Consider the following 144,179-nt stretch of genomic DNA (forward strand, 5'->3'; position numbering starts at 1 on the left):
CATCCTTTGGGCTACACAGCATGGAGGGACTCGTGAATACAGTGTTCAGGAATAAGCTCTCTTGGATCAGACTTTTTGCATCCATGCTATAAACTATTTGGACTGCAGATGGTCTGACTCCTATATAGTATCCCTGAATCATCATTATTATTTTGTGAAGGTTTTTTTCATTTCAAGGAATGTAACATAATGTGGAGGTTGTGTTACAGTTCATTGTTTAAAATGGATGAAAAAAGGATCTGGAGTCAAGATATAAGGAGGATTCTGGAGATGCACAAATTGCTGGAATAAGTGTTGGTGGACTTGGAAAAGGGAAAAAACCATTTGCTTTTATCCCATTGAACAGATCTGAAGTGAACCAGCCATTGCCCAGATATTTTCTTGGACAGCATGCTGTTAGCAATCCAAATCAGTCATGGAGCAAAGGAACAGCCAACTGGTGTGAGGAAAGGATTTCAGGCTCATGGTTATTCTCTGGCTTTGTTATTTATCATAGTATATTCAGACTCTTTCACTGTGTTAACATAATTCACAAGAGAAAAGGTTTAAAAAAGAATTCTGTATTTCAAGAAATCCAGATACTGAAGGTATTCCTACTTATTTTTATTAAGTAATACAACACCAAAATGTTCATCATGTTTGTATGGAAAAATAAACTGAAGTCTTATACAGATAGTGAAAAATACTGATAAAAGCTCACAGGGTGGTATTTTACATATATGTTTGTTAGCTTTTAAATATTTTTTGTAATATTTATCTACAGATAGTAAAGTACATTCATTTCCAATTTTAACAACCATCCATAACTATTATCTTCATGTAATTACTCACCTCTGTTCTTTCTTGCAAATGTCACTATACACACTGAGTTCAACCATGCTTCCTTTATTCTTAGGAAAGACACTTCGCAGAAAGTGTTCCCATATATTAGTTTCTGAAAACCACACAATTGCAAGGTTTCTATGTGTCTGCATCTTATGCAGTGAGTTCCTAACTTTGTCTATGCCTTGAAACTCTGTCTTGGTTTAGATAGACAGGTATCTGCCAGGGAGGGTTGGAGTCTCCCTTAAAATGTAAGCCCCTCCCCCCCTTTTCCAAATTATCATAAATTTGCAAATAAAAGGCTGTCAGGCAAAGATTTTGGGAATAGGTGTAGCAGTTCTTTACTAGGGATCTGAAAATACAGATGTTGTAGTACAGAAGAATAAGCAAACAAATAAACAAACAAAAAATCCTAGAAAACCCTGACAGAGTCAGAAATACAACCTGACACCCTGTTGATCAGGGTGTTGGAAGCAGTCCAAAGTAAGCCCTCCTGGAGTGGCTGGTGTGGTTCTGTTGGAGTAGAGATGGTCCTGTTGAAGAAAAAGGGTCCAGTAATGGTGAGATGGGTCCGGTCTTCCTCCAGGGATTCGGTGGAAAAACTGGATACCTAGTGGGACTTTGGCTCCTTTTTATCTAGGTTAAGATGGTTTGGCTCCTCCTTCCTTGTGTGGAGCAGCTTACAATAGTGCACTGTAATGTGTAATGTCATTGATGAGCTCTTAATGGTCCATTAGCAGAAGATATTCCCATGGAAGTAGTGAAACAATGAAGAGAGATAAGTAGCACACCACCATCTGATAAGTGACACTGACCCATTTGGACAAAGATAAGCAATTCTGCTCCACCCAGATGGAATAGAATAATATGCTCTTTACAAAACCCATGACAAACTCAGTGTTAAATTTTAGTATTTCCTTACTCTCCCTTAAAACCTATGCCCAAATATTATGAATTTCACACTGGAAAGTGTTAATCATACCTGAAGAAGCGTATAATGAAATCTTCATTGTCTTATCATTCTTAACCATAGATGCAGATGGAAAATTGGAGGAGAAGCCCATATTTTTGTGTTAGTTGTTTTTCCAACTTGGTTTATCAATGATATTGAAGGGATTATCTGCTGAATATTAAACAACAGCAAACACTTTTGATTTTGATGTAGTCAGAGATTTATTTGAAAATATATAAATCTTTTGTGCATTAAGCAATTCAAGGCTGAAATAACACAAAAAAATAGAGCCAGCTCACAGTTATAACCTGAAGGATTATTTTTGACTGTGGACATTTATTTTGTTATTATAGAATAGGCTTGACATGAATGGATATGTCATGTGCATTGTTTTAGGGACTACAGGAAGAAATTGAAAAAGTAAAGCTTCTAGTCATTCCTTATTTTAAAAAGCAAATTTCCTGAGGAATAGGTAGTAATGATATTTCTCAAAGACACATTGCACTGGGAAAAACTTATTGCATCCTTAGGAGAATGGAAATTATATAAATAGAAGGTATTTATATTTTTCATATGAGGTATTGAAAGAGAACATACCCTGCCCTAAACTATGGGGTCTTGTGGAATAATTGTAAAGGTACAAATATGTTCTTTCACCTGTCATGTTCATTTGGTGCAATGGGCTGGACTAGGACTATGAAACTGATGCCTTGGAAGGCTGACCTGAAACAGAGACTGGACAGAGCTAGAGAATAAAGTAGGTATTTATTGAAAGGCCTCCAGGATCCACCTCAGGCAGGACAGGAGCCTGACCAAGGCTGCACCCAGAGTCTACTACGAATAGCTACACACAAATGTTTGACTGGTCACGAGATCTTACATTTTTATCAGTTTTGGTCCATTTGCATATTGGGGTTTAATTGTCCAATTACTGCTTCAGGTTGTGAGGTTTCATCCTTCTTGTTCCCCCCTTCAGTCTATCATTGTTAATGCTTTTGGGCCTTAAAGTTGTCCTTCATTCTCCGTAGGAAAAGGATTTGTTTTGTCTACCCACCCTGTGAAGAGAGCTTACCAGTACTTAATATAAGGCTCAGAACTGCATCCCTAGGCAGCACAGAATCTGCAAATATGAAATCTGAAGCTTAAGGCATCAAAATAATGATGATGTGGAGAGTCCTTTCTTTAACAAAAAACGTAGGCCCTCTGTTTTTTCAAACATTATGATTTCTTTTTGCTTTTCTTTTTTTTTCCCCTGTAGAAAGTGTGTTACTACAGGTGTTCATCAGAATACTTACAGCAAAGATTTTGACTAGTAAACAAAATTTCCCATTCTTTTACTAGTGCCAGCTGCAGTTCTGCTACAGAATCTGTCAGTAGTTGTGCCTGCCTTTGCTGAAAGACTGAGAAAAAAGACCAGCAATGAATATATCTTTCCTTTTCATATTGTTGTCCCTTTGGTAATACACATAGAAAAGGGGTAAATGTTTGGGCATTATTGCTAACACACAGGCACACATTCTGTTGATTGAAATTACCTTCATTTTGGAATTTGACGTAGGAAATGGTTCCAAAATATGTAAAAGAAGATTCAAAAAATTTAGATTGGTGAACTAATTTAACAATTTTTTTTAGTAAATTGTGTTAAATATATGTTCCCGCAGAACTTTCGATCAAAAGTAGTTCATAGTTTGAAGAGTACTTTCTGATCAATCTCAGACAGCTATGCCTGTCATGTCACTTTGCTCCATTTTACAGATCATTAATGAACTAAAAGTTAATTTTAATCAGTATTACAGATGCCCCAGGCCATCCAAAGTGTGAAATAATTTATGATTCTAATGTAATCAATAGGGTAAATTGATGTGCAAATATTGCTTATGATTACACACTAGAATAACTGTATTCAAAATCACATTTAACCTATCTGTTTAGCACAAACAGGAATTCCACAGACTTGTTTTTCTATTTAATTTCCAGTGCCCGAGGGAAAAGCAAAACTAATGGCAACTTACCATAGCTTTAGATGGAGGGAATTTACTCTTCCTTTCCCAAAAGTTTTCCATTTATTCACTTCTTTTTAAATGTGCCTAGCAAAAAATGTTTCCATGTGTTTATTAATACTGACAACGGTTATCACTGCTAACAGTTGTCCTGGGTTTCAGAGCTAGGGATTCTGGAGCTTAGTGTGTACTATTAGATTCTAGGACATGTTTTATTCCTGCAGGGCCTAGAATCACTTTCTGCTTGGTCATTCTTCTTTTCATGACCTGCAAAGCTAGTTTGAGCAAGTCTGTGAAGAAAATTAATTGCATGGATCCCTAAAAAAACCTTTAATAGCTCTATGTTTGTTACTGGGTTGAGTGGGTTCTTGTTGTCTTTCTTGCCAGAAGCTGTGAAAGAAAATAGTCTTGCTCAGTAAAAAGATTAAAGACAGCTCAGCACTGTAAATTGAACGATATGCCAAAGCATGTTAAAGATAGCACATATACAACAGCTTACAATTAAAATATAGAAAAAATCCTAAATATAACTTGGGTAGTAAAGTTTTGAATACTCACGATTTTGTTCTTAAAAAGATTAAATATTGCTGTGGTAAACCCTAGTGCATTTTTTTCCTACGTGCTTCCCTACAGCAAGAGTATTGTTGCCATGTAAATTCCCGCTGATGGAATAAAGCTCCACATTTGATTAAAATGAACAGTCTATTTTATTGCATATTTCAACTTGTTCAGTACTAACATAGGAGAAAATGCAAAAATTCCGTAATAGATGGGTACACATCCCAATATCCTTCCCTTCTTCACCTGTCCAAATGAAGTTGTTACTAAATAAAATAACAAATGTCCATGAAATGTGATGTCAGGCTTCCCTCTTGGAAACTTTCAACAGTATAAAACTTACACCCTTATCCTTCTTACAAAAATTCAGTTATGTTTGAGTCTACTTAACTACTTGACTTTAAGACCATGATGTCACAAGATGTTCTATTGATACACTGAGTTACTACCCTTTTATGTTCACAGTTCTTTAACTTCTCATTTCCAAAGTGCTCACAGACAGGAAAATAGGATATATTGTTCCACCTTCTCTGTAGTATGCTGATATTATGAGCAAATTGTCAGAAAATAATGGCAAGTGTTTCTCTCTCTTCTCTGAACACCTAAACAGGGGTGACAAGTGTTAAATAACTGGCGTTGTGAAAGGAGACACATCACTGGACTGCATAATCAAATAACTTTAAGAGAATCTGAACAACTATTTACAGTTTTATCACTTCTTGGTGCTGTATTGCGGGCACTCCAAAAAATACCTGAAGGTGCATGCAATGAATTGGCACTGTCGCTGGATGCTACACTATTTCCTGTTCAAGTCACTCAGGTTTTTAGGTTGATGTGGCTGAATGTAGGTTGGCATCAGAGCTCTACAAACTGTGGTGCAAAACTGTTCCAGCTCTTTGCTGGAACTGATTCAGCCCTTTGCACTCCTGTAATCCTAGCAGAAATCACCGTGTGAGGTGGCCTAAAGGAAACCTGTAAAGGAAAAACATGCATGAATGCCTGTCAAAAGCCACTCAAAATTATGGCTCTTTTCAGCAGACTGGAAAGAGAAAGAATATTTTATTTCTTTGTGACTTTTTCATCAGCAGCAGTTTTGCATGATTTACTGATATTTTCTAAAAGCACCATAGGACAAGTACTGCTTGTGTCTCTCAGACACAGCTGGGACTATAACTATGTTTCAGATCCTAATAGTCTCCTAATATTTATAGCCCACTGCTCTTACACATTAAAAAAAAAATTGTTTTTAATTACTTGTAAGTTAGTAAGTCTTTCTTTAATTTTTTTTTCTCTATCTCTTCAAGCTAATAGTCTTTCTAAATCAAGAAAAAATTTAGTCAGATTTGGGTTTTTTTAGTTTTCCTACTTTCATTTTTAATGTGTTTATTCTGCTTTTGTTTCAATAAGAATGTATGAGACAGTTCAACCCTTTGAAGTTCATGCAAGAAAAGCTTTGCTTACAAAGCAGGTTGATGAAGGTTGAATGCACAAAGTTTGCTTCCACTATCACCTTACTGTTTTTCACAATATTGTGTCTTCTCACTGAAATACCTGCATCCACCGGCATACCTGATACCACAATATATACAAATACAATTGCCTCAACTGTTCATCTTGCATAAAATCTCAGATTAACCCAACTTCATTCTGAAGCATGGTCCCTTTCTGCAGAATGGATAGTTACCTTTCATCCATCACATTTGCCTCTGAGCTAGTTAAATGTTTTTCCCTGTTTTCATTCAGAGTTCCTCTTGTGTAATCCTGGAATGCTGTGGGCTGAGCAAACAGATCCTGTTTCCATCATATGATCCCAATGAGCTTGTGGCCACGGGAGCTGAGAAATATTACTCCTACAGGATGTCAGTGGTGTGTAATCACCTTCCTAACAGCAACTTCAAAAAGCTTCTTTGAATGTAATGTTTGACTCAAAAAGAACCAACACACAGAATTCTAGCAAATCACTATACAGTCTTCCAGTATAATTTTTAAACACTGCATGGAACTTGAATCTGTGTTCTCAGGCAATGGAGCCTACTGCATTTTGGTATTGTTTAAGGTATTTTGATGTTGTGAAATCCAATGTATGACCAGATTATAACATTGTTTATATACAATAATTATTTATGGTGGTTGACCATGGCTAGATGCCAGGTGCCCTTCAAAGCTGCTCTGTCACTCCCCTATTCAGCTAGCTGTGGAGAGAAAATGTAACAAAATGCTCATGGCTTGAAATAAGTACAGGAAGAGATCACTCACCAGTTACCCTCACAAGCAAAACAGATTCGACACAGGGAAATCAGTTTAATTTATTACCAGCTAAATCAGAACAAAATGAGAAATAAAACCTTAATGTTGAAACACCTTCCCCTGACTTCTTCTTTCTCTACCTCCCCCTCAGCAGTGCAGGGTGATGGGGAGTGTTGGTCAGTTCCTCACCTGTTGTCTCTTTCACTTCTCCCTCCTCAGGGACATGAGACTCCTGGCATTCTTCCTCTGATCCAGCATAGGAGACAGTCCTCTACAAACTTCTCCAACATCCTTCTCATAGGATGCACTTCTTGTCAAACTGGTCCAGTATGGATTCCTTTCAAAGGGTGCAATCCTTCAGGAAGGGCTGCTCTTGTGTGGGTCTCCTGAAAGGTCACAAGTCCTGCCAGCAAAACCTACTCTAACATGGACTTCTTTCTCCATAGTCTATAGGTCCTGCCAGGAGCTGTACCAGTGTGAGTTTCGCAAGGCTCACAACCTCTTTTGGGCTGCAGCATGGGGTCCTCCATGGGCTGCAGGTGGATCCTTGCCCCACCATGTACCTTTATGGGCTGCAAGGGAACAGCCTGATTCATCACAGCCCTCACCACAGACTGCAGGGGAATCTGCTCTGGGACTGGAAGCACCTCCTCATCTACTGACCTTATTCTGCAGAACTGTTTCACATATCCTGACTCCCCTATCTGGCTGCCTTTGCACATGTCTTTTACCCCCTTGTTTTGGGCAGCAGCAGGTCTTGGAGCCAGCTGCTGTGGGCTCCATCAGACACGGAGGAAGCCTCTAGCAGCTTGTCATGGAAGCCAACCCATAGCCCCCCTGAAACCTAGGGCTTGCCATGCAAACCCAACATATTGTTATGTATATGTACATATTATTTATTATATTGATCCTTTAAATGATTGTATAAAAAATAAGTGACAGAAAAAGGGTATAAAGTTAATTGAAAAACTCATTAAAAAATATTCCAAAATCTAGACATTTATATTTTTAAGTGAAGTAGAAAGAGATGGAGGAAAATATGAAGACAAACAAACAAAAATACATCTGTTCAAAAACTACTAAAAGGAAAGAGATTTTTTTCTGTTTTAGAAAATTATTTCTGATTTTCTACAATTGGACAATATTAATTTTTAGCTAAGAAAAGTGGCAAAAAGTCCCCCAAAGTAGACAGTTTTATATCTTTCTTAGGTCACCTACAGACACCTCTAACAATAGTCTGTATGTTGTCTTAAACTTTGTGGGAACGGTCAAAATATAACAAGTTTAATTATGCAAGTAGCAGAGAAGCTGGCTCTTAGCAAGGTTGATAACTGCAGCAAATTCAGAGAATCAGTTATCATCTTGGGAAAGAAAAAAAAACCTGATTTTTTTTCCTTGTTTTTATTAGCATATATTATTGACATATTTTTGTCTTCATATATTTATCTTCTTGAAATTAAATGAATGAAAATCTGCTCAGATTGCTAGCTTGAAGACTTTTGCTTTGTACTCTGGAAATCGGTGCATAAAAGCTCAAAAATGTCAGGTTTTGAATCAATAGTTGTAGAGTCCCTTACAAAAAACTTCAGTGAATAGTAGTTGACATACTGATCAGAAAAGACTAAAATTGTCCTAAGTAGAAACTGTGACTGAAATTATTTTGGATCAGTTTAAATGCATAAAGTCCTGAAAAAAAAGGTATTTCCTTTCTCAGACAAAACCTGGAGACATAGCTTTGCTCAGGTTAAGAAACATCCTTTGTGTTGTGACACAGAAGTGGTAGGACATGTCAGTAATACAGGTTCCATGAACATGGTGCATGTACGCTGTTGAATATTTTCTTAGAAACATCTAAGGTAATCACTTTTACTTAGAGTTTTCTGATTTTAATGTTCCCAGAGAAGCAAAGTTGAAGCCTAATCCCATCAACTATCCTCTTTCTTAAAACTTTCTAGTGCTGCTGAGTAAGTGCTAATAACTGGCAGTAGATTCCCTGTGCCCATCCAAATGATGTGAGAGAGAGAGAGGTTTGCCTTTAAACTGACTCCCTTGTTTTCTAGCACACCCTAGGAAGTCTGCAAAGAAAATATATTCAGAAGCTTTATGTCAAGCTTTTGAGCAGATATTCTTTCTGCCTATACACCTCTCAACAGATATCTCTGACTTTTTCTCCCCAGCCATCAGCTAAACGAAAGATATGCAGTATCTATACTCCTTTGACTGCTAGCTACTGAGTTTAAGCCCCATCCTACTCTTTTTCTCCATGGGGAGATGAGCAAGACTTAGAAGAGCAGCCAAAGGCTATAAATTCCTGGAAGGGGACTGAAGTGTCAATACCAAAACAGAATGAGAAAAGGGAAAAAACGAGCCTAAGGATAAAGGCACAGAGTTTGAGATACTGAAGATGGACAGGACTGAAGAGGCTATGGAGAAAGATAATATTTTAAGTGCTGGAGAGTAGAAGAGGCAGAGTTTAACTAAAAAGCATTTAGAAACTAGTGAAACAAATACATAGAACACAATTATGATCTCGAAAGAAACCTGGCTTTTGGCCAGTTTCATAAAGCTGGAAGTATGGTAGTTGAATGCAGTTACATTTATTCTGGGAAATGTTTGTATGTTTGCAGGAAGTATAATTTCTGATCCTGAATCTTTTCAGGCATAAATCGTGGATTTGCAAAAGGAATTTTACCCTCTCAAATACAGCTGTACCACCTAATTGTTAGGGGTCAGACTCTGGCAGTGAAGTTTACTTTGCTGAGACAGTTTCTGATTCACTGGAAAGGGCAAGAATCATGCTTCTGAGTCTGTAATCAAAACAGCTGCTAAAAAGAGAGACTGAGTGGGAAAAAGACTGTGTGCAGGGGGTTGGGTACTCATCTCATGGGCAAAAGCATGAATCCCTTTGAAAGTGGGATGCAGAGCCACTTAGATTAATTCCATCCAGAATTATGGTATACTTAGAGAAGGAGGTGCTGGGAAACGACGATTCAAAGGAGGAGGGCTGCCTAGAAAACAGAAGTAAAAGTGTATTTTAAATCATCATTTTTCCAAAGATTGAGGATTTCTTTAGATGCCATTTCAGTTTTGAGATGGAGATTTCCTGTAAAGCTAGACATTTATGAGAAACAAAGTAGACTGGGGAGGCGGTGAAAGATTATGTAGGGAGGGATGTAAATGGTGTGAAAAGTGTGCTCACCAAAAAAGTGGGAGGCCTGTGTTCAGTATTCTATTGAGCCTGAGGAGTTTCAAACTCACATCTGCAGGAGCTTAAGGTAATTCCTTAATCACTAGGCTAGAGAATAATTGGATGACATGTACATTTACATTATACAGTGAAAGACTGAGACTGCTTACCATTATCAGTCTAAGTGCTTGGTGCCAAAAAGTAACAAGTTCAGGATTTTTCCTTCTTGTGTTCTCTCTGACCATCTCCTCTGTATGAAGAAAAATAATATCTGATTGGAATGGATTTAAAGTTATCATTCTCTTACTGATGTGTAAGTTACTCAAACAAGTAAAGAAAAGAGTCGTGACACTTTTGTGAATTTAATTGAATCCCACTGATGTCAAGGGGATTTATCATGCACTGGACTGAGGTTTAGGAAATAATACTTATCTCTACAGTTTCCAACCAATGGTGAGGAGATTCTGCCTTCAGTTGCAAATGGATTAAGGCGAAATGCTTTCAGACATTCGATACTGATTCCTTTTGTGGCAAGCTAATGAGCTCAGCCCTCGCAAAGTGGTCTCAGGACATTATTTTCAAGTTAGCAACCCAGCAGTGTTTGAGCATTGTATGGACAGCTGTTATAAAGGGGTCACTAAACCCTGTCAAAACAGCAGTCTTCGTCTTCTTTTTTTGAAACCATAAATTAAACAGAACTCCCTTCCAAAAAATCCACAGGCAAGGCTTTCACAGACTGTGTCAATTAAATAACAGTATATTTGGTGATAGTCACGCAACTGTTCTCTTGTTTGTCCTCACTGTTTATGTGCTCCTGCTCCACTCTATTTACTGGCAAAGTGACTTGATCTGTGATGATCTATACTTTTGCTTATATTTCTTGCCTCCTGACCCCGCCCCTCCCCTTTAATTATTATTCAAATATCAGGATTTAAATCAGTAAGAAGGTATTGAAATAGTTCTACCATCAACAGCTTTACTTTTCTTGTACAGTGCTGATGTGGTAAACAAAACTTGTTAGAGGGTTGACAAAATATGACCTATTTGAGAGGAAACTAAAATGCCATAGCATTAGAAACCGTTTACCAAGTAAATATGAGAAAGTTTTAATTAGCCTAAAATATGAACAAAATAACACAAAGGTGATTTTCTAAAACGTTCAAGAAGAAATGAGGAGAAAAGATTAAAAACCTCTCTGAAAATTTGGATTAATTACCAGAAGACTTCTGAATTTGTTTTTAGTCTGTGTCCTCTTCTGGTATTCCAAGTTTTTACCTTTAACCTGTTTCTCTCCTGTTGCTTACCACTTAGTCTCATACCAATTTTCTTTCACACTCCTCCCTTTTTGATTTTTTTTGTGTTGCCCTTGTTCTCACTTCATTTTAACCATCAGCTTACTGTGTTTTTCTGTTCCTGTATAATCTAAGCAGTCTTTTGCTTTTTGTGCATGTCTACATGGTTCTTCTTTTCTCCTTTCCATAAGTTTTTTCTTATTTTACATTTTTTCTATTCCCATTGTTGCCTCCATTTACACTCAACTTTTCCTTTCTTCTATTTTTATCTTTGTTGTCTCCCAAGCTGCAAATTTTCTTAACACCTTGGAGGCTATAACCTCTCTGGAAACCACCTTAAAGAGCACTTACATCTATAAGTTTATGAACATATAGCTGAAATGCCAGATAATTAGAAACATACTGGCAGCAGACTGATGGTTATGGCAGTGCAAGAGCAAAATATATTGAAATGTTATGCAAAATGTAGGTTCTCCTGTGAGATTTTTACTAGTAGCTTGCATTTCTATGGACAGCAAAATTAACCTCCAATGCAACTTATCTTCCAATGATAAAACACTGTGTGAAAGACCTAATAATCTGTCTTCTATATGAACCTTTCAGAAGTTTCTTCTAGTATATTTTTATTCACTTTTAAACACACATAGAAAGATTTCTGAGCTCAACCATCATCCAGTTGTGTACATTATATTTTATATCAGGACCCTGAGCTATTACTCAATAAACTCGCATAATACAGAACTAGGCTGGATACTGGATAGTAATACAGTGTGTTCTATCTCAAAGCAACTCACAGACACTGAGGTAATTAAGAATTTTCATTGCCAGCCAGAGGCTACTTCACCACTTTTGGTGGTGTTATTGGGAGGTAAAAACCAATTCATCCTTATGAACTTTTGGTAAGTTAGCAACTTAGATTATTTTCTCACAATCTGAAAAACTTTATTTGGAATTTCCTGACACCTTTTCAGCTGAACGATGTAATAAAGAAATGATTTTCTTTTCAACAACACTGCAGAATAATATTTTAAGAAGTGATAACTCTAACCCTGACACAGTACAGGGACTCCCCTCAAGTGTGATCAATGTCCAGATTCAAAAAATCAAGTGTTTTTTGACTGTCTCATGTTTGCACCCAAAAATACTCATAGCATTAAAAAAAGCTTTGTCTTTTAAGACATAAAAAGCTATGACTTTTTTATGCACTTAAACTCAAAATTATCCACATTTTCAGTTTTAAATATACACAGAGACACATAACATGAAAGCATTCCAGTGAATAGTCTGAAAAGTGCAAGATTGAACAAATAAATAAGTCTCTAGAATATCTATTTTTAGTAGCAATATAAATAAATTAAATAAATAAGTAGGTGTTAAAATTCTCAGACACACTTGCAATCTGTCAGCTAAGGTGAAAGTCACAAAAATCATACAATGCCCACTATTAAAATAGAAAAGTTATAGTCTTAGTGTTATAAACCATTTTCCTAGTCATTTAAGGGCTGTAAACAAGACAGGATGCATTCATTTGTGGACTTCAGCACATATTTTGTCTTGGGAAGTTAAAAAATCTATCACAATACTAGAAGTGGAAAGGCATGTAATTGAATAAATCCCTTGTTCTGTTACTGTAGGTCAGAAAGAAATCAGTCCTTGCATTTATGAACAAGCTTTCTCTAAAGATTATATTTCCATCAAACATATTTCAAGACCACAATGAAATACAATAGAGTCTGTTTGTGCCAGAAAACATGATATAGAATCATTAAGGTTGGAAAACACCTCCAAGATCATTGAGTCCAGCCTCTGACTGATCACCACATTCAATCATTTCTTGAACAATTCCATGGATGGTAACTTCACCACCTCCCAGGGCAGCATGTTCCAATGCCTAACCACCCTTCCCATGTAAAAAAAATTCCTGATGTCCATCCTGAATCTCAGCTTGAGGCTGTTTCCTCTTGTCCTGTTACTGGCTGCCTGGGAAAAGAGGCCGACCCCTACCTGGCTACAGCCTCCTTTCAGGTGGTTCCAGAGAGTGATAAGGTCTCCCCTGAGCCTAATTTTCTCCAAGCTAAACAACCCCAGCTCCCTCAGCTGCACCTCATATGGCTGACAAAGGAAATTTTCAAAAAAGCAACAGATATAGATCACAGAGTTTCAGACACATGATCTCTTTTCTCCATTGTTTGTGTTAGCATTTATAAACAGCCTCTAAATACTATTTTTCCATTTTTGCTCACTTACAGGGCCTTTGGGGGGCAGGAGGGGAATGTTTGTGCTTTGTGAATCTGTGAACAAAGTGGTAATCATGTGTAAATCTGTCTTTTTTGTTACTCATCCTAATTTCCTTCAGAGAAGACAGCACATTTCTAAAGTAGTTTGTTGGTGTATTTTGTTTATTTGTCAGTGAATTTTGTGGAAATACTGGAGAACTGATGCAGTCAAGGAGGATTTTCATTTTTTGTGTAAATTTAAACAAACAAAAAACATGAAAAGAATCAGCAAAATAAATCAGAACCACTGGGAGTCATAGATTGCCTATGGCAGGAGCTTTTTCCTGGTCACAGAAAGTCACTTGTTTTTTTTGCAGAAAGAATCTTGAGTCCATTATGAGGGCTTGAAGAACTCAGTCAAAAAAAACCCAAATTGAAACAGTTCTCACAAAAACCAGCTGCTACTATCAATGTAAATTCTAAAACCATTGGATGTTGAAAAATGACAGATGAGGTTCTAGGCATTATCTTTATGCAGGCAGATTTGGCAGACAGTCTGTGTTTACTTGAAGAGTGATGTATAATTTCATTGTGACGTTGGATCTTGTTAGAACAAAACTAAAGTAAAATCTGAATGATTGCCTGTTAATTGTGCTGTCATATATCCAATTGTAGACATTTGTTTGCTTATTTTAAGTATATGCATCTCTGCAAGTACAAATTTGGGTACTTGTCTGCTGTGGAAACTATGGGAAAATACAAGTGTGCTTGCCATTGAAATGCAATTCACTTCCTTTGAGATCTGTAGTATGGGGAAGGCAACCATAGCTGAAAAACCTATCAACCTGGCAAAAATTATAATGAAGCTAGCAAAGTTTTAGAGTGAGGAAATATAGACTAAACATGGTTAAAATACAGGCAAAAATATGAAAATAAATTTAAAAAAAGATCTGAAAGATATGTTCAACTAGAAAGTGGCATACAGTGACACAAAAGAAAGAGGATATATTTATTCTATTCATAAAAGTATGAAGAATACAGAAAAATATGAACAGCCTGACAAGGGTGGAAGACAAAGAAAAATTATTAAAACAATAGGAAAAAATAATAGTAAAAAAAGCATGCTTGTCTGCCAAAACATATTTTATACAGCTACTTAAATCGTAGAATCATAGAATATGCTGAGTTGGAAGGGACCCACAAGAATCATTGACTTCAACTCCTGGCCCTGCACAGGACCATCCCCAAGAGTGCCACCCTGTGCCTGAGGATGTTGTTCAAATACTTTTTGAACTCTGCCAGGCTTGTTGATGTGATCACGTTCCTGGGGAACCTGTTCCAGTGCTCAACCACCATCTGGGTTAAAAACCTTTCCCAGATTTCCAACCTTAACCCTCCCCAACTCAGCTTCATGCTGTGGTCAAAAATGGCTCAGCTGAATGGCAACTTGGTATTGCAATCTGCAGGCAAATTTTCTTTTAGCTTGAACAGTACCTTGTTTTCATCCTCCTTGAAACACACATTAAATTGGTACATGGTGTTATTCATGAAAGGCTGTGTTTTCTTCTGTTTTCTGATTATATATGCATGTATACACCTATGCATGGATTTTTATTGTGACCTGCCTTACTGATCCAAAAATTTAATCTATTACAAAAGCTTCTTAATACTCCAAGACCTATCAAAGAGTTCCACAAATTATTTCCTAAAGATTTCTTTTCATTATACTGTTCTGCCTAAAGTGCACATTATTTGGCTGGTTTTCATTATGGTTGCTCTCCAGATCATGCTCCTAACATGACTTTCTGTAAAAGAAGTCTTGTCTTAATATGCATGATCAGCTTTGCACATTCTCCCACATGAGGCATTATTAATAAATAACAGCAGCATTATTTTCCTGTTGAATGGAAAACACATGAAAAAACAAAATTAATTTTGTTTTCTATAGCTACATTCTATCACAGCTTAATTAATAGCGTTAAATGCATTAATATCCTTATTTTCTTCAAGGAAAGTTCTGATGGATATGTCCTGGTTTTGGCTGGGATAGAGTTAATTTTTTTCCTAGGAGCTGGTTCAGTGCTATGTTTTGGATTTAGTGTGAGAATAATATTGAAAACACAAGGATGTTGCTCAATAGTGCTTATCTTCGGTCAAGGACTGTTCAGTTTCCCATGCTCACACACTGAACAGGTGTACAAAATGCCAGGAAGGAACATACAGAGGACGGATGACTGAACTGGACAAGGGGATATTCCATATCACACGCAGTATATAAACCTGGAGGGGCTGATTGCTGCTCAGGGATGAGCTGGAAAGTCTTGCCGATTTTAATGGTAATTTAATTTTTAAATTCCATTTTAAGAAACTACATTTCTTCCAGTTTTAGAACATTCTTCTGATAATTTTATATAAAAAAGTTTCTCTGTCTCAAGTTAGAAGAAAATGTTATTTGTCCCCTCCCTTGTTGTATGCAAACAGCTTTCTCTTCGTTTCACTCACTAGCCTCTCCCTATGTCCATCTATTACCCACCCAAAAACTTGACTATTAATCTTTCAGATTGGGATTTTCTGGGGTTTTTTTGTGAGACATTATGTTTTATGCATTATGCAGGTCACCAAAAAGGGAATTTTTTTGTTTCTGATCATAAATCCCCCACCTGGGAGAAGCTTTTTTTCAAGAGGAAGGGGAGACCGGAACAACTTATTACAGTTAGTTTAAAAGAAAAAGACAAAACACCTTCATTGTTATCTTTAGGATACTATTTCTGAGGGGAATCAAAGGTTCAGCATATCCTGATGTGTTTGGATACAAATGTGACTACAACAGTGCTTGTGAAATGAAAACTTAGAGTAGTGTTGACATCAATTGAAATACAATCAGAGGAAGTGTCACAAATAAACTTTTGTCTCCCTTAGGTCATGAAACTTCTGTTTCCAAGATCATGTATTCAGAATAAGCATGCATATGAATACAAATGCACAAATTGTTAAGGAAATAATCAAAATTTCTGAGGTTTGCTATTTTTAGATGCTTTCTCACTAGACAAAGCATGAATAAGTTAATATATATATATACAAGAACTATTCAGGAAGGAGAAGAAAGTGGTTCAGCAAAAGCAGTAATCAAGGCTTGTTATATCTTTTATTTGACTGAAAATTGCAGATTTTAAAATTTGTTTCCATCCACACAGGTTTGCACCTGTGAAAGAATCGCATTTGTAGCTGTTCTTACCAACCTTAATGGAAATGTGAAAAAGACATGAAATGAAAAGAATGAATATTCACATAAAAATATCTCAAGCATTTTTTTTTTGAAAATGTCTTTGAAACCTAGTCCTTCCTATGCTACTCTGATAAACTGGGAGCCTGTTACAGACATTATAGCAGTCATAGATAGAATGCATAGATAGAATTCCCATTACTTATTATGTTGTCCTTAATTTAGAATTTTCAGCCAGGAATCCAAACTGTAGTGTAAAACAGAGAGGAGATAAATACACATATGTTAACTAAATATATGAAATTTCACGTGCTTCTGTGAATACTAAATCATTTATTTATAATTTAAGTATTTGCACATCTGGCACCAAACATGTCTTTTTAGGGTTTCTGTTCACCTGTTTGTTCACCTGTTCATTCACCAGTGCAAGCATATGCCACCCTCACCCCAGGGGTACTATTGAGGGTAAATAACATCCCTTACTTATATCTTTATATTTTTTAATTGTTCAACATTTTTTAAGACAGGTAATAGTTTTCTACTTCTAATGTATCTTCCTGTTGTCATGAACAAGATCAAACAATGTGTGGTTTATGTGGAAAGCCATGTTGTTCCATGAGAGAAAGCAGTGTGCAGCAAAATTCCATATCACAGTGTATCAGTCAGAAATCTTTTAAGCTATACTTATGAAGATCTTTGCAGTGCCATATTTTCCTGCATTAAAATTTACTCTCTTAGGCATGAACTCACTCACAGGCTGTGGAAAATGGAAGGAATTTGTTCCAATGGACATTTTAATATGAACACAAACTATCAGCTGAAATAGCAGGGCTTAATTCTGTGCTTATCTGATGTTATATTTATTTGAGAAAAATGAATATACCTTTATGTATAAATATATGGTAAATTATATAAGGATACATATCTATTTAATTTTACAGTAGTGCACTCTAAACTTGTTTATTTAACTTCTATTCTAAGAAGAGAAAATCAACAATCAGTCCATGAGTTTTAACAGAGGGTGATGGGGAAAAAATAAAATCAAAACGCTGTTTGATGTTACAAATTGCAAGGCACATAAAAGCCAGCTCTGTCTGTCATATTGCCTAAGTTTACTTTTTAACCTGCTTACCTCCTCATTTTCTTCACATAGTGAGCCTTTATGACTTAGCCTTTGCCAAGTTTCAACAGAAGACAAAGAAAATGAAGAAAAAAAAAAATTTAGGGGATTTACTCGCACTCCTCTCCAGGAGGCAACACTACTAGGTTGAGAAATAGTTCTCTAAAGAACTGGGAATTGAGTATTCTTAATCCACTAGATCTTACAATGACCAACTCTCCAAGGAGCTGCCTTGTTTCCATTATAACTTTTCTTTTATTGTGTGAAATATTTGAGAGCGTGTGTGTGTGTGTATGTGCTTGTGTTCCTAAAGACCAAAGCAAAAACAATATAAGTTCAAAGTCTGTCACAGAAGGAGTTTTAGCTATGTGTGTGGTTCATGTAGATAAATCAATCCCTTTCAGAATATTCATTAAATTAACTAGAATTATTCTCTTTGGACTGATGTATTAAAGTGAGCTGAAGAACACAGAAAAAAAAAAAGGGGGGGGGGGAATATTTCTTTTTTTTTTCTTTACAATGATAATTAACACACAATTAATTTAAAGAGAAAATGAAAACAAAAATTACTTAAATTAAAGCTGCAAAAACTGGTTTCATTTAACACCCTCATATAATTCTCCAAATGTGTTATTGTTGGTAAAGACCTGCCATTCAGAACCTGTGGATCAAACAATTTTTCAAAATTAGTTTTAGATCCTTGAGGGTAGACGGCAAATGTAATTATACCCAGGGCAGGGTACATACAAGATATTAGACTGAATTTCAGAGTACAGTGTCTTTGCAAAAGAGCAGGTAAGATCTATTTTTTTTTTCTTACAATCTAATAATTTAGTTCCTCAAATGTTATGGTACGAGAACATTCTCACCTCCCACTGACATCAATGGACATGGGAGGTGGAGATTATCATTAACCACCACTCTCATCATTTGGCATCTGTTGGGATAGACACATCTTTGGGATATGTGTCACACTATACTAGAAGGAATCCAGGATTCATGGGGGTTACAAAAAGTAACAGGCACTAAGGAACCTGAATACATATTGTTGTGATGGAAGATCTGCTTTCCAGTTTTTCTTCATAACAAAATCTCTGTGTTTAACACCGTTGTAGTTTCACACAGGTTTTAGGACTCTGGGAATCCATGACACTCACTTGTGGAAACAGGCACCTGACTGCTCCCTCTCTTTTATCCATGAATTTCACTAATATTTTTCACACTGGTAGAACTAGTTCTTCTCCTAGGTCACTGCAACTTTGCCTGATTTATTCTCCTCTGATATCCACGCAGCATCAGTTTCATCCCACTCAGCCCAAAGTGGTGTTTTGTTAGATATAGCTGGAAACATTTGCTTTGAAAAGAATTAATAAGCTGACGTCTATACTCAAAGTAATTGCTTGGTTTAGAGCTGTGATCCTAGATAGATAGGTAGTCTCACAGAATCATTTCACACAAAATTGCAATCTGCAGTTAATTACAGAAAAAGGAACGGGATTTTAAACATGCCATTTTATTTTGTGATTTTGCTAAATTAATGTATCTTGCTCACACATTGTTGTTGCTCTTCTGACCAATATTTGAATGAGTATTTGAATTTCAGAACCTGAAATTTGAATTCCCAGTTGAGCACGTTAAGCACAAAAATGCCTTTATCTCCTTGGCTTAAGTGAATTAGTTAAGTTGTCAAAATTTGGAACCTTTGGATTGCTCCTCCTCTAGCTGTTTGCAGCATGGAATAAGTGTACATACTATAAATATTGAAGTACCCATAATTTGTGTTACACAAAAAAAGAAAAATCCTCTTTTTAACATTAGGTGTGAAAAATTCACCCTTATTATTTTTACTTCATTATAGACATATCAGTCTTCCCCAATAAAAATAAGATAACCTTATTATGAACAAGTAACAAAACCCAAGGAAACACAAACAGCTTTATTTCGAATCTGCACATGAAATTCAGTTTATTATAAGGACCTAAAATCCACAAGTACAGAATGCACAAAAATAAGATTTCATGCCTTCCTTTTTCTTCTATGATTGTTGCAAAATGTTAAAATTAAAACACTCATCATTTTTTATTGTCAGGAGAGTCATGTCACTTTACTAACAGGAGCATAATGTCAGAGTCATGGTGACATTACTGTATACTAATAACTATGTATCATCTGAGTCTCACTGATCTCTGGTGTGCTTGCAACAGTATTTTAATTTTGATTAATTCACCTTCACTGTAGTCTGGGTCATGCTGAATCCTTCCACAATTGCTGTACATTTGTGATTACCCAACCACAGACCAGAGTTTAAATATAACTGCAGTCTGTATTCTACACCTTCAGCCTCTGTTACTCTTTCCACCTCACCTTACTGTGCTAATAAATTTGGCTGCGCAAAAGGAAGAATAGGCTAATGTAGCATAGCAGCAGAAGTAGGATAATGTGAACTTTCATAACTCTTTAGATAATATTCTTTACTCTACTGAACAACTTTCTGTCCCTGATTGTTTCAAAGGAAGCAGCCACTGTAATTTGAATCACTCTCAAGCATGACTTGTCAAGAGACATGAGAGAGGAATTCTGGGAGAGAACAAAGCAGGGCTTGCCCAAGACATGCTTCGGTTTGTCTTATAGATATCAAGTGTACAGAAAGCTTTTTAAACACTTTCATCTAATTTTTGACATTTTAGTTAATGGTAAGCTGAACTTTTCTCTTAGGACATCCATCCCTTTGAGGCAAGATCTTCTGGAGATGAAGTCAGGACAAATATGAAGCACAAAAAAGGAAAATGTGGCATAATAGAAACTAGCTTATATTGGCACCCAATTGAGAGGTAAAAAACCATTGCTTCTGAGCAACTTATCTATTCCATGAGAAGCAAAATGTATAAAAAAACCTAGACTCACATTTCTCCAAAAATTCCTACTTAATTTTTTGTTAAAGATCAGTGTCTTCATAATACAAAAGATATTAAATAGTTGACACTTTAAATGAGTAATCTCTAATTGTGTTATTGACATCATTATGCAAGTCAGTGGAATATTAATGGTCTAATAGACATTTGGGTTGTCAGGTGGGAGAAACCTGGCATGATGGTCTTTATCATGGGGAAATACAAATATGAAAGATGACAAAGTTGAGGAAAAAAGCTAGAACATTACTACAGAACTCCTTTCCTAAACTTTATGGTTTAGTACCTTTACTGTGAGCAAGTTAGTTAATAGTTTATTAGCAAGGCAAAATTTTAATGTTTAGTATGAAGAAATCTACAGCTTCATCAAAACTCTTAAAAGTACATTTATAGGTATCTGCAAACTAGAATGGTACAAATTAGATATATATGGCTTACTTCTCAAATAATGTATGCATCTTGAGTTATTTTAACAAATTATTTTTGATTATGTCTGTTCCCACTCCCCTTTTTAAAACATATTGTTTCAAAACCATGAAGGTAAAAATAGATTAAATCCTAAAAATGTCTTGTCTTAGATAAAACAAGAAAAAAATGCAAAGTGTAGATATCTCAGTATTGCACCTAACATCCTATTGAGAGATCTTTGTATGTAAGACATAGGTTGAAGAAGCTAACAGAGTTTCACCAAGGCATATTTAATTTTCTTAAAGAATGTGACAGAAAAATATATTGCAACATTGTCTTTTAAGAAAATGAATGGATAGCACACCACATCTTTTGCATTTTATTTTTAAGAGCAGTGTACATACAACCTTTAGTACTTCAGGAACTTGCTACCAAGAGTGGTAGCAGTTCATATTAATGTCAGCTAAGATGAATTCTTGAAGTTTATAAAACTTCTAACTGTGAATTTCAGAAATTAGTCTGTAAGATGCCTCATGTATAAAATGTCACCTTTAAAATATCACATTGAAATAAAATATTTGCTCACAAAATAAACTCCACAGTAAAAAGCAGGAACTTATTTTCATTAAACACCTTAGTTAAAGATTTTCTCAGATGATATTTATCTATAGGAACTTTTTGATCAAGTCAAGCATGTAACAGACTCTAGCAACTAATATTTAAAAAATGTGGGAAAATATATTACTACTTCAAATATTAATAAATTACAGATATAATTAAAGTTTTCACATTAATACTAACATTTCTGATTATGAAAGAAAATGAAAAGAAATATTGGACGTCACAGCATAAAATGATGTATTTTTGGTAATTTTTTCCTTAATTGTTCATGTTTGTTTACATGCCTTATGAACATTTTAAAGGATTCTAGCTTGCTTCAGCAAGAATAAAAATTATTAGATCAATGGAAACAGAGGTAGTATTATCCAAAGAAAGTGTCACCAGGGTTCCAATTCTTTGATCTTAATTTCTTGGCTTAAAGACGTGGGAATTCTCACAGTTCTTGCAAAATTTGAACCCAAGAAGCAATAGCAAAACATAGATTTTTAAACTGTAATATTTCAGTTATTTACTTCTAGAGCACCATCAAAAATAAGAGGAATTCCTTATTTGCTGGTTTTCTTGCATTCATCTAGCTGCTACAAAAGAGAAATTCATTCAGCAAAATGTAAATTTCTCTAGAGAAGCTGAATTTTTTTGAAGTCTGTGAAAGAAACGGGCATTTTTAAGTAGCAGTTCATTTCAGATTTTGGACTTCGACTTCAACATTATGTGAACTGTGCCTTGAAAATGTGTATTTCTTTCAAGTGTCTGAAAAAGACCCCTAAGTTGGCCAGATATTTATGAGGTAAAATGAATCGGATCCAGACTTCTTTTACTTGTAATTGATCTATCAGATCATGAAAAATATCAGATTTTTATTTTAACTCTTTAAAAAGAATGGTATAATTTTACCTGTCAATTCAGTTCTGGCTTATTTTCTTCTACTCTCACTAGTGTGTTACTCTATTCCCACCGCTCCTCTGTATTTCACTTAATTTTATTTCTCTTCTTACTGATACTTGATTGGTGACTTCCAGTCAGCCCCAGGAAGAAGGGGGAAGCAGAAGAAAATTAAGAAGAAAATGGTTTATACTGACAAAGATTCAAAATGCATGAATTTATTTGCCATATTTGATGTTCTATTATCTTGTGTTGGAACCTATAATATATATTTATAGACGTGTTCTAGAAAACTTCGGTTCTTTCTCACAAAAAATATTTTAGTAGATATGAGGTGTAATACATATCCAGGTATTTTTTGAGCTTAAGAAATATCTGAGCAGCAGGAAAAAGACTAAAGTAAAAATGAGTTTAAATGTGCTTAGTTTTTTCCTAAGTTTAAGCACTGAAAAACTTTATCAAATATTACCTAAACAAAAGGAACCATTTCATTTGTTTTGGCTGAGATAAAGTTAGTTTCCTTCCAAGTACCTTACCAGAATAGGGTTGTGTTTTGGATTTTTGCTGGAAATAATGTTGACAATATGGAGGGATTTTTATTCTTGAGCAGAGCTTACACAGAGCCTAGGCCTTTTCTGCTTATTGTATTGACACCCTGAAAAGGAGGCTGAGGGGACAGGGGAGGTTGGAGGAGACTCAGGAGAGGTGACCTCAACTGACCAAAGGGATTTTCCAGACCTTATGGCATCATGCTCAGTACATAAACTGGGGAGAAGGAGAACGGGGGCCACATTTGGAGTGATAGCGTTTGTGTCCCAAAATATTAGTTTCATGTGATGGGGTCCTGGTCTCCTAGAGATGGCTGAACCCTGCCCATGGGAAGCAATGATTTAATTCCTTGTTTTGTTTTGCTTATGTGTGCAGCTTTTGCCTTACCTGTTAAACTGTTTTAATCTCAACCCACAAGTTCTCTTGCTTTTACCTTTCCAATTCTCTCCCTGATCCTGCTGCTGGGGGACTGGGTGAGTGGCTGTGTGGTGCTTGGCTGCTGTCTTATGTTGCTGCATTACAGCTTCCTATCACCCACTGTTGAAATAGATTAATACTTAATTATGAACAAATGTACTCAAGGAAATCACAGATAGGGAAAGAACCCTTCCAACTAGTAATTCACTCTGTTTCTGTGACATTGAAATATTGCTTCCTACAATGTCTCTTGTCTGGATGAGCTTTATGTGCCTCATATGGTTTGGCTGCCACACTTTCCTTAGCCATCATTTTTACAAAGTAATCACACTTCATTGCCAAAAAGTCTATACAGACATTCAAACAAAACATACCTTCTTAACTTTAATACTTACAATCTTATATCACTGATAATTTGAAATAATACTTGCTCTGTTGTTGGTGTGTGTAGCTGCACATGGCAATATCCCCTATTTTAGAAGATGAAAATCTAATTATGTGTATAAAACTCAAGTGAATGAATCACTGTTTAATTCCTAAACTTATCTTTTTCTTGGAACTGTGGCCCAGAGTCAATATTTCCATAGGAATGTCTGTATTAGCTGTTGGAGTGAAGAAAGAGGCATTAACACATACAGCAAAAACATAGATGTTGAGGACCTGATGCTCACACTGAATTTGTTCTAAAGCATAACTCCAGAATTACTGTTCTGCAGACTCAAATCTCTTGAGACTGCATCTATCTTCCCATCCAAAGTTATGTGAAAGTAACCCCTTTTTTGTGTTCTAATATTACTCTGCTATGCAAATCAGAGAATGGGGATCAGACAAATATTGCCTCCAAAGTACAGTCCTGTCTAATCTAAAACCGCTACGTAGATGTAGCTCATTCCAAAGTACCAACATCTCCATTCAGGTACTGCCACAAAACTACACATCACAAATGAGGTCGTATGTTTGGTCTATGACTCATCTTTGCAGCTCAAAAAGCTTGTCATGATGCATTGTGACCAGTGGAAAGGCCAAATTCCAATTACAGTTACAATTCAGTATCCCAAATGCTGTTTTCATATTGTGTTTTGCAAGGCTTTTTTCTATTTTATGTCCTCGCTATAGGTTATATATTCTTAACTGTATCCAGTTGCAGCATCTCTGTTCTGAACCTCACATAAGGTGCAGTTATTTTTAGTACTGGTAAAGATAATTAACCATTGAAACAATGTAGCTAGGGTCACGATGAATTCTCTAAAATTCTCTAAAGTTTTAAAATTGAGAATAGATTTATTTTTCAGATACAGAGCCTTACTCATACTGAAGTTATATAGACATCACTTGTTAAAATTCTGTGATCTGTGTTATGCAGGAGGTCAGACTAGATGATCATTATAGTTCCTGCTGATCTTAAAATTTATGGAACTGTGAAACATTTTGATATTTTATGTGCATATTACTAATCTCTTCCCTTGGAGGTTTTCATAACACCTCCCAAATGAATTTAGTATTATCTCGGAATTTAATTTACATGCTGTAAATTCAGTTGAATATATTGCCATTTATCAGTGCACTGTTTGCAGTCCTTCAGCAAGTTTTCATTCTGTGTGACAGTGTTCATGTCCATGCCAATTTGAATTAATTTTGTGAGTAGGATTTCATTTGACACTATATCAAATGCTTTAATAAAAGCTAGCTATATCACATCTACTTCATTCCCCTCATCAACTGGTTTCATCACTTTATCAAAACAAAGTATTCCTGTTTGTCTGGAATTATTTATACCTTGCTAATCTATTTCTAATTTTGATCGTGGATTACCAAGTGTGAAGTGCTAAAGGGTGCAATAGATACTTTCTTTACAAATTAAAGCCTTTAAAATTGTAAGAGGAGATGAACCTGGCATGAATTTTTGAATTTGGAATACATTCATGTTTTCTGTCTACTCACCTCCCACAGCTGAAAAACATGCAACTTTCTCTGAGTTCTGAAGATTCTCAAAAATGGTCAGTGTCAATAAAAGTGGTCAGAGGTCTATCTCAATTTGGTTTGTTTGATAAAACAGTATGAGTATTATATACATTTATTTTTTACATTGTGCAAGAAAAGTTAAGGGGTTAGGCTAGAATATGGCTGCCTTACAAAAATATTTTTAGTCATAAATTCCATCTTTTACATTCCTGAATTTACAACAAACCAGAGTACTGGGCTCTCCAAGATTCACTGCCTATCTCCCAGGCTCTGAAACTGACTGTGTAAAAACTTCTACTAAGAATGTATAAATGGAAAAAGATAAACATCTCTCACACATCTGCATTTAGAAGACAAAAAAAAATCTAAAAATTAGACATCTAAATCTGGTCTCTTCAACCCTTCACAGTCTTGCAGGGTAAAATCTGAGAATTAAGTTAGTTCAGGGTAAGTCTTTGTTGAAGACTGTTTTGCTGCAGTCCAGGTGAAAAAACAAAACAAAACAAAACAAAACCCAAAAAACACAAAACAAAACAAAACAAAACAAACCACAAACACTCCCTCCTCCAAAAAAAACTCAAAAAACCCCCAAAAAACCACACACACACCACTAAATGTGGGGCTTTTTGATAATCTGTAACCAGTGTACAGGTAGACAAATGTTCTGTCTTTAAAAAGTTAGGTTCGTGAAAGGAGCATAATGACAAACATCTATTCTCAAGAATTCATCAAAATAACTTTTAGTTTTGTTTTCCTCTGGAATTTTGCAATATTTAAAAGTAATAAGGGATCCAAAAACTGACTCATCAGCTGGATAGAATAATAAAATTGAGAGATCAGTAAGTAATAATTTTGTACTAATTGTTCATGCAAATATTTATAAAAGCAATGGCTGCTGGCTGTTCTGATGGGATGCCAATTTTCTGAAATGAGTGGTTGTACAAAGGCACTTCCAAAAATTCCTTGAGTCTATAAATGAAAATTAATTAATGGGAGGAAAAGAAATATTGGGATAAAAATAGGTATTAATTCAGAAGCCTCTGTATTTATTTGAAATTACTATATTCTTCTTAGAGCCAAACCAAGATACTTGTTTTTATCTCTACTCCCTTGGAAGGATATACATTATAGTTATGATATCAAGTTCTTGCTTCTTTACAGGAAGTTTTGAGAGGAAGCTCAACATAATATGACAGAATTTACTTCCTTATTTAGTTCATGATCATCTAGTAAAGGGTACTGTCTTGTACTGAAATATGGGATTCTATTAATTATCTCATAAATCATGAGTTGTCATAGACCATAAGTGCCACAAATAAGATTTTGAGCAATACAAAAATAAGTGGCCCTGCATTTTCTGCTTTGGTTTAGGCTGTAGGGGACTATTTTATTTAGCAAAATACTTGAGCTTGTTATATAGTTACTTAAGTGAAATAATTAAATGCATTCCAAAATTTTCATTTTTTTTAACCTAAGTATAGGAACATTTTCACATTCTAAAAATAACTGAAAGCTATTTTTCTTTTATTAAGGATTCTCTCATTAAGTCACTCTGATATCCCAACCTAATCTTTTAACTTCTTTGGTCTTTCTCATCTCTGTCTCATTTGCTTAGTTCCCTTGGCTGCTTCTGCAAGTTCTGTTGGTCATGTATCTAATCTCCTCCATGGCCCATCAGGCTGCTCAGCAACATACAGAAAGGAATACCCACGTAAACCAGTGAATTGAATTTTCATTTTCTGTTTCTATTTATCGAACAGCAGCCAAAAAAATAATCTGCTTGGTGCTGGATTCTTAAGTCTTCAGTATTCCAGGAAAAATATAGGAAATTAATTTTCTGAAGAAATTTTTTTCTGTCCAGTTTGCACCTGTTTCAGGGAGGCTATTACTGTATGTAATCACACATCCAGAAATAGGATAATGTGATATTTTGCACATTATATGTTTCTACAGTGTTCAGATCAGTAATTATCCAGATGAATATTCACTTTGGCTTGACATTTATTTTTGTAATAGTAATGGGAAAATTCTATTGTTTTCCGGGATTCAAAAACAGTCCTTTTGTATAATTAAATTAAACAGGAAAGCATACTTCATTTAAAGTTATTGGGTACACTATCCACAAAAGCAACTGTAGGATGTAACTGGTCCTTGCTGATGTGCCCCAGTACATTTTTGTCCGGCGTATCTCTGTCCTGTGTTTTCATCCCATGCTTTTCCAAAATAAAAGGGAACTGAGGGGGTTTGGTTACTGCAATAAGTCAAAGCTTCCTTGGAATTCACAGTTTTAATATTTAAAATTATAAATACTTTGTTAGTAATCTTGTATGCTTGAGGGGTGTGTGTGTGTCTATACAAAAATATGTACACCCCTGTGACAAATTAGCCATCTGTTTTAGCATTTATTTGTGACATGAGACAAAACTTCACATCTCAAAATAGACAAAACTGATTCTTCTCCCACTATCTTCTACATTTTACCAGAAAAGTTGAGGGGAAATATTTTCAAAGCGAAATAAATACTTTAGCATAACTACTCTTGCAAATTCTGGTCTAGTTATTTGCAGTCATATGCAAACTATAGAGAGAAAGGAAAAATAGTTTCAGAATTAACTGCATGATCTGAATGTCTGCCATGCTCTGTAGATCTCTGCTCACACTGTCGTTTTTGTTCACATTTTTGGCACTAGAACTTGCAAGAAGTTTCTGAGTAACAGCAGAGCGGGTCATTTTTGTAATGTCATACTGCCTCAGAGAAAAAAAAAAAAAAAGAAGTCCAGAGGAATAGTAACTCTGTAAGGAGTGATAAAGATGATAATATATGCAGTGCTCCGAAGTATTATGGATTCGGTGTAGGAAGAAGGGGAAAGCAGATGATATTATGTACTGAAGAGGTTTATATTCAACCGTACTATTTCTTGAAATATATTATTAACAGCTGGTTAAAACCCTGTATTATTTTAAAGATATTGGTTGGCATGCCATTCAATGAAACTATACTATTAAATATAAATTTCACTGAAGAAAATTCATCGACATCTGTAAGTTTCACTAGGAGGAAATTAACTATCAGATACCTATGAAATAGTGGTTGCCAACATTTTTAGACATCTGCAGCATGTGAGAATGACCATCTCTACCTTGCACACTGTTGTTCAACTTGAAGATCAGTGTAGATCCTGTAGAAGGACTGTGCTCTATGGGTTGCTTTACGTAAATTGAGGCCATCTTAACTAGCACAACTTTGAGAGAGAAATACAAAAATAGGGACATACCATATGTATCCACAAATGAGCATTCACTTAAAAGTTTATGAGTAAGAATGCAGCTTGCAGTTTTCTTGATTGCATTCAGCTGTAGAATCTTCTTTTCCAGTATTATTGGGGGGGTGGATATTAAGTTGTTTGATTTTCAGTTTGAGATAAAAACAGAACAGAAAGAATATCTGGTAATTTTTATACTCTTATAAATCTTTTTTTTCTCAATTGGCTCAGTTTCTATGTCTTGGTTTTTTTGTGACTTTCTTTCCAAACACCATATCTTTTTAAAATAGAAACTTGTGTTTGTTAGCTAGTTCTCCAGGGTCTTTTCCCATTTCCTCCTTAAAGAAGTGCTTAGATGTTACGAAACCAGTTCTGGGGAAGTTTCTCAGCAGAGTTTTCCTTGAGGTGAGATTTGTTGACTTCTGCTTTAGAATCCTTCCTTCAAAAAGTCTTTCTTTTATCCTACACCTGTTTTCTTAGTAGATGGTACCTGTGAGCTGCTGCATTCTTAGAACACAAGCTCTTCCTCTCACTCTGCACTGAGATGACAATGTAATATGACCAACATCTTAAAACTGTTTAGTCCCATTTTGGTAGCTGGGTTACAAGTTCCTTTTTGCAGGCACTTTCAGCATCCCTGTTAAAATTACATTATTAGCCCTCCTCTGTATAACAGCAATCCCAAACTGGTATAGTGTAGAATGTCTGGAATCCTCTGTACTATGTGTGTTCATGTTTGTTCCTTTGTGTAATGATATGTTAATTACCAAAATGTACATGAAGGAAGGGATAAGCTCTCAGCCAGTCTAGAAAGGTATCTCATGTACTTGAGCTGAATTGATTCCTTGGTGTAAGGAATAGGTTTGTCAGCAGATGAGAAGGTAGCATGAACAGAGCAAATTATGCAGAGAAACCTGAGGTACCGTCCTGCTTGTCCTGCCTGCTAGACATTAATTTCCATTGGATTTCTTCCCCTGCTGTTTCAGCATGGGCTTAGTTCTGTTAACAGGTGCTTCCCTTCAAAGCCCTGGAATTTCCCTGGTGTGATTTCAGTCAGAAGTGGGAAGGCCACTAATCCCCTGACAAAGAAGCCAGCAGAGGTAAGATCAAGTCTAGGTTATTCACATATTAGCTGGGGGAGCAAAACAAACAGCAGAATGAGGAGAGTAAGGAGAAGTAAAATTATCCACTCTCTTCTGCCCTCTTGCCAAGGCAATGAGAAAACGGGCAAGAAAAGGAAAGCTGTAAAAGACTGGTCATCCTCTTCAGTCTACCCCTGGGACAGAACTGCTGTGTGCTGCCTCTCCTCTCCTCTTCCAACTCCTCAGTTTTGTCTGGCCCCAGGATTAAGAGCAAGCCCCTCGCAACTGGAGCTTCTATTTGGAAACAGAAGTTCCATCTGCTGAGGGTTTATGGGACTGGACCCATAATTTGCTCAATTACTAGTGTAAAGAAAACCATAGGGAACCTGAGTAACAGCAACTCCTAACCAAGCACATTTGCACTTCATCTGAAACTCGGTATGATTTATCAGGATCACACCCCCTCCTTCTCCAGGATCTAAAGTAATTTGTGAAGCTTAAATCAACTATTAAATATATAACTAGGAGATAAAATCACAAACCCAGATCTAATTGGTATAGCTTAAATTAAGTTTTACATTTATTGCTGGGAAATAAAATTTGGAAAGAATAACTACTACAACAGAATGAAGTAAAAGAAAATAGGTATGGTGTGAGACCTATGGCAACTTTTATTTAAAACACATGTCTGATGGAGGCAGCAGTCTGCAGAAAACATCTGATACTACTACACTGTAATGGCCATTTGCTAGACCAACAACCTTCTGAGCAGTGAGGCAAAAAATATTAAGTCTTAAACACAATGTTGGTTTTGGAAAATATATAAGAACTTGGAAATTTCAGTCAATAATGCAGGCAGGTTATGTGTACATCCTACTGCAATAATCAGTCTCTCAAGGAAGATTTCTTATGGGCAAATTTCTTATGAAGGTTTAAAAGTACATTCTAACACAAACTAAACAACTGGGACAGATAAACTGGTGAAGATAATTACAGAATACTATTATCCAAGGAGACTGAGAGTAAAAAGAAAATAAATGATGAAATTAAACTTAAAACTGTGTAGTTTGTTTTTATTTCCAGTATAACAGACCTTGCCTTAGGTTTTTCATGTTCTCACTATCGGTATATCCTTTTCATCGCCTTTTGCAATTTTATAAATATTGAATATTAGATCATGTCTGTGTACCATTTATTCTTATTGAAAAGTTCAACAGTTCTCTTCAGTAGATGCAATTTGTTAGTTTCAGATTTAGAAAATAATCTAGGTTGCTAGGGCCCTCTGGACATCTTTGGTGTAGTGTTGGCTGAAAGGAAGACATATTTTAGAGTTTAGTGATATTATTCAGGGTCTTGTCTGGGAAAACATTCAGTTTCCTCAAAGAGACAGCCTTTCTCATCAAGCTGTATTCAACTTATTTCATTGCTTGACCAGAGTCACTGTGGAGTTTTTTCCATACACCTAAAAGGAAATTCCTTTGCTGCAGCTTGTGTCCTGTGTCTTTCCTCCTTCCAATGTGCACTTAAAAGACTCTGGCCTTGATCCATCTATGACAACTAATTAGGTAGTTGAAGACCTTGATTAGATGCTTCCTCCTAATCTTCTTTTAAATTTAAGCACAAATAATTTTAAATCTTAAAAAAACATTTTTTTGGTCACTCAAAATTTGCAGAAGGAGAGCATACCTATAAGAAGGAAGGAGACAAAATTTGAAGGAACAAGTTCCACTGAATCCTTTTTCCTTTGTTTGTAATAAGAATTTTTAATTCTTTAATAAAAATTAAATTTCTACTTATGTTGTGCCTGACCTTTCCAAGCAAACCTACCAGGAAATTTCCTTTCTTAGTCCTCCTCTAAAGCAAGATGAAATATCAGTGTGAACAGAAGTGTTCTAAGGGGAAAGGCACAGGAGACAGGCTCAGGCATAAAAAGACTCAAAATTTCTCAGTTCTTCACACAAATGAGAGCAGCTCTTAAGTGAGCACTTGCTGGAAAACAGCACTCTTACCTGTACAGGAGAGTTTATGCTCAAAAGATCATACAAAGAGCTCTGGCTGAAAATCTCCAGCTTGAGTTGCTGTGTTTAATAAAGATGATGACTGTTCAGTGACCTCTGTCACTGTGTATTTCTGATCCCCATATTGTCCAACAGACTTGTAAGTGTTTGCACTTGTGCAAATACTTTCTGATTCCTGACAGATCCCACTGAAAGTTTGGCATAGTTAATATTTTTAACCTCTTTTTTTGTTGTTTTTAATCAACTTTTGTTTTTTCTACTGGTTTAGGTGTTCTTCATTCTTACATTTCAGCATAATTTACTCCAGGAGCTCAAAGGGATTTCCAGAAGACAATTTTAATTATACCTTTCTCTGTTTTCATGGAGAGATGTTCAGATAACCAGAATATCCCCCATATGGAAGAGATGGAGATATACTACAGACAGGTAAAGTGAGCTGAGCTTAAACCTAGTTTTAGGATTAGCCTTTGCCACCCTTTTTTCCATTAAGAGGCTTCCAAAAGAGGTTTGTAGTAGAGGAAGATGTTAATCTCCTGAGCCGAAGCAAATAACTGCAGCAATTCTTGTGAATGACAGCCTCTTCCAGACACTTGCTGCATAGCATCTGGAGCAGGTTATCACCAGGGACAAAAATAAAATGTGTGTGTTCTGCATTTCAAAGCCACATTCCTAGGCAAAAGCCTAATTTTTAACGTCCTTTTCATCTCCCTTTAATGGCTCTACTTGACAAATCTTCAGTTCTCTGTAATGGATATTCTGTGCCCATATCATCATTACTTATCTGCTCCATGTACCTGCAGACAGGTACTTTAAATTAGTCAGTTCATTCGGTTTAGCCTCTACAGCTCTTTTTTTCTTAGAAGGCAGAATTTGTTGTTTAGCCCCAGCCAACAACCAAGCCCCACAAAGCTGCTTGCCCTCCCACCTGCAGGATGTGGGAGACAATCAGAAGAATAAAAGATGGAGAGCCCTTGAGTTGAGACAAAGCTTAATGGGGAAAGCGAAAATTGCACATTCAAACAAAACAAAACAAAACAAAACAAAACAAAACAAAACAAAACAAAACAAAACAAAACAAAACAAAACAAAACAAAACAAAACAAAACAAAACAAAACAAAACAAAACAAAACAAAACAAGAAATTAATTATCTGTTTCCCTTGGGCAAGCAGGAGTTCAGCCATCTCCAGGAGAGCTGGGCCCCATCACATGTAATGGTGATTTGGGAAGACAAATATCATCGCTCCAAATGTCCTCCCAGTTCCTCCTTCTTCTACCCACTTTATATACTGAGCACAATGCTGTATGGTCTGGAATATCCCTTTGGTCAGTTGGGGTTACCTGTCCTAGCTGTGTCTCCTCTCAACCTCCCCTGCACCCCCACCTTCCTTACCAGTCTGGCAGTAGGAAAAGCAGAAAAAGCCTTGGCTCTGTTTAAGCCCTGCTCAACAATAATAAAAACATCTCTGTATTATCAACACTCTGCTTAGCACAAAACCAAAACACAGCCCCACACCAGCCACTGTGAAGAAAATTATCTTTACTCCAAACCAGCACAGTCTTTACTGGACAATAGAGAGTGAAAGGGATACACTGAAAAGACTCTTTAAAATAAAACATTATGTATGCACTCAAAATTACACCCTGTACAAAAGAATATTATAAAGCTATATACTGATTTTATATACACAACAGTGTATATAAATTCTATTGAAATCAGATTGTTTTCTCTGAGGATTAGAAACAGTAGTCTACATATTAAATTTAAATAAATAGATAAATAAATAAGGACATGCCCTTCCCTCAAAAAAATCCCTCCTCAAAAAAACAAAACAAAAAAAGGCAACCTCTTAACCTCTTCATTGTGTCTTTGACCACCTTTGCTGACCATTCATTTCTTTCTAGGTCTAGAATCCACATGATTGCAAATAGAGGGGCTGAAAGGACCAAGTAAGGCCGCAGTCCCTCTCTACAAATTCACTTTTGAAGCTAAATACTTATGCTTCAAATTCACAGATCAGCCAGGTCTGCCCTAAAGTACAGAGCTTGTGGCAATGGAAGAAATTAGGTTCTGATTAGATGATGCAAATGAGTACAGTTCCGTTGAATCCCAAAGAGGTGTATGCATTACCATTAGCAACAGTAATATTGCTAAAATTAATTTTTTTTCTCTTTGTTATCCACAGGGGAAAAATACATACTACTTGAGTCAAGGTGCTTCATGAGCTCAGGTTTAATTTTTCCTCTTTTATGAATTCTTATTAACTTCTAAAGCCTTTGACACAGACTCTGTAACTCTTCTAAAGTACTGGATTAAATTGGGATATCACAATATACAGCAAGTAATATTCAGGCTTTCCCCTCATTTGACCAAGGAATGAGTTGAGTTTACCTTAGATACACTTCTAGAAAAAAATACTATTTCAGATGTGCAGGTTCATAAACTTAGAACCGTTCCCCCCCATAAAAACTAAATTAATCCTCCTCAGAAATGTATTTCAGAGGAAGTAACATTTGGATATAGAGCCAAGTACTGTTTCATCTTCTTTGTCATCTCCATGTTCTGTGCTTTGGGTCAGCAATTATTTAATAGGCTGTTTTGAATATTGGGGGGTGAGAGGGTTATTTGTGTTATTGCTTCTTTGTAAGAAGTAATCTCTTATATCTCTTTCAATTTATTTTTATAAGCAAGATGCAATTTTAGAATTTTACTAGGAAACCACCTTTATATTTTTTACTTAATTTTATTTCTTATTTGGCTTGAACAATTTTCCCTCTTTATTTTTTTCTTAAGTAGCAAAACAGTTTAAAGCAAAATTTTCCCTTACCTTTCTTAACACTAAAACTAACCAACTAACAAGAATTCTGTGTACTATCATATTTGATTTTCAAGATAAGAATATTTCTTTTAAATTTTGATTTCCTTTAGTATTACAGTGGGAAGTGATTGCAGCAGGACATTTAAGAAAACCCTGATAACATGACAAACTAAAATGAATAATTGAAGGAGGTTTTAGAAGTCTCTATGGGGGGATAGAAAAGAGGAAAAGCTATCAGAAATAGTTATACCTAGACAATCATAATAAAAGTTCTATGTATTATAGTGGTAATTCTGTGGATGGGGTTAGATACATGTAGCAGCCTTAATCTAAATATCTTCTTCACTACATTCCATTTTTTTAAAAATAGACTCAAAGCTAAGAAAATAAATAAAAGAAAATCAGACTCATAAGCATATATCTACACATTTTGACTTATCTAAGTGCAAAAAACTGAGTAGACTGAGTAGTACTTAATGAATAGTAGATAAGTTACCTGTAGCTGTTGAAAGACAGCATATGAAGGGTTATCTACAACAACTGATGTAGAAAGTCTATTTTAGGATAACAATTTCTGTGGAATTAAAACGTAAGGAGTTGAATCAACTTGAGAAAAAAATGAGTATGGGATTTTTCAGGATTTTTGTTTGTTTTTTGCTTGTTTTTTTGATTTGGGGAAATTTTTTTGGCTTTACCGGGGGATAACTTATCAAGGTAAAATTTCTTCACTGGGGGAAGAAAAATGAAGTTAAATAAATACCAGGAATGCAACACCAAACTCTAAAGAGTAATCTTTGCCTTTATTTTTGTCCAATATCAGAGGAAAGGAAGAAGGAAGGTATTTATTATTATAAAATAATGGAATAAAATTAAGAGGAATAATCAATCATTATGGAAAAATAATAAATTGATATGAAATAAGCAAGGAAGACTTTTGCAGAACTAATGGAAATAGTTTGACATATTAAGAGGAGAAGAAGCAGATGAGCCTCACAGAATGAGATGTATATGGATTCTATTACAGAGTTAAACACATTTTATAACAGCATATTTACAAAACGTATTTCCCCTGAATTTTCACTAAATTGTTTCTCAATCCTGATGTCTCTCAAAGGAATTAAATTAATTTTATTCTATCCACACTGTTCGCATAATATGGAAACAACTTGTCCATGTAGAATGATTCACTGATTTGAATCAAGCATTCTTAATTTATCATTCATAATTCAGCCAACAATAATTCCAACTTGCTTGGAACAGAAATTGATTGAACGATGGTAAACAGGAGCAGAATTTATTGCAAAACAGAAGTTTGAGAGAAAGCCTTCAGTACCATATTCCTAAGATTTGTGTGTGGTCATATTCCTAAGATTTGTGTGTGGTCTTATTCCAAACGGTTCCAATGAGTGACAGACTTTTTCCACTGAGACCCTCTGAAAGGGGGAGATCAAGGTTTATCTGGGGTTTTACAACCCAGTTTGGTCTGGGCTCTAAACTGTTGCAGTGACACAAGTAGTGTGGTGAGCAAATATGCTTTCATACTTGTTATTCCTACCAAGTAAACCTAAAAATTTCTTCAGCAGTCAATTCTGCCTTTTATGAAGAGGAGAAATATGAATTCTTCAAAATCTGGGTGTTAGGCCAGCTCTTCAGCTGCCATGAGACAATTAGTCCTTTTTATTTTGCCTCTTCTCTGCCTGTTTATGCTAATGGTCTGTCCAGATTATGCATAAACTTCAGGGATGCTGTATGGTAGCAGTACTGCACTCATTCTGGAGCCACAACATCACAAAACTTTGCTTTGTGGATGGCTCAGTAGGTGGCTCAGAAGGGCAGTGTGAAGAACATAGAAACTGTATATACCATGCACTAACTGATCAGAAATGTAAAGTACACCAGTGTGCTAAATTGAATCCTTCCACTAGCAAAAGGGACCAAATGGCAAAACCTAGGACAAGTGCTCTTGGGAATTTTGGAAGAAGGTTGAACTTTAACTCTGCTGTTGTCAGAAATTCTTCCAGATTCTTCCAGGCTTGCAGACAAGTATATCTGGCCATGATCTTGATTTTTCTGTGGAGGGCAAGAACTGAAAGGAACTTTTTGTTCATTCTGATCTTATTATATTGCTGAAGCAAGAGAGATGATGGGACAATTTCACAACTAGTGTATCACCCAGAACACAGTGGTTTCTTCTTTCTTTATTTCCTTGGAGTGAAAGTGTTTGATTCATAATTTCTCCCTCAAATATCCACACAGATATGATTAAGTCTTCTGTTCCTCTGCTGCATCTAACTTGGGAGGTGTTTTTGTTTTGAAGTTCTATTTGAAGTTTTATATGAAGTTATCTATAAAACATCATCATTCCCTAAATATATTGAATTTTTCTGTTTCAGAATGCTTTTTCCATATACGTAAGTGTGTGCTATGATTTTCAACCTGCATCCAAGTCTACATATATTACTCATTTTAAACATTCATTGTCCTGCAATGAATTTGGAAGATGAACTCTAGTCACTACCTTTATACAAAATTGTAGCTACTATGTGGAAGAAGATTACTCACAGGTAGTCACCAGTCTGAAGTAAATAGCAGTGGGTTGACATTTATGTCCTGACAGAAACTTATGACCAATCAGAACAAGTATATTTAAGTTTGTTTTTGAAGGTCTGGCATTGTGACTTTTCTTAGATCCTGAGTAGGAAGCTTGTAACTCATGTTCTCCTATGACAGTGACTAAAAGTCAGACATTGCACTGTGCTATCTTTTGGTGTCTAAACACCTTACTTAATCTAGTATTTATATTCCTCCTCTGTCTCTTTCAGATGTGCCTTTGAATTATTCTCTCATTTGACAAGAGAAACTCATGCTTCTGAGGAGGCTTTCTTTTGCAAGTAATAATTTTTTCAGTGATACAACTCAACAGGGTTGTTGGGTACAGAAGGGGAAATTTTATTTCATTTATCCATCCATCTACAATTTCTTGCTTTAGATAGAATTTTAGGAAAACTCTTCTTTCTCTCTCTGCTCAGTATAAAATCAGTGGCAAAAATAAGAAGATTCCCTGGCAATTACATACCAATTCTTTTCCAGCTTTCATTATTTTAATCCTGTCTTTTCAGCATTTCATGTTTAAAGTATAATTTATCACCAGCTCAGCTGGTGAGTGAATGTGTTGTCTAATACTCAAGAGATAAACAATACTTTTAGGCATTTCTGCAGGATATCTGGGTATGTTTTCAGGTTAGTAACAGCAAACTTTTGAATGTCCAAGTATCCTGGACTTAGAGCAATTGTGAATGTACATACTGACAGGGTATGCTGAGCAGCTAGTCTGGTGTATCCTGGAACTGCATTTGCTATGCTCATGTTCCACGGAAATACAGCTCTGATCAAGAAGTCTTGGGAATAAATCTAAGAACCACCTTAATTTCAAACTTTGGAATGTATTTTTCAGGCTACATGTTGTTCCTTCTCTGGGCAGAAGCCCAGGTCGGCCTAAGTAGTGGGCCCTGAAAGTGATAACCAAAGGCTCTAGGACACAATGGGTATCATTGCAGAATCACCTTGCTTCACAAATAAAGGCAGCACATTAATCCCAGAATTAATAATGTTTCTGATATTTAAACTTACTTGACTAGCTCTGTGCTAGTCTCTGTGGTGGGGCACAGATGTGTTCTGCATAAGGTGAGCTGCAGAAACACAATTTAAGTTTAAAGACTTTTGCTACATTATGAATCCACTGAGAGACAGAAAATGCAGAAGCAGATTACTGTTGTACTTGTATGTTTTTCCCCGAAGTTCTGTCTAGGCATACATGAATAGGCACATTGAAAAATTTAGAATTACATAGGAAAATATTTAAAAAACTAAGTCCAAAAATGAAATTTGAATCATTAAAAATAAAAGTAGTCACAAGCTTCCTTATTTCAACACCAATTTTGGATTAAATTCCCTACCTTCTCGTCCTTTCCTGCAAATATTTTCCAGAACAAACTATAATTTCCTTATGGCACTGTCACAATCTGAATATGTTTTCCAATAACTTGTCAAATTAAGTCATATATTTGATTCAATTTAGTGAAATTTAGATGAGAGCTAAAAAAAATCCCCCAACTAAACCTGCATTTTGGTGAGATTTTTAGCTTACGATGAAGATATTTATGTACATTAATTTTTTGGGATAGTACTTTTGGAACCTAATTGCCCATTATAAAAGAAATTCAGATGAAGTAATCTCTATTAATTTCCCATATAACATGCTGATTTTAGACTACTGTATTATGTTGTCTCTTTTAATTCTTTATACCACTTCATACTGTGAGTTTTAATGGATTTTCCTTTTTCTTTCCCTGCTAAGCAGAATTTGTATTTACTGAAAGTTTGTTTATGGGTTCTTCCGTCAGTGTTTCCAGCTGTGTTGTAGTTTAGCAAATAATAGCAAAGGTCATTAATATTTTTTGCTTGTTTGTTATCTGCTGTAAGTCTACAGATATTTAGTTTTAACATTTGGTTTTGAAAGCCTGTTTTCCCTTCTTCATTTCCTGCTGTGTGTGTGAGCAACTAAATAATATTTCAAACGAAAGCTGTTGATATGATGGAGGGGGTTTTTTTCTACATTTAAGCTATCAGTCTGGAAGTATTGTCTGTAACTCTGGAAAGGTTCTGAGAACTTGAATATTCCCCAATAAAAACTATTAAATTTTTTAGTGTCACTAGCATTTCCTCACCTTTCTGCCCTAATTTATTTTATCTACAAAATACTGTGTTTTCTGTACAGGGAATTTGCTGCTGTAAGGAAGGATTAGAAGAGAAAAGAAGGGAATAGCAATTTGTTTCTGGTATGGATAATTTTGGGATAAATTTGAATTTACTATAGTAAACACTTCAACATTTCTATGATATAAAATTAGAGAAAAAATATTTTCTGCTTTTAAAAAGAAACTAATGTGGAGAAGCTCTATGATATTTTTGGTCTTGCCTGCTTTTTAATTAAGGGGAACACCCAGATTTTCTCTGGTATGTAAAACTTAGAAAATTATGGTTTTTCAAAGTCTCCATTAAAAGATTGCTTTTGTTGATGAATTATTTCCTTTTTTCCAAAACAAAATTGAATGTGAAACAATTAGTTACCTTTCTGTGTCATTCAGCAGGCTGTCTAAAAAAATAAATCTGATCATCAGATAAAATGAAACTTGTATCCCATAAAGATTCCTCTTTTCTTGACATCTGGTAAAAGAGAGGTTTTTCATCTTAAAGAGATCCACTACAACCTTTCTTGAAACATATTCAGTTTTATGAAGTGATTTTCTGCCCTCAAAGCATGGTAAAAATGAGAATGTGATCCTTGTCCCAAAACTCTGATGTCGGTGGAAGTTTTCCTACTAAATTCCAAAAGTCAGGAAAAACCCAGCAGTTCTTACATGGCAATAATATCTGTTTCCTATTGACCTGCAGAGATATAAATCTTGTAATGAGAGGCCTTGTGATGGAATCCATTATTAATATGCTGAATCATTCAATCCATTTTAAATATTTGATTGCTTGCTTCTCATATAATATGCATGATACATTCCTATATAAAATTATCAATATTCTAGGTGCCCGTAAACATTACAGGGTTTTTATTAATAATCTGCCAGTAATGATTTCATTATTTAGCAAGTATAAATCTATTTTTAGCAAAGTCTTAGATAACTTCAGCCTATGATCAACATAAAACCAGAATGAAAAGTATCAACACTGAGAGCATGTCACTGGAAGCCTCCTTAAAAAATTATTAAAGCGATCTTTAAGTGTGGAGGACTTAAAAAAAATGTTTAAAAAAACCCCGATTTTTTGTATTAAAAAATTTAATGGAAGACAAATTTAAGAAAGAAAGTATGTCGTCTTTCAGCTCTGTTTGCAGCTGTATTTCTAAGAAAGCAAATTTTCAAGTAGTGTTTACAACAGCTCATCTAACAGATTAACAGATTGAGATTTAAGAATGTAAGCCATTAAACTTCTTATTATCTCAACCTGTAGACTGAAAAATAAATCAATCCTTAAATTAAGTCAGAATAACACAACATATTTACTTCACAGCTTGAAATATCCAGTCCAAGTGTTCTGTTACCAGTGTATTTAGGAGGGTATTACATTTTTCTATGAATGTAAGTTAAAAGAAACTAAATTTAGCTGTCTTCTCCAAAGACCTCAACTTCTTAGACGTGCTATCAGAATATCCACCAAACTGGAGTGCTTTTAGCAGGCAAACATTAATATTTGGTGTGTCTGTGAGATCACATATTAACTATTAGAGAGCTCTGCTATTGTAAAATGGTGAATACTCTCAACTGTCTCAGACAAACATGGGCATTTAGAGCTGGATATAAAACATGGCACAAGTTTTGACATTTCCAGGTTTAAGTAGGTGACGAAAAAAGATTTACATGGTGGGGTATTAAAAATAAATTTCAATGATATCCTACATTGCAATGACAATCCAAAAACTTTCTGCTGTGCTAAATCTATTATTTATTGGTATCTCTAGGAGACTGAGATGCGTATCAGTCATTCCTTAGCCTGCTTTTCAGATTGTGTGAAGTCAAGTAAATCTGCTTAAAATTTACAAAAAAATTTAACTTAAATCACACATGAATTCTTGCTCTTCTTCCTTTCTAAAGATATTACATAAAGAAATATTCATACTAGGTTTCAGGATAGGTTTATAATTTTTTATTTCTTTATGTTATGCTTGAGTAGAACTGATATATAGATCTTGTTTGCAAAATGAAAATTCTGGATTTTGTTTATGTTAAACGCTGATCATTGGAAAATTATTCCCAATAGAGATATGAATATATCTCAAATATTTACATTTCTAGTGCAAAAGATCTTTTATTCTAATTTTTCTTTTTATTTTCCCTGAAATTGTGCCTTTTTCCCATGCAGCAACATAGCTCTGCAGAGAGATCTTGAAGTGCATTGGTTCAAACCATTCGAACAGGATTCAATCAGGTTGATTATATGATGCACTCTTCGATTTTTTTAAAATCATATATCTTAATTCATCAGTGATATGTAGAACTATGCATCTTAAATAAAGCTTCTAATTTTTGCAATCTTAAAGTACAACATTAAACAATTTGTGTGGGAAATAAGTGTGCATGGCTTATTTGGAAAAAAACAAACCAGTTTCACTTCCGTGTAAGGAAAAAAACGAATGGATGACTTTTGAGTTGTGACTCTCTCGGTTCTAATATGTCTTTTTGTGCATTTAGGGTTTTTTATTTTTTTCTGGAAAGGGAAATAAGAAAAATAATGTTTTCTGTGGAAAAGCATGGAGCTAAATCTAATGTAAAAATGAGATTAGGATACTACACTGAAATTCTTGTTCACCTGTTTCTGTAATTCATCAAAGAGAAAACAAAAAACAAAACATTTACAACTGAGAAAAATTATTACATAAACTTCTAGTTCCCATCACTGCTAGTAGCCCATGTTGCTGAATCCTGTTGGTTTGTCCTTAGCTGTACTCACTTATGCAGAAAGTTCCAATCCAGAGACTTTTCCTATTAAATCATATTTGGTTCTACACAGATGTAATGGGATTTTGCTCCAAGTAAAGCAGGCAATACACATAGTTTAATGCATCCTGGTAGTATCACACTATGCCTTAATTAAAAAAAAAAAAAAAAAAAAAAAAAAAAAAAAAAAAAAAAAAAAAGACAAATGAAATTCAGTTTACTAGGAAAATTTATTTCTTTATTTGATGAGCAACTGTCATAATCATACAATTAAACCAAAACAGACTACTAAGAAATGAAATATTACACTATGTCTTAAGCTTCCATGTAAAGCCTCACACTCCAGTGTTGTGCTTGTCTCCGTTTAAAAACAGAATGTATTGCACATTGATGAATTATGTAAAAAGATGCTCATAATTCTTAGCAACATGATTCTGAAATTCCTCTCATTTGCTGTGCAAATACATCGTACAAATGCATAATACATTCCTATTTTTATACTTCTTTTATTATTGTGATAATTTTTGCGCATCAGACTATAATTATGCCCTTATTTAGATGCATGTTTTAAATCTACCGTTGTGACAAATGTTTAAATCCTTGTCTCAATTTGAATTGCATAGCCTCTAGTTCATTTATATTTTTGGAAGAATTTAGTTTATAAAGTCTATAGTAAGCTACTATGGTATGCATGGAAAATGAATTTGTTCATTCAACTAGAATTTTCTGCTGAGTTGAATCTTTTATTTTTCACTGAGTTAAACTTGCATTAAAATAAAACATCTGAAAACCAGCCAGTAATTTTGTAAGGCCAACTTCAAATATATTTAGAGAGCTCAATGCCAAAAAACCCCAATCAAAACCAAACCAAACCATGGTTTTGTATTATTTCTCATTAACCATCTAGTTTTTATACAGTGCAACTAATACTGATACTAAGAAATGAAATGCAACTTCTCCTTTGGGAGTAGTCTGAACATTTCATCACATGCTTTAAAGGTGACTGTTAAAAAATAGCAAGTGCTGTATGAAAGGAAAACACAATAGAGATACAGTTAAAACTGTTTTTTTAACGTGTTTAGAAGTATTTGCATTCTTTTAATTAAAGGAAAAACAAACAAAAAGACAAAAAAAAAGAGATTAATTTATGACTTAGTAAAACAAGACTAGAAAAGGCAGATTTTGCTTTTAAAGACTGATTTTGCTTTTAAAGACTGCTTCCAGAGGTTCTGATTACTCTTACCTAATTTATGCACATAACACAGGGGTGTTACTTCTGAGTCTAGTCACCCCAGAAATTTTCTTTGTCCTGTTTTGTGTTCACCAAACAGACATACATCACCCTATGGAAATACTTGTCCCCCTATATTCATGGGTTTTTTTATTGAAAATACAATAAAAACTTTAAGCATGCTTTGTAACAAAGATTAGGAGCATAAATGCAGCTGTAAGGGAAGTTTCTGAGATAATCATTACCTGTCTACCAGCATGCATCAAATGCAAATTGTACCCATAAAAGAGTAATTACTTGCCAATACCAGTTTGTTGCTCTTAATATTCACATCCACGGAGGAACTGTAAAGAGAAAGCAGTGCCCAATGGAATAGCTTTTCATAAAATTATCTTCTTTTCTTCTCTCTCCTCCTGGGTATTAAAGTAAAAAATTCTTTTCACAACAATAAGTGCCTAGACCAAAAAATAAGCTTTCAGAATTCTGCTCAACAGCTACTGAACTGTTCAATGACTGTGAATAATGAAGAGGGAACAGGTTTCAGTCCCAGTTGTACAGCAGCTAGAAGACACTTTTAGAACTGTTTATGAGAACCAAGGACATTGATTCTATGAGAAAACACAATACAGACACTACTTCACTTTTTTTAGATTTAAATACTGTGGCTTCATGTCTAGTACTCATGGAATTCCATTAAAATGCAAACAAATTCCAATAAAATTACACAAAATTTAAATAACCAAAACAAACTCTTTTTTTGCTTTGTTGTTTCTTCTTCAGTTGGGGGAAGAGGTGTTGGAGTTGTGGGAGTGCATGTATATGTGCATTTCATGTTCTACTAGGATACGAAATGGCTTTACGTGCCTCTGAAATCTCCTGATGAACTATCCTTATTTTGAAATCTGATCTTTACAAAGGCATAGACTAATGTTCTGAAGAGGGGCATTTCATTCATGGAAACTCCCAAAAAACATGTACATGAAATTTGTTTTTGAAGACCCGGTTTTAGAATCCAGGGCTAAATTTGCATGCTCAAAAGGTTCAGAAGGTGTTTGGTAATAATATATATACGAACAATAACACCTTTATGACTCATCCACTACTTCTGTTTTAAAAATACTAAGTTCTCTTTTTTTATCTTAATTCAGTTGCAGCCAGTATGATTAGATAAGGTGTGAGCTATCACAGAATCATGGAATATTCTAGGTTGGAAGGGACCTACAAGAATCATTGAGTCCCACACCTGGCTCTTCATGGCACCGTCCCTAAAAGTCACCCCATGTAGCTGAGAGTATTGTCCAAATGCTTCTTGAACTCTATCAGTCTGGTGATTTTGCCACTTCTCTGGGGACCCTGTTCCAGTGTTCAACCACCATCTCTCTGGATGAGGAACCTCTTTCTAATATCCAAACTAAACCTCTCCTGACTCAGCTTCAGGACATTTCTCTGGGTTCTGTCACTCGTCACCACAGAGATCAGTGTCTGCCTCTCCTCTTACCCTCATGAGGAGATTGTGGACTGGAATGAGGTCTCCCCTCTGTCTCCTCCAGGCTGAACAGACCAATTGACCTCAGCTGCTCCTCGTATGGCTTCCCCTCAAAGCCCTTCACCATCTTCATAGCCTTTCTCTGGGCACTCTATCATAGCTTTATATCTTTACTATGTTGTGAAATCCAAAACTGCCTCCAGCACTCGAGGTGAGGCTGTCCCAGTGCAGAGCAGAGCAGAGCAGGACAATCCCCTTCTTTGCCCAGCTGGTGCTGCTGTGCCTGGTGCTCCCAGGATACACTTGGCCCTCCTGGCTGTCAGGGCACTGCTGACTCATGTTCAGCTTGCCACTGACCAGGATTCTTTCCATGGCAATGATTTCCAGCCTCTCATTCCCCAGTCTGTCTATACATCCATGGTTGCCCCATCCCAGGGGCAGAATTTCCCTTCTTGAACTTCATAGGATTGGCAATTGCCAAGGCCTGTAGTTTATCAAGGTCTCTTTGCAGGCTCCTCCAGCCTTCAAGCGCGTCAACAGCTCCTCCCTGCTTTGGTATCATCTGTAAACTTGCCCAGTATCCCTTCCACTCCTGTGCCCAAGTCATTAATGAAGATGTTGAAGAGCACAGAGCTGAGGGTGGAGCCCTGTGGAACCCCACTTGTCACAGGTCACTTGTGTGATGTCACCCCATGCACTGTAACCCCTTGTGCCTGACCCCTGAATCAGTTTCTCACCATCACATGATGTGTTTATCCAGCTGTGAGCTGAATATTTTGTCCAGAAGGATACTAGCTATAAAATCTGCAAGCTGTCTTAGCCTGTTTCTAGGCCCTGTATTAATGCAAATAATAAAAAGGAAGATCAGCAAAGCTTATTTAGGCTGAAGATTTTTTAAATTAATCTGTCTGGCTTTGTACCATTGTGAAGATAAGAAGGTGTACACTGCTGATCACTGGTAAATGGCTCAGAATCACTGTAGCATCTCTTAAGGCAAAAATAGGAGAGAGAAATACAGTGACATCACCTAAAACAGATTAGAGATTATAAGTACAACAAAGTAAAAAAACTGCATTCAGCCACTTATTTATTAGTGAAGAGCAATTGCAAGTTAGAATGTTACAACTAGCATGAGGTTAATAAAATGAAACAAAATTAAACATTCTTTATTGATTCCAAATTGAATTACTAACGCAGTTAATTCAAATAGCAACTCCATATGTCAGATGAAGGGACTTCCAGTTACTTCTGGAACACAGTGCTGGAGCAAGATGTAGATATCTTGTCAGATTATCTACAGGGTAAAACTAAATTTCGCTTATTTTCCTTCTGATTTTGAGTCCTTTGAGGAAAAATGTTCAACATTGCAAGTTCCATTGACTTCACTGGAACCTACAAATATTCAAAATAATTCAAGTTCAATTCAAAGATATCAATGAAGAAAGGGGAATGTCATCTAAAATTTACACTAATTCCAATTGAAAAATATATTGCAAATGTCAAAAAGACATTAGAATATCAGAATATTTCTAATAAGCTGTCCTGATTCTGCAAAACTAGGTATTTTCTGGAAGTGTATGTTCTCCTTTGCGAGTTTTATTTTGGACTTAGGAACTATTATATGGATACTTAAGAAAACTTAAATTGAAAGACCTACAAGAATTTGAGTAATTTCAGAAATAATTTAATAATTTAAACATTGTTTATGATACTAAAACTTTTGTCCTAAATTATAACTTAGATTGGGAGGGTTTTTTTGTTGTATTCCATGCATTTCTATATGTTTTTCTATTTTAAATGAGCCTGCTTAAGAAAAAGAAAGAAAAACTGTCTAGGAAAAGGAATTTTAGAAAATGCACTATACCGAAGTTAAATAGCATAGAAAGTCTCATATCCTGGAAGTTTACTTTAAAACTTTTGTTAAACGCTAAGTTAAACTCTTGCTTATAGCTCTTGAACCATGTAATTATGTATATAAATCCTACCATCCTTCTTAACCACTTTAGTTATCATGATGTATATGAAGTATGATTGCTTCTTAGAACTTGACAATGAAAAATTATTTTTTATATTAACTCAGTACCTTGCTTTTTTACAGCAGTAAGTGTGCTATTTCCAGATATTACCGTGCTGAAGCAGGGAAGTGTGTTTTTACTATAATGGAAAATATTTTTTAAATAGTCCTTGATGTACTATGTGAGAAGTGGCATTCAGGTTTCAATATGTCCAAAAAAAGGATTTGAAATGACTGCTAGTATTACCAAAAACCTACCTGAAGATATGTGACAACACTGGCAGGCCTTGAAGCTTTTGAATAATCTCTACAGGGAACAAAAGTCCCAGAAGAAACAGGCAAGCAAACAAACCAAACCAACAAACAAACAGAACAAAAAAAAGTACCAACCAATAGAAACAGAAATAACAAAACCAAAACAAAACCAACAAAGAAAAAGTAAACAAAGAAACAAAGAAAAAAACCCAAGCAAACAAGATAAAGTATGAAAATACATTTATCTAGGAAAAACTAAAAATGTGAAATAAATGTGGACCTTTTATTTTTATCAATATTATTGTTTGGAGTATTTTCATGTCTTTTTTTTCTCACAGGTGTTAAATTCATATTGTTTTATCTGAAGGTATCACCCCTGAAACCAGGCCTTTATTTTGAATATTTTCAAAACAGGGACTAAATAATTAGATCCTGATTTAGAGGTTGGAGTTTTTGAAAACAAGGCTAGGATGGCTTCTATTGCATATTTGGTACAACAGAGATTTTGAACGGCTGTCTCTTTTAAGTAGTGAAAAGCAATTAATCTGAATTTTTCCCTTCTTCCTCTTTAAAACTACATTTTCAGCTTTTACCTTCTTCTGAAATCCCATAATAACAAATTAAAGACATTAATGGAATATTGTAATGCAGATTTCTACCTGAGAAATAAAATAAATGATTGTTTAGGTATTTTAGGGATAAAAATATTGTAAAATCAATTTTAACCAATTTCACCCTCCTCTCTTGAAGCCTAAGTATGTAAATCAGCTAATCTAACAGCTTTTTGGTACAATACAGCCTTCAAAATATGCCTATACATTGATCACAAAGGATACTTAATGACTTATTTTATTTTTTAATAGGAGAATGTGCATTGCTTATACAGATTCCAAGGTGAATCAAATAGAAATTGCATGCATAAAGAATAAGCTGCCCAGATGGTCCATCAACAGTTAATTAAGTGGTAAACACAGAAGTATATCTGATGCTGCCAAAAAACTGCCTGCAGACTCTGCCATGGGCTCAAATATAGATTGCTGGAGGAAAATCTTCTGCAGATTGGCATCAATCTCTTGTGATGCTTATCTGAAAAACAGAGTAAATTTCACAAGCTACATTTGAAAATGGAAACAAGAGTAGGGGAAGCCCTGTCTGAACATTTTACTCATAATGGGACATGAGTTTGTCGTGCTCATGCTGCCAAGGTAAATTCAGTCCAGAACAGTAGAGACCAAAGAGGACCAGCAGCTTTCACCTGCTCTCCATGTGAAGTGATGTGGCAGCCTCTGAGTCTCCATCCACTTCTGGTACTCAGATAAAGGAGGGTGATATCCTTTCCATCACACAGCAGAGCTGAATGGACACGTGAACTCTGCTACACAACTATTCCCCAGGACAGTCTCACCGAACAGTCTCATCAGTAAAAAAAGAGCTGTATGGTTGCACGTTGAAGCTTCCACCTTTACATTTCTTGAGAGTCCTTCACTGCTAATCCCTCTAGAATAGTGTTCTAGTATCCGCTATTATAAGGCATCAAAGCAAGTTTCTGGAGAGTACAAGTAAGCCTAGAAAATATGTTTCTGGTAACATTAACTCTTTGCAATAGTTTTTTTCCCCTTGAGATGCACCTGATTTTCCAAGTCATATAATTCCAGAGTCAATAAGAAAGCTGGAAAAAATAGTTTGCCATGCTCCCAAATGTAAATCTACCCAATATTTGTTACTTCAGTGCAATTATCAGATTTGCACTTCCACTCAGATTAATGGATAAAACCACTACAAGTTGCTTAGGCAAGTGAGAAGACATGTGAATTGGTTAATAAGTGAATTAGGGATCCTTCCTTTGAAATTTGTTTCACATAAAAGAGCAGCAGTCATGAATATTTTAAAAGCAAAAACTCTTAAGGCTTCTTTAAATATTAATGCAGTAAAGAGAAAACATTAAATATCAGTTAGGAACATCTAGTATTTCAAGTACTAGGTTGTGAAACTAGAAAACTAAACCAAAATGATTGATACAAAATAGCTTGTATTTTGTCGTATTTTGCCCCTTAATTTTTTACATATTCAATCAGATGTTAATTATTTTTGTCTATATTTTTTTTCCTAGAAACTACATATTTCTCAAGGGTTGCTTCTGTTATGTAATCTTACAGAATTTAGTTGGAAAGAACAAAATAAAAGGCAGAAGGCTGAAGGTCTGAGACCAAATCACCCTCACAATCAAGTTTTATGGAGGTACTCAGGAAAAAAGTATGAAACAGGCCACAACTCTTTCAAAAACAGAAGTAAAGCTGTTTAAAGCACTTAATTTTGGTCATGAATTTGAATGAGAGAATCAATTCAAAATTCTAATCTTGCAAAATGTAAAACTATCAATGATCACAGTTCCCAAAAGCTTTCAAGATGTGCAAAATCAGCTGATGTCCCTATGCAGTGGAGTTATGGTCCCCAAGATTTCAAATAGATACTGTTGTTCTTGAGTTGGATAAATATGCTTCTGCTTCTCTCTACTGCTGCTGTGTCTGAGAGAATTCATGGAGGCAATGCACATCTTCTCAAGAAAACCACAGTAATAGCTACAATACTAAGGGAAACAGATTTGCCCCAAAGCAGTGTCAAAAAATAATCTCCCATTAAGAGTAGCTTTACATGTAGTTTCAACTGTTCCCAAAAGGAAATCTTTTATATATGGCACTTTTTCAACTTCAGCTTGGATAATCCAAGGAAAGCTATTTGCTCTACTTGCAATAAAAATTTGTATACTCACAAACCTGGAGTCTATGTTGGCACATCTGTACTTAGTTTCCATCTGCAAGTATTGTAGCCAATATATTCCAGTGATTGCAGCCAAAATAAAACAAATAAAAAGAAACTCTAACAGTGAAGCAACTGAAACTATTAGACATTGCACAGGATTCTACATTACCTTTTTTTCTTATTATTCTTTTATTTTGTTGTGGAACAAAAGGCAATTTAAAGCCAATAACAAGTACAGAACTTGCATTCAGATCTACAGGTTTTGTTTTCTCCAAAGCCAAACTGCACAGTTATCACATTTGCAAAAATAAAGATGGACTCTTTTGCAGATAAAATAAACTTTTTTGCAGATGAAACCTAATTCAAGTAGAATATGGATTGACAGATGAAAAACTGCCGACACAGGGATTGACACAGGTAACATTGATGCTCAAATAACTAATGCAGATCAAAAAAAAAGAATTATGCAGGCTATCATCTTTTTCCAAGAATCCCATATAACCAAGCCCAAAGTATAAGTTATTATAAAATTCCTAACATTAGGTTTAATTGAATAATAATATACTATATTATTTTCACAGAGTTTTTATTGGGTTTTATTTATTGATTTATGAAAATAAACCCAAACCAACACCAGAATTAATTTGGTTTTATTATCTATTATGCCAAAGTCCCTTTTCTGGGCACGTTGAATTCTAAGGACTACAGCAAATCCTCCAGCAAATAAACAGAAAGAATCACTAATGCAGCAGTGAAAATATTTATTTGGAGACAAAGTTTAAAAAAAAAAAAAACAACAAAATGAAATGTGTACATTGACCAGACACAACTTGAGAAAGAAGTAAATATTTCTAATTTTTGCTTTTTGCTTTTCTTTCTTCCACTTGGATTGTCATTCTAGATAGATGAAATATCCTTGTATTTTTGTTTGTTCACTTGCTTACTTTTGTGTTTATGCATCTTTAAGTTAAACTTTTTTTAAAAACAGATTTTTTTTTTCTAAACATACTTTTTTCATGATGCAAGAGGTTTGATCTTTCTGTATAGTTGCTAGTGCTCTTACACGACCATTCAATTCTTAGGGGAGTACTCATATCTGCAATTAATCTTAGAAATTCCATTAATCCCCCAGTGGCAATTAAATATCTCCAAGGTATATGGATGCATAACAGATTGATTGCTTTCACATGCTTTGTCTTTTCAATTTTCTGTCATGTGCTTCATTTGCACCTCAGAATCATCAGTGGTCAGCACAGAGAAGAATCGGAAACAAGAAATTGCTCTTCATTCAGAAACCAGAATTTTAAACAGGAAGAAAACTGAAATATTTGCAATATTGGTTCTGTTTATATAGTAATTCAGTATTTCAGTATTGTCTTGTTTGCTAAACTCACATAAGATATTGACCCATCAGTAACCCCTGAATTCAGTGTTCCCTGAAATGTCAGAAAACACTGTCACCGAACTAAAAAGGAATAACTCTTTTAGTTCCTTTAAAAAAAAATAAAAAACACCAAAACAAAAACCTAATGAAAACCCTCAAATATAAAAAACAATACAAAGCTGATAAGATATGAGTAATATATGTTGATTGGTGCCATGATATGCAAAGACTAATAAACCCTTTGCTTCTGGTCTGCACAACATCAGATGGCAAATTAAGCCATTTCTTTGGTTTGCTGCACTTCAGGGCATTCAAAGAGCAATTTGCTTGGCTTGGGCTTGTGCTGGTTGAGAGGGGCAGTAGCTGCTGTTTACAGCTGCTGAGTCTCCCCTTCCAGAAGATTGGCAGAATGCCTCCAAGGGACTTGTCTGACAAAACTTTACAGAATAGAAATATAATATGGAGGAGACATCAGAGGGAAATGGAAGAAGAGGGGAGTTATTGAAGTAAAAAAGGAGAAAGGTAGAAGTCTTAGGAGCCTGATATTAAAAAAAATCAAAGTTTTAGAAGTTCAGCCACTGCTTTGAATTGGTCCCCCATGTGTCAACTGATGGGAGACTGCCAATATACTGTGATGCTCCACAGTTCCCACTCCTTGTTCTGCATTCTAATGCTATTAGTAGGCTAAGACCATGCTTAGAAAGAAGGTGTGTGAGAGTGTTGGGTTCCCTTAGCTCCTTTACTCACCCCACACGCATTGTTCCTTACCTCACTGTATGATCCAGGCACTCTTGCTGAAACAAATGCTCTCTGGCTGTCAAAATCATTTTTTATATCAGTAACTGTGCAGTTAAACAAGGGAGTTCTAATAAGATTCATTTTTCTCCTCATCAAGTTAAATTCATGGTTGAAGAGAAAATTGTGATTGTGTCAGACTGAGGATATAGGGATGTGAGGGTTAGGAATCACTGGCATTCTTACTTTAATCAAGCTTTCATTCCCAAATTGGATTCTTAGATGTGTTCTCCCTCATTTTTGTAGATCTAATGTGTTTTGTTTTTTGTTGTTTTTTTTTTTTTTCTTCTTCTTCTTTTTTTTTTTTTTTTCCTTTCTCTTCTCAGCAGTTATTTTCTTTTACTGGTGTGCTGCTTAATGGAAATACATCAAATTCTTAGCAGATGCAGTCACTGAATAAAACAAAGGTCTAAATGCTAATATGAATAATGAAATTTCCATCATAGCACACACGGGAAAGAGTAGAAATTGCTAAGGCATAATAAAATAAATTATATTTTATTAAAATCTCCCCACTGAACAGATACTGTGTGCAAATATATTTTCTAAAATGAATCATTGTATATTTTCATTTATGAACAAAAAGCTTAAAATGCCAGTGTTTTATTCATGTGTATATACAAAGTGTATCTTGAAGCACTCTTTATTATACAAAGTCATTTAGTTGCAAAGGAGAATAAAAATATTGTCCAGGAAATGAACAAGCACATAAAGAATTTGTTTACTTTCAAAGTCAACTGCAAAACTATCCTAGCCTTATGTTAATGTTAGATATACCTACACTGTTCCCTGTTCATTTCTGAAGTACAAATGCAAGCATGTAATTCTCCTTCTAAATAAAATTAAAATTTGAAAAAAAAAAAAAAAAAGCACTTTGCAATATGAACATATGAATTTGTAGATCATTCACTTATCTTGGGAGCACATTTGGGGTATTTCAAATACTACTCTGTGGATTTAGCTGAAAGACACCAAAGTTGAAAAAAACAGAATTCAAACTGCATTTCTTGTCATTTTAATTAATATTCAAAATTTTATTTATAGATTATGCTCTTAGACATTTCCTATCTTGTAATTACAGTTCCTCTTGTTGTGAGTGGGAAGGAGATTGAGAACTGGAATTGAGAGAAGAAAATAAAACCCTTTCTTGCATTTTGTTAACTCAACCTTCAATTCTTTGCTCTTTCCCAGGGTATTAGGAAGGGAAAGATGTCTGACTTGAGTACAGTGGGAAGGGAGCCAGACTGGAATGGGAGAAGAAACAGAGATAAGGATAAGGAATAAGGGTGGAAGCAGAGATGGTGCCTGGGAATGAGGGAGGGGGAGTCTGGGAATTCAAATCTAAGAGGGAAATGGTGAAGAAAATGGTGAGGTAGCTAGAGAGGGAAGAGAGCCTGCCTTTGGATAAGAGCTTGGCGAGACTGCCAAGATTAGAATGGTACAACTGGGAGTTATGTGCAGAAAGTCCTGAAATAAGTGAATCTGACAATGTGATAGTTTACACGATGATAAATGAGACTCTCTCAGCAAAGAGAAGGATGCAGGCACACTATTGGAGTTTAAGCTGAGTGAGTTACAAGCCAACAGCCAAGATGAAGTAATTATCTGTAGGTTTGTTTATCATTAGTATTTTTTCAGGTAGAAACTGTAAGCTCATTGAGAAAGACAGTATTTTTCAATCCAAATTTGATAACTTTGTAGAAGGGCATTTAATTTTTTAAAGATCACTTTTACAAAAGTATTCTACAAAAGTTGATTAAGATTATATCAGAAAAAAAATTCTAATCTTTAACAGTTTTACATGTATTTCTAAATTTCAAGGGGTGAAAACTACACAGCAAAATGGGGAATATCCAATATTTGCTTGCTTCCAATCCACTTGCTCAAACATGTCCTAAATTTTGTCCACTTCTTCATAAAATGTAAAAAAAATTGAATAAAAATTAGTCTGTTTTGCAGTGAGTACCTGTACATCTTTCCAATAAAACTGGAAACTCTTTTATCTTTTTTGTGGCCTTTTTTATATAGGTTTTGTAACAAGTTTTCATATAAGCTTTACCAAATGTCAAAAAGAGTTTAATAAAACTAGTCCTCTACCTTTCAAGACTTTGCCCTCAGAAGTGTCTCTTTTAAAAAAACCTTAAAAATCTGACTGATCATGAGCTCAACAAACAACATCTAGTGAGGAGTTTCTGTTGAATTCTATATAATGGTGATCTTGAAGTTAAAGCTCATACTTAAGAAGTTGGCAAAGTAGTTTCATAATCTTCAGAACTTTGCTAAATAAAATCAAAATTACTAAATAATTAATTTTATTGAGGTCAATCAGATGCAAATTGAAGAAAAAAATACTCTGTGAGAGTGTTTCGCTACTGATTCTTTTTTGCTAGCTTCTGGATTTTGTTTCAGGATCAAAAGATATAATTGGATTTTCACCCGGTTATGTTTGTTTAGCAGATAGAATCCATATTTTTCTAGACTCTGCCTGAGTTGCTAAGAGCAGAACCTAAAATTTGGGGCCTTGTCAGTTAGATGTGGACCAGAAGATGTGTCAGATCTTTAAACCTGAGAATTTGTTCTGAAGTAATTCTTTAATTCTAGGGTGATTGAGACTAATCTTCAGATGTTACAGAAAATGAACCATCAGCAAAAAATGAAACCAATATAATAAAAAACTTATAAAGACTACTTTCCATTTACAGTCTGATGTAGCACACCTCAAATATAATTTTCAAAAAAAAATTCCAGTTAGAGAACTGAGGTTTTCAAGTTCCTGACTACAATGCGATTATAATAATAATAATAAAAAAATCCCTTATATCATGATTCTTGTGCTAATAAAATATCTTTGATTTCAAGTTGAAATAAGAGAAAAAGTGACCACAACATGTACCTTTTACACCTTATTTTATTTAAAATGAAATACATCAAGTCAGGGTTTTTTTTCACTTTTGTATTCAGAATACATATAGAAAATGGCACGTTTGAACAATAAACCCTGCTCCAGGAATGAACCATTTTTTGCATTGCACTTCTCCCAGGTAAACTACCTTTAACAGCACTAAATATGAGAAGAACTGGTTTGACAAGTTGTGAGCATGTAAGCTTGCAAGTATATTGGGAATATGATCTACCTACCCCTCCTAAAGCAAATAGGTACTGCTTCCAATTACTGTTTCAAATGGCATACTCCTCAGAAACCATACTTAAGGAAAATACACTGTAATCATATAAAATGCCTTTTGGTCAACCCTGAACCAAGGGCTTAAAAAGAATATCCATTCACAGGCAGTACTTCACGGTACAATATCAAACTAGGTCTCAGGCTTTAACTCAGTGTACAAACTGGGGGTATGGGAGGAGCTGAGAGGGGACACAGCCAGGACAGCTGACCCCAACTGGCCACAGGGATATCTTATACCATATGACATCACACTCAGTTATAAAGCTGAGAATATCCCATTCTTCCTCTTTTTTTCTTTTCCCATGAGGAAGAGTGGGATATTTAGAGTGATGCTGTCTGTCTCTTCAAGTTACCATTAGACTGGATGGAGCCCAGCTTTCCTGGGAATGGCTGAACATCTGTCTGACCATGGAAAGTGACAAACTAACTCCTTGTTTTGCTTTGCTCTCATGCATGGCTTTAGCTTTCCCTCTTAAGTTGTCTTTAACTCAACCCACGAGTTTTCTCGCTTTTATTCTTCTGATTCTCTCCCCATCACACTTGGGAGGAGTGAGTGAGAGGCTTTCTGAGGCTGTTGCCAGCTGGGGTCAAACCATGGCAGAGTTAGAGCCTGAGAGATTCATTTCTCATGAGTCTCCTAACTCATTCCCAGTGCAAGACATAAGCTGCAAAAAAAATTCTTCCCTGAGTATTTTTTAATCTGGGCAATGGCTGGAAGTGCAGCAATTGAGAACAAACCTTAGCTTTTGTTAAGTTTAAGGCTGTGGTTGGGAGAGAACAAAACATTATTCCCCGCTTGGTGTCTGGCTTTCAAGAGCCTCCTGCAGGATTGTTTCCCTCGTTAGAGTAGGCATTGTGAGATACATTTCAAATGGCTGTCATGAAATGCTAAATAGTTAAGAAAGACTGACATCCAAAAAGGTGTTGACATCAAACTTTCATCATCACTAAGCAATTCTGACCAACACAAATGATACACAACATTCTGTTCTATGAAGAGCAATGTTATAAAGAAACCTAGATATCAATGACATCTGTAGCACATTAATATCTGTATCTGTACCAATTTTCTTTTAGCTTCCTACAAGAATCAACCTGCTCTTGGCTGTTTCGTGTTGATAGTAGTTCTTTTTTGCTAGTGAGCAAATGTCAAGATAAACAGAAGTCATTTGCAAGTGTTGAAAGCATGGAGGAATTTTGATCAACAAAATCTGAATATATTTTAATGCAATTAGCAATTAATAAATGTCTTTGAGTTAGTGACAGGATAAGCAGATTATGAAAAAAAAAAATTAGTCAGTTATTTGTGGTTAAAAGAGCTAATTAAAGTCCTGGAGTAGGCATGAGTTTTAAAACCCTATACAAAAGATAAACTTCTTTCCTTGAGAAACCATAAATTGGCTGAGAAAATGGCTTTAAGCATTAAAATGTATTGAATGCTGTGTAGGGTAGGGGGGCTGTCTAAGCAGTGGCAGCACCATTAATCAAGGAGATCTTGTAGGGAGTTAATCTTATCTGCTCAAAGATATTGAAATATCTGTAATATCTTTGGGGAGCCAGGCCTGTATTCATGACATCAGTATCAGTCCTAGGAAAGAGATCTACATCTCTTGACATTAACAACAAAAGACATGTCCAGAGTCATCTTAGGTCCCATAGTATCTGAAGAAAAATCTTTTGTAGAGGTGTTTAAGATGTAAATAAGTATCTTGAGCCTGACTCTGTTATAGAGTGACCGTTGACATAGAATGGATATTATTTTTAAGGGATGGGCTTTTTAATTAAAAATGTATGCCAAGAGTGAATTTTATTAACTTTGGGAATCAGAGTTAGTCCAGACTCTGGCAAAAGTGAGTGGATTAATTCAAAGTGGATTAATTTAATTCAAAGCGAGACAAACAGCTATATCCTGAGGTTTGAAAATACCTTCACAGACAGATTATGAAGTCAGAATCACAGTTCATCGCATAGCAATAACAAATGATAACCCTTTCCTGATCCTAAATGTGTAAACCAGATATTGTTTGAAGTTCATATTCTCTTTTTCAGTGACTAACTTTAAATCATCCTTCAGTGTCAGGCAAATTATTAAACTCAACATTTCTGAAACTCTTGTAGCTACTCACTGGTGGAGGAACATTTGTTGGGGAACAGGAAGGAGTAATGCATGCATACAGAAGGTACTATAAAATTCCAGTTTTTTCTTGACAAAAAAGCTAAGAGTATCATGCTAATATAAATTATATAATTAGGAAAAAAATTCTTTCCTCATGGCAGAAGCTTCTGTATGGTAAGAACGACAAATTCTCCAGCATTTATGGTTTCCGCTGTAAAGAACTTGAAGTATTTTTAACTTAGACTTTTTACAGAAACAGTTTTTCTATTAAAAATCCCATTTTAACTTTAAAAATGTTGACAAGTATTATTTGTATAACAAGCTGCATTATTAAAGCATTTGCACATTCATAAGAAAATGCCATGGTAAGCTCCACATCTGCCAATCACATAAACAAGCTAGGAAAGGAAGGTCTTTTTTCCTACAATTCCATGTTTGATAGGTGTCCATACAAAGTAAGTGAGAAGAACTTAATTGTTTTCATTGATGCCCAGTGTGTTTTCCACCCATAAATAGTATTTATGCAAAAAATTGTTTCCAACTAATTTTTTAAATACTAGCTATTTTTTCTGTCTCTGGTCATTTTTCCTCACCAATGACCTAAATATTTTCAAAAGTTAGGTTATATAATTTCATTTAATATAAAGATCACATATATATGTATATTTGTGTGTGTATACATATATACATATATACACACATATATATGTATATATGTGTGTGTATATATATTTACATATATATACACATATATACACATACATATATACATATATATATATATATATATATAGTTATATAGTTATCATAATTATATGGTTCAAGTAGCTCTCAAATGTGATTCATATATAATATATACCCTGATACTGCAAATTATCCATCTTAAGCCACAAAAATTTGATTTCACAAAATTATGAGAGCATATGATTGGAAAAGATCTTAGAGGCTTCACTCAAGTCTCTAATATGACATGTGCCATGTGATGTAAATCCTCTCATATGTCATACTTTAACAAGATTAGAGAAGCTGTGAAAATATAAAGTATGAATGAAAACGTCCAATTACCAGTCTATAAACTGATAAATGTATCTCCACAGTGCAATTAATTTGTACAAGACAGTCTCTTGGATAAAATAATTGAATACTCCACAGATATTTTGTTTAGTATCATTCTGTATCTTCAGTTCTTGATATTTTGATTCAAGATTTAGCTAACACCTCAACAATCTGTATGTCTGATCACAGTACACTCTAAATCAGTATTTTCCCAGCTAACAAACAACCCACCCCCAGCCCAATCAATATTTAAAACCAACCCAAACCATAACAAAAAAACCTAACCACCCAAACCACCAAAATCGTAAAATCCTATGTCTGTCCTCACAGGAGAGATACTCTAGTTGCTTCATGCTGCTGATCAAAAGAATTCTGTAAGGAAAAAGTCACTGTGGCTGAAAGTCAAACAACTGAACAAGACATCTTGACACACATTAAAATTTTCAAGTGGAAGAGGTGAACAAATTAAGAAAACTAAAAGAGTACATAAAACATGTCAAGTTACATGTAACTGTAAATTAATATAATACAAAAAATTTGTAGGGACTTTTTGAACACATCAAACCTATATTAAAAACATTGTAACTTATCAGGAAGAGAAACTTACTACAAAAGTAAAAAAGTTATTTTTAACGCATGCATGGTTTTTCAAAAAACTTTTTCAGACAGAGAATCACAAGTGCTTGAAATGCCCACAAGACTTAGAAATAAAAGGATAGAAAACAGTGGAAGAGTATGAGCCGTTTCCAGCATAGATAGCTTAACAGAAAACTTGCCACAACCTTCCCCTAGGTTCTAGTTGGCTCAAGATATTCACATATATGGTCTGAAAAATATAGTGATGGAAAGTGATGCTGAAGACTTCTAGATTATGGAAGTCATTCAAGATAACCAAATCTAAGGCTGTCTGCAATCTCCCATAGGAAGTTGGTATGTAAGGTCTGTCTCTCCCATGATGCTTGGGCTTGCAGATTAATGATGATGGGCAGACTGTCATCTAAATTACTTTTTTTTTTTTTTTTTTTTTTTTTTTTTTTTTTTTTTTTTTTTTTTTTTTGCTGCATCTGCAGCTTATCTCTTGTAGACCTAACCTGGTTTGAGGTGTTTTTTCGATAAGATGTGCTAGAGCAACAATCATCTTATTTTTCTGCACAGTAACTCTCCATCAAAACTGAAACACAACAGACTTTTTCTGCTGGCCAATACACAAAAATGCCTTTTAAATAATTTTTCAAAATATGACATTGACTTCAATCTTGACCTGCATAATAAACCTTATAAGTACTATTGAAGTTTTAAAAGATTGTAATATTTTACTGTAGCATAAAAAGTAAGTGATGCTAGTGAAATTGATCTTTTAGTCTATAGTGAGTTCTGAGTGCTCTTATAGTGCTCTACTGGAATTAGGTTTTAAAATATAAATGCATCTTTTGGTAAGTGGGAAATGTTTCTGTATATGTAAGTTAGAATCTTCTCTGGCCTCTTCAAAAAACTGAAAGGATTTGCCACTATGGATTCTCATATTTCCTTCTGGTAACAAAGGTGTCTTGTTAAAACCAGATTTCATCAAGTTCATCTTTGAAGAACTATGTTTCAATCACAGATAACATAATAGACAAGTTGTATGCACTATATGGAAAACTATTTACCATTATCTGATTATCCAGATCATCTGATGCTAACGCATGTCTACCTCCACCTCTGTTTCTCTGGAACTCCTCTTTTCCTGAAGGTAACTCACAACTGCACTATTCACATTCAATAAGATTTGAAGAAGGAGTTTTTCAAGGGTACCACCAGCCTGGCAATTTTACCATAATAAGTAGTTAAAAAAAGATAAATTGATGAAGGAGAGCACTCATCAGCATTCCAGTGAGGAATTCACTTAGTCAAATATCAACTGAGCAATAGCACCTAGAAAGCCAATAAGCATAAGCATGGATAAAAATATGGCTCCGGAACAACTGCAACATTTAATACATCTATTTTGACTTCTGAGCAAAATAGCACTTGTGAAAGACATGGAAAAAGCTGAGAATCTGATGATGTAAGGATGTAAGGACCATCATGGAAAACCTGGAAGGGCAGAAAGCATGAAAATGAACTAATACTGCAGGTAGTAGTCTTTGGGAGTCAGCACAACCTGGATATGGCATGCCTGTAGGTTCTTGGGAGAACTAAGCACTGGAACTGGATTGGTGGGAGAAGTGTGTACATTGTAAATGGGAGTGGTAGGGCAGGACCAACTGGAGGTCACAAAACAAATTCATGAAACAGTGGTTACTGTTGATAGAAAATTTATCTTAAACATTTTAATTTGGTTTTATCACCTTTTTTCAGTTTGTTGAGATAGCACAGAAATATTTCTTCTTTAATCAGGATATCTTTGTCTTCAAGGCACTGCCACATTTCTGAAATGCCTCACAAAGTTTGTGATTCAAAAAACCATGTGGTATAAGTGGTCACCTAGTTTTGAAGGAGTAGAATCTGTAGGCATTATGTGAGATTTCTTCCAGTATTTATATTACATATATTACATTAGATTAGTATTAGAAGTAATCTAATTCTAGATTAGAATCAGTGTGAGAAGGCTGTGTTCATGGAAAATAAAATATTAGATATTCTATGGAACTATTTTTCAAATATGGAGATTACACAGTTCTTATAAATCTTTACTAGGAGAGTTTATACTCAATATCTGGCATTTAAATTGATATTTAAAAAGAGCCCACCTAATTTATTTAGTTGATCTCTTTTCTCAATTTAGAACAGCGTTGTTGTGTTAATTAACAACACCATTGGTTCTTATAAGTACTGGCCCTACAACTTAATGTGATAGATCATGTCTACACTTCAGAGAAAAACATAGACTTTTGTTGCTGGTACTCAGGTGAATATAAATTAATAACATGAAAAGAAGAATCTGAAAATACCAGATGCAGAAAGAAACACAGAAAATTATTGGCAGTTTAACAAAATATTTTTTTCTAAAATCCTTTTGAAAAAGTAAGAAGAAATTAGGCATTTCAAAAAAGACAATGAGCTTGCTTTTGATGCAGTATCATTTCTTAACCTGCATAACTTCCATTGGCTCATATCTCAATTTGAAGTAAAAGGTACACAACAATTTAACACTTGGGGTCAAATGTACCCTTACTGTAAATAAATTAGGAGGAACTCGGCCCATTATAAATACATTTTTAAGATGAATATAAATACAAGAGTTATTATATATATTAAGGTGATTATTTATAGTAATGCTTAAGTAACTTTTTAAGGAGAAATATCTCTTTTTTAAACCAAAATTATTTGGTTTGAAATATTTCTTCTTGGTTCTTTTTGTTCCTTGGAAAAGTGATCCATTCAACATGACAGACCTGTTAAACCCCAAGTTAAATATTTGGTCCAGAATTATCCCAAAAGCTTTAGAGATGTATTATGAAGAGTGAAGGGCTTTTACATCTGGTTATTCCAGTCAACTAAGGTCTTAATTGCTCTCAGGAGGGAACTTTCTTTCCATTAACTTTAACACAAGCCTAGAATGATTAGGATCTTAACATAGGATCCTCAGTTAAGTGCCTACATTTATCTGGGATGAATTCATAATTTTAGCTTTTTAATCTTCTCCACTTGAGATAGAAAAGGAAAGGGAGAATGAATTATGCATTTATTAGAAAAGAAAAATTGTCAGATCCACCTTCAGTCTCCACTGTAGCTGGGATATTCACCTTGGACATAATTTCCCTAGCCAAATACAAAAGATGAGAACTGAAATCTGCCATCCCATACCCATGTACTATCCAGAGCTGCAGTGAATCTTGCTGGCATCTGTCATTCACCTTTCTCACTGCCACCTAAAGTGTCTGGATGACTCCTCTAGGCAATACAGTGGGCAAATGTCATCCGTTCCAGGCTGTAGTGGTAAATATGGCAGTGGGACTTGGATGCTTTTGTTGACCAGAAATACCACTCTTGTTCCAGGTATTCAGTGCACTGGCTCTCAGCTAAGATGTATGATATATGGGATATAATTCTATCAATCCTTCCTTATAATGTTCAAATTTTCCCCTATATAATTAAACATCTGCTAGAGCACTAACAAGACCTGAGTTATCGTGTTTCAGAATTACTTTAACTTACAGTGGGAAGGACGTTCTGCCAAGTGTATTCCTGATGTGTCTAAATCAACATATGTCATCTCTCAGCATGTGCTTAAAGATATATATTTTTTTTTAATTTCACAGGACTAATCAAGACATATGACAAGCAAGACAACCTTAGGATTAGGCAAGGTAATTTCAAATGTTTAAAAAACTAATAAACACACCTCACTACAGTGAAACTATGAATGCTCAATGTTTTAAAAAAATACTTTAGAGAAGTAAAGGATGTGTTCTCATTAAAACTGTCAAAAAAGAAATAGGAAACTCAGCTCTCAAGTTCAACTTAAGTTGTAGCTACACAAACCAGACTATTCTATGGCACGTATGACTACACTTCAATGGCAGGGCATTCAGAAATCCACAAAAAAATCAATAAATTAGAAAACTACACTACCATATGGATCAAAGTTTTCCATGCTTTGGAATTGCCTACCTTTCACAAAAACTTGCGTGTTTTCATTAATCAGCATTTAGACCATTGGACCTGTAATCAAAAGAAAATTTGGTGTTCAGTATGAATAATATGGTTGGGTTCCCTGTTAGTTTTATGAAATCAACTCACAGTAAGTCCATTTGATTAGCAGAAAAGAACTGGGAAGGAAGACTGAATCATAGGATTATTTAATCATACATTGCATTCCCCTGAAAATGAATACATCATTTAAACTCTTGTAACCTCCTATTGCTTAGGAAAATATATTTTGATAAGCATATTACAATATAATAACAAAGAAACAAAGAATAATAACAATATAATAACAAAGAAAATAAATTCTTAAAAAATCAGCTTTTTTCCTTGACTGTCATCAAATTTAGTAGCTCAAAGGAAAATAAATAAATAAATAAAAACTAAGATTTTGAATAAAACCAATCTGAGATTTGTGAGACAAAATTATGTGTTTCATCTCTGAGCTAATTATGGTCAATTCCATAAGGCCAAGTGACATATTCACTTTAAACATCTCCGTGACTTTATGACAGGGAGCAGAAAAACACAAGGAAATTAAATTACAGAGGATTATTAATTCTTACTGAGTCAAAATGAAAATTTAAAAAAAAAATTATCAAGGACTAGAGAGAAGAAATCTAACAACAGCTCTTATAGAAGTTACGATCAAATCCTTTTTTCTGTCTTTCCTCTATTAAAGAGAACACTAAAAGAAGAAGAAGAAGAAGAAGAAGCAAAGATAAACAGCCAACCCAGTATATCTAATAATTACATATTATCCACTTTACATGAAATTGCTTGCTTATGCAGAGATGCTGCTTTTGAAGTGGATACCACACTGTTATTAAGGGAACTTCACAGCAAACTATTAGAAAATAAGTAATGGCAAATGTTGCCATAGAGCTTCCTTCATAAAAATTTAAGCAGGATTAGGACAGAGCAAATACAACTGATGTACAAAAGTTTGAAAGCTATAATATTTCTTTAATGCTTTTTTTTTTAAATTGACTCTATATCTGTATTTAAAGTAAAATAATCACAGTGGTGACAGTGCTGGGTCAAAAGAGGATAAAAGTTCAAGAAAAATCATATATGAAAGGAATTTTTCAGTCATTTTTAGGATGAACTTTGCTGTCTGTATCTCCAATGTGGTGACCAAAATAACTTGTTACTTTTCCATTTTTAGTGTAAACAATTTTTAGGAATTAAAATGAGGGGACAAAATAGAACTCATGCAAGTTATATTCATTGTTATGAGAACATTCATATAGGATCTTTTTAAATTCACTCAAATTAATTGAAAATTTTCATTCTGTTGTTTTTTAATGGTATTATTTTAAAAACAGAGTTTTAATTTTAATTTTAATTAAACTACAGTAATTTCTCAAATATCTACCATTAATTACGCACGAAAAGCGTTTCACAGAAAAATTTTAAAGGTCAATTAGTAATTTTCACAAAAGTTTATTTTCTCTGCAGCTAAAATTAATTAGAAACATCTACTTATGTCCTCCTGTTAGTTACAAAGGAATAAGTTCAAAATATTTTCTCAATACTGCTAATTTTTAGACTATTGTTCAGTTTTCTTTTTTTTCTTTTTTTCCATATACTCATTCAATTTCTTTTTCCTTTACATTATCTGTCTTTAAAAAATACTAAGGATGTGCAGATTAGTTAGACTGATCTAGTCACATCGACATAGGGCTCTGTTTTCAACAAGGAAAAGTTGACAAAATACTGATTATGCTGATTGCTGAGAACCTAATCAAGAAACGGCAAGGTTGTACCTGACATGAGCAATAGGCACAGGACACATCTCGTCTTGGTTTAATGAAAACTTTTAATGGGCTGCAGGCACCAAAATGTTCTGCTTGATTGAAACTAAAGAGCTTCTGCCTATGCCTAGGAACAGAACTTCAGGCACCAGAAGACCTCTGAGGTCAATAAAACTCCAAAATAACTCTGTATGAGCACATAATTTTTTCAGTTTGCAGGATGCAGGCCTTAATGATATTCAATGAAAAAGTGAAAATATAACAACACAGGAATATTAAAAGCCAAATTTTAATTGACACTTTGCTATGTAGTTTCCCTTTACATGCCACTATACACTAAATTCAAAACTTTCTTTGTATAATTAAATTAGATCTGAAATTAATGACTCTTTGCACTTTAGTGTTACTGGGTTTTGCCGACAAACAGGACAACCCTTCTAATATTTCTCTTAATCATTTCAACCTTTGACATGAAGTCATATCTGACATATCTTGATGATAAAAATCTAAAAATCTCAACCACTACACTATTTTTTTACCAGTTAAATATCATAAGAATTACTACACTAACGGAATTATGCAGGAAAAATTATCATATCTTACTGGAATATTAATAGTCGTAACATATAGAATGGAAACAGGTGATGCAGAGATTTTCTCAAAAATGCATGCTATAATTTTCTTCATAAATCTGTCTTGCCTCAAGAGGTATTAAAATGGATTTAATTTACCCTAATTTTACAGAATAAAGCCCATGACTGAAAAAAGAGTCATTTATGTCAGGTTTTATTTCTGAAACACAGAGGACAAAATTTTTTTTAATGTTGTTTTTAGATATGTACAAATTCAGTCTGAGTTAGAAAATATTCATGCTGATCACATTTTTAAATTCAGACCAATGAGTTTCATATCACCTGTCTGCAAGGATGATTCAGGAATTCTTTCAGTTTATTGCCTAGCTTTTGCCTTTATCACAAGTAGAGGATGTAGTGATATTGATACTACATTCCCTATGGTATTGATAAATGGGACACTGGTGCATGTGAAGTTATTCCAATTATCATTTCAGCTGTTTGTCAGGGTTATTTGTGTTCGGACAGCTGATACACTAATTTCCAAGCTCTAATCTGACTAATGTTTGGTGTTTTCCTTCTAGTGGCCAATTGGCTCCCTCATCACAAAATACTCTGAATTTGTTTGTTCTTTCAGTACTAAAAAATTACCTCCCTAGGTGCATGTGTGTATAAATAAGGCATTCTAATGCTTAAGTCTGTAAATTTGATTTGGATAACATTTGCATGACATATAGTAGATAGCCAGGTTGATATGGCATGTAATACTTCCAGTGAAACCCACAGTAAATGATGAGAGACATGGCAGTGTTCCTAGAGCTACTGCCTTTCTCTGCGATCTGTTACTATAGTACCAGAAAAAGCATTACAGCTGTCTGCTTTCAATCTCTGTGTCACACCTGCCAATGCACTTCTGGCTCAAAACTTTATAAGAATGTTTACATATCTTACTAAAGTGCATTTAATTAATTTTAGTGAATTTTATAGACAGGCTGCCAAATTCAATATTTGTCTTAAAGGATTATGATATTTAATATTTAAAAAAAAGAAGTACTGGAAAAAAGTGATTTAAAGCTTAGAATTCCATCTAAACTGCTGTACCTCCTCCATTCCTCCTTTAGTAGTGTTCTGGAAAGAGTAGGAAATTAAAAATTTGGGAGGTAAAACAAGTAGCAGAACCAAGGAAGTTTGGGTCTCTGTAGATGTGTTCTGTGGATGATTGACATGGGTGTCTGTTAAAAAGTGAGATCTGAGTAGAGGTTTACTAGTCTGTGAATATCTGTAGGTTTTCATTCTGTGAAATGTGAGTGGATGTGTCTGGAGAGGTAAGAAGGTTCATATTTTGGTTGCTTGTGGATAACATGGACAGCTGACTTCAGTTCTGATTCTTAGCATCTCCAGCCCAACTCAGCAGAGCTGCCCAACTCAGCATAAGCAGCAGGTCTTATTCCTAAAGCCATTGGTAAACACAGATTCACCACCTCTTTTCTCAAAGCATTTGAGAAAATCAAGATCTCATGTGCATTGGTCTCATGCACACTGCATTGTGGAATTCTCCAGATTATATGCCATTCTTTAGTGGCCCACATCATCATCATCATTATAGCTAGTACTTCTTTTCAATTGTGCTAAAATTAAATCCCCATTCAGACAGTCTGAAAAAATATGGGTCTCTGTTACAGTCCACTGAATTATTTTTCTATGAGTATTGTGCTGCAGGTATGAGTGACGTTTTGAAATCTTGGGAGGCTGTCAATAAGATCAGAGGTTTTCCTCAAAAAGAGGACAATTCACTAAATTCTCCTGAAGAAAGCTGTTTGCACTACTAAGAATACTCTAGACCTCTTTTCAACAGGACATAGCAGAAGTGTGACTAACATGATAGAATAAATAATGAGATCTGTGACAAAGAAAACTATTATTGACACACACAATATAGTAGAATCAGCTAGGTTATATGTCTCTTATTTTGTACACAGAAGAGGTATAAAGAGAATAAGATTCATCTCCAAAGAATATAAGGCTAGAATAGTTGGGTAAAACAGACATGTAAATGGAAGAAACTGGACAGAATAGATAGGATTGTGAACAAACCCAGCAAAAACAATAGAATGGTTAATTAGAGTCTACCTAATCAGTCAGCTCTGGGAAAAACCAATACCAGTAAAATGTTTATCCGATTGAATGATCAAGTTCCTGTTCTTCAATTGGCAACTTTTGGAATAAAAACACTCAACCCTTGGATTAACCTTGGTTAATATATTTAAATGAAATAAAATGAAAAATATTTCTTTTCAGTTTTAATTTTAAATTTTAATTTATAATAATTTAAAAATAAAATAACCACTATAAGAAAAAAATATTGCAAGGAGAGATTGAAAATTATTCTTGCCCTTTTGAAAATACTTCACTATAACCTGAATATGTGAATATTTACAGTCAGTGTAACACTAGGCTTTTTTAAGTAAATAATATATATTTGGGAAGAAGTGAGGAGAAGCATCAATAAATGCACTTGCCTAAGTGGGATCAAATTACTAGCACTTTTTAAGGCAGGACAGGAAAGCAGAAAGGTGATAACTTTATTGAATATTTTGTTGTTGCAGATTTCCTCAGATTAAATGTTGAACCTTGTGTGAAAATGTTTTTTGAAGTTGAAAAGAAAGTAGGAAAATTAAACTGACATAAGTTTCAAATAAAAGAGTAAAGTACTGGTACAGTAAAATAAAAAAAATAGAAGGTTTTGAAGATGATTACAATGATCACTGATGCTTTGTGTTTGTTACAGCAAAACTGTCGGAATAGGTACAGATATTTATTTAAGATAATGATACAGGAACCTTTGAGTTTGAGTGGCCTAGTGAAATCAATTAATCTATTTATAGCTATCAAGAGACAAATACTTCCTCAGTGATACAATCAGAGGACACAAGGAAACGTTCTGAGTGAATAAATCCAGAGATCAAAATAACAGAGAAATTGTGTTGTTCAACTTCTCCGGTGATTTACAGACGCTGCTAATTTTACTTCAGTAAATGTACTATTTTTCCCTCTTTTGCTAGCACTCTTCATTAAAAAAAAAAAAAATTGTTCCAAGAAACCTAGGAAGAGTAAATTCTTCATATTCTGATGTTTCTGACAGATAGCAATGAAAACTGCAAGTCATTAAATGATGTCATTAGAAAGGTTACACAAATTGACATACATATACTGAGAATTTATAGTTTCAAACATTGCTTAATTAAAACATGACTAATAATTGGATACAATTTCATGTTTTTTAAGCCATTGTAGTTCATGCTTGTATCTACATACATTTTTCTTTTTCCCAGTAAAGAGTAAGTAGAAACAAAGAATCATTCTTAAAGAAATTCAGCTGTAAATTGCAGGCTATCATGTCTTCTAATGCCACTTGCTCCTTGATACACTGCTATTGCTAAGATTGACCTTATGACGGGTCACACAGGAGTACAAAATATTTCTTCTGCAGAGCCAGTATTTTTATTAAAAAAAAAAGAAAAGGTGTGAGATCTGTTACTCTAGTTCAACTTTCTTTGTGTGCCGTGCAGGAAAGTGCCTATCAGCCTAGGAGGCACTAGGGTGAAACTTGGGTTTAGGTAGAGCCACAAGGGGTCAAAGGAAATGCTTGAAGCAGCACATGCTCTAGCAAACAGATGGAAAATGTAACACCTGTGAAATAAGAGCAAAGAATAACCCCACATTTTCAGAAACTACTTCTAATGCTTCGATTTGTTTAGAGGTAACAGGAAGGGAATTTTCAGGATGCATTAAGAATACCCAAGATACAAATATGTATGGGCTAAAGTTATCCAAGACTGCAAGATAACAAATTAAAGGTGTAGTTTATATTGGCCAAAAAGTGAAACCTTCAGATGGTAAAATACTGAAAAGTTAAATATTGACAGTGAATTGCAGTTACATGGGCCAGGCTTGGATGGAGGCAGCTGGATGACATATTTAATCTCATCAGACTCTACCCACAGGGTATCCTAAAGAATCAGCACATAGGTTCAGAACTTCTCAAAAAATAAAAGATAACAGGGAAATACACTAATCTTTTCTTAAATGTCAGTTCAAATCTGTAGTGATTTTTTGCACACATTCCTTTTTCATCTGGCTTGCTTTGTTCTTCTGAGGTGTGTCCTAATTTTCATACAACTGTGAGGTGAAGGAGGAGCACAGGTTTTTGTTCAGTAGTAGAGAAATATAAGCAGTTTATAGGCAGATTGTTTAAAAATAAAATAATTCATTTTCGCCCTCTGTGCAAAAGAGGGCAAGAACCAAAACAGAAATGTAATACATGTTACAATATTTACTCTGCGGAAAATCCCAGGTCCCTTAATCAATTATCAAACATTTGCCTTGTGAATGAAAGAGTGGTAATAGAACTAGTATTTTAATGCTGCTGTATGATGACAAAGGATCCAAAAAAGAACTGAGACAGAAGAAAGTTGAAATGATCTTTGCTAAAATGCGAATTATACTAAAATATTTAATGAAATATATGCCTCTGTCTGCCCTCAAATACTTACTGTAGAGATTAGGATTTAATGGTCACCTTCTTACCTCAGAAATAAGTGACAAAAGTAAGATGATAGAAAGAATCAAAGAAGTTAAAGCTTTGTAATGAAAATTGATATCGGCTAAAGAACTAGAACTCATAATTAAAACACAAAGAAGTAATTTAACTGAAGAGGGAAAGCATAGATAAAGAAAAGCACAATAAGCCAAAAGGAATGAGTTACAGACAAATAACCTGCAGGACTTAAATAAAGAAATGGCATTTCAAGCAAACGGAAACCTTTTTATATTCCTAACCTTTGGATAGAGGGCAAGAACAAAAGGAAAGAATATGAATAACTCAGCAAGGAAAAACTTTGGGGTCTCTTCAGAACAGTAACTCCTCCTCAAAGCATGACTACCTGTGTGGCTGAACCACATTAAAATACATGTAATTATACTTATCTGCTTGAAGAGTGTAAGTAAATATAATTACACTTGTGTTTTGTATGACATTGAGAAGATAACCAAACAAAGGGGAATATGCATAAAAGATGGTATAAAATGAGAAAGACTGTAGGACTTTAGATTATATGGAAGAACTAAAATACTACAACAGGCTTCCTCCTAGCCATGTGGCTATTTCAAATGTTTGGATAATTACTACATTTCAAAATAGGATTATATTTGCCTCATTATTATGAATTTTGATTTAAAAAGTAATATTGACTTCTACCCTTCTCTATGGTTGTGATAATAGATTTCAGTAAAGACCAGAAAAGTTATTTTAAGTGATTTTTCAAATCTCTAAAGAAGGAAAAAAATATGAATATTAACAAAAAAAATAGTTTAATACTCTTTTATTTATTTTAAGTTTGTGATTAAAGAGTATTGGATTTTTAATTTTTTTTTAATTTAAGGATTTACATGAATCCTATTTTAAATTTCTTGTACAACATCATAAAATCATTAAACCAATTATGTAAAGTAATAACGTCAAATCATGCCTCAGAATAAAGCTTTCAGCTGCCAACCAACAAAATTGCCTTAGAGACTGCTGCCAAAGGAAAAAAAAGTAATCAAACATAAAAAAAACCCCACAAAGTATACATGAATGGATCTTAAATCCCCTTATGTCACATACTTCTGTAGTTTCCTTAATGATGCAGGCCCTTTTTCTAAATGACATGTTACAAAGTCAGCAAAAAGAAATTGCAGTTAGGGACACAGCAAAGTAGGATTGCCTGTTCTCTCACTGCATAGCTGCAAATTATCTGATAATTTCATTCTCAGACAGAGAGATGAAAATGACATTAAGGAATGGTGGAAAGGGGAGGAAAAAGGTATAGTTACAGTTTACCTGCATTTACTCACTGTAATACCTTCAAAAAAATGGCTGAGTTGAAAATTAGTAAGGAGAATTCATAATTTAATGTAGAGTAGCAATAGACTATTTCTGGGTTTAGAGGAAGGAAGGGAAATTGGAAGTCTAGGACATGAAAAACCAGAAAACTAGATATCTTTCTTTCTGCAGAAAATTCAACTTTTTTCTTCTTTTGAAGAATGAATGTAGGTTTTAAAAGACAAAACATCGGGGGGGGGGGGGGGGAAGCTTAAACTATTATATTGCACACAACTGAGATGTATAGTGCCCTTTTTATTTCCATGAAAGAATATTGAACCCATAATTTTCCTCATGATGTTATACCCACCATGACACATAGTATAAAATTAACCTTCATCATGAGTTGTCAGTAATGTTATCTTATTTTAAATTAAATAAAAATTGCATTAAACCTTACATTAATACATATATACATATGTATATATATATATAACATGTATATATATATAAATATATAAAAAACAGGTTTGAAATCAAAGTTTTTAATAACTAAAGTGAATCACTTCTGAGTGTAAATTTTTGGATAGATGAGAGTTTCACTTGACACTCTGATTACAATTGTAGCCAAATTATCTAGTTATACTGTATGATACAGGACAATAACACTTGAGATTAAAACATAATAGTGGTCTTAAAGGACCGTTTAGCTTTTAAACTTACATTTAACATTGGGGTAAAAATTACACAGAAGGAAATGCAGTCAGACCCATCCCAGACACATTTTGTATCTGCTAAGGCAGTCAATGATCAGGTCCAAAATAATGACTAGAAAAAAGCATAATGCTATAGTTTCCACAGTTGCTAGCAGCCCCTGGTATAACTCAATCTTTTCCCCCCACTGTTCTATTTCATTTTTTCTGACCTTTTACACTGGACAATAAATTCTAAGTCCCCTCAACAGCTTTTAACAGTATGTATATAATTCTAATGCTTCTTTTTTAAATATGTGCTTAGAAGGTGACCATCTCCAGCTCTGAATGTATTTTCATGCATAGAGTCCTACTTACAGTAATCTTGGTGTGGAAAAGTGAAACAAACTGGAGGATTCTTCCAAGCCGTAGTAAATTTAGCAGAGGGCTATAGCAAATGCACACCAGTCACTTATTTGTACTTCCTAAATTAGGCAAGATTAGACTGGATCAATTTAAAAACTTCCATCAATACTAAGTATCAGAAGTGGCAGGAGACAGCAGGTGGCATTCAGAACACCAATCTAAAAATAATAGGAGCACATTACATATTTTAAACATCATAAAAATAATCCGAAACCCATGAAGTTTGGAGATTTTTATTGTTCTGATTTTGGGTTGGGGTTTTTTATGAGATGAAACAGAACACCTACACACCTGTGATCATTAAAAACATAATGGCACATTCTGCAAATGTTGTACCGAAAATGTTAAATTACATTCTAAATATATGTCTACTACAGTTCTGTTTAGACAAGTTTGTTCATTTAATTACATTTTTCTTTTTGATTGCTAAGCAATGGTCACATAAAATCTGAGCTGTTTACCTTTCCCAATTTGTTAACAACAATATCTTATACCGCATTGCTTATCTATTCATTATAATTAGAAAGGGTTTCTTTACAATAAATGGAAGTTTATAAGCTGATTATTTTCCACTTTTAAGGAAAAAGTAGTTTACCCAGAACCTTATCCTTCATTTCTGAAGTTTAAAAGGTTGCTGCCAGTGGCAATCATGACTTACGCATGGTAAATAAAAAAATCTAATTGTTGGATGACACTTCTACATTACACAGACTCAGATTTACACAACCCCACCTCAGAAGTAGTCACATATGAGGACAAACACAGAAGGCCAAAACTGAATGACTACCTGCAAACATGTGTCTGGCTCCATACCTAGCCTTAGCAAATAGCACTAGTAATTAATTTTCAAGAACTCTAAGCTCACAGAGTTACTGCAAATGTTATTCTGACTTTTCAAAATGGATGCATGACTTAGTATACTTTTGCTGTAATTGGTCAGCTTGAAAATGCATGAAATTTATCTCTCCATTTTGTTTTCCTTTGCAGTGTGAAACATGGATCATAGGTGTTTTCTTTTTCCCAACCTGGAAATGAAACTTGAGATACTTTTAGTGAGGAGGTAATATAAAAGAGAACCTTTAGTTGAAGGCCTTCAGGAGCAGTCATGGAAAGATGTCCACAAAAACCTACCCCCTTCAAGAGTGAGTAGATTTTTATATGTTTTAAGAAATTACATAATTGATAAAATGCACCAGTTAGGAGGACAAGTGGTGATGCAATTCCCCTCCCAGGTCGAGCCCCTTCTGTGGAGCCCCCTCCCTTGGTACTGGCTGTACTTGGTCCATGAAGAGTTGTTCTCAGCCTTGGTTCCCTGGAAAAACCAAGTTAGCAGAAGGGCCCTGCACCTCCTGGGGGTTGGAGCTCTGGAATTTGTTTTGTCTTTCTGCCTAAGGAATTTGCTGTGCCCCAGAAGAATGGACTGACCATTAGCACATGAAGTGTACTACATACATTTCTGGAGGATAACTTCCAAATCTGTTTCTTAGCAGAAAAATCTCTCACACTCCAAGAACATTTTTCAGTTTTGAGCCAAACCAGTTGAAGTCAGAAAATCTGGTAGACAAACTACAAATATGCAGTTCTGATCTGTTGCAAAATGTTGATACAGGCATGCTCAAAATCAAGGGACTCGAGTAATACCAAAATACAAATGCTGGACAGTTATTTTCTGAATTTATATGGCATCTACACTGAAAACCTAATTATCAGAAGAAGGAAGATAACACTTCCATGAATTGATCCACTTTATGTCTGAATTGCCCTTTGAAGACGCAACAGAAACTATAAATTATCAAAAGAGGCAAAACCTCCCCTAGCACCCCTCTTGAGCACCTGTACTGTACATATGAACTCAAATACTACTGCCAGCACCAGCAGTACACAAGATACCTTTAAGGCAAATAATGTAAAAGCTGTGGAGGAAGGAGCAGTAACAGCGCACTTTGGTTTTCAGGAAAACCACATTGGAAGTCAAAGATTGAAAAATCTGAACTCTTTTGGCTGAGGAAAGAAAACTAACCTAGAAAGTTGAACCTTTGGATGCTTCACTAGATAGGACAGTCATAGGATCCTAGTATATGGGTGCTATTCTTTTTACCAAGACTTTTTCTTGAAGCTAGATTGTGTTTTATCTCTTCAGTGCCTTATGCCCTTTTCGGATCAATTCAGTGAAAACATTTTTACATTATTCTAGCACCCACCCCTGCTAAATTTTATCCAAATGTTTTGGTTCTTTTTCCAACTGTTCACCTATATTTTGTGCATTAATAAGAATTGATTGAAGGGTATATATTGATTTGTGAACTTTTACAGGTATTACAACCTTAGCACACTACCTCTTTGTGCTGAATCTTTATATTCCAGCAATTTTTTTTTATGAGTCTCAGTTGCTAGAGGGCGTATTTAAATGGAATTGAACAAATATTTTCTCTACTGGTTTCACAAAGAAAAGAGTTGTCTAGTATACTTTTTACTTCAAATTTATATAACAACTCATGTACTCACAGTTTTTTTCAATTTTGTGCACTTTCACAGAATATTGGAAGAAAAGCTCAAGAGTCCTTTATTGTCTTCACAGAGAGTAAAAAAAACAGACAGCAACAGGCAGGATTTCCAAATGCTTTTAACACACCTCAAGCCTGACCTTGAAGGAAACACCTCTAAGATAAAAGTCAATATCTCAGATGCTTGTTTTGTGGCCTGGACATGTTCAGAGAAGAAATTTATAGGATTTATTTTTATTTGTGTGTTCCTGTATGAGCTTTAATTTTGCTGGAGGCGACAGAAAAAATTTCAGTTGTCAGCTGAGATCAGGACTGTAGCTACACCTGTCAGTGCCTTAATTATGTTGAAAACAGTGATTTTAGTTCATGTGCAGTTACAGAAACTAACTAACAACAGAAATACAGCCACTTTCAATACAAAATAAATATACGCATAATTTCCTTTAAATAAACTGAGATCCCTCTACCAATAGTATGTATCCATATACATGATAAGAAGCACACAATTTACTATTTAGTTTATGACTGTGTTTACATATATTTATCTTAAGAATCAGAACCTTCATTTTGCATGATTAACTTGCATCTACGAAAAGAATTTAGGAGAGGTGAAAAAGAAAAGAGTCTTACAGAAGAAACTTTAGGAAATATGAAATTATGGAAGTCAGGTTTTAAAATGAATGATAGCATTGACATTCCAGATTCTTAATTGCTGATATTCTGTTTGGACATTTGAATTTATTATTTTTTTTGGAGGGAAGGTTGGCAAGAAGAAGATGAGGTGGTGGTTTTATTTCTCCTTTTATTTCTAATATGAAAGAATAAAATAAACTTTTTTTAAGTGTTACTACTCTCATTTTTTTTTAATCCTTATGTTTCCATTCAAAAGTGAGTAACAGTTGCAGATCATCACATTCTTGAAAATTTTGAAATATGACAATTGATTGCACTTAAGGATTTCCAAATTGGATATCAGTACTCTCATCTCAGGTACATGCCCTCTGGGTCATCTCATTTCTTCCTGTTGGGAACAGGAAAATCACACATGGAGATATCGGAATAAGTATACCAAAATTATCATGAGATAAATAAATAAATAAAGCATTTTACCCTGAAAACATGACCACCAGTAATTTTGTTAGCTTTTCACAACAGATTTTGAGCCTTCAACTCATATAAAAAATATCAGATCCCCAAAGCTATAACTTCAACTGAAGTAATTGATTTTATCAATATTAAAATGTTTTCTCGAAATAAGAACAAAAATACAAATATAGTAAAACAATACATTGAATGTTCAAATGAAACAAAATGAGACATATGCTTAAGCATTTTTAAAATATTTTTCTGTTTTAAATCCTATAAAACTCCAATATTTTGTGAAAAAAATTATTAGTAAAAATATACTATATTGTGAAAATTTTCAACTACATTTACTAGGAATGTTCTACATGTCAGACTTGATTGTCATTGTTTTTAAGTGGTACCTTGTTATTTATGAGAATTGAATACACCTAATCACCAAACCGACATAATGTAAACATAATAAACATGTATAATGAAACAACAGAGGTTCATCCTTCTACTCTGTAACAGAACAACAAAAAGATATTTATTTCAGTTCTCTGAAGTGTGTTGCCAGAAATCAGATTTTCACAAATAAATCCTTTAGATCATTGCTTAGATAGGGAAAACTCCCCCAAAATTAATATGATTACAATTCAGCAAGAGTGTGAGTTTTATGGGTATTTGATTAAAAAGAAATAAAATTAAAATCTTTTCCCCAGTGACTTTTTCTATTTCATAATTTTTATAGGTTATTGCTGTACCCCAATTACTTCAACTTTGTGCACATTATTTCTGGGGTTTCCTAAGCTCTGCTTCTTTTCCAAATATTTTTGAAGTAGCAGCTATTATTTACCCTAAGGATAGAGGAACATGGCAATTAAATCACAATATCCATGTCCTTGGAACAAACAATGAACTTGACCTTTTCCTTGGATGTCCACAGACTTTTTCAGGTTCTTCAGGGAATCTGAGCAGTAATTACTAGTTCTTAATACAAGATCTCTCATCCTCATTGCAGGTTATACCTTGCCTCTGTCAAATTAAAGCATTTTTGTGGTGCCAAAACCTTTTAAATAGAAGTAGTAATCGGAGCATAAAATGTTGGGGTTTTTTTTCCCCATGTAAGTGTTTTGGGTTTTTTTTTTTCCAGACTCTAATGAATAATAATGTAACAAGGTAACAATGGGATATTTGTCTTACAATTACGAAGGTCTATATATGAAACATTCATTCTAGACTCTCTATGTAGACACCACATTTATTGAAAGTAGAATTTTAGAGTCCCTTAAAGACTACATTTTAAAGACAAGTACACCTTTCCATGCCAATGACATTTCTATGTTATTGTCATGGCACTGTGGGAAGGTTGTTTACTTGTGGAAGAGTTGTTCGCTTTGACTGGGTTATTTCTAAAGATTTGTTTCTCCCACATTTTTGCTGGCTAGAATAATAGAATTAATTTTCTACCACCTGGAAGACTTAGAATTCTTAAAGGAATTTTTTTTCTTTGATTGTTCCACAAAGTATTGACATTACTACTGCTTATATTATAAGTTTAGCAAGCACACTGAGAGAAATGAGGTGAAAATTCTTAGAAAGATTCCGCACTATGTCTGAAATCTAAGTCATACAGCGAAACCTTCACTGAATATACACTCAGTTTTAATCAAATCATGATAATGGCAAAGCAAATGCAAAAAGAAAAAATCTTTGATTTGATGGGTAATTATATTACAGCATCAGCCCTGTTGTGATTGACTAAGCCAGCATAGTACTTTACATTCATTCTTCCACATTTTATTCAGAGTATAATGTACCTTAAAAATCTCTCACATATTCTCTGCCTTTTGTCCAGGATTTTCCCCTGCAGACTGCTTTAGAAGTTGCTATTTAGCATTAGAAGATGTATCAACAACATTTTTATTTGGGGATATCAAACATCTATCGAGCCATTAGTAATCTTTTCTGAACTACCATTGCTAATATTCTCCATTATGTATGGAATAGATAAATTTACTGTAGAAAAAACTTGAAAAAAACCCAGAGATGTGGCAACTGAGGGCCACATCCAGGTAATGTTTACAACAAACTATTTGGTGCAAACACAGCAACAAACAAAATGTATGCTTTTGTTGCTTGTTTCCACTTAGATCTATAGGCACACCAGTAGCAATATGTGTGTGTCTGGTAAAGGGTCTGCCAGTAGCTTAAGAGCTATCCCCACCTTGCAGCAGTTATTCTAACAGGGATATTTGGCCAGGATCCTAACAAAGATGTGGACAGACACTGAGCATTTCCCTCATTAGACTCTCTCAGGTCTACATCCTAAAAATATTCAGAAATTATTTTTAAAGCTTGTGTCAGAAAGGAAGAGACATAAAATTTAGTTAAACAAAACAGAATTTTCAGAGAAAGAAAAATTATACAAAAAATTAAGCATACAGCTTTCATAATATGAAAAAGAAGTCTCATGGACATGTTTTACTGTGAAAAATCTTAAAATTCATCAGACAAGTTGAGAAGCTACCCTAATTACTAGAATTGCTAAAAGATAGAGGTTTTAGCAAACTGACCACTTGATCAGACAAAAAAAAAGAGAATGAAACAGCACTGGATGCAGGAAATAGCAAACAATTCCCTGTACCAGTTAAGCCCTACAATATGTGAAAACATGTATGTTCGCACTTTAAGCCAACTCTAAATTCAGTCCTTTCAAAACCTAAAAAAATTGGAAAAAATATTCTCATAAACCCTCAAGTCAGCAAACTACTAGGTCTTTCCCAAATCTGCTTGACTAGTTTAAACATCAAGGAGACAAGACTTGGAGACTGGAAATTCTTCTTGTTGCATGCATGCTTGTATCATCATTCTGTACTCTGTATGTAAAGAGGGACAAATATCTTATTTTTCTGAAGTGTCAAGCCTAATGCATACCTCAGCCACTTCCTTGATCTAATACTAGGCCCTTATCAGAAGCTGTTCGCCTATATCGAAGAAGCTCAGTGAAATCTTCTTCTGAAGAAAAGTGACAGTAAAATGGCAAGTAGGGAAAGAAAGTTTCCTAATCTGACTTACTATACGTCTCTCAGAAATCCATTTTCCTTCTCATCTCATGAATCTGTCTTTTAGACTACAGTTCTTCCAGGATTAAAAGGGTATCATCTAAAGCAAGCACATCTAAGTGCTAAACCCAGCCAGAAGGAATAGGTAATACATTCAAATTAAACATTTCTGTTCCTCATGAATATTTTCTTCCATGAAAACATCCTGTGATCTCATTAGCATACAGTCATGTTTAGTATAGCTTCTGGTAGTGTACAAAAGAAAATAAAACGTTGCATAACCCTTGATTACTCTTGTACTGACTCTTACCTTAAGCCCTATATTTTAAATGTCATTATAATATAAAAGGAAAAAACCTAAAAGGATAAACATGAAAGATTCCTTTACATCCAGCCAAATAATTGTAAACAACTTACTATCAGATTGGAACCAAGAAAAAATCCAATACAATAAAAGAAATCAGAATGCTGAAGCTGAGCACAGGTCAACTCAACTCATTGCGGTTTGGTGGTGGTTTTATGCTAATTGCTTTTTTCAAGAAGAAAGAAGAGCTCAATGTATAGCAATCCTCAAGTCACTTGATATCAGATTTATGGTCTTATGAGAGGCTGATGCGGCACAGAGAGTCACAATGCCCTCTGACTGTGTTAGTTGCTCATGGAACCACACTTCAGCTTTCCAGGAGTGCGAGGCTATTTCTCCGCTCATGCTTATTTCAGACTGTGTCTCTTTAGAGCAAAGCCTGCAAATTCACAAGTTGTGCCAAACCTGAATGCAGTTCTTTGAAAACTTTAGCCCTCTAAGAAGTGAAACCAGCTAACTTAGAATGTATTACATCACTTTGATTAGAATAATTGTTGTCATCCTCACCAAACACTGATTTGTGGCCCCAGAGGTACAAAGTCAGGGACTCAAAGACAATTATACTCAACTCCCACTTGAAGAGTTACATTAAATGACTGTAACAAATTAAATTACTGATCTCTTGAAAGAATATTAATATTGTTCAGTGAATATGGGCCAGCTTCAACTTCTCATGTAAAATAGTCTCTTAAATATGTCTCCTGTGGAATTACACATCTGTAAAAGCAGGTGCCAGTGCTAACACAGTAATCCAAAAGAAGTTAAATAGGAAAAGTATTCATTCCCATTTTTATACTCATTCTGAAAAATATACTTTTTCCTGAAAAAAGCAGAATAATTTCCTAATGATAAACCTTCTTTAAAAGTTAAAATTCCTTAGTAATCAGTCATCTCTTTTCATCCTCTACGTGGCCTTTAGGACAACATCTATCCTTCATGAGAACTGCTGGGGTTTTTGTTAGGTTTTTTTTTTTTTTTTTTTTTTTTTGTGAACTGCTAAATGGCACAGCTCAAAGCTTAGATTAAGTGTATTTTGGCAGATTCCTTAATCAGATTATGGTTAATAAATATACCCTGGAATGTGACTACAAGCTTTTTTATTCTGGTAGATTTTTGTTTGTTTTGTTTTGTTGTTTTGTTTTTGTTTGTTTGTTTGGTTTGGTTTTTCTTTTTCATCACCATTTTTCAAGAGACAGCAAAATTTTGTTCTGTCTTGCACATAGAATTAGTTTACTTCATAAGATCACTAAGAACCATATTCCTAGAAGGTACTGAAGGTACTTAACATTTGGATGTCCTGTAGCCGAATAAAATACTTCCTCATTATTTTAGTTTCCCATATAATACAAATAAAAGTGAGAAGCACAGGCTGTGTGGAATAATTTCATAGTGAACTGCTTAAAGTTATGGTAGCCAGCTCTGAGAAGAAGGTGAGGACTGTGCCTCATGACTGAATCAAGAAATCTTTGCTGATATTTGTGTTCAGTGTGACATAGAAAAAAAAGTATTTGAAGTAAAAATTTCTGGGAAGAGGTAATGAGAAGAGGCCCTTAAAAACCCAAGTGAATACACTTTGACCTTTTGACCTCACTCACATCAGGAGAGAGGGGAAGTGAGGGGAAGTGAGAGGGGAGGGGAAGTTAGAAGGGAGGAGAAGTTAGAAGGGAGGGATGGGAAGGTATTTTCTATAACTTTCCTACAGATTTGTTTTAAAAGTAGTTTTATATTTCAACTGTTTACTTATTTTGACCACCTGCTGTTATAAAAATTAATTTGTTGTTTTGATTTTTCATTCTATCTTTGAAAGAAAAACAGTATTGAAAAAAATAAATTCAGTTGTTAACTATCTCAAAAATATTCAGAAGTGCTTATATTTTGCTTGAAAAGGATCAGAAAGTAAAATCTCTTCAACTCAGTCAGTTAACATGAAGAACCAGTCTTATTTTTGGAATTATTTTACCTTGGCATGGAGAACATTTTCATAAAGTTCTTTAGTTTCCATGGTAAATGGGGTCATTATTTCCTGTTGAAAGTGGTTGGTTTTACTTAAACTTTAGAAATACTTTTCACATGATGGCTACAAGACATGCAGAAACAAATGCACCAGAGGTGTATTGTTAGTAGCTGTTGGTTCTTAAATCAAAATTTACACAAGGTCAATATAACCTTTCATTCAAGCCTATTGAAAACAATGAATGATATATTGCAGCCAAATAACTGACATTCTTAGCTGGAAATAATAGAAAGGCTTTGATTATTAATAAATTAAAAGGTGGGGGGATAGAGGGAAGAGAGCAAAAATTGGGGATTTAACCTTGAGAATATATTCAATGCCTCAAAATTTTTTATCTGCAATAAATAGCAAATGAATAAAGCCAACTGCTAAAGTTTTATTAGCTGTCATGCTCAAATCCTTTACAGCACGTAAAAAAATCAGTGTTCTTTACATAGAACTTGTTTGCTCTATTTTGATTTTCCTTTAGCTATATTATTCTACAAGGCCTACTCACATCCATCTATCTATATTCGTAGATAGAATATTGCTAGAATAAAGTAAAAACTGTTATAGAAAACACTGGAACATCTGGAGGGTCTAAAATATGTGTATTTTATGCCTGTTTAAGGAAAATAAGAAAATAAGCTTGATCCCCCAAAATGATACACCATTCATTTTCTCTGACACTTAACCATGGATCTTTTTATGGGACTGTCATAAGGGAATTAGGTTCAATAAAAATTTGGTTTTGCAGAGTCAGATCCAAAACATGCAGAACTGAACAGTGCCTTCCCTTCTGTAAGACCTTAAGAGGTCGTTTCAAAATACTATAGAAAAGTGATCTGCTCTCTTCCAAATTAGACACAACGTTTCTGTGGGTGCCTTGTTAGCATGCCTTCAGCTGGTATAAATCAGCATGGTGGTTCCCCTAATGGAAATGGAACTGTGACAACTTTTATCAGCTCATTCCTGTGCTCCTCCTCCAAGTGTTGCCTTAAAAACTCTATACACTGAAGTGTCTGGTAGTACTTTGCACCGAGAGAATCAGTGTCAATTGGCATTAACTGAGTCATGCATTTCTTCTGAAGCAAATAGAAGAGCTATCTTCTGTATTCTTTCCTCTGCACGCCCCGAGCTCAATATATAGAGCTTTTCAGTGGCAAGTGGGAGGCTTGCTGGATGGAAATTATTCCTTTCTCCACACATCCCACATTTCTATCCTTTCTGATACTATTTAATCTGTATGAAAATTCTTCAACTGCCTCTTGAGAATGCCAGCACTTCAAATGAGGAGTATTTGATATCATAAGAGTACATGGGACTGGAATCAGGCCTATACATGTTTTTATGGAAACTAACTTTTATAGAAACTGTGTACACTGATTTCTATTTGTGTTTCAGCAGGGAAACTAGGGAATATAATAGTTGCACAGATTTAACTGCTTAACAAACAGATCCCTATATGAACAGTTATAGTGTTTAATAAGCATAAAAGGAACAATGCAAATTCTTTGGATAACAATGTCAGGTCATTTTTCATAGTCATATTCAAAAGCTGAAAACGGCAGCTGGATGCCAAGCCAAGGAGGTCAAGAGTGGAAGTGCCTCCTATCAGTGATACAGATATTAGGGGGAAAAAGACCCATTTCTCCTCTTTGTCCAGTTTTGAGTACCCCATTTATTACACAGTTTCGAAAAGCTATGGAACACAATGAAATCTATCTCATCAACCTCAGTACACATTGCTTTTCCTGTTAAACAATCTAGGCTTGCCCTGAATAAAACAGGTTCCTTTGCATACTATACAGTGCTTGCACAGTGTGTTTACCATACCAAAATACCCCTGTCCAAGTGACCTGAATGTCAAACATTACAACACGTGTAAGGAGTGAATTAAATAAGCAAACAGAAAACAATGAGAACAAATGCTATGCATTTTTACATTTGCCCCAAATTAGAGCATAGTCTGTCTGTGTGTCCACATTTTAAGTCTTACTGTTATTCTAGTTTCCTACATTGCCCTCACAGATCCTGACTGAAGTGTTACAATGCCACTAGCAATCTCAGAACCTAAAACCCAAAAACCCAACATAAAACAAACCCCACAATTCCTTCAAAATCTGATTATTATTTAAGTTTAACTTTTCAAAATACCAATATGAGTAATACTGCTACTAAAAAAAAGGCAAGTATAACAGTATAAAGTACATGTTTCTATGAATAGTAGTAGTAGTAGTAATCTCCTCTCCTCTCCTCTCCTCTCCTCTCCTCTCCTCTCCTCTCCTCTCCTCTCCTCTCCTCTCCTCTCCTCTCCTCTCCTCTCCTCTCCTCTCCTCTCCTCTCCTCTCCTCTCCTCTCCTCTCCTCTCCTCTCCTCTCCTCTCCTCTCCTCTCCTCTCCTCTCCTCTCCTCTCCTCTCCTCTCCTCTCCTCTCCTCTCCTCTCCTCTCCTCTCCTCTCCTCTCCTCTCCTCTCCTCTCCTCTCCTCTCCTCTCCTCTCCTCTCCTGGGACAGTTTTTAACTGTATACTGTAGGATTGCCCTTAAAAGCTGGTATATTTTAGCCAAAATGCTAACATGTGCTTCATTTCTAGATGAGCATGCTGAATCAAGACATCTGGTCTCATTATCAGTGTGAGTTCCTAATGGCTAGGGAGTGCCAAGACAACTGATTGATTACAGGTACCAAAGGGTAGCATTGCAGAGTCCCATCTGACCTTGGACATGGAATAAGCCTTTGTCAGAGGCTTTGGCTGTGTGAATACCACAGCTCTGAAAAGAAGTCCAGCAGCATTCTGTCCTCATATCTAAGACACAGCCAGAGGCACATACTTGAGATTAAAACTCTTCGCCTACGTTTAGTCTTGAAAGCTCGTACCCATGCTCCAGGCACATACTTTCATGCAGTACTGATCCTTCAGTCAAATCCTCCACCTGTCTCCACCCAAAGCTTAAATATAGTCTTTCTAAAATACCACTGAAGGTGTGAGTTTTTTGGTTCAAAAGATTTAAATGAACAATAATTAAATTCTTTTGAAGCTACATGTCTGAGAAGCAGAAAGGAACACATTACAGCAATTTACATGAAATAGAAAGAAGATAAAATACAATTAAATATGAAAATAAAATACATTTGAATCTGCTTTGTGTTCTAGCCTTTTTGTCACTGAGAACTCACCAGGTCTTCCTGTCTTCACATAGCGAGGATGTGCATGGTTTGTCCTTTCTGCTTTGATTAATTCTGCTCTTAGAGTATGTTGTCCCTCTTCTCAATGTCATGGTCTTCACCTTCCTGCACATCTACACTTACTGCCAGTGATCCTTTGTCATCTATGGCAAGATCTCGTCATACCCTGAACACTTCACTCTACATCTCCTCTCTTGTTTCAGAGGAAAGGAAGAAACTTCATCTCCCTGGATGAGCAAACCCATCGCCCTAGGCAATTCACTTTGATGAGTGAACAAGTCCAAATGACTACAGTGATTCCAGCCTCCTGACCTGTGCTGAATAGATGAATGAAAAGGCATTTTATGATACAGCAGTGTGCCAAGTGACAATTTTAAATCATCAACCAGAATTTGTAAGTTTTGAAATCAAATGTTTATGAAACTATCACAGAATCAAATAAGAAAGCAGTCAGGAGTTTTCCTAAGAGCAGAGTAGAGCCTTCACTTCTACTGCCCTTCTCATAATTTAAACAAGCATAAACACACAGTAACATAAGTTTTACAGTCTAAGACACCCTTTACTTCAGTCCTTCAGCAGGCATTGCTCAGATATGAAATAAGTGAAAATTGGATAATTAGACTACAGAAATTGAATGGAATGCTATTACTCATTTCGAGTAAACCCTTTCACCACATCTTTTAAACACTGCAAACTACAGCACAGCTGATAAAACCAAAGTGCTTAATAATTCTATTTCAGATGAAGGGTCATATTAACACCAGTTGAGAATTTTGCAGTCATCTTAAGTAGAAGCCTAAAAGGAATGACAAGCAAATTGTAAACTTACTTATGCTACCTCAATTTACATTACTTACCAATTTAGTCACATCATACTTCATAATCTAAGAAGTCAATTAATATAGATGGCACGAACACACACACACAAAAAAAGTTTTGCATATATTTAACTTTCAGCTTAATGATAAATTGTATCAATATTTTCTTTTGATAAATCTAATAAGGAGAATGAAAAAGAAAAACCTCTTTACTTCAAGATAATTTTATTTTTCTCTTATCAGCTAAAGCAGTCATACTTTGGGTTTCCGCTTTCCAGTTTTCCTAACAGTAGGAGGGAATTTCCTCCAAGGCCTTATCAGCTTGAACCACAACCCCTGCACTGGTTTCTGGTACACTGAAAAATTACACTCCCTTAATCCCCATCCAGGAAAGTTTTAATAAAGGCACATTTAGAAGTTACAACATACATGACAATTTCTACATATAGCCAATATGTGAAGCCCCACCCTTCCTAAATGAAGACTAGACCTTGCAATGCAGGTGAAGAGAGAGCTCTCCTTCCAATTTCTGAACTACATTTCCATTCACTCTGGCTAATGTGGCTTGCTTTTTCTGCTTACAATTTTATTTACATACACTAGTTGAAAACAAAACTGGTTTTAAAAATTGTTCATTATTCTCAGAGCATTTTCAAAAAGGGCAGAAGGATGATTCTTTGTAAAGACCCAAACAGAATAAGATAAACACCTCTCACTGAACACTGCACTAGTATGAATGATGGTAGACATTTTACTAGCAAATCCCAAATTCCTGGCAGGAAAGACAGGTGTCATGACTACTTAACAGGAGGCTGGACCTATGTCTTGGTTTAGGAAGACAGGTATCTGCTAGGTAAAATTACAATTAGAGGCTCTTTGGCAAAGATTTGGGAAATAGGAATAGCAGTTCTTTACTAGTATGTAATACAAAGTAAACAAACACAAAAAAAACTCCCCCCCCACCAAACAACTACAGCATTAATGACAAACGACAACAGTACCAAGAACCTTGAGGGCTTTGTTTCACAAAACCCAGAGCAGTTTGGTTTCGGTGTCCTTGCAGGATTCTCAGAGCACTAAGCTGGAACAGTGGAAAAGTCCCGGGCTGGTAGCTGGGATGGCAGGGTGTCCCGGCAGGCAGGGGCAGGATGTCCCGGCAGCGCAGGGAGTGCAGGGTCACGCTGCAGCAAGAGGAGCAGCGCTGAAGCAGCTCGACGGCGAGGCAGAAAAAACGGCGGCTGAGATTCTCGAGGAGCGGCCGACACGCGTCTCCCGAACCCGGAAGCAGAAAAAGCACGCAGCTGCCTCAAGCTGTGTCTTTTACTTGCGTTATTTCCTCTTTCTACTTTTTGTCTATCTTTTTGTTTCAGCCAAGCACTCTTAAGTATCTAACACCCGGTCTTCTTGGCAACTCGTGGGGAAAAAATTCTCCAGAGAAAGAAGGAACAAACTCAACCTCTAACATTATCTACTCCGAATTTTTTTTCTATACAAACATATTACATTGAGTTTTAACTATTAAAAATACATATATATATATGCAAATATGGATGCAGCCACATTGTCATGGATAGTTTACTCCAAAACAAGGTTCTCTTGAGGTATGCATCGGGTCTCTTTATTTTTTTGCATTACTCACCAGGTGCAACCTGGTCTCTGAGCGAAGACAACCCCACGGATGGGATTGTCTTTGCTGGAGGCAGGATTAATCCAAACAGTTTTTTTCAGCATACTTCTCATGTGTACTACTGGAACTTTATTTCTGTTTGTCTTTTGCAAGGGCTCAGATTGGGCAGGACTTGCTCGGTTGGTGGAACTTCGAGTGTTCACCAACCAGGTGGCCTTTGCTAAATTAGTATCTCAATTCTTAAAGGTTCTTCTACCCAGTGCTTTCAAGGTAGTTTTAAGCAGGCTATTGCACTGTTCAACTTTCTCGGCCGCTGGTGCATGATAAGGAATATGGTACACTCACTCAATGCTATGTTCTTTAGCCTAGGTGCTTATAAGATTATTCTTGAAATGAGTCTCATTGTCTGACTCGATTCTTTCAGGGGTGCCATGTCTCCACAGGACTTGTTTTTTCAGGCCCAGGATGGTGTTCCGGGCAGTAGCATGAGGCACAGGGTAGGTTTCTAACTATTTAGTGGTGGCTTCCACTATGGTTAGCACATAACGCTTGCCCTGGCGGGTTTGGGGAAGGGTGATGTAGTCAATTTGCCAGGCTTTTTCATATTTATATTTGGACTACCGCTCACTATACCATAAGGGCTTCACCTGCTTGGCTTGCTTGATTGCAGCACATGTCTCACAGTCATGGATAACCTGAGAAATACTGTCCATGGTTAAATCTACTTCTCGGTCTCGGGCTCACTTATAGGTGGCATCTCTGCTCTGATGACCCGAGGCATCATGGGCCCATCGGGCTAGGAACAACTCTTTCTTGTGTTGCCAATCTAAATCTATTTTTGACACTTCTATCTTGGCAGCCTGATCTACTTGCTTGTTGTTTTGGTGTTCCTTATTAGCTTGACTCTTGGGAACATGGGCATCTACATGGCGGACTTTCACAGGCAGCTTCTCTACACGAGTGGCAACGTTTTTCTATTCATCAGCAGCCCAGATTGGTTTTCTTCTACGCTGCTAGTTGGCTTTTTTCTACTTTTTTAGCTAGCCTTACAGAGCATTGGCTACTATCCACGAATCAGTGTAGAGGTAGAGCTTTGGCTACTTCTTTCTTTCAGCAATGTTAAGGGCTAATTGAACAGCTTTGAGTTCAGCAAGCTGACTTGATCCTTTTTCTTCTTCAGTGGCTTCTGCAACCTGTCGTGTGGGGCTCTATACGGCTGCTTTTCACTTACGGTTCATTCTCACGATGCGACAGGAACTGTCAGTGAAGAGAGCGTAGTGTGTTTCTTCTGCTGGCAGTTGGTTGTATGGAGGAGCTTCTTCAGCTCGTGTCACTTGTACTTGCTCTTCTTCGTCTGTGAAACCGAAGTTTTTTCTTTCCGGTCAGTTTGTAATTATCTCCAAAATCCCAGGGCGATTTGGGTTTCTAATACGGGCACGCTGTGTGATGAGGGCAGTCTATTTGCTCTATGTGGCATCGGTGGCATGGTGCGTGGAGGGAGCTTTTCTTTTAAACATCCACCCTAGCACTGGTAGTCGGGGTGCCAAGAGGAGTTGTGCTTTTGTGCTAATCACTTTTGAGGCGGCTTGAACTCTTTCATAGGCGGCCAAGATCTCTTTCTCTGTGGGAGTGTAGTTGGCTTCAGATTTTCTGTAACTTTGACTCCAGAATCCCAGTGGTCGGCCTCGGGTCTCTTTTGGCACCTTCTGCCAAAGGCTCTAGGACAAACTGTTGTTCCTGGCTGCAGAATAAAGCACATTCTTTACATCTGGTTTTGTCCTGACTGGGCCAAGGGCTACTGCATGAGCAATTTTCTGCTTGATCTGGGCAAAGGCTTGTTGCTGTTTAGGGCTCTAGTGGAAATTGTTTTTTTTGCGGGTAACTAGGTAGAGAGGGCTTACGATTTGACTGTATTCAGGAATGTGCATCTTCTAAAAACTTATGGCTTCTAGGAAAGCTTGTGTTTCTTTTTTGCTGGTCGGTGGAGACATTGCTGTGATTTTATCAATGACTTCAGTGGGGATCTGCCGCCGTCTATCTTGCCACTTTACTCCCAGGAACTGGATTTTTCTGGCAGGTCTCTTGACTTTGCTCTTTTTGATGGCAAACTCGGCTTTCAGCAAAATCTGGATGATTCTCTCTCTTTTTTCGAACACTTCAGCTGCAGTCTTTCCCTACACAATGATGTTATCAATGTACTGTAGATGTTTCGGAGCCTCACCTTTTTCCAGTGCAGCTTGGATCAGCCCATGGCAGATGGTGGGGCTGTGTTTCTACTCTTGGGGCAGCCGGTTCCAGGTGTACTGCACGCCCCTCTAGGTGAAAGCAAACTGAGGCCTGCATTCTGCAGCCAGAGGAATGGAGAAAAATGCATTGGCAATGTCAATAGTGGCATACTACCTCGCTGCTTTGGACTCCAGCTCGTACTGAAGTTTTAGCATGTCCGGCACAGCAGCGCTCAGCGGTGGAGTCACTTCATTTAATGCACGATAGTCTACAGTTAGTTTCTATTTTCTATCAGACTTGCGCACAGGCCAGATGGGGCTGTTGAAGGGTGAGTGGGTTTTGCTGACCACCTCTTGGCTCTCCAGCTCACGGATCATCTTGTGGATGGGGATCACGGCGTTTCGATTTGTTCGATACTGCCGACGGTGCACTGTCGAGGTGGCAACAGGTACTTGTTGTTCTTCTATTTTCAGGAGTTTCACTGCAGATGGGTTCTTTGATAGTCTCGGCAAGGTGTTCAACTGCTTAATGTTCTTTGTCTTCACAGCAGCTATTCCAAAAGCTCATCTGAGTCTTTTGGGGTCTTTATAATATCCATTTCTGAGGAAGTCTATGCCCAGAATACATGGAGCTTCTGGGCTGGTCACAATCGGAAGTTTCTGCCACTCTTTCCCGGTCAGGCTCACTTCGGCTTCAACTAGAGTCAGTTCCTGTGATCTCCTCGTCACCCTGGCAATGGAAATCGGTTCTGCCCCCACATGTTCTGATGGCATTAGAGTACACTGCGACTCAGTATTTACTAAAGCTTCATATTTTTGTGGTTCTGATGTGCCAGGCCATCGAATCCACACAGTCTAAAAAACCCGATTTTCTCGTGCCTCTTCCTGGCTAGAGGCAGGGCCTCTTTAGCACTGGTTATTATTCTCTTCTTGGACGTACATGGTAGAGGTTTTTTCGAGGGAATTTGACACAGCATTTTCACTTCCATAATACTTGGCAGCTTGCTCATGGGAGGCTGAGGCTACTTTCATTCTAGTGGAACTCTCTCTGTTAGCGTTTCTCTCCTTGAGCTCACGTACCCGTGCTGCCAGGACAGAAGTAGGTTTTCTATGCCACGCTCTTATGTCTTCTTCATGGTCCCGCAGATAAAACCACAGGTCAGCTCGAGGGGTGTACCCTCTCTCTCTCGCTGGGGAATGTTGGGCTCTGATTTTGGGGCTTGTGATTCGCACCGGTGCTACATGGGAACTGTTCTTTCTTATCTCCTCTTTCATTTTTTTCATCTCCTCTTTGAGTTCTTTCACTACCGCAGAGACATGAGCTTGCATTGGGCCACTGATCATACTTTTATAATTTCTGAGCTTGTTGGCAACAGAACCCACTGTCTTTCGGTTATTTTCGGCATTAATTGTTGCGATGAATGTGGCGTATTGGGATGGTCTATGAGTTGCTAGATTCCACAACATGTGCCTTGTGTATTTAACTTTGTCGGGGTTATTATCATGCTGTCCGGTCTTCCTAAAAAGTACTTCCAATACTGCCACTTCTCTCAACTGTTGGATTCTTTTTTCAAGGGTCTTCTATTGCATTCTATTGTTGTGCTCTTGCATTCTGTCTTTGTGGACAAATCTCTTTCTCACACTTATTAGAAGTCGTTCCCAAAGGGGAAGGGGCCTTTGCTCTCTTACAAATACCTGATTTATACTTGAGTCTTGGGTCAAGGGTTTCAAATTTTTTGCTTCAGCACTATCTAGTTGCACACTTGTACTCATAAGGTCCCAGACTCGAAGTAGCCAGGCTGTATAAGCCTCACGTCTTCGTCGTGCAATATCTTTTTGCAGATTACGTAGACTTTCATATGTCAGGGACTCAGTGATGATCTCAACCTGTGGCTCTTCTGTGGACTGTGAGGACCTTTTTTTTTTACTTTTAATATCAGGATTTGACGATTTCACTTTACACTTCCTTGTTTCCACAGGGGCGACTGCTGCTGGCTGTGGCTGCCCTTGTGGTTCAGCTGGAACTTGGACAGTTGTAACATCTGTGGGTTCTACTGCTGCACTATCAGTCTCTGCCTTCTCGGGGCAGGGGGAGGGTTTTTCATGAGCTGGGGAAATGTACTCTTTCAGCATTTGGCTCATCTCATGTATCTCTTTTACCAGAACTTCAACCCAATCCGGGTGGGTCTTTTTTGAGGCAGGCTGTGGGGCAGAGTCAGGCTCTGGGGTATCATCTCTATTCTGTGGGCTAGGTATCAGGGTGGTTATTCAGGTCAATCTTCTTTTATCTCTGAATGCTAAACAGAATACGCATATTAGTAGCACCAGCCATTGTATGATATCATTAGCATTCAGAGAGGATTTAAACCCTTCAAAAACTGGTGGGGCAGACTCAAAGAGATGGGTAAAGGGTTGGGAAAAAGAAACTTCCCCTGGTGTCATTTTCTCACAGTAGGTACTATTGTTAAAGTAACTCCAAAAACACACAGTTAGTGTACGATAGCCTTGAATCCATGTGCCTGCCTTCTAGAGGAAATTAAAAATCCATGAGTTCTTCACTTTATTAAGCCATAAAATAAACTGGATGACAGTCACAGTAGCCTTAGTTATAGGGCCCATGTTTAGATAAGGGCCTGCAAATGGAAGGAATACAGCTACAACCACATGCCACCTAAACCAGGCTAAGTTAGACTACATGATGCAGCCTAATGAGGTTTTTATATCTAACGCACACAAAAGAAAGTACTAGGTTAGTTAAGAACTGCTATTTTTCTTCTCTTTTCTTTTCTCAGTGCCCTCAAGCCCCACGTTGGGCGCCAAAATCTGTCTTGGTTTAGGAAGACAGGTATCTGCTAGGTAAAATTACAATCAGAGGCTCTTTGGCAAAGATTTGGGAAATAGGAATAGCAGTTCTTTACTAGTATGTAATACAAAGCAAACAAACACAAAAAAAACTCCCCCCCCCACCAAACAACTACAGCATTAATGACAAACGACAACAGTACCAAGAACCTTGAGGGCTTTGTTTCACAAAACCCAGAGCAGTTTGGTTTCGGTGTCCCTGCAGGATCCTCAGAGCACTAAGCTGGAACAGTGGAAAAGTCCCGGGCTGGTAGCTGGGATGGCAGGGTGTCCCGGCAGGCAGGGGCAGGATGTCCCGGCAGCGCAGGGAGTGCAGGGTCACGCTGCAGCAAGAGGAGCAGCGCTGAAGCAGCTCGACGGCGAGGCAGAAAAAACGGCGGCTGAGATCCTCGAGGAGCGGCCGACACGCGTCTCCCGAACCCGGAAGCAGAAAAAGCACGCAGCTGCCTCAAGCTGTGTCTTTTACCTGCGTTATCTCCCCCTTCCACCTTTTGTCCATCTCTTTGTTTCAGCCAAGCACTCTTAAGTATCCAACACCCGGTCCCCTTGGCAACTCGTGGGGAAAAAATTCCCCAGAGAAAGAAGGAACAAACCCAACCCCCAACAACCTACAGCTGCTTGCACAGGGGCAGGTGACTGTGTGGCTTCTCAGCCCCACACTGCCCTGTTCCTGCCACATAGAGCTGCTACACAGGGTTTGGCTCATCGGGACAGTGAGTGTGCTGGGACCAGGCTGAATCTTCTCGGAGGTGTTTGGGTTTCTTTAAAGGAGAAATTTAAGAAATTAATGATGGTTGTTGTAAAGATAGTAGTGAGGAGAAAGGGGAGTCACAGAAGTGAGGCAGAGCCCTGGAGAAACGAGTTGACTCAGTCACCCTCAGAAAACACAGGACTTGCAACTAGGTTTGGTACATTAGTTCCTGTAAGGAGAAGCTATATACCCTTATCCTTACAGCAACAGCTGCAACATCCATATTTGCAAAAACAGCAGGGAGTACACCAAAAGGCACATTCAAAACCAGCAGTGACCTTACGTCCCATAATCTTCTCCATCACAGAATTGCATGCACCTGGCACATAACCCCACAGTGTACCATGGGCCATACACTGGATTCTAATAAAATCAAGCAGTGAAAAGATCTGACCATTTTGAGGAAGAAACTATCTCTCCTAAAATTCTCCTTGTTCTTCTCCTGGAAAAAAGGGTTATGGCTGTGGAGTCCTTAGGGCACATTGATCCTTCTTGCCACTCAGAAAATGATCATCTTGTTGCCTATCTTAGATTGGGCCCTCTCAGCTAGATTAGAGAAAAGAATAAATGTTCCATTATTCAACCCTCAAAACTATTTTGAATCCTTCTGTATTTTATAATGGTTTCTTGGGATTGCTGGTTGCAATGATTTTAAGTCTAATAATGTCCATTTTCAGGACTTATATGTCTACCAAATATATCTCAAGAGTCTGCCAGTACATAATTATTGTGTGACATGTTTTGCCAGGATTTGAAAAATGACAGACACCACATATGTATCTACTCATATGAGGCATATTTTCATTATTTATCCAGCTGTGTTTTAAATCTGAAAAAAAAAAAATAGTCATCTTGCAGGCTTCTTATTTCACAGTGTTTTTGATACCAGTTCCAACTGCACCTTCACTTCCCTCCACCGGATATTTCTCCATTGTTTTAAGACTTCCAAAATTTTCTTTTTTCATAATTTGCATAGCAATTATGCCTAAGTGCCATCACCATCTCATTGATGTAAAAGAAAGCTGAGTATGAATGTATTTAAAAACATAGGAAAAATGGGGTCCTCTCCTCTTCTAGTAAGCTTGTGGAATTGATACAGTGGGACTTCAATTCTCAAAAATATTTTGTATTGTACTTGACTAGGTTGTGCTGAAACTTGAGGTTTTCCTAGGCACCAGTATGACATATTCTTCCACAAGTGAAAATAACAGTGTCTGGGTCATGCTGAGCTGAATACTCACTGGGTATGTAGATACCTTCCACAGCTCAAGCTTTGCTCAATTTCTTACCAAAAAAGCTCAAATACATTTTCTAGTTTTATTTTATGTCATGTTTCATCCACATTTACCTCACTTCAGGAAAAGTGTTAAAGTGACAGGGGATCTGTTACTGGTTTAAGGAAACATATCAAGAATAGACATAGAAGCAGTAAAAAAAAAAAACCCAAAAGTTGGTGCTGTCATAATTTCCAATTATTGGATACACAGCAACCTCAACAAATACTTGGTTCTCCACATAATACAGCAGCTAAATTGCCTACCAAAACATTAATATATTTCTTAATAGTAAAAATAAATATTAAAATGCTACTATAGAAAATGCCTTTCTACTCAAAGGAAAAAATCTTACATCCTTTTTTATTTTTGCTTATACCATCTTGCCAGGCAGCAGTAATATGAAGTGTTGCATGATCAGGAAAATATTAATTCATATTGCCAGGTGAAAGCTGTTCAGGAGCCTGTGACCTTTCACAAAATATCCCATTCATCGGCACAAGATGATGTAGCCAGTTTTCTTATGTGAAATAAGCTTAATTTTTGAAGAAAGACATAAGAAATAGCTTGCTAGGGAAAAAAAAAAAAGTCATAAAATTCTTAGCAGAGATTGAAATTCTGTCATGAAACATTTCAGGAGTAACAAAATTCTCTTCACAAATAAGTAAATTTTATAATGACAATGTGTCTGTGAATACTTAATTTCTAACAGAAAAAGGACCTACACATTCTGCTGTCAGTTCTTCCTTTGTATGTAGCACAGTAAGTTGGGACAACCACACTGGACATTTTTTCTTATATATGGCAGATAATAAATCCCTACTTGTTTGAACATTTATCCTAATTAAGAATTGGAAGAATAGCTAGGCTGAAGCTCACGTCAGTCTTTTAATTCAGTTAAATCATGAGAACCCCCACCCGTCTTAAGCAGTGAAATGCAATGAGGAATTAAACTACAATTTAAACTTATGTTTATGCCTCAGACCAGAACTTAGCAGAATAGAAGTCGCTGAAGCTGATCTCTTCAAAGGCCTAGTGTTTTGGATTGAAATGTGTGTCACCAAGTAAACTGGAAAAGGAAGTGGGTCTAATCTATAGTTTCAAGTTTAGGCAGCTTGAGTGATCTGTGTGATGCATGTGTGAACATCTACATCTAAAAATTTGCATTTATGAAAAATTGACTAAATTAACTGAACACATGAAAAAAGAGGAGAGACAGCAAGACGCTGCTGAATAATCTAGGGGAGGAGGATGAAACAGAAGGAAAGGAACATATACCATCTTATCAGATTATGGAATTTAAAAAAAAAAAAAGGCAAACAAAAACCCAACACCAACAAAAAGAAACCTCAAACCAAAAAAAGTGTTCTGAATTTAAGAACTATATAACTGCAAACAGAAGACAGAATTTGTAACAATAAAAGCAAGTCCTACAAAGACTTACTGGAGGAGATATTTCACCCACCTTTATTTATGCTGGATAGCATCTAAATTTACTGTGGATAAAAAGACCAGAACAAGTTAAGACTCTCACAGAACCATTATTAGGAAAATCAATCAGATTAAAATAAATAAACTGGACAAATTTTTTTTTGTAGCACATGCCAACTTTTCAAATCTGATTTCCAACTGTTAAGGAATGGAAAACAACAGATTTTGGGGGGCTTTTCATATTCAACATTTCACATTCACTGAAAAATAGCAACTTGAGCTTAAAATTCAAAAATTCAAAAGACAGCTTCGTTTGAAAAAATTCAAAAAAAAAAAAATCACAGGGAGAGCAAACAAGCACCTTCAACAATGCAGAATATGGTGGAACATAGAATTACTAAGACCCTGAAATGAATTGCCTCATTCCTTTCCTTATCTCTGAAGTCTCTAAGGTAAACAGTCTAAACCAAACAACCCATTATTTTTATTAGGATGTTAACCAGAAGAATTTTCTTCAGAATACAAAATTACAAATTCCTAGGTTAAAAAATTAGAAATAAAAAGGGACCATGAACCAATCTGTGTTCTTTTAAGTATATCCTTTCAGCTAGGCTTACTTGAAGTCAACTCAGTGGTTTATTAATTTGCAGAAAACTGTTGCATCCCCTCTGGTTCTCAAGTCTTGTCCTCCATCCTTTTGGAAACATGATACTCCATATTCCATCCTGTATTGATGTCCCCTCACTTGATTGTCCCACCTTGCAGGTCAGGAGCAGTTCCTCCTTTCAACACACTTGACAACTTCTGAGTGCAGTAATCATACCAGTCACCTGCCCCACGACATCTCCATTTCGTCTCCTCTTAATGGGTCATAATATTCAGACAGCAGACCCATAAACAAAATAAATTTTCCATCACCTAAAATCAAATTGTATGACTTGAAAGGACTCTTCTCTGTCTGTCTGTCAGATATTTCACAAAAGCATGTATCTCCAGAGATAGCATGTTACATATCCTTGAAGATTATTAATGCTGTGGGATGATTCTTTTTACTACAAAGTCAGTGTAACATTCTTCTATGAATATTCCTGCTGAGACACATGCAGCTCTATCAGATTCAGAGTACATCTGCTTCTCAGTCTTCTGAAATTCTCCAGGGCAAATTTATTTTCTCTGAATGATGTATTTTGGATTTTCTGAGTAAACTCTGTAAGATCAATGACAGTCTATTTAGTAGATATATTGAATCAGTTTGCAATTAAAGAGTTATTAATTGATACTGTACATTTTCATGATGTTTTTCAACTGAAAACCAGATATGTCCGTACAAAAATATATTGCTTTTTATACCTCACAGAGAGGGAAGTGATTACAGTCCAATGAATCACGAGAACCACAACAGACCACAAAGAACCACAGTAAAACAACCCTTGCTGAATCCAGTAAGGATTTTGTCACAGAATCACAGAATATTCTGAGTTGAAAGGGGCCCACAAGGATTATCAAGTTCAACTCCTCACCCTGCACAAAACCTTCCCCAAGAGTCACACCATGTGCCTGAGAGCACTGTCCAAACACTTATTGAGCTCTCCGAGGCTGGTGCTGTAGTCACTTCCCTGGGGAGCCTGCTCCAATGCCTAAAAACTCTCTAGGTGAAGAGCCTTTTCCTGATATCCAGCCTAAATTTCCCTGACACTACTTAAGGGACTTCCCAAGGTTCCTTTCATTGGTCACCACACAGAAGGGATCAGAGCCTGCCCCTCCTTTTCCCCTCACAAGGAAGTTGTAGTGAGGTCTCCCCTGTCTCCTCCAGGCTGAACAGCCCAAGTGACCTCAGCTGCTCTCTCATGCAGGTTCCCCTCAAGGCCCTTCAACATCTTCGTTGAACTCCTTTGGAAACTCTCATAGTTTAATATCTTTCTTATATTTCTGTGCCCAAAATTGCACACGACCCTCAAGGTAAGGCCGCACCAATCATTATCTTCAAAACAGCCACACTATTGCTCCAAGCCTTGGCATCCCCAGGCTTACTTTCCAGAAACTAAAACCTGCTGCCTTTTACTACAGCCATCAGTTGGATTGTGTATGCCCCAATTCCCCATGCTGTGAATTATGGCTGGAATTTATTTTAGAAATACATTTCAGGAAATTTTAATTTTAATATTGTTTCCAAGTAATTCTCTTTAAAAATATATTTTTAGTGCTAAGAAAGTAATTATATTTATTAAAAGATCATATTTTAAAAATCTGGCTCTCATCATATTTCAGGTCCAGCAAGTTAATAACACAGCCTCAGACAATTTTAAATCAGGCTTATTTATTTGTTAATCTCTGAAGAAGGATTAGCTACACTGAAGTTTGAAATTTTAATACGTAGTTGCTTTTCATATGTAGCAGAAAAGCTAGACAGATTTTTCATCAAAGCTAGACATATAAATTTTGAGGTCCATAATATATAGCTCTGAAAAATCTCAATTCATTTTCTTGGAGACAAAGCATAAGCATATTTAAATCAAAGAATGATAAAATACCAACATAAAACATTATAGGCTTTTAATTGATCTAGCATTTATTCTTCATATGAAGTAGAAGCAAACACAAATTTAATTTTTTCAATACTTAGTAAATACCACAATATTTTTTAATTATAGAGGATTTTGAAACCTTTTCAAAGTTACATTTACTTTTGATAGAATGAAACAAGGGTGGATTTTGGCCAATGACTAAGAATACCATGACAACTTGGCCTAATTACTGTGTGTCTGAATTGAAAATGTCTTTATCCCTGAAATACTGAACTTACTCAGTAATTACACATGTGCTACTGCACAGCACAGAAGCCAGCTATTTGTGTCTGACTTGCACTTTTCAGGTTAGTGGATGCTGCATCCTCTGCAACACTCAGAACCTCTTTGTGGGTGTAAAGGAAACATTTGAATTGCTGGGAGGTTTTTGCCAGTTCGGCCACTGGCAATATCAAAAATGATATTTTTTAGCTGGAGGATGAGTGATTATTTCTTCTGGCAAACAGTCACTCTGTATATATTTGGTTCCTTCTTTCTTTAAAAAGAGGACTGTAACGGTTGTTGGCTAAAAAATTAATGATCTCTCTTTTTCTTCTTTCTTTGCTGTCACTCTTGTGCATCTGAATAAGCTGAGATCTATAACTAATTCAGTCTTCTCTTAATTTACTGAGTTATTATAAAGCCTAACACTGAAAAATTTGCCTCCTTATTCTCTAAGCTTCACTTATGAACATCTATGGTATGTTTTGATTTTGTTTCCCAAAAAGCAGCTGCTGAAAGATATAGCACATGAATCATTACGTTACAAGTAATCACATTGTCCCTATTAAATATCTGAACACATTCCTGTGGTAATCCATTTGTCTGTATTGCCAGAGCAGATGTAACATCATTTACCATTTCTGACTGATAGCTGGAATAAAACAAACACAATTAGAGACAGGGGACTGGGTATGGTTTGAGTAGCATTTGGCTCGGTATCACTTCACAACTCAGTGTTCATGTGCTGTTATCTTGTGGCAGAGGAGCTTGATCATGTGAGCTCACAATGATGTCTCCATAGGATCAACATCTACCCCTCACAGGGCAGCAACCTAAAGGAAGAGATTAAGGGGATATTGTAGCAACCTTGATGCCTACCAAGCGCTTCTTTGAATCACATGGCATGGTCCTTACCTAACAACTGTACTTAAATTTCATACCTGGCATCTCCAGGTTGGCAGCCCAAACAGTCACATCATTTTATATAACAGAAATAAATATGTCAATATCTTCTGTAAGTGATTTCTGACACTTCTGTTGTCCCATTTTCAACCTGTTTTTAACTTGTTCTTCCTAGATAACTTTGACTATATTTGAATATTTTTAGTGTCTGTTGTTGTCTTACAGAAAAAAACACTCATGTTGCTACACCTTTATACTACTAATTAAATGGATGCTAGTGCTTCATCCTCATTTATAACACCACATGACAACTTCAGCTGAGGAAATATTAAAAAAAAAAAAAATTCTTGTCCCTTATGTCTTTCAGTTAGAAAAACAAGTATCTGTTTTCTTTGAAGGAAATATTGTATTATCATGCTGTGGTCCCAACCCAAAAAAATACTTTGAAACAACAATAAACATAAAATAGTCTTAATTAAGAAATGAGGATTATGTGTTTAAAGTTACATGTATACATACATAGAATTTGTGGGGGGGAAGATAGGATGCTTAAAGAACTGTTTCTGAAAGGACAATTTCTACTGTTTCTGAGGCAAGATCAGTCTTACTTCTTAAGTGGTTTTAATTGACATATTTTTCTGCTGAAATTTAATGTCAGAAAATGTGAAAACAAATGTGCAGTAAGAAACAAAGAAGACAGTATCTGCTGCAATGCAACAACTTTACTCTGAAAACAATCACGTGATATATTTATTTTGCAATTGTTACGAATTGTTAATGTCATTCATAACTTCATGCTGGTAGCTTTGCAAAACAAAGAGGCTTAATCCAAATGACCCCTGAGGCTTTCAAGATGCCGGTTCTAAAATTATTGTAATCTCATCTATATTTTGATATTGGTTCACTAGAAAAGTCCCTTATGGATGATAGCTTTGGCAGAACAATGACACAATAATTTACAGTAAGCTACGTATTTGCTATAAGATAAAATAATGCCTGCATAACAGGTAATGAGATTAAGCAAGAACAGAAATTTCCTTAAAATAAAAAATCAAAATGTCACCCTGAAGTGTCAGTGGAAATTCAGGCAGTGCAGATTTACAGTGGATTCCATGTCAAAAACAGCTTTTAAATGCAAATAGCTTAAGGATTAATAAGGTCTGAGACAACAAGTTGTGACTATATCCATGTAGTTTATATATTGCCAGAATTTTAAGCTGACAGTAATGTCTTTGGGGTAGGGTGGGGATCTCTCAGTAGGTACAACTAAATCACACATGTTAAATTACTTTATAAATCACACAACCAGCACAACTGAGATGAAGATTTCATTTATGCTTCAGCTTTTTTTTGACATTCTGAAGGTGGAGAGAAAATAAAACCAGCCATTATAACAATGTAGAGTTCTGACATTTATACCAAAAGCTCTTAGATTTGCATTTTCTTACATTGTAGCAGTGGAAGACTAAAGCATACATAATTAAAAACATACAGTGTCACCCAAGAGCAGATCAAGTGACAGTCACATCTATAGACAACTGATAAAGCTCCTGCCGTTGCTCACTTCCCCACAAATGGACTCAGAGGAGACAAAATATCATTTTATGTCAGGGAATAATGGTTTTGCTGTGATAGTACTTAAATCCATCATCTGAATATAAAATAAAACTACTTCATACATGCTCTCCGCTTTTCTTTTGATGAAATTTGTTTCATACTTTAATAATGACTTTTCAGAGTCATCCTAACTTCAATTCCATGTGCATTATCTCTTCTTCTGCTAAAAATGCTTTTTATAAGAAAATTAATTTTTAGCCTTGTAATGTCAGCTTATTTGTACAAACTAAAAATGTACATTGAGTCTCATTTCTTTCTGTATTTGCAATTCTTATGCTTTACTTTTTTGTGAGCATTTAGATAAAATTCCTTCAGATATCAAAAATTGTGCCAGTAACTATAGCACAGATTTTAAATATCAGCATGCTTGACAAAATATAGATTTTTGACAGTAAATATACAAGTAAGAATAATAAGATATTTTAATGATAGCACTTTTCAATGCATAATGAGTAATATAAAAATAAATTAAAATCAATTTGTCTCTCATTTTATAATTTTAAAAGTCATTCCCGGTACTTCAGCATTCCCATCAGCTTTTTAGACACCATGCCAGCACAGACCCATCTAGTCATAAATGCCTTAAGTGAAAACACAAACTCAACACAAACTCCAAATATTTATGCTTTCGGTTTGGTGTTTCCTACTTACGAATGCAATTCTTATAGATAGATACTTTTTTTGTACATAAAAACTGATGCATGCATGTTAAAAAACATCCACCTAACTAATAATTTCTACTTAAATCTTTGTATGTCAAAAAGCAGAGTATTCAAAAAACTTCATAGGAAGTTGCGCTGGCGGTTTACATAAACAGGAAATAGCATAGAATTGCTGTTTCTTCACATCAAAAAGTAGATTTCAGGAACAGGACCTTCATAGGTAAATAATTTGGTCATGTGTTATTTCATTGCAGAAAATTACTAATTTTTTTCCATACAAAAAGTCTCAACCTGCACTTCGAAAGAGCTTGTGAAAGAACTCAATATATAAAAGAAAGTCAATGAAAAACAAGAACATTTAGGGGAAAAAAGCATGCTGGAAATGTTCCCTTTAAAGTATTGAAAACAGGTGGGGATACACACGGAGATAGATGTTACCAAATTATTCTCTTGGATGAGAGATTTGAAAAAAATACAGCTAAGTAGAAGGAGATAATATTATAGTCAGTCCTTAAAAAGATAATTGAGGCATCTCTTTCCCCATTATGGCCTATAAAACTCCAACTGTTGTATCAGTTTACTCCTCAGAACAGACAGGAGGAGAAAAAAATTCACACTGGATCAAGCCTTTCCACAAGGAATTCAGCCAAATACAATGCCAACACTGCATCATAAATACAAACAAACAAGCAATTATTTAAATGAGTGAGATACGTGGTTAGATGATGGAAGACAAACTGCATAAATAATCTCTCAGAAGCATGTTTTTGTGAGGTTCAACTTCATAACCAACCAGGGAAGATGGAAAGGTTACACTGAGCAGGATCTAAGTGCTCTTGATATGAGTGACCAGCAAGGCCTTGGCGAGAGGAGGCAGCGATAAAGTGGGAGAGCGGCCACAGATGTCTGCAATTAATATAGCCATGGAATTTGAGAAATAGAAATACAAGGTAATATATAATGAGCTTTTTGATGTCCCACGGTGTTTGTGTAAGGAATGGCACATACTCAAGGCATATTTCAAGCTATTACAGGTAGCTAGTGCAAGCTTAGTATTTGGACTTGTTCTAAAATATAAAGATCACAATAAACCTGATTTCCTGTGTTCCCTGTGTTGCAGTGTTTATTAAGATTAAAGCACTACTTAAGAGGTTCTGTCAGTTGGGGAACCTGTCATGTGTTTTTCCTATGTGAAAATAATTACACATAAGATAAACTAGCCCAGTAACCTTACCCTGTCTTTCTATTCCATACTTTTCAAAGGTCTAACTGTGCTCAGTCCTTGACACACCTACACCTAGTGGTATCTCATGATAAACCAAGTTAGACAATTCAAACTAACTGAATATCAAAGCATGATGGATATTGGTGTTATCTTAAAAAATGTTTGATATGCATGGAAATGTTTCCTAAAGTACAGAAAGCATGTGTGCTGAGCTGTCAGCTCCTTGTGACATTCCATATGATTGTTTAGCTTGATGATTCTACCACACTGGGGTAAAAGGTTTTAAAATACTTAAAATTTTAAAATAGATCATATGTATAATTTTGGAAGTTTACTCGCTGCATAAATATGCCATCAAATGGAAATTATTCTGTTTCCTGATTTGACTGTCTCATCTCTTTCTTAAATTCTGCAAGTCAAATTCTAATCAGCTCTTGGGATCAGTTGTAGTGTTATGTAAGACAGTAGGATTCTAAAAATGTTTTGTATAATTAGCACCAGTTGCACGGTAAAGCCAGATCATGAGACCTTTTTCTTCCCTCATAACATAAAATGGATTACAATCCAGATTACTTTAACAGCAATAAAAGCAGTTAGTATCACATTCATTATTTGTGAACAGTTTGACTTTCTGAGTATGGGAAAAATATATTGAGTAGGATCTTTTGGCAGTTTGAGGGGTGTTGATTACTTCTTGAATTTTTGACAGTATAAATTTGACTGTTTAAGTCATTATCATTTGCAGCTATAACTCAGGTGATCCTATAGAGCACATGGAGCTTTTAAAATACCCTTTAACAAACAAACTTATGTACACTGTCCACTTAAAACAGTTGACAAAAATTATTTCTATGTTCCAGCAATCTGCAAACTGAAATTGCTACATTTACAGAGGAAATATTTGTTCACATGCTACTGTCACCAAGGGAAAACGTTTCCAGAAGAACTTTCAAAATGAACCTTAGATATGGACAAATAGCATCAATTTCCAATGGACACTGAGTGCTCATTAGTCTTTACTGTTAAAGTATCCAAGGCTGTTGCACCTCTCCAGTGACCTCAATTTAGAAGCCGATTCAAGAATGTCTTTATACTTTTTACAGGGAAACACACACTCTGGAAGGAAATTGAAGAAAAGTAAGACTATTGGCGAGTGTTATTGACTAATGCTGAGAGTGCTGAATGACACTCCCAAGAAATTATGTCTGATTTTGCACAGACCTCTGTCATTTGTTTCTCTTGGTGTAGACCAACAACACATAAATTGCTTCCTTTTCTAGGTTTAGAAAAGGAGAAGTTGATTTTTAAAAGTGTCTACCGTCAGTCAGTACTTCAATGTATGTACCAGATCTCCCTCAAGACTATATCAGAGAAACCTTACCCAACTTCTGCTTAAGCTAGCTGTTCAAATATAGATATTTGCACACAATTATTTTTTGTGTTTTCCATGTGTGCGTTCTTCTTTCAGTTTCCTCAGTATCCATGAAGAAGTACTCATCTACACAGTTGTGGAGAAGAAACTTCAAATTCTACCATGTCAGCATTAAAGAAGAATCAAAAATCAACACAGACTCAAAAATTTCTGTACCACAAAAGATAGGAATCTTCTTACTGAAAATATGTTTCCATTTTGTCATGGAAAGAAGTTTAGCTCCCAACCATTATAAGTATGTGGCAGTTTATTTCCAATATCTTTCACACGATTGTCTCTTTTTTTCTCTTTTTCATTTGGAGAAGGTCTTGCCTCAGTAGCTTCCAAAATATTACTCTGTGCATCCCTTTTATCCAATGATTGTGCCCTAAATCTTACAAAGCTTCTGTTTCCTCAGTCAACAGCAATCAATACATTCTACAATCTAAGTACCAATCAAGAGAAATATAGATACTTTATTTTTATCACTTTTGACTTTTCCTGATTTTGCTGAATTGAAATGCTCTTGTGAAAACACAGCAGCTCTGGTCTGCATCTCTCTTTTTTTAATATTCCATGATCATTACAGCATGCTGCTTCCTGAAGTGGAACATCGTCCAGTATTTAGATTTTGTAATATAAATCTCTTCTTAAATGATGAACTGTAAAGCTCAATTTTCAATTGATGCTTTATCTCTCTGAATCTTTTCTCTCATTTTCATATGGAAGATCTTTTTCTTAAAGCCACTGAGGGTACATCTAAATTAGGTCTGCGATTCTGTTCCGAGAATTCATTTTTTTTTTTGTAGTTAAAGCCTAGACTTACTCTTTCCAGTCACCTGATTCTTTCAACCTGTCTGGTTCCGTGTATGCATACACTGACCACATCTGATCTCACTATCATAATTAAGATAATTATTTTTTATTTCTGAGGAACTATTCCAGCTAAGATTATGTAATCTCTCTGTGTTAGAGAAAAATACGTACTGGGCTGGAATTTTCTTTGCAAGGGATCTCAACACAACAATTTTCTGTATTTTTACTCTTAGAGGGTGTACAATATGGATGTACTGTACAATACTGGATGCTGGTATTTGGAGCCCATCCACACCCAAGAACTCAAAATTTCACACAGTTCCAAGTCAGATCTGGATATCATGCTATTAGCTTCTTGACCTATATTTGGCAAAAAGGCACACAACACTCAACAACTTCATTTAAATAAATCCTAAGTATGTGTTTAAGTATTAAGCCAGGCAAATACCACAATATTATGAATTATGTGCTGAATAGATCCTGGAGCTTTAACTCTTTGGTCATCTTTTTCCAGGTAATTGTGCCAGTCCAAACTTCAGACTGCATTCCTGTATTATTTTTCTTTTCAGAAACACCGTATCACTACATTTCCACATATTTTTTCACACATTCAGCCAGAAACCTGAGCTTAATTAATATGCCATAATCAGGCTCTGGTACTACATGGTCAACAGTTTAATAAAATAAAGATTCTGTCTATTAGGATTTTCAAAATTGCCATTTGTCTAAACTTGGCATTATAATATGTGTATGTCATGTCATCCCCCAAAAAACCTTCACAATTCCAGTCAAGCTGGTTTACACACCTTCACAATTCTTAACAAGTTCCTACAGTTCACTGTCAGATAGAGATAATAAGTTGTTGATTTATATCTCTAAAGAGGTGTCTCCAGTAATGGTCTAATCCACATTGTGAAATTTTTCGGTTTTACAGGGTCAAAGTAAGGACCAACAGGAATAGTTAGAACCTTGCCTTGCTTTTCCTTTCCTCTTTCCTTTTTTTTCTTCCCCTTGTCCTTCCCCTTTTATACCAGAACAAAAACAAGAAACCAACCAACCAACCAGACAGACAAACCTTACTCTAAAGGTTTCCATTAGACAAATGATTCTATTAAATCTCACAACGTTTAGATGCATATCTGGATACTGTATTGTCCTATAAGAAAGGACTTGTTTCACTGCTTCTTGAATTCATTTCCCTTTCTTTCTCTTCCTCAGTTCAGGTCTGTAGCCTTCTTAGAAGTAACTAATACCTGAAAGATTTTTTGTTTTGTTTGACTGATTCCCTGCCCCGTTAAGCTCTAGGTTAAGGAGGAAGATAACAGTGAGTTAAATTTCCACTTTAAAAAAGGAAACAAGTTATGGCAAATGCAACTAACTAGAATTTACTTAAGGTAATATAATAAAGCATCTGAAGCTGGGAATATAATTTCTTATGCCTTTAAGCTAATAAATTTCTAACCATAGTGAATATGCAATTTTCTTTTTTTAAAAGCTACTTTCATTTATTACCTCTATCTATTTTTTATAATTTGAATATGTACCCTCATTTTGTATATTGCATATACATAATGGTATCTATAATGTTATATTTTAGTATGCTATGCATATTTAGGGACATTATGGGAAAATATTAGGTATTATTGACACTTCGTTCCTGTGGAAAAAAAGAAAGAGTTGTAAAAATATAAATGTTAAAGCAATAATGAGTGTATTTTGAACTAACAAAATAATCTTAAAAATGATTGAGTCAGCTGCACACAGCTTTAAATTAGGTTAAATCAAACAGGTGGAAAAAAAAAACATGGTGTGGGAGAATGTATTTTGTTTCTATACGTAAACTGGTCTAGCTCTGTTCATAGTGACCATGTGCCATTTTTCATTGAAGTGGAAATATATTTTTGCCTTTATTATGCCACTATTTTTCTTACATTCCACCACTCTATTGACAGGGAATATGCCATATGAAGAAATTAGTTTTGTGTTAAAATAACAAAACTAACAAAAATCAAAGCCATTACATTCATGCAGAAGTTTCTAGTACTTGTGAACATGAAGACTGATCCAAGGGACTAACTTCAGATGAAGGTTTATTTAAGCTGGATAATGAGGACTGGAATTTATATCCAAGGGACTATGTCATATTAGGGAATTTGTCTTTGAATTCTTCTTAAAATTAAATTTAAATATGATCTTTTTTATCCAGTATAATAGTTATGGACACATATGAGTTATTATTAAATAGCCCCATAATATACTGTGGCTCATGAATGTTGTGTATCTGAATTTTAAAACTGCCACAGAATATGAAAGCTGTAGTTCATTATTCAGCCCTTTAGAGAGTGCAGTGTATGTAATTATGGTTCTGAGTCATGTATTTTCCTACCTGAATCAAACAATCTTACAGATAAGCAACTTTGTTTCTCTGGCAACAGTAAGCATGTGGATTGTATGCAGAAAAGTGAAGATATTTTGTAGAAAAACTGCATTGAGTTTTAGTGCTCAAGCCAACACTCCTGTTTCTCATACAGCTAAGCTCACAGTGGAGTAGGCCACCTTTAAGTAAATTTCTCAAGGAGTGAAGTTTTCATTCTGGAAGTAGATTCAGAATACTAATCCATTATATTCTGGTTAAAAAAAAAAAAAAAAAAAAAAAAAACAAACCACAAACCAAAAAAAACCAAACCAACAACAACAAAAACCACACAGACATAATTTTTAAAAAACCCCAGACCATAAGAAATATATTGCAGTCTGTTTTGCTGGATTCTGTGGTTATTAGCAGGAACAAGAATAAGAATAAAAGTCAAACTGGGGGCGAGACTAGAAAAGAATCTAAAAGAATCTCCTACAAGTTGCCAATTCTCTAAATTGCTGAATTATTGCTATGTTATTTCTTATTCTTCTTTTCATTTCACGTAATTTGTGTAAACATTCTATCAAACTCCATTGCAAACATGGGATAAAAGTGATGCTCCACAATAGTTTTCATAATTTTAAAAGGTAAAAATTCAGTTCTGCAATAATTGTGTGGATTTCCACAAAAGAAAAGGAAGGCCTCTTCGTGGTGTGAAACCCTTCTCTTTAATCCTCATTTATACTTGTTTAAGCATATTTTCTTTTTTCTTAAAGTCTCACTATGTTTCTGTTCCTTGAATTTACTAGCAGTCAAAATTTTCTCTAACATTAGTCCTAAATTCATGTTTAACTGTTATTACCGTGATAATCAGTATTTTTTCTTTATATTTCTGTCTGCACTGATGTATGGAAACGTGATTGTTCTTACATGCATTGAAGACATATCCCACTTGTGTCAAACTAGTCACTTTTTTGACCTCCTGTTGTACTGTCTGATCTCTTTCTTTAACCTTGTAGGATATGTTCTCATACATGTTTCCTCCTGAACTCTGCTGTATGGATCTGAAACCAACAGCTTTAGAGAATGGTATTAGAATTTCCCTATCAGTCACACAAATATGCTTATAAATACAGTCCTTGTTCTGCTTTTCATGATATCACAAACACTATTCTCACATATTCTGTGATGAATTAATAAATTAAGGTCTTGCTCTTACAGTTTTTTCAATTTAGCCTAGTTTATACACAGCAGTCTTGTAATTACAGTTTAAGTTCATGATCTATTTAGTATTATTACATTTCATTCCAGTTATAATTTTCAGTCTCTTAGCACCATCCTATGCATTACCTACATTGATATTCTATCGTGCGGGCAGTACTTTAGCAATCATGTGTCATCAGCACATTTTTATTACTTGTTCCAAGGTCATTAATGAAATTAAAATATTAAGTAAGATTCATCCCATGAACAATCAATGAATGATTCTCTCTCACCTTTTCAGTACCATTTATTATCTTCTCCACACAGTCAGTTTCTTAGATAATTTTTTTTTCTCTTTTCACCTCTCTCATTATGAAGTACCAGCAGACTTGCTTTACAGATCTCCAGGCACAGAACCTTTTTTGCCTAGAAACTTATAATCAGAAAAAGCTGTATATTTGTCACATTCTAGCCCAGAAAACTACCTCATATTTATTTTCTGTTCTGTTCTCCTCTTGATCTGTATTGACTAAAGTATGCTTTTCAGTTCTTTCTTGAGTATCTGTTTTCAGCATCTACCTTTACCTCATGGTCAGGTTGCTTTCTTACACTTGCCTCTCATTTCCTGCCCAGCAATTTTGTGACCTTCCTGGTAAGTACTGTTGTTGACAAAATAGCACTGAAATCAGCCTCTCATCTCTTTCATGACTTTAAATCTGTACTTGAACTTCACAGTTGTTTTAACCATACATTTAATCTTTATTTGCCTGAGTTTTTGCTGTTGACATGCCATGCATTAAGACTAATATTTTTATCATTTATGCTTTAACCTTAGTTAAGATGCTAAGTTACTTCTTAAGCTTAATTAAGAATCTATGCCCTTAGTACTCTTCTGTTTGACTCATCATCAGTGTTTCATCACTACTCTTGATAATTTTTTCTTCCCAGTTCTCAGCTTTGATGAAGCACATAGAATATCCCCCTCCCACTTCAAAATCTTGTACAAATCCTTCTGCATCCCCTTCTCTGGTTGTTTGATCCATAAAGCTTTTTATCTTCTGTTTCTTTGTTGAATTAAGTACTCACCTGTTCAAAACATTTGTCAATGACCAAGTGCCTTTTTCCAAGTGGCCTATGTGGACACAGAAAAATGTTTACCTTTCTTGCATAGTTGTGCCAGTACTAATTATTTCGACTTACTTCCATTTGAAAAGAAAAACTGCTGCCAACAAAGACTGCTAAGTCTAACATCCCTGTATTCTAATACTTAGCTAGCTTATTTATTTATTTATGGCAGGCAGGAAACCAACCTAAACCAAATGATTAGCAGAAAAATGACAGAGTTTTATAGGAATTATATCTCTCTTTTGTGAATGCACGCCTAGAAGCAAAAAAAGTCATTCTTCCACTGTCTGATATAACAAACTCTCCCACCTTGGGAGTCACCATCCTGTGTTCACTCAAGGTTGTTTTCTGTCCATATCGCTTCCTATGTAATAGCAGGAAGAGAGACCTCTGAAGGGTCTCTGTGAAGATCCTGTTGATCTGCACTTCATCTCAGATGGCGAGCTCCTGTACTTTGGTTTTCATGATCTGTCATCCTACTGAGGTGGATCTGTCAGTCTAGCATGTCATCCAAAAGTAAAGGCTACACTGGGTGTTTTACTCTTAGAACTAAACTTTCATTGTAAGAGTGTATTGTCTTATTAATAGGTGAGTCATTTTCCACTCCACAATTGTTGGTGTCTGTGTATCACACTTCCTCTCATTTCCTTATTTTTAGCTTTTCCATCCTTAACCATTTACATTTCTAAAGGAGTGTTGTCAGTCTATGTGCATGGGTCTACTCTGGTACTTGTTCCAGATATTCAGCATGGAATTATACTGTGCTAGGCTATGCTATACTATCCCTACTTTCCCCTAGAACTGCAATTTCATAAAACATGACCTTAAATCTTATCCTAGACAGCAAATTTGTCTAGGTCATTGGCTCTTATCCGTTTAGGAACACTAAACCAGTCATCTTTCTTGCTGTCTCGTTTCATACATTACTCTTCAGACAATGTCCATAACAAACTGCTATGAAAACAGGCCCAGATAAGCCACAAAAATGGGAGCTAATTAGTTCTGTTCTTGAATCAATGACTGGTTTAGAGGATGAATCATTTGACTTCTCTGAACATTTATTCATCATCAAAAGGTTGAGAAAAGTACTTCTCTTTCAGGAAAATTATGCTGTGAAATATATTGTGTGTCTAAATTTTCTAAAACTACCACATCTGCACTCACAAAAACAGTCCAAGAAAGACCAAAAAAGAAGAAGACAAACTCGGGAAGCAGTGATTAATTTCCTTACATTTATAACCAAGGAAATTGCAAATACCCCCACCCCCCTTCAAGTAATACTGGACAAAAAAAAGGAAAGTAACAAGGCAAAGCTTTATACAGAAAAAAACAGTAGTGTAAGGAGTGTAACTTTTATCATCCAAAACATTGAAGAGAAGATCACAGAATCACAGAATCAAAGGTTGAAAAAAATCTCTGAGGTCATCAAGTTCAGCCTATGACTGAACACGACCATGTCAATAGACCATGGCACTGAGGGCCACATCCAGTCATTTCTAAACACCTCAAAGGATCGTGACTGCACCACCTCCCTGGGCAGCCCAGCCCAGTGCCCAATTACCCTTTCCGTGAATAACTTGTTTCTTAAACCTCCCCTGGTGCGGTTTTAGACTGTGTCCTCTCATGTTACTGCTGGTTGCATGGGAGAAGAGACTGACCCTCGCCTAGCTACACCTGCCTTTCAGATGTTTGTAAAGAGTGATAAGATCTTTCACAGAACCAATCTGGAAGAACTTGAAAACTTTGAGTAGGCAAGAGCTGAAGTCAAGGGAACTTTGGTTTGTTACCAACTTTTTTGAACCATTGATAACTGTTGATAACTCAATTAAGTTTTAGCTGTTGGCGGGCAGCTTGTACAAATTCAAGGCTTTTTCTGCTTCTCAACCCACTCCATCAGGAAGCAGGCTGGGGATGCTGGGGATGCACAACGAATTGGGAGGGTACACAATTTGGATGGCCAGTCAGAGGGACATTTCATACCATATGGTACCATGCTCAACAGATAAACACTGTTGGGAAGCAGAAGAAATGAGAGAATGTTCAGAGTCATAGAAATTGTCTTACCAAGCTACCATTACACGTAATGGAGTCCCACTTTCCTGGGGATGGCTGAATACCTACCTGCACATGGAAAGCAGTAAAGTTTTGCTTTGCTTGTGTGCACAGCTTTTGCTTTATTTCTGAAATTGTATTTATCTCAAGCCACAAGTTTTCCCAGTTTTACTCCCCTGATTCTTTCCCCCATCCTACCCTAGAGGAGTGAGCAAGTGGCTCTGTGGGGCTCAGTTGCCAGCTGGGGTTAAACCCTGACATGTGCTTGCACATTTTCCTGGGCCAATTCAAAGAATGCATGGCCAAGCCCTCTGAAATTTCTTCCTTCAAATTCAACTAAGTGTGAGGAAAAAGCAGCATTCAGTTTTGGAAGCCCTTGATTTTTTTCTTTAATACTAGAGAGAACTATGAAGTTGTTAGCAGCATAACATGGTGCTATTTTTGTTTATTTAATTCAGAGAATAATAAAATAAATATTATGAAGATAACAATAAAAATGTAAATAATAATTAATCAGAAAAAGGATATTTCAATGTCAGGCAATCCTAACTGGATTTCAGAACAGATGGAACTTCATGTATTGGGAGAACTATGAAGTTTTGTTGAAGAAATACCCAAGCAGTATAAGTTGGTGATATACAGGCATGCAGAATTAAGAAAAGCTTTATCCTAAAGGATTAGTTTCTTCCCTCCTCCACGTATTTTTACTACCTGCAATTTTTGAAGCAAAGTGCTAGATGTGAAGCAGGAACAATCTGCATAATTTGTGTGAGAAAGCAACATAACATAATTTTTATGAAACTTTGAGAACCAGAGGGAAAAACAAGGTACAAAACAGACTCAAAACATGAAATAGAAATCACATTTCTTCATGTAATGTTTCAGGCTTTGATATGCGTCATGTTTTTACAAAACCATTTATCCCAGTGCAAGACTCTGGAAACCCATTAAATCATAATTTTCACTTCAGTCCATCATAGTTTGTAATAAGGGAGTAACAACTGGCCTAGCACTTCTCTGCTGCTTAGTGTTAGACAGTAGCTAAATTTCTGTATAAAATTATATGCCATTTGGAAATTGCAAATAAAAGAATGTAAATTAATTTCTCTTATCCAAACAATGAATCGTCTTCAATTCCAAGAAATCAAAACTCAACACCAGTGGAACAATTTGAAAGTGAGGAAACCGTCTTGGCTATTTGCACTCACAGAAATCAAAGAGCCTAATAATTTCACCATGTCAATGTATTGAGTCTGTACATAAGTGTGTCTCTGTGTGTGTGTGTGTGTGTGTGTGTGTGTGTGTGTACATTGTTGCCAATTAAAAGAAATTGCTACATGCAAAGAATTGCATGTGTTAAAACTTAGACTGGCCATCATGACCTGTCAGAACCCCTTGCAGGATGTTCCCTAACAGTTACCTGTAAAATCCACATATGCAACTACTGACAAAGTTGACAAATAAGTATTTTTAATTCTCAGAACTGTTACATTCCAATTTTATTAAGAATATATTTGGAACATAAAATGGTGACTCAGTTCCTTTATAACCAAACTTCTGTATATGACAGCATAGATTTAATTGGGTATTCCCTTTGTGAAATCTGTCATTTTACACCAAAACTCACATAATTCTTTTCAGTTCCCCAAAAACAGAACACATAAACCCAGATGTAGCAGAAGACTGGTATCATTTTTAAGAGACAGTGACTTCTATATTCATCAAACTCCTCTACAATTTTAGCCTTAAATTAAATATAAACAAAACAGAGGAAGACATAAATATAGGAAATATTACAAGAGCAAATGCTTTATCTGAAGGAACAAAATCAGTAATGATTTTTTACAGCATTTCCTGAGCAGTAAAAGCCTTCATGTGTTGCACAAAGAATAAAAAGAAAGAGTAATATATCTAATTCCAGAGACCCTATAATATCTGTATTTTTACATTTTTAAAATATGCTAGAAAAGCTGGAGTCAAAATCTAAATAAAGATAGTTCTCCATCATGTTTGCCCATATGCCCATTTGCTTCTTTTAGCTCTTAGAGTCTTGCATATATTACTTGGATTAGACCTGAAAAGGCAATGAAAAAAATAGTATGGGCACAAAAGATCAAAGTTCAGGATATACATGATGGAATTTCCTGTTAAAATGGATCAAACTTCACTTTCAGCTGCTTTCAAAGATTGAAAAGTAGTGCAACTGCAAGATTAGAGTATTGCATTGCTTTCACATTGTGCAATGTTATCCATGTCCAGAATGGTGTTTTTAGTCATAATATATACTTGGAAATACCTCAGTTGAAGGGAACACTGATTTTGTGCTATAATACACATTTGCAGGGAAAAATTTTTAAGGTTTTTCAAACAGTTGATAATTTTACTAAAGGGAGATTGAGGACAAAAGATGCTTTTGAGAAGAGATTACTTTGACAGCTGATTCATAGCATAGGGAGGAGGCTGGTTTCTTTGCAAAGGAAAGATTTAAGAAGGTGTGATAGGATTTCTTAGAGGAAAAGTGGCCTTTTAAAACTTTCTGGAGAGAGAAGAGGTCTTTAAACCTACAGATTATAAATGAACTGTAGATCTTCGGTTATCCAAGGAAGTCAGTGACTAGTCATTATTCATCTTGGGCATAGTATTTGTATTTCTTTCCATAAATTGCTTTTTATTCTTTATTCTAATTTTCATTTGTCTAATAGCTGAAGGATGAGTAATAATATAAGTTTCATGTAAAATTTTTTATGCAAATCTTTAAATTTTGGAACTATCTTATAAAATGTTCATAAATCTAATTCCAGAGAGTTATATATAATCTCACTAAGTCATATACAGAAAACACCAGTCAAACAAAAGGAATAACAGTTCAAGCACATATGAGGTATCAACCAAATTAAAAGAAGAACTGTGTAAAGAACATGAAAACGTGTTTGTCTACAGCAAGATTAACTTTGTCTCATTTCTCCCAAGAAACCATTTTTGTGCAGTTTGGCCGTCCCATGAGCCAGTGCTGTAACTGTACAAGAGCATTAAAATATTTCTTTAGCAGTTCACATGCTGTTTAAGAAAGTGGCACTCTGTGGAAACATAGCCTGGAAATGGCATGAAATAGTTCCCTTTTCCTACCTTTCAAAATTAAATTATTCAGCTAAACAAATTTTTTTAAAAAAAAAAGACTATAGCCATAAAACAAAAATTGGTAGTAAATCCAATACTATGCATCTTTGAACATCACAATTGTGATAGATTCATTAGCTGCAGGATAGCTGGGCAGGGAGAAGCATACTTTTTTATATGTTTTAGCAGTACATTTATCTTTTTTTTCAATAATGAAGACTTTTTATTAGACAATTTTTTTTTCTCCCTTTGTAGAATCATGAAAGCCTACTGATATGATTTATTTCCCCAAAATTTGATTGGAGCTATTCAAGAATTCCTATATATACAAATTTAGATAGGATTACAGATTTCAACCTCAGATGGATATTGTTTAACTGCTCAGCTATTTTTCTTTTTATTTTTCATTTCCTCCTCTACATATTTTTTCCAATTCTTTTTCTATATAAATTAAAGAGAAAGAAAGAACTCTTTGACTGGATGACTCAATGTTGTTTTGCAACCGGTGGTTTAGTACTTAAATGAGTTCTGAAAATACTTTAATAGACATTTCTGATGACACTGGGATAAGTCTCATCCATATTTTCCTTTCTAAGGACTGTTTATTGTCCAGGTACAATGGGGTTTGGGGTTGTTTTAGTTTTTTTGAGTTTTTGTTTTGTTTAGTTTTTTGTTTTGTTGTGGTGGTGATTTGGTTTTCCATGAAACTATCCCTACTGATTTCTTCAATAAGTACCCTAGTTAGCAGTAGGGTGTTTTCTGGGTTTTTTTAATCAACCCCCAAAAAATAATTATGTCTGATGAGGGTGGCAGTGACAGAAATGGTAAATATACAGCTAGTAATGAACAAATTAAAACTTTAAAAAGTTAAAAAATAGAAATTGGTATCAAAAAGTAATTCTTCCTTAGCAGCTGTCCATAAAACCAGCAGTATTTCAGTGAATCTGTTTCTAATTCAATTTCTCTTCTTAGTGTCAGAAGAGGAGAAGATTTTGCAAAATCTAAAATTTGAAAACCAATTTTGCATTTTTTTTCTGGAGAAACTCTGCAAAAATATCTATTCTTCTCTTGAGCTTTCAATGTCTAAATTTCCATCTGAAGAATAGATGTTGTTGCTGAGCATTCTGTCCCTTAATAAAGTATCATTAATGGCTTGTTATTCTTTCTCTTCATGGCTAGGAAAAAACAACTCTCATGGGGTCCTTCCTCTGTGTTCCAGATCAGAAAAAGCCAATAGCAGTAAAATGTGCATTCTCCCTTGTATAACAAGGGAGTGATATCTTATGTGTTTCTCTTAATAAGGTCCATTATTTTCTGCAATGACACTGGTAATAAAATATATAAGTGAATGTTTGGAACCTTAAGATGTGATCTCAAGTATAGAGAAGAATAATGCAATCCTGCACAAAGAATTCAGTGTTGGTCTTTGAAGCCAAAGATATTGAAAATTCCAAATGGAAGAAAAGTACTTAGGATTTTCATTTCAGATTTTCAGACAGCAAGAGTATCTTTCATGGACTGGGCACTTAATTCAAACATGCAGACAAGTCTGAAGTCTCTGGGGCTTATGAACCACCTAATCAAGATTTTCATGAAAAGTCTAATACTGTGTTAACATTTAGTATAAAGCTGATAAAATATTTCCAGTAGGTCTGGTGACACTTAAGAGCCTTTGCAGACATAGAAAAGGAATGTATCATCATATCATCTTGTTTATTGATGCACAGATATTCCTGAATGCCAGTGATGTGGCCAGTTTTAGAAATCAGAGGGACAAAGAAATTTTTCCACCATATAGAAAAATTCAGTGTTTTAAGAACACTATTTCTTTCAGAAGAAGAAACAATTTCTTTCAGAATGGTAATTAATGAATACAATCCACTGTATCCAGTAGTAGGAAAACCACCACGTACCTGGGTAGATAGCTGAAATATTTTGCTGGTAGTGATAACCTCTTTCCTGTGTCTTGAGATCAGGACAATTTCTTTCAGTGGGGTATCATCTGGTAGGCTTCACACTCTAGTGAGTGATTAATGCACATACAGTTATGTTGGTGCTATGTATATATATATATATATATATATATATATATATATATATGCAGTTAGATGAGGAGGGGGAATTTTCCTTAGGTATCTGTAACACTATAATGGCAAAGACAATACATTGCATTTTTAAAATGAGCTGACTGAAATTTTGTTATTTATTCAGCCTGTCACTCCAAATTCACCTGTTTCTCCCCCTTGAACCATTGTTCTCTTTTGAATATGTCTTATATTGTTTGGTCTAAATAGTTTTGCTGCTGTCATATTTTCTGCTTTCACTGTGTCACTTAATTACTTGAAAACTCCATTTATTTAATCCTGCACATAGAATTCTTAGCTATGAATATTATCCTTTAATAGAAGACAACAGCATCCAGTTTGTCAGTGTGTATATGTGACAGCCCTTAGATTCACCAAACTCAGTAGACTTGAAATTTAAATTTTCAGTAGCATCTAAAAATATATTCATGTCCCTGAAAATTCACTCTGTTGGTGCCTAAAGTTTTTTCAGGCAAAACTTCCTCTAATGTTGCTAATCCTAGAATCAATCCTTGTGTCCAATATGGTGATTACAGTTTAATCTGTCTCTGAGGGAAGAATCCGACTGCCTTCTGTTCTAGATTTAAGGAGGATTCTGAATTGCATGCAGGTGAGAGGAAGGGCAGGCACACTGAACTGTAAAAATGATCTGGCTTTTGTCCTAAATCATACCACTGAGTTCCTTTTTTGTTTGTCTGTTTGTTTGTGGGTTTTTTTGTTTGTCACTTAATAGTCAGTCTCATAGGTTAGAACACCCATATTTAAAAATTGAATTGAACTGAGTATGTTTCTCAGCTGCAAAATATCATTGAGATCCCCTCCCTGCAAGGATTTCAACAGAGCCAGGCTGAAGTGTCCCCACTCTGCTCTACCCTCTATTCCATCCTCCTTAGCAAGTGCTATGGTTGCAGTTTGTGGGTGTGGAGTATCATTGTGGAGCAGTTTTCAAGGTGCCAACTGCATTCTGTCCAGGGAGCAACAACTTTATTTTACCCTATAATTCCCATACCGTTAAAATCTCTGCTTAGTATGTGAATATAACTCCTCAGTTTCTTCTGATTTTACCCCCAGTCATCTTTCCACATCCACCATACTGGTTCACAATACTTTGTCTCTGATGAAAGTATTATCCATTTAAAATGTGAGCTATGAAATTATTTATTTGCTCAAGACTGAAGGAGTTGCAACAGGGAACTCCTGGAAATAAATTCTAGCACTAAACTTGGGTCGGCTTATTTTCAAATGCAGGAAGATTGTTTATCCCAGACTGCAGCTACAGACAGATAAATTTGCAGAACAAGCAGACAAAACTACAAAATCTTCACAAGGACAGGAGGCATTCTAAGTTTTTCCTTTATTCAGTGTAGTATAACAACATTCAGTTCAGCTGTTTGCATAAGATCATGATGAAATTTCTTCAGAAATACACAAGATATGGCAAAAACTTCATTATTTTTCTTCTAAAAATGCTGGCTCTCTATAAACAGTTGGTACACCCCTACATTCTAGAGTTGCAGTTGAAGACATACTAATTACTATATAATAATTACAATAACTACAAAGATAATTAGCTGACAATTTTCTTCTACTAGCACATTATATATCTTATTTTGTTTCCACAATGTATGAAACACTGATATTCATTGAAAATATATTCTCTAGGTATTCAGAATCCATACATAGTGTTCTCACAGCAAACTATTAGCAACCTTCTCCTTCTACTCACATTCTGATGTGCATTCTTTTATTTTTATTACAAAATTATCCTTTATTATTTATTACCTTTTCTTTATAAATTATAATTTATTATCCTTTATTTAAAGCAGATGTGATGTTCTCCTTGTTGGAAGAAAATGCTCCTTAAGTTCAAGCTAAAATTAGAGATTTATGTGTGATTTGGGGGTTGAAGTCTTGCCTTTGGTTAAATTTCTTACTAGGCATTTATATTTGCATTTCTTTATTAATATTTGCCCAGAAAAGAATTGTGGTCATAAGAAGTAAAAGAAAAAAGACACAGGATGTGTAAAAATGGTTATTGTTATTCAAAAGTGTAATAATTTATTCACTATTTTATTGCTTCATCTCAAAGCTCATATTAAGACTTGGTCTTAATTCAGCAGGAATAGACAGCTTTTCATGCACCTTTAAGGAACTTTAATTTTTACCATAAAAAAGTCACTGTTTGATTAGGCATTTATCAGATTTCTATTTTTTTAATAAAGCAGAAGAAACCAGTATTTTAAAATAAAATTTAAGTTTTAATGAATGTATCAGCATTCATTGTATTGCTTCATTATTTAAATCTTGGCTTCACTGATATGTTCTCATGGGTAGTTATTTCAGTAAATGTGATTTGAAATGTCACTCGAAAACAAAATAAAAATCCTAAAATTAAGAAATAGAACCTAATTAGTCTTCAGCATAATGTCAATATAGTTCATATTTTCTTTATTCAACACCAGAAATGTTAAAAGATGACATCAGGTTTGAGAAAATGTCACAGTAGGTAAAAAAGATTCTTTGGCCAGTTAAAATTATTCTTCAAGGTGATACCAGTATTGCTGGCATCATCAGTAACAGAAAATATAATTGTCTAAACATGTGCAAAGGAGATTTATTTTACTTTGAAGGAAAAAAATAAAAAGGAAAAAAAGCCTCCACAAACTAAAAAGAAACTGTGTAACAAACAGGATATGATATTGAATACTGTGATATGAAAGCATACCTGCTCCAAAGGGCACATGGTATGGGGCAGTCGATTAGGAAAGATCAGTCTTTTCTGATAAGCTCCCTGTGGTGTGGCTGGTAAAAAAAAAGACTTAGAAAAACCCAGTAGAAAATCACCAGCATCTATCACAGTGAGAATGAAATATAACAAAAGTCTGTAAAAGCTGTCAGAAAGAACAAACAATTCTTGATCCATGGTAGTTAAAAGAAGTCTGTAAACAAAGCAGGTTTTATTTTCACTTCAAATAGTCCTGTGATCAGACTGAAGTGAGATAGCAGCTGCTTAAATAGAGTTAACAAGCCTGATACTTCAAACTCAGTAAAATGCTACTGTATGGGATTGTGTGGCAGTTTGTTTTTAATGAAAGTCAGCTTTCTGGCTACAAGCAATATGTGTTATCAGAACTTCCACTTGAAATTTCACAGAGAAGGAATTGTTAACACTGAGGGTGAGGAAGCAACATATTTCAGGTTAAAACTGGGGTTTGAATAGGCTATGAGTTTACTTTGTCTTTATCACCAATATTTTCGGAAGACCTTACTCATTTTTATTTGAAATTTGCTAAAAGTGGATGCCGAACTACTGTTTGTTAATAAATATATAAGGATAGCAACAAACTACAATAGTTCTCAGTCAATCAAAACTGCTAAAATTTCCCATCTGTTACTGAATTATCACAGAGGAACAGAATCAGCCCCTGCTTTTCCACTGGCCAAGTCATATTAAGCAGTTTATAACCAGAGACTGAAAGATGATCTGCACAAATATGAGAAAATTCACTTCCCTAATCTCCAGTTCCAATGGTGTAACAGTACGTATCACTCTAGGAAGTTTTATTTTCAGGCTGGAAGTAATTCAATTTTGGAGAAACATGCCATCTAGGAAAAAGAGAGGTAAAAGGATACAGAGACTAGATGAGAACCTTGGACTATTTTTTAACTACTAGGTTCATTATTTAACTACTAAGCTACCATGGCACTAGTAAAATAGCTATTTAAAGTTTTTGCTCTTAAAAGAGTGAATTTCATACCCAAATCACAGTGCTTGCTTTTTTATTGTCTTTGTCTTGCACCACGCTTTATTCCAGAAAATCTGTCCCCACCATGACTGTTTGTGAGCTACTGCAATGTGTTCAGATATTATACCTTCGAGTACCATAGAAGACGCTGTGAGATAATCAATAAATCAGAAGAGCTGAGAGTAGTTGAGAAGAGCTTGAGTAGTGTACAACAAATTAGGCATGGGTCAATAACTGAACTAAGAAAAGAGCATAAGCTGTTGAAGAAAACACCCATGGAAGTAAGAAAGACAATATTGTGCAAGATTGTTTTTGGTTTTGTTTTTTTTTGAAGGAGTGAAAGGGATTAAGAAAGCAAGCTAAATTCTGGCATTCCCTGATTTTTGATAGCTTAACTTTGCAGCCTTCACGGTGTGCTTCATACAGCATTTTGAGTGCAGCATATAATGTCTTTTGACATGTATAAACATTCTTATGATTAGTAGTCACAGGGTTTATTTATTGTCATGAATTGTGTCCAATCCAATTTGGTTTCATATTGTCCAACTTCCAAGTATCTTTCACTGCAAAGGGAATTTTGGAAATCTTTAAATGTTAGGGGCTCAGTTGAAATAGCCTGCCTTGGCAAACTCACTGAAACATATCTGTCAAGCACAGCAAAAGCCTTGTAAAATGCTCCACTGCTGTAGGCCATAGAAAGGAGCTATAATAAACTCTGACCCATAAAAAGTCATGTAAACATTATAACCTGTTTTTACTAGCCTTTTAAGTGCCAGGAGCAATTGATCTTATATGGCTTAGGTCTTTCTAGCTTCCCAGTCTCCATGAGCACCTAGGATCCTACATGGGTGTTCAAGTGCCTCTGGCTTTGTAAGCCTAAAATAAGAACAGATACCATGCTATCAGCTATTTAGTTATTCATTCCAGACAGATGTTTGATATTTCAGGCAGAAAACATTTTAAAATGAAGCACCTACGGAAATCAACTGTTTCGGTATTGTTAATCAAAATAAATGTCCATGCAATCTCGAGCTGTTTCCCTAAATTGCTGCATCTGTCATACTGAAAAGAATGACAGGGAAGAAAAAGAAAAAAAAAGAAAAAAAAAAAAAAAAGGAGGGAAAAAAAAGAAAAATATTTTAAATTTAGAGTAACAGTGTCCTTGTCTTAGGGATCTCTGATCATGACAGCTTCCCTAAGGTTCAACGTAACTGTTTGTTTTCAGAAAAATGCTGCAAACCTCAGTCTTCAGGGAAAGCTGGTGTTCACTTCAATGCACTCCAATGGGATTTTTGCCTGAGTAATAGCTGAAGGATTTAGCTCACTGCTAACTTCACGAACAAACAACGTGAATTTTGCAGCTTTTGATTTCTGCCAAATTCTTTCCCCATTAAATTGCTGTGGGAAATCAGCCATACAATTAAAACCTATTTTATGCCTTCAATAATGTTAATGAAGCAATTGTGGATTTCAGAATTTTATATATGTGTGTGTATATATATGTGTGTATTTTGTCATCACTGCAGCAGCTGCTGTTGGCCTCAAACATCTCTTAAATACATAGACTTAGCAATGGAGGTGTACGTGACTCTGTTGGTTATTAAACCTCATTAAAAAAGCCCAAAAGCCCTTCCCTATACAGATGGTTGCCATAACATGCAGAAATTTGCTACTTATTAATATATACACTCTATTCCTTCCATTCCAGTTAAAGAAAATTAAAAATAGATGTAATGAGGAGGTAGTGTTTGCAATTTGAAACTGGTTCCCAGGCAGTTTATCTTTCCCAACAGGGTATTTTTTGAGGCCACATCTGAAGGTAGCATAATTTTACGTGCTAGTGTCTGGACGTGAGTCTAAATGTTGGAACTCAGATCTATTGTTTGTTTCAGTTTTTGAGTCCTTATGGCAGATGTCCTGCTAGATAAGGAAATTTTTCTACTTCAGTGGCAACTCTTATGGGGAGAGCTGGTAGAAAGGTCTTTAAAATCATGAAATTGCTGCTCTGATGTAAATATGTGTCACAAGAGAAAACCGTTGAAATTTCTAGCTTTGATTTTTCACAGAATGATACAGTTAGGATTTTAGCCAAAGATTTTGATTCTGAGAAGCAAATACAGACAGGTGCAAAATTCAGAATTCTGTTCTGGGATGTAATACTCACTTTTCTGTGTATTTCCCTTGGAGATCGAAGTATAGAAAGAATGACCTGAACTTCAGAAGAGTGGAATGTGCTTTTCTACCTCAAGATGGAGTTTCTGTGATCCCTCAAGATCACAATAGCCATCTTAGGAGCATTTACACCTTCACTGCTGTACCAGTTTACTGCTGGAAGGGGTTCACAATCCTGAGTTGAGCGGCCATGAGGAAGAGAGCAAAGACTTTTGGATTCCTGAGAATTTGCAGTAAGTGGTATCCTGAACACAGAATGACATAAAGCAGCAAATAGGACATATATGAATAAGGAATTATCTAGGGTAGTCTCTCCACAGAAGAAAAATGGGAAGTAAAATTTGCATTATTCCTGATTGTGTTTGGTAAGAGTTAAAATTTGTTCAGAGCCCAAATCCTAAGTCAGCTGCCCCCTCCCCAGGTAATTGATATAGAAGAATCATAATTTAGTGTTTTAAAAGGCACTGAGCTTTCTAGCACTCCTAGTATTTCAGTGATTATGTGCATGACCTCCTACAGTAATTTTGACCATAGAAATTAACCACTGGATATTTAGCAATGAGGGTGGATATCAGTGGCATATGAAAATATTTGAAGCAAGCGGAAACATTAATTCATGCAAATCTCACTCTCCAGTATCTAGCCACCAGTTCTAAAATTTTATTTTGCATTTATAAACTCCCAGTTCCATATTTCTATCAGATATATGTTGACAGGGTTCTCCCACTGCCTTTTTACAGAAGTGCAATTCTGCAATACTACTTGCAAATGGGAAGTATCAACGCTGCAAAATAAATTATTATGTCCTTTCTTTCCACCTTTTTAACCAGCTCATGTAGTATTTGCAGAGTCAGACAGTCTGAATAATTTTCTTCTCAGAGAGCATGTATAAAGTTGCTGTGTTTACACTTTGTGGAAATTGTTTCCCTAGTGCAGCTACAGAAGTGCTGGTACACTCCTGTTAATATTTAGCTGTTCTTGAAAACAGAGCTTGATATTTAAATCCAAACATTATGCTGGCTTCTTGGGCTGGCTGGTGTGAAATTTAATTTGTGCTGTTAAGCCTCAGAATCTAGGGGAATACATGAGATGAACAATAGCCATTAAACTCCAGTTTTACAATATCCTTCAGAAATTAAATAGTGACTCTCAGCCCTATGAACTCCATGTCCCTTCAAGGGCCACCAATACAGGCGTTTTACCTGAATTTTGGATTTGACCTTTGGATTTTTTTAACTGCCCATGGCACGGGGGTTCGAACGAGATGACATTTAAGGTCCCTTTCAACACAAACCACTCCAATTTTCACTGCTAACCCTTCCAATGCGTAGTCACAGTGTTTAGAAACAGAACACAGTGGTAGAAGAACTTTATTTTGGCCCCAGCAGTTATGTTTGGAGACTTCCATATTTTAATTCCACCAACCTTTTTCTTGTAACATGAAAAAGCACCCTTTTAAAAATAATTATTTCTCATATTATCCTACACTTACATTCATAAACTTGCCGTAAAGAAATAAATACTTTCCCCATTGTGAACACTTGTAAAATTATTAATAAATACAGTCAAGAAAATGGTTCTCAAGAGGCATTCATAATGTCAAACAAGTTTGAATTAAAACAACTTCTAAACAGAGGCCTAGTCAAGTATCTCTGAAAAAATTAGCACCAGAGGGAGAAATGGCATTCCACCAGTTTTTGCCAACAAATCTCTATGCCAGCACTTCTGAAGGCATCAGTTGTTTGTTCCTTTGTGCTAGCTCAATGCAGCTCTCCTACGTGCCCTCAGCTTCAGAACATCAGAGAACTTGTAGAGCCAAAATAAACACATTTTTTCTGTCAACACACTTCACATTTCCCCCCCCCCATAGAGATGTAGTAACTTTCAACTTAAAGATTCTGAAATCTTGTGTGGGTGAGCTGAAAAGCAAGTTCATCATATGAAGAAATAAACTCACCATGGAATCTTTTGGGATTCTTTTTTTTTTAAATATTTTCCTTACTATTCAGTTAACATTAATCACCCCCAGTTGCTTAATTCAAATCAATAGGTCAGGGGCTGGGAAAAGCCTGTCATTTCCTAGTTATGTTAGCTGTACCTACATGATATTTTTACATTTGAATAAAAGAGTTAACCTGAATGTCCTGCAAATTTTTGACAAAAGCAACATGATGCTGACCACTGATTTCTGTTCCAAAGTCAGTTCACCTGCCAGACAGAAGACTGAATGGTTGTGACAAAACAACAAGGTTACTGGCAGTGTGACTAGACAGTATTGCCAGGAGGTCAAACGGTATCAGGCTGTTCCAGCTGAGAAAAACAATTCGGGAATGTGACATGACAATATAGAGCTTTCTTTCCTACCCACAGAGTATCCTATCTTATTTCAACCAGACCATTTCCCCAGTAGCTAATAATTTTATTCTTTATTTATTTATTTATTTATTTTAGAAATATCACACTGTTTCAGGCTTCGATTTGCAAATTACACTAGCTAGAACCACAGATGTTTATATCTGGATTATTTGGAGTCATCATATTTTCATTATTTCTATATTCTTCAGTCTACATACTCCTCCTCAGACTAATACCACTAAATATACCTTTAACCTTATATTTTATGCTGTGTATAAAATTTAATTTACAGGAATTTCACTTCTTTGAAATTTCTTGAACTCCTTGGACATTCAGTGATGAACATTGTATTCAGATGTCTTCTTTCCCCCAGATTTTCTCAATTTCCTCTTAAAGCAAGTGTCTTTCCTAACAGCTATGTTGAAATTTCTTCTGGAATTCTCCCCATGTCTTTGATCCTACTTCCTCTTCTATTATAAAGATGTTCTAAGAAATCATTTAAGATAAAGACATTTCTAATAATACAATTTACAACACCTATAGGTTTTTTCTTATCACAGATTTGTTTCTATCCCTTTTTAAAAAAATGTTATTACCTTTAATTTTGATGTCTGATTATTATCAGAAGAGCTTAATGATTTTATTCAGTTATCATATTTAATTTCATTTTCAATATTAATAAAATATTTCTAGCCAGCTTTAGAAAGCTGTTTCCAGGGACTTTTTGAAGTAAATAAAACATCTAAATTGTTAAGGAACAAATCTAATATTTCAAAACAGTATGAGATTCATTCTAGTAAGTTTTGTACAACCATCCTTGTCTGACTATGGAGATGAGTCAGCAGAAATAACATTTCATCTCTGGGAATGGTCCCAGCATTTGGTAACTCCTCACAGATGTGTTAATCAGTGGTTAACTACAGCAATCTTATTATTGGCAACACCTATGGAGAGAACTTATTTTTGGTTCTCATTGTAGTTTTATTACTTTCCAATACTTTTCTAAGTAATAAAAGCCCTCAGGCAAACCACTTGATTTGGGTCTTGCTAGCTTCCACCTGTCCTTAAACATGTGAAAATCTACATTAATTTTGATGGGAGTTCTGATTTTCCAGGTAGAGAAGAATACTTTGTTTCAGGGCACACACATGATTAGTATTTGTGGTAATTAGCAACGAAGTATTTGTAGGCTTTGTAGGCAAATGAACTAGTTTCCTTTAGTACAAAAATAGTAGCTCTGATGGTGTGATTGGACACCACACCTTGGCCTCTGATCTGATCGCTATTTTGAAATTTTCATTTGAAAAAATACCATGTATTTTTTCTCTGTGGTTTCTTCTCACAGATAATTCTCAATAACTTTCCATAAAAAGATGCCCTTTGGTGTCTTTGGTGGAGTCTTTGCTTAAAGTATTTTTATAGTTTTAAATTTTGCCCTTCTCTTTTTGTTTAGTAAAAACAAAATAAATACACCAAAGAATGGAACATCTTGTGGCAGAGCTATTTTAAACTAAGTAAAACCAAATTGCATTTCAACCAAGACACAATATGGTCAGTGTCAAACAGTTCAAACATATGCCTAGCTTCAAAAAAAACCCGTAGGAAATTCTTTTTTTAAAATAAAATTGCCCTAAATTTTTAAATAATATGAACAGCCTCTTCATAGTCACCATTCCTACTTCTCCATTTTCATCTCTTTTTTTGAACAAACTCTCCATGTGAGTGTGCTGTGTAGGCCTACATTATAGATCTAACTGTACAGTGTTACTTATGTATAGATTACAAATGTGTATTTATAACAAACGTTAGGTTTTGCTTATGCTGCCAATATTGACTTTGTGCAAGCAAATGCTATATATTTATATGCATAAATATAAAAAAATACTGCTATAATATGAAATACACTGCGTTTTGAAACCAAATGCTTACCTGGCGAAGGCATATATGTATGTGTATTTACACATTCACCTGTATATCTGTATATGTTTGTGTCTATATATCTTTATACAACTTAAGTACATGTGCTTCAACTATTTGGAAGCAAAACTCTTCTTACACTTAATAAGGTCATAATCTACTTTTCCCATTTAATGAATTCTGTAATCAGACACAGTAGTTGAGTGTGGCCTGAAAAGGCTCCATATAGAGCAATGTTTGAAAATAACCTAAATTCTATTTCTGTTTACACATACTTTCAGCTGAGGCTAGCTGAAGCTTAAAAGCCAGGCCATTTGAACTGCTTAGGGCCATTTCTGCAATACACAGAGCAGAGAAATAGAGAGCCAATAGTGATTACCAAAGTACAGATAAGGCTACCTTTCATGCAGACCATATTACACTGCATAAATAAATGACATTGACAGCCTAATTTAAAATTTGATTTTTGTACTAATTTTCCTTACAATATACCTCACAAAAATGTATAGCTTTCTTAAACAAGTTCTTCACTATTTGAGATATACAGTTACTTAAGTTATCAATAGCATGACCTAAAAATTTTAGGATAAAAAATAGTAAAGGTGATTAATTAATGATTAATCTATGATTTTTGCAACAAATTCAATTTTTCATCATTGATCAGTCTCACAGAATGCAAAAATACAGGATTCAGTCTTCAGTGACCATATTTTTTTCATCTGGAATTAAGTTGTTCAGATTCAGGCCCAAATGTATTTCATTCATACAACTAATGATCTAAAATCTATTGGAATTTTAAATATATTAAAAGGTGTGAACCTGAATCACTTCTTTTAGGGAAAGCTAAGTGAAACTGAATTTCTGTTTCTTTTCTTCTGTTGGCTCCCTTCCATACTGCACACACTGACACTCAGAGGCCATTCATAGGTTTTTGCATTATTTAACTATCCCTGCATGTGCATGCAAATCAAATTTTTTCTATTGTATATGGCTGAACTCTCCAGCTGTCTGTACTGAAGAAGATCTGTACAGATGCCTTTCATTATCTTATCAAAATCAACAGACTAAAACATAGCATGTTGTCTTAAATATCAGCTTTCTACTGGTGTGTGTAGTCTTCAAAGGGCAGACTAAAAGTAAGTACCATTCTCTTAAAAGTTACAGGCAGTTTCAGAGGAAAACAAGTTCTTCTAGGTGTTCTTCCTAGGACTATTCTGTATTTGCCAAAATATTTGGCAAATACAGATATTTGGCTGCAATATTTCAGTCTTTAATGGAGTTTGTATGCACTAAAACTAATACAGATTTTTGGGGTTTTTTAATCTGATACCATATTCCCAAGGAGTGGTACTATTGTTAGGTATTCTTATGTTGCTATGACACTTTAATGCAATTTCACTTAGAGTTTAATCTAATCACTTATTTAATGTGGATACATGATCTGAAGTGAGCTGCTTGAATACAGATGATGCTGAGAGCTGCATAATATGCTTACTTTTAGATGAAGTGCTGTGCTGTAAGGTTTGTACTTTTTTCCTTAAATACAGTGTCTGTTGAATTTGTAGTTGAGGTTTAGACTGCTGTGATATCTGGCTTTTCTGAAGAGCACACATTCTGTGGGGATCTGAGAACCTCTCAGAGCCTAATTCACTTCCATTTAGTTCAATTAATGAAATTCCATTAATTTCAAATTTGTAGAATCAACCCCCAGATAAACAGCAACACCAAAGCAAGTCTTGCAATGCTAATTCCTTGTACTTATTAATGCTGAATTTAGTTTTTATTTTAAAGAACACTAAGCCAGTTTACTCAGTACTGACAGCATTCTATCTTAAAAACTCCTATAAAAACAGCTCACTTGCAAATTGAGCTGAAAGGAGCAAGGTTGCTCTTTCTTTCTTGTCTCCAAACTTAACTGCAGGTGGTCAGTGGAGCCCATAACTAAAATTGTTCCCTGCAGGACTCATCCTCACATCGACTGGCAGAACAATTTAGAATCCCTCTGAGAGTAATTCTTATTAGAAGATAATCAAAAAGTCTCATTTGCAAAGTAAGAAAAGTGGGACTTCCACCTCTTGGTCATATCACAGCACGTCTTTACCATAAGGCAAACTACAAACCAGCTAACTAAGTTAGAGACAGCCATAAGATGCTACATCGTGATTCAAGTTGAAGAATGCCATTTAGATTCAGCCTCAGAACTGTATCCCATATTTCTAGCCCAAATCAGAAGTATGAGGCTCTTGTTTCTAGAATGCAATCTATATTCTTTCTAATCTCCTTTTTTGGGCTCTTTTCCTGCCCACCCCACTACTCAATCACCATTTTATTATTCCTTTAATATAGCAGTTAAACTCCTGTATTTTAAGGCAGTAACAGTGGTACAGAAGAGTGGCATTCATATTTACTACCTTCTGATTATTCTGCCTCGTTCAGGCTTTTGACTCAGCTGCCTCATTTACAGTCTTCTAACAAATATTTGTGAATGGCAGCAAACTATAATCACTCATAGGAATATTCTTAATTTTGATTTGTATTCACTAGTGGAAATGTATTTAACAAACAATTACTAGACTAGATTTTAGTCCTCATGCCTCACATGTCCAGTTCTCATGTCTGATGTCATGCTTAGTGTTAGGCTCCCCTGGATACCGTATTACCAGATACTTTATTCTAGTTTTGAATGAAGACTTAACTGGGAATCATCACCCCAATAATCATTGCCCAAGAAAAAAAAAAAAAAGTCCTGAAAAGTAGGAAATTCATTTGCATGGATGGAAAACTTTAAAAAATTAAGATTTTTTTTTAGTCTGTATTGAAGTAAAACCTTGACAGCATGAAATGCAAAGCCATTAAAGTCATACAGCTCTTATTCACTTAAAAATGAGCCATAGCAAAGGGCATTTGGCTGGTGTGTGGGCAACAGTTCTTCCTTCTTTGGATTAATCCAGAGTAGAGAGCTGAATAAAGATCCTTTGTATCTCAGAGGACATCTCTCTTGGATTGGCTGTTGAAGGGAGATCCCCCTATTCTCCCTGATGGAATTATTTCACTATGTAGAACTTCACGTCTGGCTGATGATCAGGCAGAGTGATTGCTTGGAAAGTTACTGCAAAGCTTAAATTGTGGGTTTGATTTGGTGTCTCGGTTTAGATAGACAGGTATCTGCCAGGGAAGGTTGGAGTCTCCCTCGGAATGTAAGCCCCTCCGCCCCCCTTTTCCAAATTATTATAAATTTGCAATTAAAAGGCTGTCAAGCAAAGATTTTGGGAATAGGTATAGCAGTTCTTTACTAGGGATATAAAAAAATACAAATGCTGTAGTACAGAAGAATAAGCAAGCAAACAAACAAATAAGAAAACCTAGAAAACCCTGACAGAGTCAGAAATACAACCTGACACCCTGTTGATCAGGGTGTTGGAAGCAGTCCAAAGTAAGCCCTCCTGGAGTGGCAGATGTGGCTTTGTTGGAGTAGAGATGATCCCATCGAAGAAAGGGTCCAGTAATGGTGAGATGGGTCTGGTCTTCCTCCAGGAATCTGGTGGAAAACTGGATACCTGGTGGCACTTATGGCTCTTTTTATCTAGGGGAAGACGGTTTGGCTCCTCCTCCCTGGGTAGAGCATCTTACAATAGTATGATGTAATGTATCATGTCATCGGTGAGCTTTAATGGTCCATTAGCAGAAGATATCCCCATGGGGGTAGTTGAACAATGAAGAGAGATAAGCAACACTCCACCATCTGATAAGTAACACTGACCCACTCGGCCCCAACAGATGGAATAGAATAACATTCTTTCGGTTACAAAACCCAAGACATTTGGTCATCACAGCTGTGAAGAAGAATCTATGATTTTCCAAGCAAGTACTCTCCCTGCTGCGTTATACTGGAGCACATGAGTGTTTCTTTATCTTAACCAAGGAATCTGTTCTTCTCAAAACCCATAGGTTCTTATGAGAATGCTCATATCACTGATTTTTCTTTTTTTTTTTCCTTCCCTCAGAGGAAAAAGAAATTCATATTTGGCTATGCAGTGTGCAATCAGTTTTAAAAATAGGTGTTAATCTCATCAGTGCATGCCATTAGAGAAACATTATCACAAGTACCAGTCCATCATTTATATGAGTCATTATACATCTTTTATCGGAAGTGTTAGTCTCAAGTGTCTGGTATATTGACACTCAAGTTCTGAAAGCTATTTTATAATGAACCAGAGCACACAACTGTGGAGCCAGTTCCATCATTCTTTTTTTTTTTTTGGTCTGAATGGTTAAATCTAAGTGTTCCTTTAATTCCAGCAGTAGAGACTGAAAGTTACATATGACTGATCCCAACTGATGACCCCATAAGCTTAGTGTAAATAGCCATGATTTGTCATAGTTGGCCTCTGACTAAAGGTGAAATTTTTGGTATGTCTAAAAAAAATCCCTTGAGCCGTATTTTAATTATGTTCACTTGGAAGGGGAAAAGTATAGGCATTAAAATGACTATCTAATCAATAAATGAAGGAAGCATCTCTTTAAAATCCAAAATTTCCATTATTTATTTGGAAATACAATTTTAAAAAGAAGTTTTGAAGATTTCACTTGCTCATAACATCCAGTGAATTTCAATGGCATAAGTTATATTGCCAGAAAACAAAGCAAGCATGTAAAACCACTTCTAAAGGTGTACATATTAATTAAACATTTTTAGCACCTCATTCTTCAGTGACAAATAAAAATTGGTTATGACGATTGCACAGAAAGACAGTGCCAAGGAACTTCTTACAGATCCTCCATCACCACCTGATCCAGAGCAGTATTTTACAAAAGTATGAAATTTTTACTCCTCATAACAATAAATGGACTTCAGATCCTTCTATTTTTAATAATGAAAGCAATTTTTAAGTTATTAATATAATATATAAGAATTATAATTATTAATGTAATATAATTATTAATTTTATATGTAAGAACCATTCACTGATAGCTCAGCTCTGAAGAATCAAGATCCTTCTTTCTCTTTCAAATTCTTTGAGTCTGAAAAAAAAACCTGAGAGGGTTAAATCAGCTATCTTAATTTAAACACCCTGCTTGCCCAGGTACATCTGAGTCACAAGTAAAGCAATGTTTCAAATTCCCTCTAAAGGCAATGAGGATATATTAAATGATTTTGAAGGCAGGAAAATCTTATCTGCTTATATATTACATGTATATGTAAAAGGTTCAGTCCTTCCAAAGATCTTAAGTCTGACAACTGTATAAGTGGAGTACCTGATGAAGAGACCCTCAGTAGCCATTTGGTTAGATGTCTACATTAGCACCCTGTGTCTGAGATATATTTACCTGGGTCTTGAAATTTCTTTTTCCACGTAAGAGCAGCTTGAAGTCATGAGAAAACAGTCAGCTCCCTACTGATATAGCCATTGTTTACCACAGGCCAAGGTGTCTACTATCTATGTGAGGTAATGGAGAGGGGGCCTACACACTGCTTTCAAGGACATTGGTTTCATTTTGGTATATATTTTGTTTGGGTTTTTTTTTTTCTTCTACAAAGACTCCAAACTCATTCATGAACTCATCTTAAACCTAAGAAATCAGTTTAAATAGTGAAAAAGGAAGATGAGAACTACTTATAAAATGATGATGACCTTAAATATGAGCTAGGTGACTCCCTGCCAAAAGAACTTTGTGGAGGCTGAATATCTGTCTTCAAGGGATCATTTTAAAAGTTCACATCAGAAGAATTGAAGTTTTGTAGCTACTAAATCTCTAAATCAAAGGTTCACTGTGCAGGTAAATGTTGAAAATTGGGAGAATATTGAAAAAGAAATCATTGTCTCCTTGCTCTATGTATGACTTGCCCCTAAGCATCCACTTTTTGAGAATGGATGCTAAAATGTCTTGTCATCTTTACAATACTGTACACTAGCTAACACTTTTCAAAATTTCCCTAAATATCAAACTACTCTGTTTACCAATGTGGCTTTACAGAGGTAAAAAATAACTTTGTGCACAAAATGTTTGTATCATTCTGATTGCAACTGCTGCATCTGTAATCCTCATGCATCTCTGGAGCAGTCTTTTATGCTTTTCCATAGAAGCAGTAGTTTGGAAGCATACCATTATCCTCTTCTTACACTTGAAAAAAAAAAAAAAATCCTGTCTCTCCTGCACTTATTTTTGAGGAACTGATCTTCACAGAACACCATAAATCCTGACCGTGGCTGCATATGTACACTATACTTGCATGTTCTATTAAAAAAAAAAAAAAAAAAAAAAAAAAAAAAAAAAAAAAAAAAAAAAAAAAAACCACAAACCAAAACAACAACAAAAAAAAACCCGCCAAAAAAATAGAAACACTAAAAAACCACGCTGCAGGAAATAGTGTTTTTGGGAAGGCAGGATAAAAATCGAAAGGAACATGAAATTTAATGAGATAATTCAATATGCATATTTAAAAGACATACCCCTTCTCTTTCCTATAACCTTCCTTGCTTTTCTAAAATTTACCCATAGGTTTTAGTCTAAAAAAGGCAATTTCTATTTACAGGACTAGCTGAAGCAATTTAAATAAGTTAGGCTTAAAATAAATATGTGAGATTTCATATATCTCACTGGAACACATGTTAAAATACATCTTTTAAAGAGTGAGAGGTTAAGAACTTGACTTAAAATTAATCCAAAATGAAGGCATTTCTTCATTTGACAGGTGTAGATTTTAAATGTTAAAGGTCTGAGCCTGCATTCGTTGTATGTTTAATGCTCCTCATGACCTCTGAGTACACGGTAACAATGATTTATTCAATTTTTACTAGGTTACTTCAGGTTGGTTACTTGGTTATTTCCCTACAAAGGATTTTATAATTACTGCCCCATTTACAAGGAAGCAAATGGAATCATTACCATTTTCATTCAAACCAAGCCCTTTCTATAAGGTCTTGTCTCCTTTTCCATAGGAAACCTCTAAGTAACCAAAAGACTAAGTCTCTTGGAAGCTACTTTACATTTTGCACTGCTAATAAAATTACACCCTTGATGTTTTCTAAATATAAGTCAGGCAATCTCTGCATCAAAACTACATATCCTTCTTGCTGTGATTCGACAGCTTCATCAGATTCACAAAATCCCTGCTCTTTGCGCAGAACATTTGGAAATAACTGCAACCAGAAGCCATGTTACTCAAACAGCTACCTTAAGGAACCAGGACTCATTTAATGTAATCTTTTTACAAATACCCAGTTATTAATCCTGGCAATATCAATCCTTTATTTATGTTCCTTACTCAATTCATGAGTGAATTATAGATTGAAATGAAGCGGAATTTAAAATTCATCTGATGTCTGTGTTTTTATATGTAAACCTCTCTCTAATGCTTATTATACAATTATACACACTTAGTTCTGAGAAACACTGCAAAAATATTTGTGATTCTCAAAGGATAGCTACGGGAAACATGTAGGAGTGCTAATCATGTGACATGAAGGGAAAAATTACATAAATCCATGAAGCGCTCTGTTTTACACTGCTCACACTTTGAAGTCAAGGGAGATACACAAACATGAACAAATCTAGCACTTTCTGGCAGAGTGCCAGCCAATTCCGTCACACATAAGAGCAATTCATGTATCAGTAATGGCTGAATCAACCAGTGAAGATTTCTTCTTACAGCTAGGTGAAGGGTGGTATCACTGCAAAGAGTACATTTGCATTCATGTCTCAAAACCAAACTGTGTTGAACTTGGAATGAAGGAAAGGAATGGCTTGATGGCCACCAGGATCTGTTTAGGGGTTCTAGAAGTCCTACTCTTTGTTCTGCCTTGCTGAGGTTGAAGGCCTTTGTCTAACATCCAGAATAGTATTTTCGGAAATGAAAGAGGAGAAAACTAAAAAAGTCAAACAGAAAAATGTTTGTGGGTACAGTGTCAGAAGCATGTTTTTAAAAAGTGCATGAATTACACTGCACATAACAGTTAAATGTACTCTGCTCAGGGTGTGATGTAGTCTAGGGGCAGGCTAAACTATGTGCCACAGGACAGGAGGAATAGATTGGTCATTCTTAGTTTTGAGGTGCAAAAATTATGAAATGAAGCAATAGATTGATCTTCAATCCAGTAGAATTTCAATCACAAAAGAGATTGATCATTATTTACTGTTGTTAAGGACATCGTATACTCAATATATATATGTGTTTAAGAACAAAAGGCTTCTTGTGTACTGATTCAAATTCACAAATACAGATTCAGTTGTTTGTTGTACTGGTTCCAGTGCCTGCATTTGATTGAAAAGCAGTTTGACATGCATTGTATAAAATGCACCAAAAAGCCCTCACAGTGAATTCTGCCTTTTCACTTTATCAGTGACAGCTCAGCTTGGTCCTCTCTGTTAAACAATGTCCAACAGGGTGATGATAACCTACCTGTATAATACTGAGATGATATGGTACAGTAAACATTCCTGTTACCCAAAATCTAAATATTGTGAAAGTTTTTATTTTGGACATTTTCGTACAAGTAGAATTCATATCTATGTCTGATTCTTTTTTATTTTTCCTGCTGTAATGAATCCGCTTGTTAAAGAAAATAACTCCAGACTTGACGCAGGTGGAGGTAGTTAACAAGATGTTGACCTAGTCGTGCATTTGAGTCAAAGCAACACAAAGGCAGGAAAATGTTTTATTAATCCAGACATCATCTATAGCTAAGGGTTATTTTAGCTGAGGTGGCTAATATCCTGAACTGTTGGTATAATCCTATTACTTCCTTTGTAATATAGACCATTGTGTCTTCTGATTAGCCAGTAGAGTTACAATAAAAGAGAATGTCCTTTAACTCCTGTTTAAGTGTCTGTGTTCTCCTTAGCTTCTGAGTGTGGCTCTGTAAAAGTATGTACCATAAAGGGTTCATATAAGCACATAAATAAACAGAGAAAAACATTACCAGTTCAGCTACACCTAGCATGATGGACTACTAATTTACAACTAGTTGTATAATACAAAAAAACAATTGATCTATGACCGTGGCACAGATATTCTGCAAGAGAGAATACCTGTGTCACAGTATATAAGAGAATATACTTAGAGAATATTAGCCTGTATTATCTATTTCTGCTAACTTTCCTCAAGGACTTTTCTTTATGAAATTTTGATGCCTCAATAGCTCAGTTGTAAAGATTTCTTTAAGACAGGTATTCATAGATACAGAGAGCCTGACTCTGACGAGATCTCTAAGATCATCAGCAGTGAAAAGGGACTTTAAAAAATGTTTCAAAGGCAGATGAAGTATTTCCTTAAATATATAGCCAGTCATCAAAATCTCACAACCACAGTAGTTGTCAGCATTTTTATTTATTTTTTTAGGACTCCAAGATGAAATTATGGAAAAATGTGTCCTACATGAATTAAGGAAACTCAGGGAACTCACATATTTAAAGAACAGATGAAAGTAAGATTATACTTACAAACACATGAGGTAATCAATAAAAAGACTTTGTAACATTTCCAAAACAAAATCTAGACCTGTCACAACCCAGATTAAAAAGTCTCTAGGGAAGAATCTTTATTTCTTTTCTCTTCTGCAATCTGCCTTTTCCCTTCAGTGCTCCAATCCCAATTTAAACTCTGCTTGTTGTCTCTCTCCCATACCCACTATAACCTTATTCACAAAGGTAGGACTCAGATGACCCTTAGCCAGAGACCTTCAACTTTGTACCAGAAGAGAAGATCTCAAGGGAAAACTCTTCCTTCAGTATACTTTGGCAGACCCACATGAATGGTCTGTGTTGGAGCCCTTCAAGTGATGTTCCAGGATTTGTCTGTGTTTTGGTTTGGGAAGACAGGTATCTGCTAGTAATAAAAAAAAACAATTGCAGTTTCTTTTGGGATGGAGAGTGTAAACTCTTTTTTCTATTTTTTTTTTTTTCAATTATAAATTACAATCAGAAGCTCTTTGGCAAAGATTTGGGAAATAGGAATACCAGTTCTTTACTAGTATGTATTACAAAGCAAACAAACACAAAAAAACCTCACCAAACAACTACAGCATTAATAACAAACGAAAACAGTACTAAGAACTTTGAGGGCTTTGTTTCACAAAACCCAGGGCAGTTTGGTTTCAGTGTCTCTGCAGGATCTTCAGAGCACCAAGCTGAAACAGTGGAAAAGTTCCGGGCTGGTAGCTGGGATGGCAGAGTGTCCCGGCAGGCAGGGGCAGGATGTCCCGGCAGCGCAGGGGGTGCAGGGTCACACTGTAGCAAGAGGAGCAGCGCCAAAGAAGCTGAAGACAAGGCAGGGCCTGGACTAGCTCCCGCAGGTGGCAGGGAAAACTCAGGATTCAGGCCGAACAGGTGATAGTAGATTTCTCAGGGCTGGATCTCTTTTGGCCACAGTGAAACTCTTCCAGCCAGCAACAGCTGTTCTCTCTCTTCCTCCAAACACCGGAAAAAGAAGAGCCCGCAGCTGCCTCAAGCTTTGTCTTTTACCTGCATTATTTCCCCCTTCCCACTCTGTCTACCTCTTTGTTTCGGTTAAGTACTCTCAAGTATCCAACACTTGGTTTCCTTAGTAACTTATGGGGAAAAAATTCTTTAGAGAAAGAAGGTACAAACCTAACCCGCCACAGTCTGTTTTTCAAACTCATCTCTAAATGACAAGCTTTTTGCCTTGTTTGAGCCTTAGGAAGGTAATCTCACAAATGACATGGAGAAAATAGTTCTCATTAGAGAAACCTCTCAGTAGTACTAACTTTCCCTTTGAAGGTCCCACATCAGCTGCATCTTAAGTCTTTTTCAACCCTAAGCCTGAATTTCACCTTAGGACTCAAACTGATCACTAGCCAAGGACTCTTAGCCATGGTCCAGTTAGAAAAGTCCTTTGAGGAGAAATCTATCTTCAGCTTAACTATCTTTACCTGCTTCTTTGACACCCACCTCCCACTGAAGGTGTAAGTTTTTGTGTCTAACCATATTCCCAGTATTAATCTTGGCCTTGGGTTTAGTCTCAGTTGAGGCCTGCCTTCTAGGGCACAGCGTTCAGGGGAGATGTCTTTTTGTCACCTTCCCTTGCTTTAGCAGCTTTTTGACAGCACAAACAAAACTGGAGCACACCCTAGACATTAACATATATTTTGATTTAGTCTTTGCCAAGGACCTACAGACGTGGCCCAGACTACAATGTGGCCCAGAAAAACATCTCGCACCTCACCCCTTCCTTTGGTGCTCTCTCTTCAACTGCATGTTCACACTTTGTCTCTCCTCCACATCTAGCCCAAACTGTAACTCATATTGCAAGCTGGGGCTCAGTTAAAGATCTGCAGCCATGACCCAAACCAGCAGCTTAATCCATCCTTTTAAATGATCTTTTCAATTGCTTTTAGGTTCAGACAAAACTCGGACAGCTTCTGCCTTGGCAGAAAAGGAACTTTTCCTCAGAAAGATTTCCATTAACTTGCCCAAGGAAACCTATTTTCAAACTGAGCTCAATTTAGAATGAAAAGTTTTTTTCCACCATGAGGAAACTAAATCTCCCTCTGGAATGTACTCCTAGCCAAAGGTAGGGCAAATGGATTATTTTTGTAATGATCCAAGAATCAGTGAAACATACACATGGGTGACTGAACATTAGACACACATCTGAAAAAGCTGCATTTAATTTTGCAGTGAAAAATCTCTTTCCTCAAACAAACTGCAGAATGTATTTGCTCCCCTTTTTCAGTGAGAAAAGTAAGATTTTTTTTTTTTTTTAATGCCGAAAGACATGTTAGGAAGGATCCTGAGGACCTTCCTGTTCCTGCCTAGACTCCCCAGGGCTCCTCCCTGCCCTGACCATGGTCCAAGGCTCCATTTCATACCGGTGCCATTAGTCACAACTTCAGCAGTGCTGTAGTGGTGCCAGTCTCCAGTCCCATGTCTGTCTCTTCCTGAAGCGTCCCTGCTGCATGGACCCTGCCCTGGCTCATTGCTCTCTAAAAGTGTCCAGGCTGTTGATGGACTTGCTCCTGGCCCTTAACTCTGACCCCTGTGCTCAGGCCCTGCATGATGGTGGCAGTCAGGGTGGGCATGACCAGCCCTAGTGTCCTCCTGGCACCCAACTCCCCAGACTGAAATGGCAGCTGGCTGTCACTGCTTCCTGAGGATTAATTTCTTTTAATTGATGTATTTCCTTTGCATATAATCCTTACAATCCTTCACAAGCACTTTGTGTAATATTTGGCATCCTCATTGTTAAAGGTTTAAGGCAGATTTTGAGAGGAAACTTAATAAGGGGCTCTCTCTCCTTTTCTCCTACCGGTTCAGAAAAAAAAAAAAATTCTCAGAGAAAAATGGAAAGAACCCTGTTTATTAAAGAGGCAAAGCACTCTCCAGCACAATAAATTGGACAACACCCGATGACAAAAACTTCATGCCACTCTGGAGAGACGATAGATTTGGAAAAGACGTCCTTCCTAGAGGGGCTTGCTCTGTCGCAGTCTCTCTGGTGCTGGGAAACATTGCCACACAGGATGGAATCGTGGTGGCTTCCAGGTGCGAGCCCCCACGACGCTCTCCCGGCTCCTCAGTCCAGAGAGACGGTAACAATTCCAAGGGAAGGCAAAAAAAAAAAAAAAAGGAGGGGAAAAAAAAAAAAAAAGAACGAAGAAAAAGGAAAAAAAGCCCAGGAGGAGAAGGAAAAACACAAAGCTTCTCCCCTTTGTTAGCTACTCACTAACTAACTAACTAACTAACTACTGAGAGAGGAAAAAAAAAAAAAAAAAAGAAAGAAAAAAAAGAAGATCTCTCTGTCCCTTGCTGTGTGTTGCTGAATCTAACTCTCAAGGCCAGTCGGCGGAGGAAAGTTTCTGAAAACAAACCGCACGCTTCTCCCTTCCCCCTGCTTTCAGACCCAACAGATGATTGGGTATACAAACCTCATAAAGTCACCCTAGGACATTTATTTAATAGGAATTTTAGATAGACTGTGAAGCAAGAATCATTTTTTTTTAATATAAGTTGTGAATTCCTGTCATTATATAACTTTAAATAGTAAATCAGTCTATGTAGTGATATACAAGACAACCAAACTAATAAATTATGAAATTGATTACTCCTTCTTCAATGGGTTGTTAGTGTCTGCCTCACAGCTGAGTTCCACATAGCAAATATGAGAACTGGCCAAATATATAGCTGTTTGTATAACTCAAAAGAAAACATGGTATGGCTTCATTTACAAGAAAGGGTGATGAAAGAAAAGATCAGAAACATCAAAGTGCAAAAACACAATTCAGCAGTTTAACCAATTCTGTGGTTCTGCCACAGAAACATATTGAACCTTCTGCCAAAATAGGCAGACTTGCCTACTTGCAAAGATAATTGAGTCTACAAAATAATCATAACAGTTAATTTAAAAAAAAAAAACAACCGACAAAACAATTAAGACAAATTTAAGTCTTTGTTCATTTAGAAATCTTGAATCTTATAAAATCTTCAAAAACCAAGAGCAAGGTAATTTCACACAAGCATTTAACATGGAAGTACATTAATCTGCTTGAAACTGCACGTACACACCTTATGTATGCACTCTAGCAGCAGCTTTTCCAACCCCTCAATTGCTGATTTAAGGGATTTGGGAAGCTAAGAGTGCTACAATCCCTCCATGATCTTGTGCTGTGTGTTTTGTGATGCAGCTGTGGTTGATAGTACTTTTTTTCAGTTAAGAGCTGTGCTTGGCTTAGGGGTTGATTTCAGAGTCAGGAACAGAGTCCATAAGTAGATGACAGACTCAAAATTGTCCAGAAAATCCATTATAAGAAGTGAAAATCAATCTCAAGAGTGTTGTAGAATTATCATGTTATCTTCCTATTCTGATAGAAATTCAAGTTTGTACGCCCACATCTTCATTAGAAAGGATAGGAAAATGGTAATTTTTCCTACTAAATATTAAAAGGCAATCTTAAAGTGTTGACATCTCCAAAGCGTTTTCCCATTTAACATCACTAACCATGGAATATATCTTAATAAATCGGGGAAAGTCTTCAAGATGTTTTAGTGTCTGAAAACAAATTCTGTTTTAAACAGAAAATAAATACAATGAACAGAGAGAACATTTCGGTATCAGTTCAGGCAGCTCTGCACCTGGAGCAAGGACACATTGTAGATAAATAGGGGAGAAGAAGTTCAGATTGTACACATTGTAGATTAAAAAAAAAGGGGGGGGAAAAAGAAAAGGAAAAACATTTAAATAAAATTATTTGCTGTCCACAATAATAGATGTGATTTTACAAATGTGTTTTCTTTTCACTTCCTGAAAAATCCTTTCAGAAACCAGGTTGCAGAACAGCAACGCAGGAGAAGGCGGCAGCAATTTTTCATTTTGATAGAGTCTGCATTTCCATATGATCATTTCCTGATGATGTGACTTTTACACACATTAACAACCAGCAATTACAGTCACAGGACAGTGTTAGCTGTATCATCCAACCCTTTCTTGAATTCCCTGTTAACTGACAAAAGGGTTGCCTTGTGGGCTCAGTGAAGCCACTCAGATGCTGTCAGACAGAAGCAGGCCCTGCACACGACTTCCTGTATCTATAGTTTACAAAAGGTCAAGGGCTGTAGAGCCTTTTATAGAATAAAATAAAAGGTGAGCTCAATTTTCCAAAACCATTCTCTAAAAAGCATTTATAACTTTTTCTCTGTGGGAATACACAAGACAGAGTGTAAGACAGACTTAATTAGCACAGCTAGTCTGTTGACTAGGATGCCATGGCAAGGACAAACAGAACTTTGAGATTATGAGAAGATGGGATTAAACCTGCTTACGGGAAGAGGAGAGATTCAATCAACTCCCTATGATAAAGATGTTGTAAAATGCATAAGTTGCTTGTATGATCTTTTAACCTAATTATTGTAGTAGAAATGATTAACCTTACTGAGATGGTATATAAGCTCTTGGAAAACCTGAGTAAAATTGAATTCTGATCACCAAAATCAGTCTTCCCGTCTCGCCATCAATCGCCGATAAATCTCCACAGCAGAAAAACATCAGCAAAACCAACATTTCTTCAGAATTTTTTTAAACATTAACTCTTTAACTCACTTTAATTGTCAAAAGTTTAGGTGGGTATAGCTTCCTAAATTTACTGCAGAAACTAAGGTTCAGCTGGCAATAGATGCTGCAAAAGATGTTTTACCCTCTTTAAAATTCTCTGATGTTTTTCCCTTTTGTACCTTTCCCATAATTCTAAAAAAAGTCTTACCCCACCCTGCTAGAGTGGGTGGTAGGACTAACTTTATCAGATTACTTTCAACTACTAGAGAGATATTACACAGAAACCTGTGACCCACTTTACAGCAAGGGGAGAAAAACTCCAATACATTTCTTTTTGACAAATTTTAAAATTACGTTTTACATTATTTGCGAACTTTTGGATGTTGCAAATGATACCTTACACAAATGGGACCGGTCAATGTGAATAGTGTTACTTGAGGGAACACTTTAGATAACTTTTTCAAAAACATTTGGATCTTGCTTTTTTTTTTTTTTGAGTTCTCCTAATTTTATAGACTTCAGTAACGCCTCCTGTAACAGCTCCTACTGTGATACAGCGTAAAGAAATTTTAATAACAACTTTGAGGATGCAAAGCAGAGAACTAAGAATTGCTACCTTCAAAGTACTGCTGGCACATTCTGCTATCTTCAATGAGTAGAAAATACAAGCTTATTCACTTTGCAGTCTTGAAAATTCTGAATCGAGAAATTTTGAATATTAGTCTTGAGTTCCCAAAAAATCAAAAATTCTCTTAGTTAATTGGGGAGGAAGATTATGCATGCTATGTTACATTGATGCTGGCCCCTTTTGTATTTGCTCTGTAAATCTCCCATAGTTTAGGACATGAATTGAAAACTGGGAGAAAAATTCAAGCCTCTCTTCTGCTTTTCCTGTGTTGCATCCATATTTGCATGTACGTGGTAGGTGGAGGGATATCACATTGAGACACTCGGAAAGCCTCCTGTCAATCCTCATCTATTGACATTTCTACATGTGAAGTGTCTTATTAAAAGAAGAAGAAAAAAAAAAAAAAAAAAAAAAAAAAAAAAGTTGTGATTTCCAAACAGTGATAGCAAATTAGGCTTTTAAACAATTATCAGTTTCTACCCCAAGTACCATGACCTATCCACAAAGTTTGAGATTTCTTTGTTCTAGAAATACCAAAGCCCACAAATTACACAGCTTGATATTTATTTTGGCGTCTTGTAGTAAAACATCAGTGTAACCACCTTTTGGCTGACGGGCAGAATGTCATTATACCAGTGTCTTTTCATGCTTTAACCATCTTCAAACACTCTCAGTTACAGTCTGTAGACCTCTTAGCTGGAATTAATCCACTTTGCTTTGTAAATAACATTGCTACTTCCTCCACTGTGAATTTATCCTGGCTCCTTTAATCAACAGTGCAATTCTACAATGCAGAGTCCTGCGTTCCTTAATGTGAGAGCCCTAGCACTTTGTTTTGAAGAACCAAAAGCATAAGAAAAGGTGTAACGTGCCCACAGCTCTGTGTTTACATTTGAAAAGCAAAGGCAGCTGGCCAAATGCACACACCAAATTGTTAAGAACTCCAGTCCAAAAAAAAAAAAAAAGATGGTATATGAAGAAATGAAGTCAGATTCTAAAAGCATGTGCCTCAAAAAAATTAAAATTAAATCTAACCAAAAGTGCAACCCAGAAATGGTCGTTGGAATGCTGGAAATATGCAATATAATGAGAAATACTGAAATTTATTTGCAGTACTAAAATAGTGTGCAGAAAATTGGAAGCCTTTTTTCTACTGTATTTTAAGTCAGTGTATTTTAGCTAGAGAATGATTTATCCTGAAATCATTAATTACTCCATAGATTAAATGTTTATTAACTTAACCCTTCTACTGTTCATGTCAGTTGAGCAATCTTCTTTGAGCTACACATTTATTTTCTTCTCAACAGTAATTTTATGGGCAAGGAAAACTGAGGCAGTTGTTTGTTCCATAGTCTGCTGAAAATAAAAAATAGAAAAATATATCTTTGTTTAAATTTATAAAAAGCTTTAATATCAAAGGGGTACTCATTAAAGGAAAAAAAAAAAAAAAAGAACTTTTTTTTTTTAATAGATGAGATCAGAAAAAACTATCTGTGGAGTTTTTTTTTGCTTTAGTGCATGCAAGCCAAAGTAAACAGAGAACAAAGCAATATCCACTCCTGG

The 144,179-nt window shown here is 35.6% G+C and overlaps 1 long non-coding RNA gene across 1 annotated transcript; it reads left to right on the plus strand.

The window, feature by feature from the left end:
* Positions 1–15,459: 15,459 nt before the first annotated feature.
* Positions 15,460–75,616, plus strand: LOC136286032 (uncharacterized). The gene is made up of 4 exons (XR_010719698.1): positions 15,460–15,610; positions 62,577–62,624; positions 73,259–73,413; positions 74,807–75,616. It is a non-coding gene; the product is annotated as an uncharacterized lncRNA (long non-coding RNA).
* The last annotated feature ends 68,563 nt before the right edge of the window (positions 75,617–144,179 follow it).

Source organism: Chamaea fasciata, unplaced genomic scaffold, assembly GCF_029207755.1.
Source record: "Chamaea fasciata isolate MVZ Bird 193981 ecotype frontalis unplaced genomic scaffold, bChaFas1.0.hap1 SCAF_2, whole genome shotgun sequence".
NCBI lineage: Eukaryota > Metazoa > Chordata > Aves > Passeriformes > Sylviidae > Chamaea > Chamaea fasciata.